The sequence below is a fragment of the Ailuropoda melanoleuca genome, chromosome 6 (assembly GCF_002007445.2).
Source record: "Ailuropoda melanoleuca isolate Jingjing chromosome 6, ASM200744v2, whole genome shotgun sequence".
Lineage (NCBI taxonomy): Eukaryota > Metazoa > Chordata > Mammalia > Carnivora > Ursidae > Ailuropoda > Ailuropoda melanoleuca.
Genome location: NC_048223.1, coordinates 36,243,536 through 36,355,872, shown reverse-complemented (window position 1 = coordinate 36,355,872; position 112,337 = coordinate 36,243,536). Strand labels below are relative to the sequence as shown.

General features: G+C 48.0%; 4 protein-coding genes across 18 annotated transcripts in view; 2 read left to right on the top strand and 2 right to left on the bottom strand.

Annotated features, from left to right (window-relative positions):
• The first annotated feature begins 10,655 nt into the window (after nucleotides 1-10,655).
• On the top strand, nucleotides 10,656-55,477 carry WDR48 (WD repeat domain 48). Of its 2 annotated transcripts, XM_034662213.1 has the most exons (20): nucleotides 10,656-10,723; nucleotides 23,959-24,099; nucleotides 26,330-26,408; nucleotides 27,286-27,368; nucleotides 27,484-27,613; nucleotides 29,535-29,623; nucleotides 30,013-30,114; nucleotides 34,212-34,436; nucleotides 36,133-36,207; nucleotides 37,291-37,393; nucleotides 38,335-38,432; nucleotides 42,244-42,351; nucleotides 42,900-42,996; nucleotides 45,187-45,282; nucleotides 47,496-47,601; nucleotides 48,520-48,607; nucleotides 49,285-49,320; nucleotides 50,963-51,039; nucleotides 52,622-52,814; nucleotides 53,478-55,477. In XM_034662213.1, exons 1-20 carry the CDS (start codon nucleotides 10,676-10,678, stop codon nucleotides 53,571-53,573), a joined length of 2,070 nt encoding a protein of 689 aa, XP_034518104.1. In that variant the 5' UTR covers nucleotides 10,656-10,675; the 3' UTR covers nucleotides 53,574-55,477. The 2 variants fall into 2 exon arrangements, with proteins under 2 accessions (XP_034518104.1, XP_002930169.1); XM_002930123.4 differs by lacking the exon at nucleotides 49,285-49,320.
• On the bottom strand, nucleotides 55,420-66,531 carry GORASP1 (golgi reassembly stacking protein 1). Of its 3 annotated transcripts, none has more exons than XM_034662222.1 (9): nucleotides 66,357-66,531; nucleotides 62,533-62,613; nucleotides 61,742-61,945; nucleotides 60,039-60,125; nucleotides 59,768-59,898; nucleotides 59,290-59,512; nucleotides 58,421-58,571; nucleotides 57,822-57,971; nucleotides 55,420-57,582 (listed from the first exon to the last, which is right to left on the bottom strand). In XM_034662222.1, the coding sequence occupies exons 1-9, from the start codon at nucleotides 66,417-66,419 to the stop codon at nucleotides 57,329-57,331; spliced, it is 1,344 nt and encodes a 447-aa protein (XP_034518113.1). In that variant the 5' UTR covers nucleotides 66,420-66,531; the 3' UTR covers nucleotides 55,420-57,328. The 3 variants fall into 3 exon arrangements, with proteins under 3 accessions (XP_034518113.1, XP_019648528.1, XP_034518114.1); XM_019792969.2 differs by lacking the exon at nucleotides 66,357-66,531 and adding an exon at nucleotides 65,784-66,031; XM_034662223.1 differs by lacking the exon at nucleotides 66,357-66,531 and adding an exon at nucleotides 62,705-62,913.
• A 51-nt stretch (nucleotides 66,532-66,582) lies between these two features.
• TTC21A (tetratricopeptide repeat domain 21A) lies at nucleotides 66,583-99,101 on the top strand. 5 transcript variants are annotated; one of them, XM_034662209.1, is made up of 29 exons: nucleotides 66,583-66,742; nucleotides 68,003-68,132; nucleotides 68,950-69,060; nucleotides 69,726-69,892; nucleotides 71,270-71,392; nucleotides 73,232-73,389; nucleotides 76,130-76,214; nucleotides 77,855-77,953; nucleotides 78,872-79,064; nucleotides 81,426-81,889; nucleotides 82,578-82,707; nucleotides 84,485-84,642; nucleotides 84,873-85,088; nucleotides 89,200-89,438; nucleotides 90,251-90,323; nucleotides 90,426-90,536; nucleotides 90,711-91,005; nucleotides 91,173-91,276; nucleotides 92,412-92,600; nucleotides 93,735-93,845; nucleotides 94,529-94,610; nucleotides 95,470-95,620; nucleotides 95,843-96,004; nucleotides 96,157-96,337; nucleotides 96,426-96,650; nucleotides 97,100-97,220; nucleotides 97,336-97,403; nucleotides 97,511-97,593; nucleotides 98,381-99,101. In XM_034662209.1, exons 1-28 carry the CDS (start codon nucleotides 66,716-66,718, stop codon nucleotides 97,586-97,588), a joined length of 4,251 nt encoding a protein of 1,416 aa, XP_034518100.1. In that variant the 5' UTR covers nucleotides 66,583-66,715; the 3' UTR covers nucleotides 97,589-97,593; nucleotides 98,381-99,101. The 5 variants fall into 5 exon arrangements, with proteins under 5 accessions (XP_034518100.1, XP_034518101.1, XP_034518102.1 ...); XM_034662211.1 differs by lacking the exon at nucleotides 98,381-99,101 and having other exon boundaries at nucleotides 66,584-66,742; nucleotides 81,426-81,523; nucleotides 81,689-81,889; nucleotides 97,511-98,350; XM_019792967.2 differs by lacking the exon at nucleotides 98,381-99,101 and having other exon boundaries at nucleotides 66,716-66,742; nucleotides 81,426-81,523; nucleotides 81,689-81,889; nucleotides 90,867-91,005; nucleotides 97,511-98,350.
• A 1,496-nt stretch (nucleotides 99,102-100,597) lies between these two features.
• Nucleotides 100,598-112,337, bottom strand: part of CSRNP1 (cysteine and serine rich nuclear protein 1) — a 12,105-nt gene continuing 365 nt past the window's right edge. Inside the window, exons 1-5 of one of the 8 annotated variants that reach the window (XM_034662214.1) lie at nucleotides 112,193-112,331; nucleotides 105,723-105,969; nucleotides 103,689-103,948; nucleotides 102,847-103,206; nucleotides 100,598-102,763 (exon numbers count right to left, since the gene is read on the bottom strand). In XM_034662214.1, coding sequence (XP_034518105.1) covers nucleotides 101,783-102,763; nucleotides 102,847-103,206; nucleotides 103,689-103,948; nucleotides 105,723-105,930 — 1,809 coding nt within the window. In that variant the 5' untranslated portion in view covers nucleotides 105,931-105,969; nucleotides 112,193-112,331 and the 3' untranslated portion in view covers nucleotides 100,598-101,782. Of the gene's footprint in view, nucleotides 102,764-102,846; nucleotides 103,207-103,688; nucleotides 103,949-105,722; nucleotides 105,970-106,283; nucleotides 106,465-106,911; nucleotides 107,337-107,407; nucleotides 107,846-112,192; nucleotides 112,332-112,337 lie in introns of those variants that run through there. The other 7 variants (XM_034662220.1, XM_034662221.1, XM_034662218.1 and 4 more) reach the window with 7 other exon arrangements.

Below are 112,337 nucleotides of genomic sequence, written 5' to 3'. Positions count from 1 at the left end.
GTGTGTGTGTGTGTGTGTGTGTGTGTGTGTGTGTTATTTCTAAACTGTCACTGTTTTCCAGGAGCATAGGGCTCAGGTAAAATTCAACACTGTCAGGATGGAGCCTGGACAACAACAATTTCTAGAAGTGCCCCCTCCCCCGCCCCGATAATGTACAGATTACAATAAAAGACTTGAGAGACACATCAACTAATTAAAACATGTAGACCTTATTCAGGTCCTAATTCAAACAAAACTGGTTTTTTAAAAAGACATTTATAAAACAATGTGAGATTTTTAACCCTGAGTCTTTGATTAAGTTTAAGAATTGCTGTTTATTTTTCAGGTGTGATAATGATATTGTGCTTATGAATTTTTAATTTAAAAAAGTGATAATGGTATTGTGGTTATGTTTTTAAAAGAGTCCTTATATTTTAGAGCTACTCACTGGACAAAATGTTCATATACTGAAGGATTTCTGGAATTGCTTCAATATAGTACAGAAAGGGGGAAAGTGGGCAGAGAATTAGCTGGCCATGACTTGGTAAAATTGTGAACGGTAGGTGGCAGGTCCCCTGGGTTCATTACAACAGTCTGTTTACTTTTGCATAGGTTTGAAATAAAAAAGCTTTTCTAAAGAAACCCCTAGTTGTTCTTAATATGCAATCCATGTTGAAACTGCTTTTCATAGCTTTAATTATTTTTTGTCTGTTCAACGATCAAAATCTGAAGGAGGTTTGTTAAGGGCTTCCCTCCCCTGACTATTACATTTCTATCCATTTCTCCTTGTATTTCCTGTGATGTTTGGTTTATAGATGCCACTGCTTTATTATTTGTCACACGGAGGTTTATGAAAGATTGCCTTGGAAAAATAATACATGCTTATGGCAAAAGTAAGGGGGAAAAAATCAAGCAATATATAAGAGAGTACCGTGAAAAATAGATTTTTTCACCTCAAATTCCCAACTTTCAATCCCTCTCCTGAGCGTCAGCCACAATTACCGATTTCTTCTGTCTCCGTTGAAGAACAATCAACGTGTGTGTGTGTGTGTGTTTGTGTGTGTACATTTGCATATACCTGAATGTCCTTTATTTAATATAATTGGGACCCCAGTGTCTTACACTGTTAGACTCCCTGCATTTATCACTTAAATCACTTAAATCTTGTACAGAAAATAGCGCAGTGGAAATTGTGCCCCTCAGCACACCCTGCTGTTTCTGATTCTGTTTCTGAGAGCTATTTCACAACTCTGTAAACTACAGATAACAATGCAAAGTAATTCCTGTCTATCGACATGCAAATCAATTCTGGCAGGTGCAGGGACAAGCTCCCCCACTCGTGGAAAAACCAGTTTTGCCCTCATTTTGCTCATTTATTTCAACATTCCTTTACTCCACAGGAATCCTTTAACTTTTCCTTTGAGCCAGTAATGGCATCTGCCTAGTTCCTTCGTTATGACCAAGTAAAATCTGCAGCTCATGTTCATTTTATATCTGCATGAGAGTCATGATTTTACCTTTTTTTTTTTTTTTGAGAATTATCCTTTACAGTGTTTAGCCCATTGGTTGAACATACGACTCATGGGATGTGAAGAAAACCCAACTTTATTTTTATCTCTCAGTGCCCTATGTGAGTAACTGTCTGGATGTATCGGTAACTCATTTACTCTGTTCCAGTCATTTACTTCAACAAGGCTTTGATAAATATGCTCTTACTTGTGTTTTTAAGTCAAATGTAATTACACTTGTAGGATGACTATCTAGAAGAAGGACTAAATCACTCTCCTAAGAAATTATACCAATTTATCCTCCCACTAAGAGTGTATAAAATGATGGTTCACATTCTCTGAACACAGCACATTATCAAAACTTTAGATCCTTCCATTCTGGTATGTGAAAAATGGAATCTTATTTAAATATGCATTTCTTTCATTAGGAATTAGATTGGCATATTTTCATACAATGTAAGCCATCAATTTTCTTTCTCTGTAAGCTGCCTATTTATGTCCTTTGCCCATTTTTTCTATTGTTTTGATTTTTCATATTAACTTGTAAACTCTCTTTGGTTATTAAGGAAATTGGCCCTTTGTCATGGGTGTTGCAAACATCTTTTCCCACAGTGGGGCTGGGGAACCATGAAGAGACGGGGCCAGGCAAGCACAGTACAACTCGGTGGGTTCAGAATGTACCTGCATCTAGAAAGGCTGCGTCTCTCACATCTCCTGCCCTCCAGATGTGACTGAGTCCTCACCTTCTCATTCACAGCCCCTCAGGAATGAAGATCTAATTGAAGTGCAAGAAAAAGGGTGCACTGAAAAGTCACCATGGAAACTGCCCCTCCCACATCATTTACCATTCAAAGGCTTCTATAGGCATTCATGTACAACAAATTAACAAAGAAAGATTTCCAGACTCACAACCCTAATTTTGAATGTGGTTTGAAGGTGTTTAGAGGCAGGAAGAATGCCTGTGGTTTCCATTGGGAGATTACTAGGAAAAGAATTGTCTTCAGTTCCAGCTTCTGTGGAGGATAATTTAAGACGTTAGACTGTATTTTGTTTTTGCTGCAATTTTCCATCCTCCCCTACCTTCTGCTGATGGTTGCCAGTCCATAGTGCTTAGTGGGCCTTAAGCCTAAAGACTACCTCTGGTCTTGCCTTTAGTGAAAGTCTGGACTCACTGAAGAGGTTAAACTAGGTGGGAAAGGGTGTGCAGAGGAAAAATCCATTCTCTTTGGAGGGCAGAGAAGTCAATGAAATCAGGAGGAGAGGTTCTGCCAGGGGTGATGACCTATGGCCACTACTGAAAGCATCCAGGATGGTGACTGCAGGGGAGTAAAATTTGCCACCCCAAAATGTGTCTCTTTGGCATGTGGATTATTTAGGATGATCACTTTTTAAGAAACAAAAGGGTCAGGAAGAAGCTTTGACCTTTCCCCTGACTGCCTAGAAGAATTTAGACAGAGGACCTGCTCCAGGAAGGGAACAATCACCATAGATAACTACAGTATAATATGAATTAGGGGTGGTAGACAGGCAGCAAGGTAGCAAAGTCTGCGTAAATTCCTCTCTATGTCCTTTGTTTCTGGAAGGCCCAGCAAACATCTGCTTACCAAACGTTTATCTTTTTCATCTTCCTGTGGTTTATCTTCCTTCCTCATGAAGTCCCAGACAACTACCCCCTTCTCCTTAGCTCTAGATAAGCCTCAACTGCCTGTGGGTCTCATATTTTTATGGAGTCCACCTATGTATGCAACTAAATTTAATTTTTTCCTGTTAATCTGCCTCATGTCAATTTTTTTTAATTTAAAGATTTTATTTATTTATTTGACAGAGGGAGACAGCCAGTGAGAGGGGGAACACAAGCAGGGGGGGTGGGAGAGGAAGAAGCAGGCTCCTAGAGGAGGAGCCCAACATGGGGCTTGATCCCAGGACCCCGGGATCCCACCCTGAGCCAAAGGCAGACGCTTAATGACTGAGCCACCCAGGCACCCCGCCTCATGTCAATTGAATTCAGCCAGCCAAAGGAACCTTGAAGGGTAAAGGAAAATTTTTCCTCCGAACAGTGACAGAAAGTGATCAATGATGGCTAGTGATCTTAAGGAGGTGGGGACTGAGGCACAGGGATTTCCAACTGTAACAAAAAAATTCCAGTCCCAGTGCAGGAAAAGACCAGGGGCCTGGTCACTTTCAAATGACATTTGGCATCTCTTAGCCTTAACCACTGTGGCCTAGGACTATTGATGCCTCCTGATATCTATGGGTGACTCCCAAAATCTATGGGTGACTTATCGTGGGTCACGGTGGCCAGAGGAGTCTAATCAATGACTGAGGTAGACTGTACCATCATTTTGGTTGGCTGAGGGCTCAAAATTACACTTAATACAATTCTAATAATCTCATATGATATATTTATATATCAGAGTTTGTAGAGTAAGATTCATACCCAAAGTACTTCTTAGGACTAGCATTTTGGGAAGCTTCAGCCAGTCAGCTACTGTGAAAAAGTCCCACCACAAAAAAAGTGCATTTGTGGTATAGTTTTAATTTTTTCCCTCCACTTAGTAAATGCTTATACATGCATAACTTTTGCTATATTTTCTTTTATTTTCATAATCAATTATGGCTTTTTATGGGAACAAATAGATTTCCTTAAAAGGTACTTTGATTATGACATTTTAGCAGTAGGAAATCCATTTTAAGGTTTGATTTTGTCACCTCAGAGCTAGTGAGGGCCAAAATCAGGGATGATCTGGATGGTTCTCTACTGCCCTCCAGTGGGAAGCTGGATGGAGATGAAAACATTTTTGGAGTGAAAGAGGCTGCTGTATACTTCTAACACTGGCATGTAAAAAATATAGACAGAAAGAAATAAAAAGAACCAAAGGCTATTTTTCTCCCAGTGTGTTCAGAAATAAGTGAACTGTTGAATGATGAGTCATTTAGTACCATGCCTTCTAAGGACGCCTTTAAACCTGAGGAATTACTGACAAGACATAAAATAGCACACAATTTTTGATGTAAACATCTTAAGCATTCTGAATCTCTATATTTACTTATATAAAATTGATTTTCTTATGCATACTTATGTAGTTATGATGTTGTACTCCATTATATATCAAACATCCTTCTTAGTAGAGAATTATTAAAGAGTTATAAGAAAAATGCATGCAGCTTCTCAATTTCTCCATGTTTCTGATTGATATCATGGCAGATTTACATTAACAAGTTTATTTAGCACATCTGTGTGAAGCTTAAAATTTGATACTTTTTAAATTGTTTTTAAGGATTTTATTTATTTATTTGAGAGAGAGAGAGCACAAGCAGGGTGAGTGGCAGAGGAAGAGGGAGAAGCAGACTTCCCACTGAGCAGGGAGCCCAATACGATGTGGAACTCTGCCCCAGGATCAGGGATCATGACCTCAGCTGAAGGCAGATGCTCAACCGAGGCACACCAATTTGATACTTTTTTAAATTCATATTTCAAATATCCAAATTAATGCTTTAGGTACTAGCAAAAGGTAATAGTTGCAAACCAAGGCTCTAAAGGGTTTCACATTTGTAAACAAATTTTCAAAACGTATTAATTCCTCTTAAACTACTAAAACAAAAAATATGACAAAATTTATGTCTCTCCCTGGTGATGGCAAATCTGGGGTGTGGTACAAAAACATACCTGGTTACCTTCACTTTGTGGTTAGATGGATCATTGAGCCAGAAAACATGATTTAAGCATGAGGACAACCTGTAAAAAGGTCTTATCATTTCACAGATCTTTTTCCAGGCCGTTGAGAACAAGAGAGGAGGCAAGAACAAAAGGTATGAAATTTCAAGTTGGTTTGAAAACTTTAAAAGGTGATAGAGCCTACATTACATAAAGCTTCTGAGACAATCTACCCTACGAGAATAAAGCACTTTGGCAATGTTCCCTGAGCAAGGTGATGATTAAAAATGACTCTGAAAATATACTGAATATTTCCTACATACCAGCTACTATGCTAAGATTATCTCATTTACCTTCATAAGAACCACATGAGATAGGTACCCTTGTTATTCCATTGTACAGATAAAGAAACTGAATATGAGTAACTGGAAGAATCAACCTCCAGAGGAAGATTAAATATGAACATATCTGGTTTATTTGGAAGTAGAAGCCTTCTATAACTCTAATTTGCTTTTTATGTCTACTGCATTTTATTTAATACGAGTGCAGTTTTTTTTTTTTTTTGCAGGATTCTAAAGGCAGAGGTCTCAAAATCTGAGAACAATATAATAGGTTTCAAGCCTTCTTACATTTTGAATAAAGATGCCAATCTGCCCATGCAGGAATTGCTAAGAGATTGATGAAGAAATTCTGTCAGGATAAGCCTCCTGGCAGTTACATAAGAAAAGACAAAGAATGAAATAGCGATTCCAGAGGCTGAGGGTGAGAATATCTTTGCAGAGCTATGAAGATGCTGTGACATTTCTCCTCCTTATGGAGGAGGGAGGGTTGTATCAGTTATCTATTACTGTGTAACAAATCATCCCAAAAGGAAGGTATAAACACTATCTCACACAATTTCTGTAGATCAGGAATTTGGGAACAGTTTAGCTGAATATGCTGGCTCAGAATTTCTAATAAAGTTGCAGTTTAAGATATCATCTGATTGAGCAAGCTGAGGTCACATGCCTATACCCTCCCTGTAAGAAGGCTAGAAAAAGTGAGTAACTGTCTTTTTCACTTTTTGTAAGCAGTGCTCATCACCACCAAGACACACGGTGGGTAATTCCCCAAACACAGAAAGAGAACTCAAATGGTAGACGGCAGAAAATAAAACCACAAAAACTTCTAACTCAAAGTCATCCCTTTGGCTGCCCAACACTGATATAACCACTGCTTTCAATGCTTATACTTCAAAAAAAGTTGCCACTTAAAATGTTGCAAATATCCTTCATACAAAGATGCACTCACTCCAAGGAAGTCAGCCAATGTTTCATCAGTTACCACATCCATCTGTCCATTTCTAAGTCCAGAACCTCTAGTTGATATCCAGTCCTTTGCAATTTACAGGCTAAGTACTGAAGTCTACCAACAATAGTACACCCTACATGCAATAGTGAAGTAGAGAGAGCAAAGAAAAAAAATAAAAATTAAAGCACAGAAAAGTACACACAAGTGCACACATAAAGGAGACACAAGTAAGGGTGCCAGCTCTCATTTCTTCCCCTGATCATGAGGACTTCACCACTCAGTGACTTCCTTTCTCCACCAGCCATTCTTTGTTTCCTTTACCTTCAGCCAGCACCTTCATTGCTAAGGGATCTGTGTATTTGAAAGAACTATCTGTTTAAAAATATAACCACAAACCTATTTCTGCTCGATGATCAGGGTGAATCACTCCAGTCAATACCATAATCTTGTTCTTTTCCTTATCTTGCTTATCCAATGACACAAGACATGCAAAATGGTTAGATGGCAGTCTCACCCCCAAATCAACGGAACCATTGCTCAGCCTTTGTTGGAAAAATTCCTTTCTTTGGTAACATACCCCTAAACCAACAAAACCCAGAATCTCAGAAACTGGCAGTTAAAAAAGATTTAATATCCTGTTGTTCCTAAATCCATTATCTTTACATATGGAAGCCTGAGAGTTTTAAAACATATCCACCAATTCTTTGACCCTTCTCCCATTAAGAAAACGAGTCTCCAGTTGCTGGAGGGGTGGGGGTGGAGGAATGGGGTAACTGGGTGATGGACATTGGGGAGGGTATGTGTTGTAATGAGCACTGGGGATTATATAAGACTGATGAATCACAGTCCTGTATCCCTGAAACAAATAATACATTATATATTAATTAATTGAATTTAAATAAATTTAAAAAGAAAGAAAGAAAAGGAGTCTCCTTTGATATAACCAACCTTAGTGACTAAGATCCTAATGAAGTGAATGTGGTTTTGAAGTGACTTCCATTGTTAGTTTAGAAAGGCATTACAGTTTCCATTCAGATTTCTCTCTCTGAGGATGTTTTGCCCTTGGAACCCAGCTACTATGTTGTGAGGAACCAAATAGCACTGTGAAAAGGCCACAAGTGGGTGTTCTGGCCACAGACACATCATCAGTCCTCAGACATATGAAAGAGTGAAACTTTAGATTATTTTAGCCCCCAACTTTTTGGCTGCCCCAGCTGGCATCAAATGGAAAGTGGAACAGAGTCCTCACTGAGTCCTGCACAAGTTATGGATTTGTAATCAAAGTAAATGTTGTAGTTCTTTTATTTTTTTTTTTTTTTTTTATTTTTTTAAAGATTTTATTTATTTATTTGACAGAGATAGAGACAGCCAGCGAGAGAGGGAACACAAGCAGGGGGAGCAGGAGAGGAAGAAGCAGGCCCATAGCGGAGGAGCCTGATGTGGGGCTCGATCCCACAACGCCGGGATCACGCCCTGAGCCGAAGGCAGACGCTCAACCGCTGTGCCACCCAGGCGCCCCTGTAGTTCTTTTAAAACAGTAAGTTTTGGGGGTAGTTATACAGCAATAGACAGCAAGGACCTGAAGGAAAAGAACCAAATATTGCACACTAGTTCAAAGCATATGCTGCAAAAAGGGTTATCTCTCAGAACACACCGGAACTAAGTCTTCAATAGGACATGTGCTTCTTGGTGATAGACAATACAATTAGACCAATGAATTCTATGGGCAATAACATACTGCATTACCTCTTTCATTAAAGAGTGAGCTTCTTGGTCAGAAGCTATATGGTGTCAGACACAATGACTGTGTATAAAACATTCAATAAATCCCCAGATGGTGGCACTGACAGCAGCACAGCAAACAGGGAAGCAAATCTAAATCTAGAATAAGCAATTTCAGAGAGGAAAATAACTATTCTCTTTCAATGACTGAGTAGGGGCAAAGGAATTGACTTGCCTCCCCAAGTGGCTGGCTGGTCCTCCTGGAGCAGGGATATCTCACCAACTCAGAACTGGTCATTGCTGCTGGCAATCTGAACACTCAACAGTGGTTTGGTAATCCTAGGTATAGCTCCAATCCTGCTATCATTTCCATTTCATTCATGATTCCACTGAGCAAGCACTGAGCCTGGAAAAGGAGGTTGAGTTTCCTCCACAGAGCAGTTCATTTCATCCATATGATTCATAAGATTCATTCTACTAGGTCCATCAGCATATCCCATCCCCTCTCAAATATTCCTTGTCACCAGTTCTCCAATCTTGTCTTTCCAATGTCCTTGAACACCTGGCCAAACAATTAGCTTTGCACCATGAATTATTATCCAAGGCCAACTCTCCTTTCAGGCAAAGTGAACTTCTGGACATACTGCTGGCCACTCTGCATTAAAAGGACTTCATAACTTCAATGGTCTTCAGGTCCAAAGTGGGAGCCCAACAATCTCACAGTGCATTTCTGGCAGGTACCACCGTATTGCGCAGAGCAACAAACCTGAACAAGTCTGGCACATCACGGGTATTCAATAGACATTTGTTGAATCATGCTTTAAAAATGCAGATCATAGCTAACTAAAATTTAAATAAAGATTTGGAAGAAAAAAATTCAGATCATTTCCCTTCCTCCCCTGTTTAAACTCCTTCAATAGCTTCCTATTGCTCTAAAAGCCCCTGCTGGGTGTGCCCTCTGCTTTTTCCTTCCCCTTGTTCTCTGAACTCTAAGCATTGGTCCTCAATTCTTAGATGTTCCCTGTGCCCTCCTGCCACAAGACCTTTGCTCAGACTGTACCCTCTCCTTGCCGAATTAACGCCATTCTCAGATCTTGACAAGATTCTTTCCTGTCTTATAACTATTTTTTTCACTATAATTAACTCCATATTTATTTATGTGTTTAATTAATTCCTGCCTTACCCTGGGACTCTAAGAATCTAAGGATTATATGCACCCACCACTGGATCCCCAGCACCTAATATATTGCCTGGCACTTAACAGATGCTAAATATTTTGCTGAATGAACCCATGAATAAATGAATGAATTTGTCTGTAATAAAATGTAGTATACGTAATTTATCTCCAAGTTATCACTGCCAGTTTTGCTTAAGAAGCTTTCTGCTATCAGTTCCTACTCCTCGAATTCACATTTCTTTATTAATTTAAAAAGGCATTTGTCTAGACAAGAACTTTCCTAAGCATCATTCTTTACTAGCACTATGCAATAGAAATATGTGAGCTACATACATAACTTCAAATATAATATCAGCCACATTATAAAAACTAAAAAGAAATAATCTTACTATTTAACCAGTATTTCCAAGACATCATTGTGAGATCGATATAAAACATATTAATGAAATATTTTACATTTTCTTTATCCTGTCTTTGAAATTTGATGGGTATTTTAGTTTCATCATATCTCAGTTTGAATTAGCTATATTTCAAGTGCTCAGTAGCCAGACATGCCTAGAGGATGCTGTACCGGACAGTGCAGTTCTATAGAATTCACTTTCACAAGGAGTGTGGCCACCCTCAGCACCTAAAATTAGTGCCAGGAAAGCGTACTCAAGTCAAACTTTCAGCCAGAAGATCTAACTGTCCCACTATAAAAGATGATTTAAACCAGATACAACAGTGAGCCCCAACTCCTTCAGGGTTCATTAACTTAGAAAGTTGTCTCTAGGAACAATTTTAATGTTGATCTTCCTATAACATCCTTTTATCTCTTATTTAAATAGGAACTTTCCTCCACCTGAAGATATGGGCCACCTTCTTTGCCAACCCTTTTTCTCCTCCTTCGAAGCCAATTTGTAATTCTTCATTTTTAGGTACTTCGTGGCAAGTCTGTCCGTTCCCTTGGCTGCCTAGGAAAAATGGGGCGGGGGTAGGGGGACTCTGTCCAAGCCTCCCATGTCTAGTATTCATTCTTTTCGGCGTCTTCGTTATGCCTGCTTGTACCTCTGGAGGAGGCACCCCAGACAGCAGCGCAACTCATTTAAGGCCCAGAGCTGGAGTCGGATTGCTCTTCGATTCAGGAAGTGGCTCTCTCTCTGCCAGCACTATACGCACGCAACGGTTTTTAGGTGCTTCAGCCTCACGAGAGAACCACTGCCCACAGCGACAAACAGCATTAGGCGAGCACAAGACCTGCCCGACCTCGGCTTCACCACCTGCCCTTGGCGAAAGGAGAAGGGGCGGGATATCCTCCCGGTCGGAGACACTTCCGGAAGTGACGTAGGAGTGTCAACATGCAAGATGGCGGCCCATCACCGGCAGAACACGGCAGGGCGGAGGAAAGTGCAGGTATGGGAGTCCCGCTCCTCGACCTCCTGGACGTGGCCTGCGGCCCCAGGCCCACCTGCAGCAAGCAGAAGCCTCGGGCCGCGGTCGTCCAGGGTAGCGGCTTGGGGCGAGTGGGACAGGGCGCGGCCCGCGGCGAGGGGTGGGGCCGCGGCGCTAACGGCTTGAGATAGGGGCGGGGGGGGGGGGGGCCCAGTCCCGGGACCCTAGGGTTCGCTGTTTGGAGCTCGGGCTTGCCAGACTCCAGCTCTCTCATAGGCTTGGGCTTGCGGGATCTGGATGGGCTCGTTTCCTGCCCACCTGCCTCCCCCTTCCCTTGCTTTTCACTATAACGCTCTGCCCTATCCGCGTCTGAGCCGAGGCCTGCGTCCACTTCTCCCGCGAGCGGCGGCGGAATGGGCCTGTGCGGGGGCGTGGCGGGGCAGCGGGGCGCAGATGGCCCTGCGGGGTTTCTGCGGAAGATTCTGCACAGGGGAGCCCTCTGCCTTTTTTTTTTNCCCTCTTTTTTTTTTTTTTTTTTTTTTTTTTTACTTTTTGCGGAAGCTTTGTCCCTTGTAAGGTGGAAACGACGTGGGAGTGTGCTGGTGTTAATGGGGAAATTATCATTTTTATTAATTTTTTTCATCTTCATTGTGCATTCTCGAATCTTTCTTTCCTGTTCCTGATGATTTATTATCCAAGGGTAAAGAGTTATCTGATCGTTTCGTGTGTTCTTTATGCCTTCGTGAATCCACATTTATTTTGGGCAAGATTAAGAGTTGTCGCTACCTATTATTTTCAGCGGTGCAAGGAGTAAAACCCTATTACAAGTGTTTGCCTGCAGTTATATTAGGATGTATCTAGATATAGGAGTGACGGTTTATGCGCTTATTCATTAAACGTTTACTGAGCTCTTTAGTCCCAAAGATGTGCAAAGAATTGAGACAGTATGGGAATAAGTAATACCCAGGATCTCTTTATGAACCACAGCATTATATGTAGTTCTGCAGATTGAAATCGATTGTTTAATAGGTAAACAGGACAAAGTGATCCTTCAGTAAGGTAACCCCAACAGTGGCTGTATGCCATTGTCTTCTGGGCAGTTTACTTACTTGTTTTATTGATCTCATTGATCACTACAATGTCCTGAGCATTCACTAGATGTCTCTGAGTTGAGTGAGATTAATAAGAACCTAAAATAGCTTACCCTGTTAGATGATTTTTAAGTGCATCAGTAACAGGATTTAAGTAACCCCAGCATCTAAGCCAGGTGGGTGGGAATGTGTGCTGCAGACTAAAATGTAACTCAAAACTCAAAATGTAACTCAAAAATGTCTTAATTGTATTCTAGACACTAGAGTGGTACACTTCTTAGGGTAGTAAGGAGAGTTAGGCATCTCAGTTTCTTGCATTTAAATTTAAAAAGCCATTTAAAAGTACGGGATGAGGAAATGTAAATTTACCACAGTGTGTATGGAAAAATTGAGTGTTTTAATAAGCTGAATGTGAGCCATCACATGTTGAATGAGGGAGATAATTCCATTCTTTGCTGGTCATAGTACAAAACTGCAGGTTGGGATTCAGCACTTACTGCCTTGTTCTTGATGGGTCTAAGCAATCAGACTGGTGAAGTAACCTGAAACTATTTCCTGTGAAGAGCGTCAAAAGAACGAAGATTAGCCTGCTAAAAAGAAGATTCAGTGAATTGTTCGCTGCTCTCAGAATTTGTCCCATAGGTATAGAACCAATGTGAGAAGCTACAGAGATTGATTGTGTCTCAGTGTGAAGGAGAACTTCTGTTGATGGAAGTGTTTTTCAAACTAGTGCATGTCCGTTGTGAAAAAAAACCCACAAACAATAGAAAGGTATAAATGATAATTGTCCTCTACTCTTCCAAGAATGCTACTGTGGACAGTATGATATGTAATCCTAGGCCAGTTTTTTGTTTTGTTTTGTTTTGTTTTACTCGGAGCACTGTTGGCATGTTGGGCTGCATGGTTCTTTATTCTTTATTGGGCAGGGAGGGGGTCCTGTGCATTATAAGTTGTTTTGTGTCATCCTGGCTTCTGTCTACTAGATGTTAGCATCTCTCCAGTGGCTGACAACCAAAAATAACTAGATACTTTCAGATGTTCACTGGAGAGTATAATTGCCCCTGGTTGAAAACCAATGTTCTATACCTCTTTGTGTATGTGTACCTAACTTACGTGATTTTTTTAACTCTAAACAAAGTCATAGTTTTTATTCACTGTCTTGCTGTTTGTCAAAATTTTAAATACACATTCCCATTGACCCAGCAATTCCTCGTCTAAAAAATTGTTTTACAAAAGTGCAGATGAAGGGTGCCTGGGTGGCTCAGTCGGTTAAGCGTCTGCCTTAGGCTCAGGTCATGATCCCAGGATCCTGGGATCGAGCCCCCCCCCTTGCTGCTCAGTGGGGAGTCCGATTCTTTCTCTCCCTCTGCCCCTCCCCCAGCTCATGTCTCTCTCGCTCTCTCTCTTAAATAAATTAATTAAATTAATTTTTAAAAAAATTTAAAAAGTGCATATGCGTATAGCATTCTCTAGTTGTGCAAGAGTGTTTATTTTAGGAATGCTGTCATTGTGAAAAAAAATCTCAATGTCCATCAGTAGTCACTTAGCAGATGAGTATACCTACATAGTGGATTAATTTGCAGTTGTTAAAAAAATAAGCTTGATCTGTATTATTAAAAAAGGAATGGTGTCCAGAAGTCAAAAAACAAGTCAACATAGCATAGTCCCATTTCCAGAAAGGAAATAATGTGTCTTAAACATCTGGAAGGCTATTAACAGTGATTATCTCTGTGTATTAGATTATGTGATTATGGGTAAGGCAGGAAATGAGATATCTTTTATTTTAAAATATATATTAACTTTTATATTTTTGAGCTTTTTCCATTCTTTGTTTTTATAAATAAAATCTTTCCATTTTGGAAAAAGTGTATATGGCTACCTAAATATATTTTGCCTCTTGGCTGTCTTGTACCAAGAGGCAGTAGCCCTGAGCTTCATTATTAAATTGTAGGCCAAAAAGAATCCTTGAGACTTATAATATTGATAAATAACCTGTGGAGAGGGGTCCAAACATAGTCCTTATTAGTTATAGACATAATGAAGAATGAGCACATGTCCTACCATCTTCAACTTCTTGAGCAGCCTGGAGGTGAGTATGAGGGGGAGGGGTGGATTTGTGATTGGCAGAAACATGATCAGACAATCAAATGTATGAATTCAGATATATGATACAGATTTTTTCCTGGTAATCAAGTTTCAAAGTAAGTCTTCACTCCCTGTTGGTCCCTTGTTGTTATTATTTTCCAACAACCAGAATCTGATGGTTGACTCAGTCTCTTTCTCTCTCTCCCTCTCCCCCCCATTCCTCCCTCTCTCTCTCCTCCCCATTCCTCCTTTCCCTCCCTCTCCCTGCCCCTCTCCATCTTTCCTTCAACAATGGCATCTTCTCTCACTTGCTTCAGAATTCTTGGAATGAGCTTGTCACTGCTATTCCTGGTTTAGGAGCAACAACCATGTCCTAGTACCCAGGGATGTTTCAAGTATATACTTGGCTTTCCATAACAGGATTCTTCTCCTTGGAAATAACCCCAAATCCAACTTAACCAGGCTTCCATAATAAAACACATGTATTGGCTTAGGTAAATGAAAAGTCAAGAGGTAGTGCTGGTTTCATGCAAATCTTGAACCAGCAGGCTCACTGTAACTCTCTAACCTAAGAAGTGCTATAAAGTCAGCTTTACCATTGGGCTGCTAATGTGTTCTCTTCTATTCCCAAACTCCCAGCTCTAGGCCTTCCCTCTTGGGGGCTGTCCCATCCCAGTCCTCATGTCCCTTCATACAGTATTCAAGGCAACACTTATGTGGCTCCTGTACATTTTCTTCTAGGATTTGCTTGCCTTGAGGAGAAGAAATGGGGAATGGAGAGGCAACCCACAGAGGTCTCTTCTATCAGTACTTACCTCTTTTCTCTGCCAAATATTTAGTTATTCCAGACCTATTCAGAACTCAGTATGGGTCCTTATTTCTGATTCTGAGTTCCAGTTCTGGGTTGGTTGTTTAATCTTTGAGACTTTTTTTTTAAAGGAAGTAGAATGATGCCAAATAAGCTTTAAAGGTTAAAAAATGGTTAGTGATAAGCAGCAGAAGGAGGGGGAAGTGAAATTTTAGTTCTGGTGGCCAGAGTAGGCCTTGCTGAGAAGCTGACTTTTGAGTAAGGATCTGAAGGAAATATGAGATGCAAAAGTCCTCATTGGGAATGTACCTGGCTTATTTGTGGAACGCTAATGATGCCTTTTTGGCTGGTGTGGAGTGAGTGAGGGAAGAGGAGTAGGAGATGAAATCAGAGAGGTAACTGCAGGCCAGATCTTTTAGAGCACTTCAGGTCATGGGAAGGGCTTTGGCTTTTGCTCTTGAGTGAGATAGAAAACAGTCAGTGAATTTGGAGCCGAGGAATATACGCAATAAATATGTGTTTTAACAGGACCAGCCTGGCTGCTGTATTTAGAACAAACTGAAGGTGAGCAAGGGCAGAGCAGGGGGACCAGTAGCTATTTAAGAAATCCAGATGCTATGGGATAGTGCTCCACACAGGGTGGTGAGAAGTAGTTACATTTTGGAAGACTAGACTTACTGACAGGATGTGAGATGAGACAAATTGAAGTAATGATGGCACTGAGGTTTTTGGCCTGAGTGACTGAAAGAATGAAGTTGCCATTAACGCACATCAGTGAGGGAGAATACAGGAAAAGCTAGTTTGGAGAGGACTATTGGGAGCTTGGTTTGGGAAATGCCACAATTAAGATGCCTGTTAGACATCCAAGTGGAGGTGAGTCAGTGCACACTGGGGGGTGGCGGTGGGGAGCTGGGGAAATAGCCCAGAGTGCCTCCTTTGTGAGCCTGAAATGCTCTATTTTTTTTTAAAGATTTTATTTATTTGACGGAAAGAGAGAAAGCACAAGCAGGGGGAGGGGCAGGGAGAGGGAGAAGCAGGCTCCCCGCTGAGCAGGGAGCCTGAAGCGGGGCTTGATCCCAAGCTCAGTCCCAGGATTCTGGGATCATGACCTGAGACAAAGGCAGCTGCTTAACCGACTGAGCCATCCAGGAGCCCCAAGCCTGAAATGCTTTGAAATATCCCTTCTTTTCTTAAAAAGATTGTGAATTTTTTACTTATTCCATGATATATCCATATTTGTTTTCATATAAAAAATTGTTACTGTGATAGGCAGAATTCCTCCCCCGCCCCCCAGCAAATGCCCATGCCCTAATCCCTGGAATTTGTGAATATGTTATATTGCATGATAAAAAGGACTTTGCAGATGTAATTAAGGTTACAGACCTTAAAGGGGGATTATCCTGGATTATCCCAGTAGGCCCAATTTAATCATGTGAGCCCTTAAAAGCAGAGAATGTTCTCCCAGTGAACACAGAAGTCAGAGATTTGAGGCACTAGAGGGACCCTCTTTTATAGGAGAGGGGAAGAAATAGAAAGTATGAGAAAGACTGCAGGCCTGTAGGATCCGTTTTTTAAGGAAATTAAGGTGGTCACATATGAGCCTTCATCTTCTCTGCCTTTGCCTGTTCTCTTGACTGTCTAAATGAGGTTTTTCCAGGACTTTGCTCACTCATTCATTATCGCTATCTCCAGCACCTTCTGCTTTTTTTTTTTTTTTACACTTCCATCTCTTCTGCCTATAAAGCTTACCTATATCATGGGGCGATGGCAGGGGGCGGGGTGGCAGCAAACTTCGCTTAACTTGCTGTGACTTCTCTTAATATTCTTTCTCCACTAGAATGAAAGGTCCAGGGTCACCTGGGTGGCTCAGTCAGTTAAGGGTCTTCCTTCAGCTGAGGTCATGATCTCAGGGTCTTGAGCCAGCCATGTGTCAGGCTCCCTGCTCAGTCGGGAGTCTGCTTCTCCCTCTCCCTCTGATCCCCCCCGCCGCCGCCGTTCATGAGCGTGTGCTATCTCTCTCTAATATAAATGAATGAATGAATAAATAAATAAATAAATAAAATATCTAAAAATAAATAAATAAAAGAATGAAAGCTCCAGGAGGACTTTTGTGCTCACGCACAAAATCTTCAGTGTTAAGAATTGAGCCTGGCCACTGGTGGATGCCTCATCAATATTTGTTGAAAGAATTGCATCTTGTTTTTCTTTTATCTACAGCCATTTTTTTTTTTTTAGATTTTATTTATTTGGGAGAGAGAGAGAAGCAGAGAGAATGAGAGAGAGAAGAGGGCACATGAGCAGGGGCAGAGGGAGAGGGAGAAGCAGACTCCCCTGCCAAGCAGGGAGCCCAATGCAGGGTTCGATCCCAAGACCCTGGGATTATGACCTGAGCCGAAGGCAGATGCTTAACCAACTGAGCCACCCGGGTGCCCCACTTTTTTTCTTTAACAGTAGGTTTTTAGGGGTGCCTGGGTGGCTCAGTCGGTTAAGCATCCGACTCTTCATTTCAGCTCCAGTCATAATCTCAGGGTTGTGAGATAAAGCCCCTCACTGGGCTCTGTGTTGAGCATGGAGCCTGGTTGGGATTCTCTCTCTCTCTTCCTTTCCCTCTGCTCCTCCCCCTGCCCTTGTGCTCTCTCTCTCAGACAGAAGTTCTTAATGTGATATGTCTTGGAATATATCAGTGTATACGGTTCATTTTTTTTAAGGATTTTATTTATTTATTTGAAAGAGTGCGTGCATGAGAGAGCACAAGCAGGGGGTGCAGCAGAGGGAGAAGGAGAAGTAGAGGGAGAGGGAGAAGCAGGCCCCTGGGCAAGCAGGGAGCCCGACATGGTGGCCGATCCCAGCACCCTCGGATCATGACCCAAGCCAAAGGCAGACGCCCAGCCAACTGAGCCAGTCAGGTGCCCCCATCTTCATCCTTTCATGACCACTTAGAATGGATAATTTATCTAGTCATTTCCTTTTTGAAGATACCATTGCTATTTTGTCCATCATACTAACATTTACTAAAAAAGATTAGTAGCAGTTAAAAAATAGTAAAGGAGGTCTTACAAAAGTAAACAAAAGGACAAAGATCCATAATATAGAATGCATAAATGAGGGATCAGTTTGAAAGTTCCAACATCTTACTGATGGGGGTTTAAGAAGGAGCAGAGAAAACAGAGATCATTATTAATGACTTGATACAAGAAAGTTTTCCAGGGGCGCCTGGGTGGCACAGCGGTTGGGCGTCTGCCTTCGGCTCAGGGCGTGATCCCAGCGTTACGGGATCGAGTCCCACATCAGGCTCCTCTGCTATGAGCCTGCTTCTTCCTCTCCCGCTCCCCCTGCTTGTGTTCCCTCTCTCGCTGGCTGTCTCTATCTCTGTCAAATAAATAAATAAAATCTTNCTTTAAAAAAAAAAAAAAAAAAAAAAAGAAAGTTTTCCAGAGCTGAAGTGCCACAAGCTTCTAGATTGAAAGGGCTTTCTCAATGCATCGCAAAATTATTGATAAAAGGACCAAAAAATAAATAAGTAAATAAAGCAGCAAGAAAATAGATCCTAAACACTTGGGAGTGAGACGGGTGGGCAGGTGGCAGTACAGGAAAGAACGAAAATGAGATCACTTTAGAATGGAATGAAACAGAATGGCATTGAATTCAGTGGCAACACTGGGTGCTGGATTGGAAGTTGGAGCAGTGCCTTCAGAAGTGGAGTGGTTTTTCTACATGGACTTCTTTACCCAGCCAAATCAAGTGTAGAGGTAAAGACCTTTTTAGGCTTGCGAGGGCTAAATCACCTCAGGGACCTTTTCCTGTGTTAGTTTCTTAAGGTCCTGGGAATGTGTTTCAGCAAATCTGGGGAGTGAACCCAGAAGGAAGGAGACATTGGAATTCAGGAAACAGTGACCCTAACCCAGCCCAGAAGAGAAGTAAAGGGAAGCATCAGAGGTGACAGCTGTGCCAGCAGACAGGGCAGGTAGCCTGGTCTACAGTGAGAAGATGTGTGTTTCTGAGAGAAGGCTTCTGGGCAAAGTGGGGTGGTCTGGGCTCTTGCTAAATTATCTCATGTGATGCTGCAATGAAGGGGGGTGAAGTTAAAGTAGAGGAAAGCATAGAAGTAAAGAAAGGGAGAATGCAGGGAAAACAAAAAGCCTCTAAGAAAAGAAATATATTCATACTATAGTTCTTGGCTAGTCAGCAGACAGCAGTTTATTCACCCGAAAATAGTGGTACTTGTATATTGGAAGAGTAGAGGGAGGAGTTACTAAGGGGAGTCCGAAGCTAGATCCCAGTCTACCATAGCCTGAGTAAATAGACAGTGTCTAAAATGGATAAGCCAGAAGATTGTAGGATAAGCACAATATTTTGAGAAATGCAGTAATTCTTCAAAACAATGAAGAATTGAAATTAGTTACCCCTAGGAATTAAGACCGGATATGGGGAGTCTTAACCAGACAACAGGGAGATGGTATTTCATTAGCGTCTTTCAGTACTATGGCATTTGATCTGAATACAGGGAAGAATTACTTGGACAGAAATTAAATTATAAGTTCAAAAAACTAATATGTTTCTATTGTAAAACATTCGTACCATATAAAAAACGCATGAGTAACAGTCACCATAATTCCATTACTCAGGAATAACTACTGATAATTTTATGTATGTATATCCTTCCAAATTTATGTATTTGTTTTAAAATACACGTTTAAAAAGGGGATCCCTCTTACACCGTTGGTGGGAATGCAAGTTGGTACAGCCACTTTGGAAAACAGTGTGGAGGTCCCTTAAAAAGTTAAAAACGGAGCTACCCAATGATCCAGCAATTGCACTACTGGGTATTTACCCCAAAGAAACAGACATAGTGAAGAGAAGGGCCATATGCACCCCAACGTTCATAGCAGCATTGTCCACAGTAGCCAAATTGTGGAAGAAGCCGAGATGCCCTTCAACAGACGAATGGATTAAAAAGATGTGGTCCATATATACAAGGGAATATTACTCAGCCATGAGAAAGAACGATTACCCAACATTTGCAGCAACATGGACGGGACTGGAGGAGATTATGTAAGTGAAACAAGGCAAGCAGAGAAAGATAATTATCATATGGTTTCACTCATTTATGGAACATAAGAAATAGCAGGGAGATCGGTAGGAGAAAGAAGGGAAGAATGAAGGGGTGGTAAACAGAAGGGGAAAGGAACCATGAGACTATGGACTCTGGGAAACAAACTGAGGGCTTCAGAGGGGAGGGGGTGGGGGATTGGGATAGACTGGTGATGGGTAGTAAGGAGGGCACGTATTGCATGGTGCACTGGGTGTTATACGCAAATAATGAATCATGGAACACTACATCAAAAACTAAGGATGTACTGTATGGTGACTAACATAATAAAAATTATTTAAAAAAATAAAATGTATAAAATAAAATACACATTTACTATTCTGCAACATTTTTATAGTAATTATTATACCCTACTCTGTTGGACATATTTCACTTCAAAAAAACACATCACGGCTTTCTTCCTATGTTGGTCAGTCTAGATCTACATCAACATTTGTAATGATTATATAGCATTCTGTTTTATAAGGTGTGTGCCAAAATTTACCCAACTAGGATACTTCTAATTCTTTGCCATAAAAATTACACCTCTGTAGTAGATACCTTTGAAGAGGTGGGCCTGGATTTGTTTTGCCAAGAATTACTTTCTGCCTGGAATGAGGACCTGACAATCATGTTGTTATTCTCTGACCTTTTCCCACTGGACCAAATCAGATAATCTCCCAGAAATCTGAACATTAAGATTCCTATGTGCAACATAGTCTCCACTATGAAATGCACTGAGAGAAGCAGATAAGGGGCCTTGGAGCCCCAGAGAAAAAGAGATTGGGAGAGATTGAAATTGACATTGAAGCCATCTTGTTTCCGATGGCTCTCCAGTGTCTGATTCATGCAACAATATTTATTGTGTGTCTTTTATGTGCCAGACACTATAATGAGGTACAGTGGTAGAATAAACAAGGCAGACAAGTTCCTTACCCTCTTGAAGCTTTTATTTTAAAGGAGAAGATATAACAAAAAAAAAAAAAAAGAGAGAAATACGGAGTGTGGTTAAGAACAGTGCAAGAAATAAATAGGGTAAGTGATGGAGGACGGAGACCAGGGGATGTTTTTCAGAAGAGGTGACTTTTCTGCTAAGACCTGAAGGGCCAGGATGAGCCAGACAAGATAAAAGCCAGGGGGAGTGTATTCCTGTGGGGGTCATAGAGGTGGGGGATGTTCTTGGCATGGGGAACAGTAAATTCTTTTTTTTTTTTTAAGATTTTATTTATTTATGTGACAGACAGCCAGCGAGAGAGGGAACACAGCAGGGGAGTGGGAGAGGAAGAAGCAGGCTCCTAGCGGAGGAGCCCAATGTGGGACTCAATCCCGGATCACGCCCTGAGCCAAAGGCAGGTGCCCCAGGAACAGTAAATTCTGAAGCCTTCGGGTGGATGGGAAAGAGCTTGATGTGTTTGAGGAACAACAGAGTTTGGGGTGACTCTCATGAAAGAAGGTGGGGGAGTTAGTTTGAGGTGAATGTGAAGATGCGGGATAGATCCAAAGCATGTGAGGAATTCAGGCTTTAAATGCAGTGAGAAACCTTTGGAAGGCTTCAGCAGAGAAGTGCCATGATTTAAAAAATGTCTCTTATAAGTCATGGCCATATTTCTTGCCCTTGGGCTCTGATAGATATCCTTGTATCTTTATGTTACATTCCCCACCCCCTCTTTTAATTTAGGCTGGTTTGAGTAAATATCTATTACAGTTACTTATACAAAATACTAGGCCAAAAACAACAGTCTTGCTGTCTTTGTGCATACAGCCCTGGCCCTTTTCATGTCTTTTTTATGTGTTTGTTGGCCATTTTCTTTTTTAAAAATTTCCTCTTTGTGATCTTTATTCCTCTGTTAGAGAGTTTGACTTTTAAAAAAAAAAATCTTGTTTATTTATTTGACAGAGAGCACAAGCAGGGGGAGCGGCAGGCAGAGGGAGAGGGAGAAGCAGGCTCCCGGATGAGCAGGGAGCCTGACGTGGGGCTTGATCCCAGGACCCTGAGATCATGACCTGAGCCTAAGGCAGATGTTTAACCGACTGAGCCACCCAGGCGCCCCAGGAGTTTGACTTTTTATTGCTTTGTAAGGACTCTGTAGTTTCTCAAGAGTAAATGATTATCTTTCATATTTATTTCGTTTTTTCCCAGTTAGATGTTTGCCGTTTAGCCTTGTTCATCTTATTTTTTGGCATTCAGGATGTTTTTGTTTGTTTTTTTCCTAAATAACAGCATTATTGAGATACAATTTACTTGAACTCACCCTGTTAAAGTATACGATTCAGGGCTTTTTCATAAATTCACAATGTTTTACAATTGATCACCTAATACAGAGCCTTTTGTCACCCCAGAAAGAAACCTCATACCCATTAGTATTTACCCCCATTTTCCTCTCTTCCAAGTCCCTGGCAACAACTAATGTACTTTCTCTTTCTGTAGATTTACCTGTTCTGGACATTTTGTGGAAATAGACTCCTAACATAACTGGTCTCTTTAACTTCGCTTAATGTTTTTAAGATTCTGTCAGTGTTGGAGCTTTTGTCAGTACTTCACTGCTTTTTATGGCTGAATAAGATTCCATTTGCACAGATACACCACATTTTGTCTATCTGTTCATGCGTTGGTGGGCATGAGTTGTTTCTACTTTTTGGCTGTTGTGAATACTGCTGCTGTGAGCAGTTGTGTATATATGGAAGGTTTTGACTTGTGTTTGGTCAGAGCAGCATTGGTCTGTTTCTTTTGTTTCTTTCTTGTTTCTTGTTAGCAGAACCTTCCCTGTGTAGAGATTATACATATTTGCCTGCCTTTTTAAAAGTGTTTTTTATGATTAAATTGTTAAATTTCAATCTTTAGTTCATATGCAAATTCATTTTGGTTTAAGATTTTGAAAAAGGATATAATTTTTCCCATTAGAATCACTAGATGCTCCTAGATAATTTATTAAAGAGGTTATCATGCCCTCATTGATTTGAAATACTACATTTATATCAAGATTAAAAATTTGTAATAGGAAAATATGTGTCCAAATTTTGTTTTATTGTACTGATTCTTTTTTCTGTGTTCCTGTTGTGGTACTCCATTATAATTCTCCTAGCTTTGCCTTTTAAGATCTTTAAAGAATATCCTTTCATTTAAAAAAAAAATGACTGGGTATTCCCCTAGAGACACTGTCCTGTATGTATTTCGTCAGCTTCTAGAAAGAAATCTGATAGGATTCTGACAAAGTTGGGTTAAATTCATAAATTTAGGAGTTATTAATTTTGAATCTTCCTGTGCTACAACATGGCATGTCTCAGTTTGTTCTTTTATGCACCTTGTGCTGTTGGTTATGTATCTTTCTTGCAAAATATGTTTCTAGGTACTTATTCTTGTTCCTATTGTAAGTCATCACCCCCCCCCCGTTTTTTCTTAACTAGTTATTTCGTTAGATTAGAAACGTTTTGCTTTTGGCTGCCTTTTTCTTACTTATAATTGCTTTTGGTCAGTTCTCTTGGGTTTTCACTTGGAGCAGACAGGTTACCAAGAGCAAAGTAGAGGAAAACGCTCTGAAGGAAATGTTGAGCCTGTTATAGGAACACAAAACTTCATTTTGTGTGGCAGGTCAGATGAGGCCTTTCTGAAGAGGCATCATTTAAACACATGTAAAGACTGCAACAGAGTGGGGAGAAAGAGCTTCCACACAGAGAGGCCAGTGCGCGCGATGGTCTGGAGGCACAGTGTACCAGAATCGCGAGCAGAGCGTGCAAAGATGAGTGGCAGGAGAAGTGATCAAGGCACTTGAGGCCGGTCAAGGAGTTCAGATCAAATTCTGAGTTTAGGAGAGTAAGCAGCTGAAGAGGTTTTTGAGCAGAGGTGAGACATGTTCCAATTTACATTTTTAAAAGATTGCCCAGCTGCTTTATGGAAACTGAATTCAAGATAGACAAGAGTGGAGAAGAGTCTGGTTAGGAAGCAGTTGTAGTAAGTTAGCTTTATACCTGCTGATCCTGGACTAGGCTATAATGAATGTCATTCTTCTCCACTGCTCAGTGTTTCAGTCTCTGCAGAATAAAATAACGTTTATATTGGGTTGAAAAATAAGTTTTATATCAGAAAACATGGGATTTTGAGTTTCAGATTGGCTACTAGTAGGCTACATTTTATTATTGTATGTCTTACAACTTCATAAAAAGCAAATCTGGACGTATTTATCAGGTTTCCTATGTTATTCGAGATGAAGTGGAGAAGTACAACCGAAATGGAGTCAATGCCCTGCAACTGGATCCAGCACTGAACAGACTTTTCACGGCCGGTCGAGACTCAATAATAAGAATATGGAGTGTCAATCAGCACAAGGTAAGGCAGGGATTGAGTTTTACATTTTAAATCTATGCTCAGTAAATGTTTGTCTAATATGGCACCTTTCAGAGTGTCAGATTTAATCTCTGAGCAGTGAGTTATTTGGTATACTGCAACCAGAATTCTATAAGCCTCTGAGAAAAAGCCCCTGGGGGAGTATTCAAAACTGCTTTAGCTAAGGTAGGGACCCCACAAACTAGGTGCATGATAAGAGCTCTCTGCTACAAAGGAACAAAGATTTGTCTGGTAGGAGGATTACTTTCAACAATTTATTTTCCTGGTTTAAATATGTTCCCCCAAAAGGTTCTTGGCAACCCTTTTCAGTGCTTTTAAAAAAAAAAAAAAAGGGTTGAATATGCTCTTTTGCATCTATAATTAATCTGGAACAAACATTTGATTTCTTTATTTAAAAGTGATTAGGGTGCCCAAAAAATCCATAGGGCCTTATTAGATAATATACGGTTGATATAAAAGTAGGAAGACAACATGGTTAACTTCTTCAGGAGATTTAAAGTCTGTTTTCTTAAACAGGGAAAGGACTTAAATCTATGTAAAAGTAAATCCCCAGTCAAATGGAAAGGAACTCTTTTTGTATTTTGTTTGGGTGCCTGTATTGGGAAAGGAAACATTCAGGGAAGGAAAAAGAGCATTTATTGAGCTCCTAGCCATGTACCAGATAAACTTTTAGCGCTTTCCTATCCAGTGTGGTTTTAATTCTCACAACAACCCTTCAAGGCAGCTGATATGATTCATTTTCATAGATGGGAAGACAGGCTCAGAGAAACCCATGGTTAAATAGCTAGTAAGTGACAGAATTAGATCCCAGTCTAACTTCAGAACTCTGGTGCTTGACCTTGTAGTTTTAAAAGTCTGTGTCTCTCTAGCAAGCTGTGCGAAGTCTGATGTTCAGTCTGAAAAAGAGCCACTACTCTGCACAGTTGCTGTATAATGTTTCTTCATATGGACTTTGGTCCAGGAGGCTTTAAATTTTTAACTAATGGAAATAGTGGTGGCCCAGTATCAAAAAAATGGAAACTAAGGCTTTGAAATACTTTTTGGAACTCACATTTGAATTGGAATGTCACCTTTCTAGGAATTGACAGTATTTCAGATAAATTAAGGAAAACACTCACAAGAACGTAATCCTGAAAGAATATAGAAAGCTACCTATCCTGCCCTTAGACATTTTTTTTCCGGTCTTCATTTCATGACAAGACTGAGTGGCATCATTTCTCAAATAGACTTGTAGAGAGCTGTTCTCTTCACCCTTGAAGAGTCTTGAACTTGCCTGTGTTCGGTGTAGAATGTAACTAAATGCTCTTTAAAAGGCCTGTCCTGGTAATTAAGCCAAGAGAGAAGAACGGAAGAATCTCAAGTTACTGAATTGATACGGTGGCATGAGTAGTACTCCTTTAACCTTGGGCTTCCAGTTCTTCTCTGAAGGACTGTAGATATCATGAGGAAAACATTTAATTCAGAAGGTAAAAACCTTAGTAGGAGGCTAAGAGCAAAAATGTTCATCTCCCTCTGCAGTGAGGCTGGGCTCCTCACTATTCTGGTCAGTCACATCTTCATTTCTGGGTCTGCTGTCTGCTGTGAGCCTTCACCACCCCTGATCCAAATCCCTCCAGCCTGCAGATCTCCCGTCCTGTCCTAGGAAACCCCTGCCTGCAGCACTCTGTGTCATGCAGTGCCTCGCCCAGATCTTGTTGCCTTTGCTAATTTAAGACATAAAAATTAAGCCTTTGTCCTAGAAACCTAAGCTTTCATCAGTAATAAAAGTCCTGAAACAAAACTTCTGTTTACATCTGTTATATGGAAGCACCAACTGTTTGATGAAATTCTACTCTGGGGGCACCTGGGTGGCTCAGTCGGTTAAACATCGGACTCTTGATTTGGGCTCAGGTCATGATCTCAGGGTTGTGAGATCAAGCCCCTCATTGGGCTCTGCACCGTGCGTGGAGCCTGCTTAAGACTCTCTCCCTCTGCCCCTCCCCACCCGCTCAGTGTGCATTTGTGCATGTGGGTGTGTGCGCATTCTCACTCTCTTTTAAATAAATAAATAAATTCATTCATTCATTCTATTCTGAATTCAACTGTCAATTTTAAGACCTGAGAACAGTGTGTCACATTTATTGAAGAATGTAAACGTATCTGTAATTTGTAATATATTTCATCCTCTAATGTAAACTAATGACCTTCTTACAATTTTTTCTTTTAATTTTAGCAAGATCCATATATAGCATCTATGGAACACCATACCGATTGGGTAAATGACATTGTACTTTGTTGTAATGGGAAAACATGTAAGTACTTCTTCAGATTATTGGGCTTCTGGAAGTCTTTTATTCAATTTGATATGCTTTTCATTTTTTATGTACTTTTTATTGAAGTTTGACATACATACAGAAAAGCACACACACCTTGAGAACACAGCTTAGTAAATTTTTTAAGGTTAATACCCATGTCTACATACAGATTACCAGAAGCACCCTTGGACTATCCTTTTAGTCACTTCCTTATACCCCAAGATGACTGCTTTCCTGTCTTCTAAGCACTGTAGATTAATTTTTTCTGCGTTCGAACTATATATAGAGTCATAACAATATTTATTCTTTTAGCCTTATTGACGTCTCTTTTCGTTCTTATTATGGTAAGATCCATTTTTTGGATTTGTAGTCTGTGTTAGAGAAATTTTTTTCAATCAGATTAGTTGCTCCTTCAACAGGAACATTAAAAAAAGTTTGCCTATTTAAAAAAATAAATTTGAGGGGGCATCAGGGTGGCTCAGTTGGTTAAGCATCTGCATTCAGCTCAGGTCATGATCCCAGGGTCCTGGGATGGAGCCCCGCATCAGGCTCCCTGCTCAGCAGGGAGTCTGCTTCTCCCTCTGCCCCTCCCGCTTCTTGTGCTCTCTCTCTCAGAGAAATAAAAATAAAATCTTAAATAAATAAATATTTGGGACAAAATACAATAGGTTCTAGGAAGAGCTTTTAGGTGTGTGTGTGTGTGTATGAACATTAACAGATACTTGAATTAATGTTAAGAATACTACAAATATTCAAGTATATATGTGTGTCTATAAGCATTAGTTTGAAAGTATGTTGCATTGTTATAATTGTGAAATTGTTAAAATGGTAAAAGTCTTACTACTTGAGTTTGTTTATTCTTTGCCTCTTCTAGTAATATCTGCTTCTTCTGACACGACAGTGAAAGTGTGGAATGCACATAAGGGATTTTGCATGTCAACACTAAGGACACATAAGGTAAAACAACAAGCATAATTTTCGGTGTCTCTGGTGTGATACTGAGATCTCGCTACTTTATGTGTCTCATTTTCTTACTGATCTAGTAGATAGTTGTATGTGTGTTCTGTTACAGGATTATGTAAAGGCCTTAGCATATGCCAAGGATAAAGAACTGGTAGCTTCAGCTGGGTTGGACAGACAAATATTCCTTTGGGATGTGAATACTCTAACAGCATTGACTGCCTCAAATAACACTGTCACAAGTAAGGTGTTTGAAAAAAATTTCTTCCTTTAAATAAAGAATGGTTTATGAAACATCTTTGATAGGTTTGCATCAAGACAGTGGTTCATATTTTGAGAGTGCTTCTACCTACAGTGTTCTAGCCCTAAGAGTATGATTGAACAATAAGGAGCTAGTTCCTCACTGCAATCTAAAAATGGTAACTTCTTCAGGTGTAACCTGGTTATTTTTATATATGTGCATGTCTTAGCTCCCTAGCTAAAACGTAAGTTCCTTCAGGGCAGAAGAATCTGTCTTATCACCACTTTGTACCTCCCACAGCATTGCCTGGCCCAAAGCCACAGTCTCAGCAGATACTGTTGATAGAGGTGGCGATTACTTGACAAAGTAGGTAGTTTCTGACTCTTGTAAGTGTTACTATGTCTTATGAGCCCTTGAGTTGATGGCCAAGATGGAGAATGCCCAAAGGAAAGGAAAAGTCCTCCAAATCGGTCCCTTTCAGAGCCACCCTAAACAATCCAGCCAATTTCAGAAGAGTTCAGAGAGTTTGGGTGCCTCCAGAGGCAATTCAGAGACATTCACATTAGATTAATAGCATGGGTGCCTCATCAACTAAGAGATCTCAGATTACCAGGTCAGACCCAAACAAGTCTAGATATGAAACTTAGCCTCACAGTTGGCTCAACCTACCAGAGTCCTCTAGTCCAGGTGGCAGAAGGGACGCTTAGGAGTACATTTTTGGCTAAGCCTGGCCTGGAAAGTCTGTGTTCAGGATCTGAACTATCTAGATCCCTACATACAGGTCCAATTTGTCATGACTGTGGAATACTCACATTGACATAGCTGAAACAATCATAATGTAATCTAGGATGTGCCGGGAAGGGCAAATTAGGAGAATGGATGTTTATAATTTCTTGAGTATTGTTCTGCCCTTTTCCCCAGGAAATACGAAAGCTCTAAATACTACCCTTCTCTTGTTCTCCTTGATTTTTCACCAGTGCGTGATTGTAGTGATTCAGTAACTGATCCCTGCTGAGGGCTATCATGACCCATCATTCAGTTCTCTCTAGATGTAGGGTCTGCCTCAAAGAAACACTAACAAGAGGGAACAAAGCAAAAGAAGTCAGGATTGTCCCAAGGTCAGAGACCAGGCTTAGGGTTACAGATTCTGCAACAGATACATCTTGCTTAGAATTGTTTGCAGAGGTTACCACACAGGTTTATTTATGATTATAGAAATACTAATAGCTAACATTTATTTATTGAGTGCTTACTATAATCATTTTCTAAACATATGTATTAACTGCCTAACTCATAACTTCTCAGTATGTCTGTTTATATTTATTTTTTATTGAAAATTAGGATCATACTCTATAGACCGTTTTATATGCAACTTTTTTCACCTCAGTGAAACTGAGTTCTGAATCTAAGAGCATGAACATGATTCTTGCTACACATTGCCTCACGTCCTTCCAAGAGCTGTACCAAACAAGTTTACTTATCCCACAAGTAATGTATGAGAGTACCATTGTACTGTTTTTTGAGAATTATTAGCTTGTTGAAAATCTGAATTGGTAGGTGAAATAATATTTTTTGTTTTGATTTGTGTTTCCTTGAAAATGATGAGTTTGGACATGTTTTTCATATTTATTGGCACATGTATATCCTTGAAAATACGTTACTTATGTGGATAGTTTTTAAATGGCAGTGCAATTCAGTTTAGCCAATATTTATTGAGCACTTGTGTATGCTCAAATCTAGAAAAGATGTAGACTTTGATAACAACCTTGTTTAGAATGACCTCTATCATAGCTAGACTTCTTTTCCTTAGAGCACTCACAAAGATAAGATTTTCTAAACGGTATAATTAAACTTATGTTTTTTTGCTGACTAGCTGCCGAATGATGATTTTGTTAACATTTAGCTTCATTTATCCTTAATAGCTTCTTCTTTAAGTGGGAACAAAGATTCCATTTATAGCCTGGCAATGAATCAACTGGGAACAGTCATTGTATCAGGGTCCACTGAGAAGGTAAGGGGGAGCTTAATGGGTATATTTTAACACTGGAAAACAAAAAACACCAAAATAATTTGATCTGTGTAATTACTAAATATACAGACCAAGGTTTTGCCTGGTGGGTGCTAAGGGAAAGGTTTTATTTGAACAAACGAGAATATAACTATCTAATTACTGTCATGTGTGGTGATGAGGGTGGGGTGGATGGTGAGGGAGGCCTATTCGTTGACGTTAGAAAGGCTTCCTCCTACCTGAAAAGATTGGGGGCCTCAGACAGTGTCCATTGGCAGAACAATATTTCTTTCTCAGAATATAATGGTTGTCACTTGACTTCTAAATCATGTATCTTTGAAATTTGTTCATATGTATACTCAGTTTGTGTAATATTTTGTTAAAATACACAGGTTTTAAGGGTATGGGATCCAAGAACATGTGCAAAACTAATGAAGCTGAAAGGACACACAGACAATGTCAAAGCACTGCTGTTGAACAGAGATGGTTCACAGGTATGCACTTGCATGTGCACGTTTACCTAATGACCTTGTCCAAAATTTCATGCACCAGAAACTTCCCTGCTTTGTTGCTTAAGTTGATTTCAACCCAAAGCCACATGTATTATAAACTGTGATCTACTTTTAAATTCTTAAAATATTCAGTTGTTTGTAATAGTAATCCACGTTTTGAAATTATTGTTTGCATCACTTCTAAATAAAGGCCAAACAAAATGTTCCCTCAGAATAATTCTAATGCCAATAAGTATATGCAGTTATGATGTGTATAGGATAAAATTAAAATGTTACTTTGTGTAAAGCAGAAGGAAGTTTTGGTATTGAATGCTTTGTGCTAGTGAATTAAGGGGAAATTTCCTGACAGTGGGTCTGACTTTGGGCAAATCCTCTCATTTGACTATGTAGCTACAGTCTATAAGTTTAGTGATCGGACATAATACTTAAGAGTCAGCATTTTAAAAAAAAAAAAAACCATTTTGGTAATGTTTGAACATGTACTGGCACTCTCGTACTTTGTTGGGTACATAATTCGATTTCTTCTGTAGCAGTGGGAAAATGATCTTTCATCAATGTAGATAATAAAAACAAAAACTAAGCACCATTTTCAGTTAAGACCTACCCCAACCCTGTACCCCTGCCTCTCCCAGCAATGTTTTCTCCTGGGCCAGGGAGAAGCCCAGAGCTAACTGGAATTGATTGTGAGTGAGTTAGGAAAGGGAGAGTAGGGAGGTGGTGCGATGAGAGGTGCCATCACTCCTATGGAAATTACGTCATAGAAACTGCCTTGCACATGAATTAGAGAAACCTTTGTCTCCAGAGGTGAGAGGAAGGTTGGGAAGACTAGCAAAACCAGGAACTCATTTTCAGAACCAGGCAAAGAGAGGCTTGAAGGTGCCCATGGAGGTCTTTGGAGATGCGGAAAGATCTCGATGTTAATGTACTGTGTGACCTTGAGGAGGGAACTTCACATTACTCGTCCTTAGTTTACTCCTCTGCAAAGCAGGGACCATAATATTTAGTTTGTGTAGTTGGTAAGAAGATTAGAAGTAGTAAGTATATTCTTGTCTGTAGGCTGTGACATTTTCTAGCACCCTTGAGCTCCTCTACAGCCCCATTTTCATGGGAGTCAAAGAAGCCCAGTTTGGTCCACTCCTCACTGTTTTGCAGTGTAGTTGCTGGGCTACACGTGAGATGGCTGCCTCCGCCTTGTTCTATGGGCTTCGTTCAGGATTTGGCTGTGTCCTATGGTCTTCATGGGTCCTGAAATAGAGGGCTGTGGACAAGATGGTTTTCAGAAGGAGACTGTGGGCCTGGCAGACTTTCTAAAGCTCCTCCTGCTACTATACTCCTTGCCTTGTTTCCTGTATCTACATAGTCATGAATGTGCTTTTAAACTAAGATAATTTAAGTAGCACATATGGTTACAGGTACACTTCATGTGAAGTCAGCTCCACTTACTGAAAGCAGACTGCTTGGAAGGCTGCCCTTGGGCGGTAGAGCGCATAATTAGGCAGATACCACCCTCCTCGAGTTCCTCCTCCATCCATTTTCCTTACTGGCAGCCAGAGGCGAAATGTAAACTTAACCACCAACTACACAACACACTTATATTAGGGAATTGATCAACAAAACAGCAATAATAACTCCTTGTTTGGGTCAAAGGAGGAAAAAGAAACCTTTACATACTGATTCTCAAACTCTTGTAATATGCGAGAGAAGTAGTTAACAGTTACTGGACCAGAACATGTACTGCATCCCCAGAATTGCCCTGCAAGCTTCTCGTGTAGGATCTCTGGTGGCTTCATAAGTCAGGGACTTGTGATAAGATATGTATAACAGGCCAGTGAATCCCATGGGCGTCCCCTTCATTGTGTTGTTGTTATTTAGCAAATCTTACTGTTTGAGGTCTGTCACCACTGCAGTTGTTTTGCTTGGTGCCAACATTACTGGGCTGAGGCACCAGACATTTTATCCCTTATACTTGCTCAGGCAACTGCTTGAGGAACTGGGACAATCTGCCATCTTGGTTTGAGTCAGTGACATCCTCATGTGTCCCTCACAGGGTTTTCCTGTAATTGAAGTCCTGCTGAACCTAGCCTAAACTCTAGGGGTCTTTAAGCATCAAGCCACTCCTTGCCCCGACTTACCTTGCCCACTTGGCTGCTGTCTGTTGGCAGTTATAATTGTGTATGAGTGACCATCCCAGCAACACGTTGGTCAACAGCCACCTGGCGTCAATACACTGACCCCCGTCGTTTCTGTTGGCAAAAGCACAACGACGTGATCAGGGCTGTAGACTGTGCCCCTAAGTCTAATGTAGTAGAATATTCAGGTCCTTCTGTCTTAGTCCTGAGAATTACCTCCTAATGACAGGGTCTCCACGTTTATCCAGTGGAAGGGTGGAGGTAGTGGGAAACGTTTGATGATTACTCTAGCTTCTGCAAGGTCGCAGGCACTAGAATTCCTATTAAATAGGCACATCCTTCAACCATACTACCAAACACTGCAAAGAAGTTTGCCAGCATTGTACTGTAAAAGTAATTGTTGTCTACTTGGCTTTTTAGCAGACTTAGAATACAGTTACCATCAGAGGTTATTTTGTGTTCACTATCAGAGTTGATACAGCTCTGTTCCCTCATCTGCTTTTGGCTGTACGCTTTGGGTTTGGAACTTACCTCTTCCCTGGTGCAAGTTGCCTAGACAATGAGGACTCCAACCCGTCACCTTAGCTTTCCTTATCCCAAAGTTGTGAGACCTTACTCCCTATAGATACATGGCCTAGGATCTGAGGGATCAAAGCTCTACTAACAGCTTTGCCACCTCAGAGTAGCAGCTCTTCCTGGACAGGGCAGCCCCTCCTTGTCCTCTCTCCATGAGATTGCATGGATCCTCCCCCAGGCATGTTTGGAGAGCTGCTTATAACTTAGTGCTTGTAACTTACTCCAGACAGTTTCATTGTTGGTTAGGTTCTTGGTTGCCTTGTAAACCAGTTGGAATAGGGGATTAAAACACTAATGCTCCTGGCAACTTATGAGGGAGTCTCCTAGTGGGTGTTCATTTAATTAAACACATCCAGAGTTCTAAAGGCCCCTTCCAGTCACAGGGCACGCCAATAAATCATAATATTCTTGAAGGCCTCATCTGTTCAAACACTTTTGGAATCTCCAAGCCCACAACCATCTTCTCTTCTTTGAAGCTCTTTGCCTACTTAATTTCATACACCAGCACCAGCAGTTGCTTCTTCTTGAGGCCATTTTTTCCCCAAAGAAGTAACTTTTTATTGTCTTCTGCAAGTCACCACGGTAACTGGTAGTGAACCCCAGGCATGCTGCATGTGAACGTGGGGAGGCCGTTTCAGCCTCTTTCTGTCAGAGTCACAGTGTGCTCAGCCCTGATTTGTGTGCCAGCAGCTCCTGTGTAGTTGATGCTCCTGAGCCTTTGGAAAGTTTCAGAATTGCTAATGTTAACTCTGAGTGCTAAAGGTCCGCATTTTATATTAATAGATGTTGAACTTGAGGCTCAGATGGGAAGTATCCAAGGTCACAGAGTGAGTGGTAAGCCTGGGACTAGATTTTGCTTCTGACTCCCTATTAGTAGAATCTCAGAGACCTGGCAGGCCATTAGGAATCCATTTCCATGAGGGAGGGTTGAGACAGAGGTGTGACCTAGGGCTCCAGAAGGCCTGTTGGCCTAGTGCAAATCTTCTCAACCTTAGTGTCCCAGAATGACCTGGAGAGCCTATCAAAACACAGATTGCTAGGCCCTTCCAGGATTTCTGTGTCATTAGGTTTGGAATCAGACCATCTGCATTTTTAACAACTTCCCAGGGGTTGCTGATTCTGCATGTGGCCAGGTAGGAGAGGACAAAAGCAGTTTAGCTCAGAAGTTTCCCCTGCTTGAGCATGTCCTGTTGCCTTTGGTCATTTTAGCCTGTGGTGCATGCTTATCAGAGGTCTTTATCAGAGGCAGAAATACAGGTTGTTAGAGGTGGATGTTTGACAGTGTGGTCAGGAGAGGCACCAAGTACAGAGCACAGCAAAGCAGGAACTTTTCTGGCCGGGACATTTTCTGACTTTAACTTTCTCTGTTTTCAGTGCCTTTCCGGTAGTTCTGATGGGACAATTCGCCTTTGGTCCCTTGGCCAGCAAAGATGTATAGCGACGTACCGAGTCCATGATGAAGGTGTCTGGGCTCTGCAAGTCAATGACGCCTTCACGCACGTGTATTCTGGAGGAAGGGACAGAAAGATTTATTGTACAGACTTAAGAAACCCTGACATTCGGGTACTAATTTGTGAAGAAAAAGCACCAGTTCTCAAGGTATATCCTATATTTTAGTTTTGTGGTTAAGATTGTTACATGTGCTAGCTAAATCCGTCAGAATCTGTATTAAAGCATGAATCGGCTGTGGGGTTGTAAAAACAGATATTTTAATTTTCATTAGTCACTTGTAGAAGAAATTGTGACTTCTTGGATACCTCAGTGACATGTCGCTGTCCCACTGGCGAATCCTGGTGCGATGGCCTCACATTGCTCCTGAGCGCACTTGGCTTTCCTGATCTGTCCTTAGTGGAGGAATGTGATGAGTTGAGGTATCTGTGAGCAGACAACAGCAAAGCACAAGTGTGTCCACTGCCTCAAGAGGGAGGATGTGGAAGAGTTGCTCCAGAAGAAGAAAGAACAAGCCCGCTCATACTCCAAACCATTACTGCCTCAAAGTAGGCCTGATTGCTGATCAGCATCTGCTGCATGGGTGAAAGGGTACTCGAGAAGTCATCCATGCTGACACCTGCTGAGAGTGAAGCCTGGACTGCGAAATGGCCTTATCATCATATGACAAGATTATTCAGCCTCCCTGATAATCTCAGAATTACACATTAAAACCATAGTGAAGAGCTTAACAGATTTAAAATGGAGGCATAAGGACAGCAGTACTTCCTTTTCACAAAAGTCATCCAAACACAACAAGAAAAGCAAGAAACAACTGTAGATACCCACGAAACTAAGTGGCCTGAAACCCAGACCACAGTATAAGAGGAAGGGCTGAAAAAAGGAATAAAGGTCAAATGAGACAGTCGAGGGGATGCCTGTGGCCTAGGAGCACACACATCCTGGCCTATTTTGGCTCTTTAAAATAGGTGGCGCCCCTCCAGAGGACAAAACCAATAATCCGAGGAGAGCGAGGGAGTTGAGACTGAAATCAGAGCCTGCGTGCAGGAAGCAGGCTGCTGGGAGGAGAAACACCGCGCTGTGAGTCCTGCAGCTGCCAGGATCTCTTGGCTGTGGAGGAAAGGTGCAAGAACTTAGTGGCGACATAACTGTGTGTGCGAAGAAACATCACTTTGAACTGAAGAGGATTCCTACTTGCTAGGAGTCTGGCCTGTCCCACAACTCCCAACCTTCAGTTTCCTGGCACAGGAAGAACAGTGGATGACTGACCGTAGAGGGATTTCATGTGCGTGCTATCTATATACATGGGTGTAGGGACATATTTCTATATGTGTACTATTTAAAAAATACAGAAGGCACACGGTAAACTGTTCACAGGTGTACTGTTCTTAGGTGAGGGAGGAGAATTATGTGGGTACTTTTCACTTTTGCTACTTTAGAATGTTTTTTTACTACAGACATTTTCAAAGAGAAAAAGAGACTTATTCCTTGTTATTAAAAAAGAACATGAAAACAAAACAAAAGAGTAACAAAAACAAAATCATGGTAAGTCACCCTTTTGACTACACATATGGATCCCTTAACTATTTAATTTAAAACACACTGAAACTTTCAGCTGCTGTTTTTGGTGAGAAGTCACCCCTATTACATTTATAAAAGGTCATCTTTCCTTTAGCAGAGACACTCCCTCGTTTTTCTGTGCAACCCTAGCTTTTAACGCATGCCACGGTGCAGTCAGCATACAAACATGGAACGAAGGAATTGATATTTAATAATCTACAGCTAGTCCCAGCAGCTCAGGAGAGTCAGCATTCCACAGAGCAGTGTTTTTGTGCTTTGTTTTCAGATGGAGCTTGATAGATCAGCTGATCCCCCTCCCGCAATCTGGGTTGCCACGACTAAGTCTACAGTAAATAAATGGGTAAGCGAACCGCTGTATCCCTGGCCAAGGTTGGTGAACATGTGGTTTGTTATCGCAGACCTGCCAGATGCCAGTAGCAAAGGCTCGGGGTGAACCTGATGCTCAGCATGCTTTCGAATGTGGCAGAAATCTGAAAGCCTCTGAGTGATCCTAAGGATTGTGCTAAAGTTAAGATAATAGTCAGGATGAAGCTTCTGACTTCTTTGTCAGGAGCCAAGACAGACATTTGATGTGCTTGGAATAGGCACTATTGCCTGATAAGCCAATAAATGTTAGTACAGCATCTGAGCTCACAAAACTGCATTTGAAAACAGGCAGCCCAGGTCCAGGTTTCCCCCGCTATCTGGAAGTTCGCTTTGTGCCATTGTTTATTACCCATTTTCTCTAACCCAAAGAAATCAGAACAGAATTTTTGCTTTTATGAAATGGTGATTGCTTCTTTGTCTTTACACTACATCTTGGCTTATAAAAGGCTTCATATGAACACTTTACTTTTGGATAGCAGGAAATACCTGTACCAACATGGCAGGGATGGGACACTTGTTAGGCTTCTCTTTTTCCAAGTGTAAGAGAAAATAGAAAAATTGTGCTTTCAAATTCATTTCCTTTTTCCTCACAGTATGAAGAACAGGGATAGAAATAGAGGATAAGCAGAAGTCATTAAAAGTGCTTTTAATTCTTAAATGTTATTGAAAGAAGATTTAAGTTTCCTTGCTTACCAGACTTTATGTGGATAACAAAAGAGAGCGTGTTTCCATTTATTTCTGCTTGTACACCAGTCAAGTGGGCATTCTCGGTACTTGTACAAAATGTTATATATCTTGTCTAAATTTCATTGTGCCAATATGAGATCAACATAGCTTTACCTGGAAAAGTGCCTTCTTTTCCCTCCAAAAAGACAGTATTAATACGTGTTTTGTTTCTTGAAATCATGGTGGATAATTGTACTTTAAATATTTTTTGGTTGATGTTATCGTTTTGGTTTTTCTCATTTGTTTGTTCTTTGTTTTTCTTGCCACGTTAAACAGATTGGCAAAGCTTAAAAAGCATAAAATGATTAAAAAATGAATTTTGTTCCTTTAGACCTTGAAAGGAATTCATAATTTTAGAGCCTCCGGAGATTATGACAATGACTGTACAAATCCTATAACACCGCTTTGTACGCAGCCTGACCAGGTTATTAAAGGTGAGTAAGGAAGGTGGAAGGTATTATACCTTTTACTGAGGCTAATTATAGTTATTAAGAGATTGACAAAAATAAAGGCGGTGACCTTCCTTTAAATGTAATTCTGATGTCAACAGAAGACACAGTGTATTGGTTTATTTTTAATAGAAGAAGAATATTTTTAAAACGCTATTTAGTGACTTTAAAAAGGGGACTTACTTTTTTTTTTTTTAATGATTTTTTATTATATTATGTTAGTCACCATACAGTACATCTCCGGCTTCCAATGTAAAGCTCGATGATTCATTAGTTGCATATAACACCCAGTGCACCATGCAATACTTGCCTAAAAAGGGGACTTTCTTGAGGTCATCTTTTTGCCCAGCATCAGAATAGTCATGGCTGGGTCGAGCCAACAACCACTTTATAAAATATATGGGGTTGCATGTTGTGTTTTGGCACAAGCCATATCTGGTCCCCGACTTCTCTGTGCTCCAGCTGGTAGTGGTAACTCTGACTTGAACACTTGCGTGAGGAGTAGAATACCGAACGGTCACTCAGCTGCAGTTCCCTGTCCGTGCCTGTATCTTTAGAATCGCATGTCCATGCAGGAGGCAGAAGTTAGAGACGGGACTGATCCAGAGGTTTCCTGTCATCATTTGAACTTTTCCCAGCGTGTAAAACTGTTGGCCCTTAACAGTTTTCCACTAGTAGCCCCTCGAAGGAGGGAGTTTTTTCATCTATAATCTCTTTTTAAAATCGGACAGTTTTGCTTTAGTTGGCCTTAAACCGCCTTAGATATAATTATACATGTATATATTACTGTACGTGTATCTTTTGACTCACCTTCTCCTTTCTGGTGGATAGTATGATTTCTGTTTCACGCCAATGAGAAATTACTGCTATATGGTGAATTTAAATAGGGAATTGTTTTTGCTAATTGTGTGGGTTTTTTCCTTTAGGGGGTGCGAGTATTATTCAGTGCCACATTCTTAATGATAAGAGACATATATTAACCAAAGATACCAATAATAATGTGGCATATTGGGATGTATTGAAGGTAAGTAACTTTTTGTATTAAATATGAGTTATTGGATCATGTATCCCCTTTATTTTTTATTATAATATATATGAAATAACCAAGGTAATAAGTATGTAAATTAAGATTAGGTTACAATAATACTTTATTTGGGGGGGTGGATACTTTTTATACGAGTATTTAGATAAGGCCATAGTTTATCTTTTTAAGCCCCTTAAATTTGAGTGGAACCATTTCCGCGGTGTTATATGCTGCCTTGCCTTAAAATAAATATATCGCAGTTCCTCATCCTTGGCGCTATTGACATTTTGGGCCGAATAAGTCTGTGTAGAGGGGGGCTGGATAGAGTGCAGTCTGCCCCGTGCACGAGAGGATGTTTAGCAGCCTCCCCAGCCTCTACCCACCAGGTGCCAGTAACCACCTTTCCTTCTACCGCCAGCTTCAGTTGTGATAGCCAGAACTCTCTCCAGACATTGCTAAGTGTTTAGGGGGAAGAAGGAAGAAGCAACATACAAAATCACCCTAGGTTGAGAACTCCTGCAGTGTACAAAATAAGTTTAGCCATTTCTTAGGATTTATAGATACCACTGTGAGCATCAGTTACAACTGTGGGTCATGTTAAGGTGACCCTGTGGGATAGTTAGATGTATTAAACCGTTCACCCACATTCTAAATAGCACTAAAGAATTTATAGGCAGGGCGCCTGGGTGGCTTAGTCGGGTAAGCATCTGCCTTGGGCTCAGGTCATGATCCCAGGGTTCTTGTAGGAATCCCTGCTCAGCGGGAAGCCTGCTTCTCCCCGCTCGTGCTCTCTCTCACTATCTCTGTCTCTCTCGCAAATAAAATCCTTAAAAAAAAAAAAAAAAGAATTTATAGGCAGATTGAAAAGTTTTCTTTTCTTTGTGTTGTTGGTGTATTTGTTCAACACCTATTTCCTGGATTGAATGAATATTGTGTGCAGAGAACTGTGTCGAGAGTCATAGATGACAGAAAGTCTGTACCATGATCCCCTCTGGTAGGGACAAGGGTAGGGGAATGGGAATGCCTCAGAGATCAAAAAAACAAAAAAACCAGGTGGATTACAGGGTAGTCGTGGACAAGGGCAATTACTTACAACTAGAGAAATCAGGTGAGCTTCTTGTGGTAGGGAAATCATTTGAAGAGAGTCTTAAAGAATTCCAACAGATGACTAATGAAAGGGCATTTTTGGGAGAGGGAATGAATGACAAAGGCACAGGAGGAAAGGTAGTGCTCATTCAGTGACTTTGAGTTTTGTGTAATTGGAGACTAGAGGTAATGGGAGGGGCAGTACGGTGTAAGGATGAAAGGTGTCATTCAAGTCATTTCCCAGAGAGTCTTGAATACAGGCCCCACGGTTGGCCTACTTTGCTATTCCCTGAAGAATCTTAATCTTAGACTGTATTGGAGCAGGAAGAATCCCGTGCCCAAGGGACAGTGGTCTTTGTGATGGCGAAGAAGCTGGAAGGCCATGTCTTCAGCATAATGACTTGGGGATCTAAAGGAAGAGACAGATGTTGGATACATTTTAAGGAAGAATTGAAAAGCTCTGCAGTTTCGGTTAGGCTTCTGGTTAGAAGAAATGTCTAGATCTAAAGAATAAGATAAACAGCTTTCTTTCTGAGAAGAAGGGACTGTCTGAATAGAAACCTTGGCCTGACTGACACTTTCCCTCTCCATTGGGGCAGGGGTATGGGAAGTCCCATAATGAAGCGGTTGCCTGGTGAGCATGGTTGCAGGGCAAGAGGCTTTAGTAGCTGAATGGGAAATTAAATTGCAGCAGACTCCAGAAATCCACTCAGTTTTTCTTAACGATAGAGATACACTTCTGAGGCCACTGCGGACCTACGTTTGTTTCAGACTGGGAGGATCCGGAGCAGCCCTGAGGACCTGATCGGCAGGAACTTGGCTCCTCCACCAGTGACGTGGCCCTAGCTCTGCCCCGTGGCTGGGCTCCCCTCATGCCGCCCAGCACCTGGTGCTCTCCAGAACATAACAGAATCTAATTGGGCCAAGCTACTCTTTCAGGGTGGGCCAGCTGTGGATCTGACGTTCTCCCAGATTAGCCAAAGCCTTGGGAGGTAGCTCTGCTTAGGTGGGGCACAGACCTGGCATGGTCCATAATTGGCATTGTTGTGTCCCTAGCAGCTTTCCATACCCAGACACTAGACCCTGAAGTGTCAGGATCAAGTGATTGGGCGTAATGGATATGACATTAAACAGAAGTAGGGAGTCAGGAGTATTTAGGAACATAGTGAAATAGAGTTGCATTCTAATCTTGGTTCTGCTAGCTACTAGCCACGTGATCTCTGGAATATGCTGAACCTCTCTTAACCTCTGTCTTTATTCCTAAAATGTGGGTGGCACCTATTTCTTGGTGAGGTTAAGGAGATGTTTGAGAAGTATTTATCATAGTGGCTGGTACATAATAGTTAAGAGGCTCTTACACTAATGCAGGTGAGAGATGAGATATTCATCTGGACTATGATGGAAAAAAACCAAAATGATGAGGAAGAGTATTGAGGCCTATGGATAAGAGGGAGCTTGAATAAAAGGGAGTATAAACAAAATAAAGTAGCAGAGTGAGTCCCAGGTTCCTAGGTCAGATAGTTTGGTAAGTGGAAGTGATGGGAGGGCGATGTAAGAGGGAAAATGGGTTGTTGGGGGAAACGGGGGCCATGCTGAACAAGACAATGAATTTGAGTTTATGTGAATGTCTGGGTAGATAGGAACTCACACAGCAGTAAATGAGCTGGGCTGGAGAGACAGGCTCAGCAGTCAGTGGCTGGTGGATTATAAGTGAAGCAATGGGAACATCAGAGTTTCCAAGGGCTGCATCTGTACTGAAGAGAGAAGAAACCAGCCATCACCCTTTTGGGAACTGTTAGAAAAGAGGAAACCACAGGTATAATAAAAAGGGGTTGGAAAACCAAGAGCCAATGGCGGCTCAAGAACTAAGCAAGCATTTCCCAAAAGGGCTTGTGGTTAGAGCACTGGCCTATGGAGAGTTCGCATCTGATTTGGAATGTAACGTGCCTGGGATTTAACCAGTAGGGAGATGGTGTTGGGGGGAATAGTCTTGAGGGAGTCCTAAGAGCAAAAACCAGATAGAGTGGGTTGAGTAGTGATTGGGAGGTAGTGGAGCAGTCTGATGAAATTTGACTTTGGGGAGGTGGGCAGGAACAGGCAGTAGCAAGAGAGGATATAGGGATGGGAGGGAGGGTCAAGCAAAGGTTTTGTTTTGGTGTTCGGGTATTTTTGGGATGGGAGTAATTGGAGTGTGTTCACTGCTCATGGGGAGATGTCAGGAGAGACATGAGAGAGGGTAGATGGCAGTACCAGGTCCCCAAGAAGTGAGGGGGTCCAGAGCACAGCAACAAGGGGCACTTTTTTCCTCGCACAGGGAAAAACGGTAGCACATAGTTAAGGGGATTTTGTCAAGGCTTCTCTAGTTTTGAAGTGTGGGTGTCAGTCCTGTGCTGAGGTCAGTGAAGGAGGTGGCAAGGCCAAACATGAAGAGAGTAAAGATTTGACCATAGTGCTGTGGAGAACTAACTCTGGAAACAGAAGAAACCCCAGGTAGCAGCAATATTGAGGTTGGAGACCGTACATCTATGGCAGGAATATTGGCAAGGATTTGAGAGGCAGGCATGCCGTGTGTGTTATCCATGTGGATGTAGATGTCGTCCAGCATGATTTTAGACTCCATTGTATTTAGACAGATGTGAAAATGTGTAAAATTTTGAACACCTAGGTCAGAATTCGTTCACTACTTAATATTGATAATTACCATACTTTCTTTTTTGCTGTATAGGCATGTAAAGTTGAAGACCTGGGCAAAGTGGATTTTGAAGATGAAATTAAGAAAAGATTTAAGATGGTATATGTGCCAAATTGGTTCTCAGTAGACTTAAAAACAGGGGTAAGTTAACAGCTGATATTTGTACAATTTGGGATAGTTGAAAGTTTCTGATATAGCTCAAACTTAAGTATTATTAGTTACAGAGTCCTATGTGTTTAAGTGTGAAGGCAGTACATTTTTCATGTTATTACTTGCAAAATGCAGTTTAAAAATGCCTTTTGGGGGGCCCCTGGGTAGCGCAGTCGTTAAGCGTCTGCCTTCGGCTCAGGGCGTGATCCCGGCATTCCGGGATCGAGTCCCACATTGGGCTCTTCCGCTGGGAGCCTGCTTCTTCCTCTCCCACTCCCCCTGCTGTGTTCCCTCTCTCGCTGGCTGTCTGTCACATAAATAAATAAAACCTTTAAAAAAAAAAATTAAAATAAAATAAAAATGCCTTTTGGTATCCCAGTAAATTAAATTGTAGTTCTAGTGAATCATGTGAAACACATTTTGATTCTGAATCTGTGGCTTAGCTCTTTAGTCAAATAGTACAGATAAATAGGGCCTTAGAGGCTTATTTGAAGAACTTTTTGAAATGGAATGCCACTAACAGTTTTTTCTTTTGACAGATGTTGACTATTACTTTGGATGAGAGTGATTGTTTTGCTGCTTGGGTTTCTGCAAAAGATGCTGGCTTCAGCAGCCCTGATGGGTCAGATCCAAAACGTGAGTTTAAGTGTCCTTCCTTCCTTTCCTCCTTTCAAAAGAGAAGGTGGATCTGTGCTGGGTTGGGGGTTTTTTTGTTTGTTGTTTTGATTTGTTTTGTTTTTTGCTATCTGCTCTTTCATTTTTTTTAACAATATTTGAGGTTTTTTAAATCATTTCTCAAGAAATCCATATATTCTCTCATGGAAATGGAAAATACTGTTTTGTTTTAAAATCTCACAATATGTGGTTTAGCTTTAACACTTAAACACTCAATACACTCTCTACCCTTAAACTTTTCTGGAAAATCTGATAGGGTAGGAAAAGTGAAGCTGGGAAACAGTTCTGTTGTTTTCCTTTTTTCTTTAATTGAGATGTAATTGATGTAACATTATATTAGTTTCAGTTGCACATGTACAACATGATTCAATATTTGTATATACTGCAAAATGATCACAAGTCCAGTTAATATTCATCATCATAGTACATAATTACACATTTTTCCCCTTGTGATGAGAATTTTTAAGATCTACTTTCTTAACAATTTTCAAATATGCAGTACACTGTTATTAACTATAGTCACCACGCTGTACGTTACACTCCCTGACTTATTTGTGTTATAACTGGAAGTTTGTGCCTTTTAACTCCCTTCACTTCCCTATCCCTTGCCTCTGGCAACCACCAATCTATTCTCTGTATCTGTGAGTTTTGGTTTTTGGTTTTGGTTTTTTAAGATTCTGTGTATAAGTGAGATCATATGGTGTTTGTCTTCCTCTAACTTATTCCACCTAGCCTTCAAGGTCCACCTAAGTTATTGCAAATGGCACGATTTTGTTCTTTCTTATGGGTGAATAGCATTCCATTGTACATACATACCACGTTTTCTCTTTATCTGTTCATCCATTGATGAACATTGGTTGTTTCAATATCTAGGCTGTTGTAAGTAAGGCTGCAGTGAACATGGGGGTCCATATATCTTTTCAAGGTAGTGTTTTCATTTTCTTTGGATAAATACCCAGAAGTGGAATTGCTAGATAATATGGCAGTTCTATTTTTAATTTTTTCAGGAACCTCCATACTGTTTTCCACAGTGGCTGCACCAATTTACGTTCCCACCAATAGTGCACAGGGTTCCCTTTTCTCCACATTTTCATGAACACTTGTTGTTTTTTGTCTTTTTGATAATAGCCATTCTAACATGTGTGAGGTGATAGCTTGTGGTTTTGATTTGCATTTCCCTGATAATTAGTGACAGCGAGCATTTTTTCATGTACTTTTTGGCCATCTGTATATCATTTTTGGAAAAATGTCTAATCAGGTCTTCTCCCGATTTTTTTTTTGAAGATTTTATTTTTAAATAATGTCTACACTCAACGTGGGGCTCGAACTAACAATTCTGAAATCAAGAGTCAGTCTCCACTGACTGAGCCAGCCAAGTGCTCCTTTCTGCCCATTTTTAAATTGGATTGCTTGGTTTTTTGCTGCTGAGTTGTATGAAGTCCTTGTATATTTTGGATATTAACCCCTTATCAAATATGTGATTTGCAAATATTTTCTCCCATTCCATAGGTTGCCTTTTCATTTTGTTGATGTTTCCTTTGCTGTGCAGGAGCTTTTTAGTTTGATGTAGTCCTAATAACTTACTTTTGCTTTTGTTGTTTTTGCTTTTGGTGTCAGATCCAAACAATCATCACCAAGCTCAAGGAGCTTGCTGCCTATGTTTTCTTCTAGGAGTTTTATGGTTTCAGGTCTGACATTCAAATCTTTAATGTATTTTGAGTTAATTTTTGTGTGTTATGAGAAAAGACTCATAAAAGTCTATTATATTTTGTTGATTTTATCTTTGGTTGGTTTTCTCCTAAGAATGTAGCATGTAGGCATACATGATGTATATAAATATAGTTTTAGTGGCTCTATATGGAAATAATTCTTTAAAAATGTAATTCCTCTTTTGGTTTGTTTGTTTTTAAAGAATGGCTACATCCGAACAACCAGATAGAATATTATTATTACTTCTTTAAACATTCTAAGATAAATTTTAATAGACATGGCAAAATCTTTCAAGTCTTGCTTTTGAACATCATTGGCATTAGGTTAAGAATTTAATATCAGAATATGTGGAAACATGATTTTTATTCCTTTCCCTCTGTTTTTAGGCTAAAACTAATAACTCTTTTCCATTTCTTTTCATTTTAATTCATTCTTTTGCAGTGAATTTAGGAGGACTTTTACTCCAGGCACTGCTAGAATATTGGCCTAGAACACATGTGAATCCAATGGATGAAGAAGAAAATGAAGTAAACCATGGTTCGTGTTTTTATATCAGGATAATTGATTTGAAATTACTCAGAAGTTTAAGATACTTGGAGTGTTTGTTATTCCAGGAATGTTTAAAAAACATTTAGAAGCATTTGCTAAGTCGGCATAATAAATAACTTGTGATGTGCCCAGTTTATCACCCTGTCTTCCACATAGCAGAGAACATCCGGTCTTAACTGAGGTTCCAAGAGCACTTTGAATCAGCGAAGCTGCTCAAGAGGTATTAACCCTACATATTCAGATGGCCTTCGCCCTTAAAAGCAAGCAGCTTAGCAGCCTTCTTCCAAAGATATTTCTCAGAGTAGCTGTGGCCCTGCTGGTCTCACCTCCAGAGCTAGCTAATGAGCTGCATCGAAAGCCATTTCTGTCCTTATCTCTTCCTATTTCATGTCGGCCTGAAACACAGACATTACCAAATCTGATGATCCACCTGATATTGGCTCTAAACATTTCAGAAAATCAAATTCCAACTCAGAAGTGTCAGGATAAGTGAATAAGTATGTGTAAGAATTAGTGGCACTGAGGACATTGTAAAGCTGTGGGTGCCACAGGCAGTGGCGGTAACTTTCCCTGGGCAGCAGAGAACATGTTTTGAATTATAAGTTTGGTTCAGTTTGATTGAAGAAAGGGGAAAAAAAAGAACTTAAAATTTCACAGCTCATGTGTTACCTACAGCGGCTTGAAGAGTCCTTTAGTCCCACCTATCAAGCTTACTCTGCTGAATGTTCTCTGAATTCTCTGAAGATTCTGCTGAAGATGGCCCCCTTCTGGTGGTCAGCAATGATGAGGACCTCCTGCCAGAGACTTCGTTCTGGCTGACTGACTCATCCGGAAGTGATATTTGGAGTTTACATCTCTTGTGCAAGGATGGCATGCTTCTCTGCAAGCCATTCTTCTGATGTCCCTGTCAGAGAGGGCACCCATGATGGCTTTTCTTCTGTGTCACCTGGTCCACTCCCCTCCCCATCAGAATTGTATAGTGGGCTCTGAGCCAGAGAAACTCAATGGAAAGATCTTTCCACAGAGGCTTGAAATAGCCAAGTTTTAGTGTGGGCTCTGCCGTTTATCAGCTGTGTCGCCATGGGCATATCATTTCCAGTTCTTGGCTCATCCCTCTCCATCTGCAACGTGACGGTTAGACAGGATGCCTTTAGAGGCCCAAGTGGACAATAAAGGTCAGAAACCAGTAGTACAGTCAGCACTCCTGGCATCCAGGCTTTGTTGTGGGAGTAGGAAGTTACAGGAAACCCCAGATCATCCTTAAAATCAAACTGCCATAGTAGAGGTGGAGCAGGACCCACCCACCTCCCACTCAGATGGCTGCTTGTTCTGCCTCTGTGGTCACCTGCTGTACCAGTGCCATGACCAGTGGACTCTTTGAGAGTCGTGTACGTTCTACTCAGTGAGCAGCGCAGGCGTTCGAAGGCCTGTAGTGAGTTGCAGGCGGGGTCGATAGACATAAATGGGCAGGGACTACATCCTTTAGGGACTGACATTCTGGTAGGGCAGAGAGCTCCTCAGAGCGGATGGAACACGATGATCAGAGGGAAGCGTTGGTTGTTGCTGCAAGGGAGGATCTGAAAGTGCTATAGGTCAGAGGGTGAGGTTGCTTCTAGATTCACTAGGGATGCCTTTGTGAGCAAGGTGGCATCGGAGTGGGGCTCGCCCATACTTGGTCAAAAGATGACAGAAAAAGCAGAGTGAAAGGAAATCTACAGAGAATAATAAAAAGACATTTTGATTTCATTGAGGATTTTATTTTTCAGCAATACCACTGACATTAGTTATGGCTGCCGTTAAGCATAAATTTTTTTTCTGGCTCAAGAAATTTTTCTGAGCTTGGTGGTCTACACACACACACGCGCGCGTGCGTATTGCCATTTATTAACAGGCTGTCCTAGACTTTCCTGTGGCTGAAGTAGAGTTGTCTTTTTGTTTCAAATCTCATATGTTAATCTCTTCTATTAAAAATCCCTAAAATTATACAGTCATTTCCCATAAGGTACATCACAAGTTGCTTTACTTCTTATTCTTTGTAGAAATTTAACTTTGATTTGTTTTTTACCTTTTTCTGACCGGCTGACTCATCAGACTTTTAGCTTTAAAAACTTCGTGGTGTTTGAAGCCTGTAGAAACAATGTTTAGACTCTGTGTTTTTAGCACTAGTTCTGGATACTGACACCATCTGCATCTTTCCCTAGTAAATGGGGAGCAGGAGAACCGAGTACAGAAGGGAAATGGATATTTTCAAGTGCCCCCCCACACCCCTGTGATTTTTGGTGAAGCTGGAGGACGCACGCTGTTCAGGTATGGCAGTGGAGGGCTGGAGACCCTGCCTAAGAAATCCCATTTGCTAAGAAGTACTGAGTCAAACGTGGTAACTTGTTGTAGGGGTGTGAGGGATTTGGAAGCTTTTCCATCTCCATGAGATAGTTGTCTGATGCCATTAGACCACATTCTAATGAGAGCTGAGCCTCTTGTGTTAAGGCAGATTCTCTGGTGGTTTCTACAGGAAGCTGTCACTTTCTCTCACTTAGTTGACATGACTGCTAGGGTCAGGGAATCACCAGAAGTCCCTGCTCATAGAACAGCATCAGAGTAGGTAACTTCCCTCAGGCCGGGCCTTACAGGATGGGCTGGGCTGCTCCTGAGAACCATTGTGCTCAGCGGTGCCCGACTGGAGGAGCGAGGCAGTTCTTCATGAGGCCCTGCTGGGACGCTGGACCGGCTTCACCTCACGTTCCAGCCAGGCCCTGGTGGAATCACAGTGGAGAGCTCAGTGGAGTCTTCTGTGGGGCCAGATGTAAGGAAAATGCTGTCTTGCCCTTAAGCTCAGAATTCTCTTCCTTTACGGTGGTTTCCTGAGAATGTGATGACCAAAACTCTCCTGACCCCCATGACTTGTGGAAGCCTGTGCCCTGCACTGCAGCCCTGGCAGGGGACGTTTCTTGAGTGCTTTGCCTCCACCCAGTGTTCCTGTCATCACGCAGGGACTCAGAGAAGCAGCTGTAGCGTATGCGTGGCCTCAGGATGCCGGGGCCTGAGTGTTAGCACCTGCTTCCCCCGTTAGCCGAGAGAGCCATTCTGCCTGGCTGCACTTTAGTTCCTCAGCTGTCAAGTGGGGTCATCCTGCATAACTCCGGGGTCCCTCCCTCTAATGTTTGTTGACAGTGGTTTGTCCTTTGTGCTACTTGTGTCACTGACTACCTGCTGGGTTATGTTTAGGCTGCTCTGCCGAGACTCCGGGGGTGAGACTGAGTCGATGCTTCTTAATGAAACAGTGCCACAATGGGTAATTGACATCACTGTGGATGTAAGTGTCCTGCACTCCTGCTTTGCCCTTTTGTTCTGTCCAAATCACAAAGGAAATTAAGAGCAGCTTTAGGCTGTACAGTCTCACATGAGTAAAAACCAGGCCGCTCCCCTGCAGGCCCAAGGTTGTGGAAGAAATACTGGTCATTAGTTATGTATCTGTTTATATCTTTGTTGGATTTAGTTATAAACGTAATATGTGCTTATTAAAGAAAATAATAAACGAATCAAGTGAAACTCCCATCTCTTTCCCAGTCATTCCTCTCTTCCACTCACTCCTATCCTCCTTAGAGGGGATAACTAGTCCATGTTCAGGCCATGACCCTCAGGACTTTTTTCTGTGTGTACACAAGCAGATATTACTGAGGTATGTGTGTCTGTGCACCTATGTGTGTACACAACACACACAAGTTCATTATTTTGGACCAGATCTGTTATACATAGTGGTCTGCAACTTGGTTTGGTTTTTCACTTAAAAATATATCTTGGACATCTTTTCATGTCTGTACATATGGATCATTCCTCTTTAATGACTACATAGTATGTCTTTGTATAAATGTGCCATCATTTATTTAACTGGTCCCCTACTGACGGACATTAAGGTTGTTTCCAGTGTGTTCTACTACAAGCAATGCTTCAGTGAACACCCTTGTACATGTATCTTTGTGTATTTTTTAGGATAAATTCCTAGAAGTGGAATTGCTGGATCAAAGGGTATGCGTGTTTTCAATTTTGATAGATACTGCCAAATTGCCCCCCACAAAAGCTATAGCAGCGTACGCTCTCACCAGCATTGTATGAATGCCCATTTTTCCACACTCACCGACCCTGGGTACTTTCAGTCTTTGCTAAAAGATGGCAGATATCTTGTTGTTTTGATGTGGGCTGTTGTTTTTCCATGTGTAGTGAGGTTAAGCATCTTTTCATATTGGCCATTTGTATTTCTTCTGTGAGTTTCCTTTTTGTATTCTTTGCTCATCTTTTGGGTAATTTGTATTTCTTACTGATTTGTAGGATTTCGTCATATTGCATATTAACTCTTCGACTATCATCTGTGTCTCTTAATTGAAGTTTTACTTTGTTCATGGGTGGTGTCTTTTACCAAGCAAAAAGTTTGACTTTTTATGTAACTAGATTGATCTTTTATGGCTCTGAGTTTCATGTCTTGCTTCGGTATTTCCTGCTCCAAAGTAGCAAAAATGTGTTCTTCTCTAGGACATCTGTGATCATTGTATATGTCTAGATCGGTAATCTATTAGAACTTATTCTGTTTGGTGTGAAGTAGGATGCTAACTTTCTCCAGATGGTTAGCCAGTGTGCCAAAACAATTTTTTGGAATCTGTCCTTTTCCTACTAATTTGAAATGCTATCTTTATCTTATACTAAATTTCTGTATACACATGGGTCTATTTCTAGACTGTCTAATGTGCTGTTGACCTGTTTTATATATTCCTAAAGCCATATGAAAAGAGATTTAATCTCTAGAACTTTCAGAAAATGTGTTTTCTGTCCCAGATATACCTCCAAGAACTTAAAGCCAGTGTGACACCTGATGGATATTCTGTGCTCTTCTCTAAGTCCGAGCTCCCCATAAACCACTACTTCCTTTGAGTGTGAAAGTCACCTGGGATGCATTGCTGACCCTAGGCCTGTGGCTTATTCCTGAGAGGAGACATCCAGACAGGATAAGACATGTAGGCTCGGAGGGGATTAATACCCAGAGAAAAGATGACCAGTTAATTTTACCCTTCATCTAAGTATGTGGTTTACTTCATGGTAGACATCTTGGTGGTTGGCTGAAGTTTCCACTCTTGCTTAAAACCTCAGACCTGAGGTCAGAGGAAAAGAAAGTGGGAGGACCTGAGTGGTCTTTTCAGTCGGATGATGGGCCTCGCCAGCCTAGAGTGTACAGTCTTGCTAAAAGGTGAATGTTGTGGGTTTCTCTCAGGACACCGAACTTTTTGTTTGGGCCCTTCGGTATCAGCCCCAATGTTTTAATGTAGAATTGAGATTTTTATTTCTAGGGCTTTGAGAGTGAAAATAAAATTTCTTTCCCTTTAATACCTTGAATTATTACTTGAGAAGAGCCATCCTGCAGCTTCATATTGCCACCGACATATCATTTGTCTCACATATCTTTTATTACAAAACTAAACATGATACTTTCCTGATATATTTTCACTAAGGCTGACTTGGATAATTTGGTAGCTTACTATACATTTCATGAAATTACATTTCATAGAAAGTCCGTTTTAATTGTAAAATAACTTGCAAATCATGTTTTTCTGTTGACATCATTTTCATTCATTGGCTAATCAAAATGATCATACCTTTCTTTTTACTTTTAATATTCCAGAAAAATATGCCCAAATTCAACAAAATTCCTTTCTACCTCCAACCTCATGCATCTTCGGGAGCAAAAACCTTAAAAAAGTAAGTAAATGTAGTGTCACGTGATGCCTTGATCTAATTAATTGGCAGAGCTTTCTTCTTCTTTATGATTGCTTTTACAGTAAAGAAGATCTAAAGCTAGGTTTTATAATACTGAAAACTTACATAATTTATCATACCAAGTACCTCCTGTGGTAGGCCACAAATGTTCAAAAAAGTAAGATTTGGTTTCTGTCTCTTGCCACAGCATAGTTTAGGACACAATCTGTGTATAAAAACTGCTTTCACGGGGCGCCTGGGTGGCACAGCGGTTGGGCGTCTGCCTTTGGCTCAGGGCGTGATCCCAGCATTATGGGATTGAGCCCCACATCAGGCTCCTCTGCTATGAGCCTGCTTCTTCCTCTTCCACTCCCCCTGCTGTGTTCCCCCTCTCGCTGGCTGTCTCTATCTCTGTCAAATAAATAAATAAAAAATCTTTAAAAAAAAAAAAACTGCTTTTATGGATACTTAGGGAATGATGAGAGTAGGGGAAAGAAATGAATTGTGGACTGGAGATGTCCAGAAAGGCTTCTTGAAAGACGGAATTTGAGCTAGACATGTAAGGAGTGGATAGAATTTCAAAAGAGAGGTATTCGTGGTCCAGGAAATGGTTTGATTGAGGATGTGGAAGTGGGAGCATGCACAAGATCCTAAAAATGAGCAAGGACCGGTGCAGCTGCCGCAGAGGATGTAAGGGTGGCCGGAAGTGGAAAGGGAAATTGGAGGTCTCATGGATGTATATCCAAGCAAGTAAAATCAACAAGACTTGAAAAGTTTTTGTTCGGGAAATTTCCAAACATATACAAAAAAGAGATCAGGAGCATGAACCCCCATTATCCTATGAAACAAATGACACATGGCTAACCATTTTGCTTCCTCTCTACCTCTGCCTCGCCTTCCTGCCACCCACCTACACACACACATACACACACACCCCGGATTATTTTAAAGCAAGTCCTGGATAGCACTTCAGCTAGACTGAATGACTGAAGTTCAAGATGGCTTTCAGAGTTTAAGCCTGAGCTGCTTGGGTTGGCCATTTTTAACTGACGTCAGTGATGCAAGAGAAGTAGGTTTGGGGGTGAGGAAACTGATGAATCTGGTTTGGGACACAGAGTTTGAGGTGCCTGTGGGATGTCCATCTGGAGATACCCAGCCAGCTGTTGGGCTTGTGGCCTGAAGTTCAGGCAGGAGGTCTTGGCTGGAGGGCTGAGAGGCACAGGAGAAAGGGGCACTAGGGGATTTGAAGCCTGGTAAACACTGGGGCCTGCCTTCCCTCCCGGGAGCATTTAGTTTGCCCATGCTCTAAGATCATCTTTAAGAGAAAAAAACCCAGAAGGCTGTTCTTGATATATATGTAAGTTTTAAGAACATGTATTTAATCTCACTTACATGTAATCTGTGTCTTGGGACACGATGGAAACATGTTGGCAATTCTAAAACTAGATTAAGGCAGTGACTAAAAACACTTCTTGGTTTATGTTTCGGTGCTGTTTTATCTTTATCCAATGTGAACACCAAAGACTATGTAAGAGACAATATCTAGTGATTTCCTGATGGCACAGTCTGCCCTTGCATTTTACAGAGATAGACTCTCTGCTAGTGACATGCTCCAAGTCCGAAAAGTAATGGAACATGTTTATGAGAAAATCATCAACTTGGACAATGAGTCGCAAACCACTAGCTCTTCTAATAATGAAAAAACAGGAGAACAGGAAAAAGAAGAGGATATTGCTGTGTTGGCAGAGGAGAAAATTGAACTTTTGTGCCAGGACCAGGTAAGTGCACTTGAGGACCACAGCCCCATTTTTTTCCATCGCCAATGCTCAGAAAGTTAAATATGGTGCGATTATGGTTCCCATGTCTGTTACCCTTGGGGGTGCTTCTGCTTTTACGGAGGCTTTAAGGAGTGCTGGGTCTCTCCCACCTATTGGTGAGGCCCTTTCTCTAGAAAGGTGGGCCCCGCAGCCCACCCCAAAAAAATCTGTTTACCCCAGGGAGGTTCTCAGGAAAAGGACATGGAGATTGAAATGGTGAATGTGCTGGTGGCTTGTTTTTTAACCTGACAAGCAAAAGACACATGACTGCCTTGATTGGCAGAGCAGTCTATCTGCTGAGTTGGTTTAAGATTTGAAGCGGAGGTGGGTGGAGCATTGGGGAAGCTTTTAAATAAAGGTGCACTCAAGGCATTTCCTCAGGGGAATGGCTGAAGTTGGGATCTCTGCCCTAGTTACACAAGCCACCCGTCTCTCAGTGCCCGGGTTCGTGTCTATGTGCGTGGGAGCGCTGTCAGCAAGAGCAGGCCACCAGGTGCGGGCGAGGGGAGGACAAGCAGGATCACCTGATGAGAGTCCCTGAGTTCACAGTGAAGGTCTGGGGTATTACAAAGTAGAGGCTTTGACATTTTTGTATTTTGACATTATGTATTTTTTGCTGTTCAGGTTTTAGATCCAAACATGGACCTCCGAACAGTGAAGCACTTCATATGGAAGAGTGGTGGTGACCTCACCCTCCATTACCGTCAGAAGTCCACGTGAGGGGGCGGCGAGCGCTCCTGGGTATTCATTTACTGACCTTCCTCTATGGCCCCGAGAGTAGTCCTAGGAAGCCCACTGAGCCCCAGCGGGAGCAAGATTTCTAACGGCCGATTTGGTATGGACCGAGATTCTCTTTCAGTTGAAGTGACTAATGCGATGTAAAATAGAAACCAGTCTCCATGTGTAGATTAAGCTGTCCCCAGGGAAGCAGAGAGCACGAGCAGAAGACCCTGCAAGCACACTGTCTTGTGAGATGTACAGAGAACGGACGACAGGCCAGCACAGACTTGGCTTCCTCCTTTCGTTTCAAAGGACCTTATCTTTGTCTGTTAGCACTTGTTAGAGACACATAGGTAGAGACATATCTGTCACTGTGTTTCAACTTCAAACCCACACACTCTGTAGCTTTTCTAAGAGAGTACATTCCATTCATGCAGCACCTATGAAGGCTTTTTCCAAGTCGGTCATTAAAAACAAACGAGTTATTCTCACATTTAAGACAGTTATTTTTAATAGGAATTTGCTGTTGTACAATTCCAGAGCCAGCCCATTTCATAATAAATTATCCTTGTTGGGCTTGTTTTAATATTGCATCTCAGATGCGTTCTTTTAGGAAGACCTATAGAAATTCTGGGTGCTGGACCGTAGCACTTGGACCGCCAGACTGGAGTGCGCCCTGCAGCACCCAGGGCTGCCGCACCCCCACAGTGCCCCCAGCTGTGCGGCAGCCATGGGCAGGTCCAGCTTTGCTGAGGCGCCAAGTCAAGTGGACACCACAGGTTCGCGCTCTGGGTGAGCAGTGTGACACCATCAAAACCTAAGACCATGAGGAAATACTCGCTTCATTTACATGCTACCTAAAATGTATGGTGTCAGAGTAAAAAGGCTATCCTAGTGAGTTAATTTGGTATTCACATCCTGGAAGTATATGTACTTGTTTTCTCCAGAGTTTTATATGCAGGTTTTTGTTGTGATACCTGTATCCAGAGTTCTTTTTGTTCTTACAACCTGAAGCTTTCATAGAATCATTTGAGTCTTGTACAGAATATAACTTATTGGGGATAAACACTTAAACTTTTGGCAGAAAAAAATACTTTGGATTCTCCCCAAGGTCATTTGTATTCAGAACAGTGGTCCACCCCCGTAAAACTATATGAGACAAGCCTCCTGTATGAAGCCAGAAGCACAAGTGCCTTCAGAGGGCAGTTTATTCCAGTCCAGTTGCCTCCCTAGCTCGTGTGCGGTCTGTCCCCACAACCGCAGGGACTGGGGAGGGGCGGGGAAGGTTTTTTCTTTTCTACATCTTCACAGGTTCAGCTGGAGGCAGCTGATGGGCCTGGTTCCAGACCTTTCTATCTGAGATATTCTTACCTGCACAACTGTAGAGACAGGGTTCCCTCACTGCTGGTCAGCCTCCTTTGGAAAGTGGACAGGTCACTGCCTCCAGCACTTTGAGGAAGTGAGCAAAGACACACCGCATTTCCAGTGAGTCTTTCTCCTTTACACAGAGAGCAACCGGCTTCCTTTTTTAAAAATCCTTTCTATCTGTTGGATACAACAGTGCACTTTTGGTGCACATTTTTTAGCAATAGTTGTGAATTAATGGCAAAAACAAACAAATAAACCCCACAACTCATTTATCAGCCCTCCACTGTGTTTGCAGGAGTCCTGGGCCCTTGGGCTAAAGGAATGGTCTTGCTGGGCCATTTTGCCCCATGTGCCCAGCCTTGAGGGGCAGCTGCGTTCCCTTCCTGTCATAGATCTGACCCTCAGCATGCTTCTACTTTTTTTTTTCCTTCCAGTCAAACCAGTAACAGTTTCCAGAAAATCTGACAGTCTGCAATGCCAAAAGGGTAAAAATCTGTATTTCACAGTTGTATAGAATAAAGGCTTTAGTTACAATATTTCAAAGTGTAGTACACCTTTATTTCTTTCACTTGTCATTTTCCTTCATAGCAGATTACGGAGAAACTTCTGGTTCCATGTTTACCCTGGCATCATTAGCATCAGTACCATTGTATCCCCCTATTTAGGGCGGGGAGTATGTAAAAGTGAGGGAGGAAAGAGCCAGAATGCTAGGGTGAGGGTGACTTTGGACCAGACTGCCAGGCAGCAGTTCAGGGAAGCAGGCCTCAGAACAGTCCTGTGGTGATTCTCTTCTACCTCCTGGATTCCTCCTACAGGCGGACACTGGGCTCCCAGACAATCCAAGAACCCAGCTGCAGCCCTGGCTTCGGACACAATGCCTCCCTGTTCAGCAGGCTTATCAGCTGCTCTGGTAGGCTTGACAAGGGCTTGCTTCAAATGCAGTCACAGTGCTAGAAATTTGAAGTGTTTGCTAATTGGGGCCCTCCCTGCATATACTTGCTCTGTGCCTTCCAGAGCAGACAATCCTTGTCCTGTGGGCCTAACAGAACTCTGAATGCTCTGTTAAGTGCACATATTACAGATCAAGCGGCAAAGGTGGGACTTTAAACTGGGTAGCAGCTAGAAGACCAGGCCAGAGGCAGCTTTCGTGGCAATCAGCAAGAAGTGGGAAGGTGAGGGACTTCAGGGGATGAGAGGCCGTTCCTGCGTGGAGCCCTCCTTTTCCTGCAGGAACCAGGTAGAGCAGAAGACCTGGCCTAGTCTTAGCCTCTTGGGGCACCTGGGGTGAAGGGAACAGCCTCCTCCCATTCTATGGAAAAGAACAGAATGGACCCACTCTCGTCCAGGCCCCTTGTTCCCCCATAGGGTGGGAGCTGTGTGTAAAGAGACCAGTCAGGATTGGCTTTGAGAGTCTGCTTAGGATGGTGAACTTAGATTTGCAATTTTTATTCACCACTGGGGCTGACTGGATGCCTTGTATATTTACAAGATATGGTTGTAGAAGTTTGGGAGCTGACAGGAGTCACCACTAGGGATACTGGGTCTGTGGGGTGTAGGCCCTGGGAAGAAGAAACATCGTGGTCCAAGAACAAGTGAGTCTCTGCTGAAGGGCCTAGAATTTCCAGTCCTCCTCTTCCAGGAGAGGTGGACAAGGTCACCGCTTCTCTCCTCCAGCTGTAACTGGCAGATGTCAGTCAGCCGAGTGACTGTGCAGTGTATAGAGATGAGGGCACATGACAGAAGAGACGGTAATTGGGGCTTCAGGGATCCCCAAGGCGTGGGGCTGCCTTCTAGTGCACACGGGGCTAGCCGAGCTGCGCAAGAAGAATCAAGGCAAGCCCTACCAAGAGTTAGGCAAACTCTCCAGACCTATCCCTTCCTCCTTCACTCCATCTGCACACCCGACCCTGTGTGGACCCTGCTGCCTCCTGGGCAGCCATAGTGTCCAGAGCAGGAGCAAGCACTGGACTTAAGGGTACATGGCCGAAAGATGCCCTTCCCCAAGGCCCATGGCCTCCTCTTCCTACCCACTGAGGCTCGCTGCCCCACCCAAGCTCCTGCAAAACTTAATCTGGGTGCTGCTCCCAGCCCTCCACCACCCCAAAAGGACTTGTCTGAGACTCACAAGTGCCCGATTCCCCAAAGCCAGGACTATCAGGCAGAATTAATGCTGGGAGGTCATTTCTTGGACACCAGTAGGGTCTGTGTGGACACACAAGCCCTGTCCCTGCAGAAGTCCCCGCACATCCTGGGAGCCACCGCCTAGGAAGCTGCACACACGGCCGGGGTCAGGCAAGGGGCTGGGCTGCGCGTAGTGTGGCCTAAGCTGCTTCCCCACACCTAGGCCTCACGAAATGCCATCAGGGGCCTCGACACGGCCTAGGGCGTTATTCAGGGGCGGATAGCCGGGCCTGGCTGGCTGCCTCCTCAGCCTCTGCCTCGAAATCTGGGCTGTCTGTGCTTGCCGGCTCCTCCTCAGCCTGTGCTTCAAGCAGCTCAGCAGACAGCCCGTCTTCTGGTGAGGCTGCAGAGGTGAGGCTGTCGGGAAGGGTTAGCTGAGGCAGGTGGTCTGGCTGGGCCTGCGTGCCTGGGCTGTCCGGGAAGGAGACCTCAAACTCTGATCCGGACCATGTGGCCTCACCTGAAACGTACAGGGAGGGGCTGAGGAGGCCTACAGAACCCCGGGCCCATGTGGCCTGCGACAGCCACCCCACTCCCACCCCAGGCATTGATGGGCAATGGGAGATCTAGTGTCTGGATGCTTTGACGTGGTTGCGTTTCACCCAAAAGCCAGCCTCCCACCTTGCTGAGAAACTCAGGGCAGCCTTGCCGACAACCAGGGTCCTTCCCGGAAAGCTTCCGCAGCTGTGGGCCACTCACCACCACGCTCATGAGAACCACTGCTGGAGACGTCCTCGGGCCCGGAGGCTGAGAGAGCTGTGGAGGTCAGCTCTGTGGCAGAGGGCAGGCTGGGCCAGACACTGGCATTGCTGCTGTCCAAGAGGGAGATACCCGACACGTCCAGGAAGCCTACGGAAGGGTGCAAGTCTTCACTAGCATAAAACCCGGACTACTGGAAGGCCCGTACCCTGGCTCACTCAGCCCTGTTCCTGGGGCGCCTGGCCTAAAACTGTAATCTCAACCCGGGGGGGTACCCCTACCAAACCCCAAAGTGATCCCCACTGCCTGTTGCTGAGGAAAGAAAGGGAACAGCACAGTGACAGAGGGCCCGGACCCTGCTCTGTCCCCGCTGTGCCGTGTGACCTTGAGCAGGCCGCTTCCCTTCAGTGGACGGCAGTCCCCCCATCTGCCCATTGGACTGGCTCATCTGCGACCAACTTGGCATGTATGAGCTAGAGGCCTCAGCAGGTCTGAGGAAGGTTTGGCACTGCCACGGAAGCCTCGCCCTAAAGCTGGGGCCCACCTCAGCACCAGGGGTTGCAGGCTCCTTAGCCTCCACGCCAGAGCCCGCTCACTACCTGGGTCCATGACGCGCTGCACTGGAGGTGGAGGCTGAAGAGGAGTCTCCATGGCACGTGGAAATCCCCCAAGGTCTGGCGCGCCACGGCTGGGACTCCCAGGCTCAGAAAGCTGTCCCTCCACGGAGGAGCCAGGTGCCTGCAGCAGGGCCTACAGGGGCCAGGGAAGGAGGCGGGAACAGGGCAGGGGCCATCGGGACAGAATAGTCCAACCTAACCCCCAGCCCACGCTGGCCACAGAAGCACCACTCTGCCTGACGGAGCAAACGGCCATGGTGACCTGCCCTTCCCCGACGGGATCTAAAGTCAGGCACAAGGGGCCTCACTGGCCTCTCCGGCAGTGCTGACTAGGAGGGAGCACCCTTCCCACTCTGCCGAGGAGCCCCAGGTACCCACCTGGCTGGGCCCCTCCAGTGACCCACAAGAAGAGAAGGCCTTCCGTGAATTCCAGCGAGCCTAGGGAGCAGTCCTCGCATGCCCCCAGTACAGACCCCAGGCACCAGCCCAGTGCCCAAAGGCACTTGGTGACTTTTCAACAGGCATGAAGGCAGGTCTGGCCTTCCCCTACAGAGGTGACCAGACAACCAGCCCAACTGGGGCCCTGGATGCCCAGCCTCCAGCCCAACATTACCAGACTCACTGAGGCACAGTACAAGCTCCGCACACCTGAGCCTCCGTTTCCCACTCGTGAAATGAAAATGACAACTAGTGCCTTGCCATTACCCTTACCTCCAGACCCAAGTGGCAGGCGGGCTCCACAAATGGGCCCTTGGCAACAGCAGCCTTGAGTCCTCTTTTCCCAGGTGGCAGGCCCCTTTGCCCATAGGAAGCTCCCCAAGTCCCCTCACTGGCAGGTGCTCCCCACATACCTCCATGTAGTCATCCTGCCTGGAGCCCGTCTCTGGGCCAGGAGGGGCAGGAGAGTCCTGGGGGATGGGTCCCGGTGGCGGAGCACCAGGAGGAAGGACATCAGGAAGCAGGGCGTCAGGAGGCAGGGTACTGGGAGGCGAGGCACCAGGTGGCTTCTTGTGGTGGCTGAGGCGCTGGGTTGGGATCCGGTGTAGATACCCGTAGCCAATACCACAGCCCAGACTGCCAAAGTCCAGAAACATTTGATCCAGGGGGTTGTCCTACAGCCCTTCCTAGGTCTGCCAACCGCCCCTGCCCCGCTCCTGGCCGTGAGAGGCAAAGGGTGCCTCCTGGACCAGTGGTCATCCTCAGGATCCCTGAACCCAGAGCCCAGCCTCCACCCCCCACCGTGGGATTCTGGGCATCCATGTCCAGTGGCCAGGTCCAGCCAGGGCTCTACTGGGCCCCCGCCCTGCCACCCTCCGACTGAGGAAGTACCTGCCCTCTCCACCCCAGGCTGCGTTGGGAGTTACAGTCACCTCCCGGCAGGAGTCGGACTCGGAGTTGTAAACCATCAGCTTCAAGGGCTTCCCCTCGTGGGACTCGATGAGTGTAAAGAAGTCCTCGGACTACGACAAAGCCAGCACCTGAGCCCCACTCCCAGCACTGGAATTAGAGGCCTCGACAAAACGAGGCCCTCCTCATGGACAGCACCCATCTCCACACCCTATCCAGGGGGCCTGGGGAGGGCAAACCAAAGGTCGCTCACCTCCTGGAGGATCTGGTCTGAGCCAACCACATAGTCTGTGTAGGGGCGCAGGCCAGCAAGGGAGGCAGGTGAAGAGGGTTCCACCTCCTGGAGAAAGAATCACCAACTACCCATCTTGCTCCTCAAGTTGGGGATGGGGGTGGTGAGGATGGAGGGGGCCGCATCTCCAGGTACTGAGCAGGACACTTGTCCTCGGGCTCTGGGCCAGGACGTCATGCCCAGACTTGCTTACTCCACTTCTTTTCCCTCCCGACCGCCCCCAGGTGCACAGACTGCCCAGCAGAGGGCAGCATCAGGGCACCGCTCACAGCCCTGAGCTCTAGAACGTGACCTCGTTTAAATCCTGACTCCACCAACCTCTAGCCTGTAACTATGGACAGACACTTAACCTCCCTAGCGTCAGTTTCCCCACAATTAAAAGTAGGATATGCAGTACTTCCTCATAGGGTTGCCGAAAAAATTAAAAATAGAATATAGGCAAAGAATGAAAACCACACGTTGGCCCACAGTAAGTGCCCAACTGCCCTGCTGTTACTGGTGCAGGCGTATCGCTGGAGACCCCTGTGTAGGGGCTGGAGGCGGGGCAGTGAGCAGAAGTGGGTAGAAGGATCATTTCCTCCCCTGGGAAACTCTACCACTCCCAATCTCCCAGTCACCCCGAGCAATGCAAAGGGATTGGCCTCATCACCTCCACTGCACTCTCGGACAAACTGAGGAAGGCGGAAAGGTTGAGAAATCACCCACGAGAAGTCAGCAATACAGGAGGCTAGAAATCAAATCAGTCCATTTCCGGTCGGGGCACCCTCCTTCCACCAAGCCTTGGGACCAAGCATCAAGATTGTGGGCACCACCGATGAACGTACAGATCACACGTGTGTGTGTGTGTGTGTGTGTGTGTGGACACTAACAGCAACGTCTGCGACAACTCAGTCACTGTTTGTGTGTGTGTGTGTGTGTGTGAGAGAGAGAGAGAACAGACACAGCAACGTCTGCGACAACTCAGTCACTGTGTGTGTGTGTGTGAGAGAGAGAGAGAGAGAACAGACACTAACAGCAACGTCTGCGACAACTCAGTCACTGTGTGTGTGTGAGAGAGAGAGAACAGACACTAACAGCAACGTCTGCGACAACTCAGTCACTGTGTGTGTGAGAGAGGGAACAGACACTAACAACGTCTGCGACAACTCAGTCACTGTGTGTGAGAGAGAGAGAGAACAGACACTAACAGCAACGTCTGCGACAACTCAGTCACTGTGTGTGAGAGAGAGAGAGAACAGACACTAACAGCAACGTCTGTGACAATGCAGTCAGTGAGACACAGAAAGACCCAGCCCCCAGGCACTGCCCGAGGCCCAAAGGGGCTCTGAGGAGACCTACCAGAAAAGCCTCGGTCTGGTATACCCTAGAGTCTACCAGAAGAGACACGATCTATAGAGGCTGGCGGCAGCAGCCTCCTGGCAGTACAAGCACCCCTCCAGCAGATGGTATCCCACCTCTCAAAATTAGAAACCAAGGGTTAGAGGGTGAGAAGGTGCCCAAAGCCACCTGGCTAACAAGCGGGGTGCACAGGTCAGGTGATGATGAGGGCCCCTCAGGGACCCCTCTCGCAGAAGCACTGGCTGTTGGCCTGGCCCAGCCGCCCCCACACCTAACCCTTACCCCAGCCGCCCGCCGGCCCCACACCACCCGCCGCGCCCACTCACCAGCACGTGCCACACGTGCTCGCTGGCCCTGCGGAAGCTGCAGAAGCGCACGCTGGCGCCCAGCAGGCCCTGGCCGCCCCACATGTTGCTGGGCACCACCTCCACTTCGCGCACCCTCATGGTCTTCATGTTGAACACCTCCAGCTTCACGGGCTTCTCCACGTTGGCCTTCAGCAGGGCCTTCAGCGTGTCATTCTCCTTGTTCTGCGGGGGCAGCGGGGCTGACGCCAAGGGCCCCCACCCCCACCCCGGGTTGGGGCCCCTCAGACAAGTCTGGGTCTGACAAGAGGAAGGGCCCGGGTGGCCAGCTGCCCCAGCAGGGTCTGGTGTGGGCGTGGGCCAGGACCTGCGACCACTGCAACCCCCACCAGCCCTAAGCACCACGAAACCTGCCTCCCTCGGCCACCCCCCCCCCGGCCGGAAATACAACAAAGTGAACAAAGGGCCTACTTGGTCCAGAGCACCGCAGGGCTGCCCCTCTCTGACCGGCCCCTTGGCCACTTTGACACCTCTCACGCTCCAAGAGGCAGGTCCTTTAGACCTTGTGGCTCCAAGAGCCCCCTCACCGCCCATCCACCTCAGAAAGCTCAGGAGCTGGGCAATGGGCAGGGCCCCAGTCAAGCGGAGTACAGGCCTTGAAGAAGGAGAGATGGGCTGGGCCTCCCTCCGGAAGGAAAGGGAGACAGGAGCAGGGCAGGGTCTGCTGTGGGGCAGGGGACACACACACACACACACACACACACACACACACACACACACACGAGGCAGCCGTAGCATGGGGGAAGCCTCACCAGCCTGAAGTGCCCGATGGTGATGATGAAGTCAAAGTAGGGTTCCAGGCCCGCCTGCTGGGCTGGGGAGTTCTCCTGCACCTGTCCCACAGCAGAGGCCACAGTCACGGCACAAGCCTCATGACTCTCCGAGAAACCCCCCCGCCCCCAAATGTCAGAGACTGTCCATCACCACTTCAGGTGGTCCAGCAAGGACCCGGGCACTGCACGAACTGTTCCAGGAAGGCCACACGTGTGCACTGTCAAAGTAACGCCATCATCAACTGCTACCTTCCTGGGCAAGACTGTCCTCCTCAGGAAATGGCTCTTGTCTGATCACAATCCACACATCATGCTTCCAGAGATGCCTCACAGGAGAGCCCAGGGCAGCCCGGGGGGCTTCTAGGAGGCCACACAGACACAGGGTGGCACAGGCCTGTGGGGAAGCTTGGGCCACTGCAAAGCCAGCAGGTTTACCAGAAAGGTTTAGATGTGGACAGGAAGGGAGGGCCCCAGGATAGATGAAACCAGGGATGTGCTCAGAAAGACAGACAGGGTAGGCAGCCAGTGGCCAGATCCCAGAGGGCCCCAGACCCTGTGGTGACAGATCCAAGCTCAGATGGGCAGGCATGGGAGCTGCTGAGGAGTGTGGCCGAGGGAAGCAGACCCAAGGCACAGGGATGAGCCTGAGCTGGGAGCCCTATGAGAGGGAGTCCCATGAGCAGGCCGAATCCCCGCCTCACAGCCTCCTCTAGGCTCCTCAGGGAGCCACTCCTAGCCCAAGGGGGCCTCCGACCATGTATTCCGGAACTCACTGCTGTCTCCAAAAACACAGCAACCAAGCCTCCCAGCTGGAGTAGAAATCCATCTCAAAGGCCCCATTTACAGAGCCTTGCTCAAACAATGCAGCCTTTATCCCCAGGACCAGACCCTGCGGTGGGCCCCACACCCTCAGGCCTTTGGCTGTGAGCACTTGATGTCCCACTGGTCAGGCATCAGCCCAGAGGACACAGGGCTCAGGTTCTGGATGCCTCCACCACGGGCAGGCCCTGTGGCTTCTGCCACCCACCAGCCCCTACAGTCTTGGATTCCCCAAGCTGAAGGAGAGCTCACCCTGAGCCTTGGGATCCAGGGGAATCCGCCCCTGGGATTAGGACGCCCTTCTAGTTAGGTCACCACCCACTGAGCCCCTGCTTGCCACCCCCAGAAACTGCCATGGCTTCCAATGACAGTGAGCCCAGAAACCGACTCCAGTCCCAGTTGGCCTGCGACAGGGGAGCTCTGAGCCCTGCCCCTCTCCCTTCATGGGAAAGCTGGGACAAGGTGTCTTTTGAAAGCCATTGGACAGTTACTCAGGGACAGCTTGTGCGGAAGTACTCCTCCCTGCTCAGGACCACTTTCTGTGCCACTCCGCCTACCTCTGGGAAGGTCCCTGCTCCTGAGGCCAGTGCCACCCAGCTGCTGGCCCGCTCCCCTCCTCAGTTATTCCCTGTCAGCTGCTCTCCATCATTACTGAGGTCCAGAGGCTCAGGCCTCCAATCCTCTGGCCCTCTCCCAGACACGCCCAATACCTCTCCCCAACCTCCCCCGTGACCTCGTCCCCTGGTTGTACTCCATTGCCCTTGCCCCGGGCCTTGGCATCACCCACAAGGGCTCTAGTGCAGAAATAATCTACGTAGCTGCCACCGCACCCCCGCTCCCACCACAATCACTGCCCTCTGTCCAGCTCTCCTGTGGGGGCTCTCATCACCCTCACCCCACAGCCCCACGATGCTTGCTGCTTTCACAACACTTTCCACTGTGTTCCCCATCAGTGCATCTAATGTAATTAAAGGGACAGCAGCTGACACTTGCGAGGATTGGCTCGGTGCCAGGGGACTGCACCACCTGCCCTACCTTGCACCTAACCTTTTTACTAGCACCGACTTATGCAGGAGGAAAAGTACTCTATTATTCAGAAATCTGACCCCAGGAAGTCCAACCCAGAGCCTGCGAAGTTCCACAGCCCTGTCACAACCATTTCCTGGGGAACCCTCCATGCCTCTAATCTCCCTGAGGGCAGGGACTTTTCCAACAGGCCTGGCGCACAGTGAGAATGTCAGTGTTTATAGAAGGCAACACAAAGTTTTCAGGAAATGTAAGCAGGTAATGTCACGCTTCCACGGAAAACGTCCCAATGGCTCCACGTGGCAGAATAAAATCCCAGATCTTTGGGACACGACAGGCCCCGCATAATCTGGCCTCACCCTTTACCTCTCACACAGGCCACCCCACCTATGTATGCCAGCCTTATCTCCTGCTCTTCCTCAACCCAACCGACACAACCCACCTCAGGCCCTCCCTCAGCCTAGAACGCTCTTCCCCTAAGTCTCTGTACTGTCCACTCCTTCCTTCCCAGGTGTCTTGATGTGAGGCCTGACCCCTCTATCCAAAACAGAACCCACTATCCTCTGTATGCACTTACTCTACTCTCTCCTCCCCAGCACTGATCAGCACATACCATAGATTTCTATTTCGTCTCTCACCCTCCTCTCCGTGCCAGCAACCAAAGGTAAGCTCCCTGAGAAGAGGGACGATATCTGTTCTCTCCACTGCTTTACCTCTGGCACCCAGAACTCGGCCTGCCACAGCGTGTGCTGAAAATACCTGTTTTTGTGAGTGGAAGACCTCCAATCCTTTGACCTCTCCACTCAGCCCCTCTCCCACATTCCCCCCCCACCCCACCTCTCCCTCTTGCCAAGTCCTCAATTTCTATGTTTTCCATCAGCCTGCTGGAAGATTCTCCTGATAGGATGCATTCCACTGTCCACCTTTTCTGTCAGGTGCCTCACCATGATGCCGACCAGAGAAAGCCCATCACCAAACAGGGTCCTGTCAACTCTGGGCCCTGAAGCCAACCTGACTTTTAGGAACCCCCTTCTTTAGCCCTCCCCTCTTGTAGTTGATAACAGAGCTTTAGACACCCCTCAGCAGCCAAGCACCAAACTGACCACCTTGCCGGCCTACACTCAGCTCTGCAATCCATCCACGGTGCCCATGGAAAAACACAAGGTCCTTCCCCACTGCACTGTGGGTTCGGAGACCCTGTGCCCCCTCACCTCCATTACAACACCTCCTTCTCCACAGTACACATCACCAACCCAACTCTCCAACTGGCTGCGGGCCCTCTCCTCACCCTCAGACTCTAGGAACCCCACTCCGTCTCCACTTTGCCCAGAACTGCTTGTCCAGACCTCCAGGTCCCTCCCCTGCTGCCAACGCTCCCACCGTGCCTTCTGCGGCATTCTCAGGCTCTCCCTGGCTGGTTGTTTCTGCTCCTTGAGCCCTGGACCGGAGGCCCGTCCGACCCCAAGACGGCGGGATGCGCGCCGGCAGGCTCCCTGGCGGTTGGCATCCACTTGGCTACCCCGAATCCATGGACCCAAGGACGGGGGGTTAGGGTCCTGGTCTTGCCGGCTCTGTCCCCAGGCCCAGTAAGGAGGCGATCACAAATATGACCTAAGTGCGCAAGTGCGTCCCGACTGGACCTGGTGTAATCTTCACCCGGGAGAAGTGCCATTCCGGGTGGCCCGACCGGACCAGGAAACGCTCCCCCCTTCCTGCATGGCTGGCACTCGGGGCCGGCGCCGGGCCGACCGCGGCCGCAGACGGACCTGGGGCCAGAGCGCCGCGGCGCCGCCTCCCGCAGGCTGCTCCCACCGGGAAGGAGGCACACCCCAACACCAGGGCAGCCGCTCGGGGGGGCGGGGACACCGCCCCTGCCTCCCTGGAGCCGGCGATCAGACGTCCCCTCGCGTCCGTGCGGGCGCCCCGCCAAGGTCACCGGCGCCGCGGGGGCGACTCACCCCGTGCAGGTGGAAACCCTCGGCGCCGCCCGCGGGCTGCTCGGCGCTGGCGCCCAGGCCCATGGCTGCGGCCCGGCGGCGGCGCCCGTGTCCCGGTACCGCGATGCCAAGCCCGCAGGGCGAACAGCGCCACCAGTGCGCACTAGCCCTTTCGGCGCTCGATTGCCAGCGCCTTGTCACGTGGGTGCCTGCCTCTCCCACCCCTGACTCTGACGCTCTTAGCAACCGGCCTTACCTCCGTTTCCAAGGACGCGCGCCTCTAACTTCCGGCCGCGAGAGGCGTGCCCAGGACCCTTACTTGGGAATCCACCTCCGCGCGGCCGCACCAGACCCGGACTCGGAGCCGCGGGCGCCCGGAGATGAGCGGCAATGACTCCTCCCTTATGGTGCGTGGCCCGAGTGCGGCCAGGCCGCTCCCTCTGGGACTCTCCGCCCCTGGCCCCGAGACTCCCGCGCCCCGCTGCTCTCCCGTCCCCTCTCCAACCTCTCCTGCTGTCCCCTTCATCCGCCTTTCGCTGTCCCCGGCCGGCCGCTAATGAAGGGCCTGGCCCCCTCTGGCCTCACTGTTCTTTGCGAGCGCATCTTTCTCTGCTGGTGTTTTCTGTGCACCCTGAGCTCCAAATCAGCATCTCCACCCAGTCTTGTCCTCGAGCTCCCCCCAACCAAGGGATCCAAAACCCTTCTCTATCATCCTCCCATCATCTCCCCCTCACCTGCCTCTGCTTCTTCTGCGTCCCCCACCTCAGTAGACGGCACCACTGTTTGATCCTACAGCCTTCACTCTTCTCCATTCCCACATCGGGTCCTGTCTATCAGCAGGAAATGTCAGCTCCTACAAGTGTTCTGACAGAACCCACGGCTTTGTATCTCCTAGCCCAGGATCCCCACCATCTCTCCCCAGGCATCTGAAACAGTACCCCCCACACACACCCCAAGAAGTTCTCTGCTTCAGGTCTCTCTTCACCAGCAGTCCCCACACCACCACCACCACCACTCACACACACATATCTGAACACATCCCTCCTCCTGCTTAAAACCATTCCAACTGCTTCCTATTACCCTGAGGATGCTGTCCCGGCTCTTTCATATGGCCCACAAGACTGTTCACAACCCGACCACATCTCCTCCCCAGCCCCAGCACCCACAAACCTTAGGGGAAGTGAGACTTCACTTTGCAATCTCAGCCCCTACTACTGCATGACCTTTGTCAAGCCATGGTCTTTATAGGCTTCAGCTTCTTCAACTATGGAGCATATGGAGACAATAATGCGTAAGATAATGGGTGTAAAGCCCTTGATACTGTTCCCAACAAGTGTTTAACCCCAGTAACTTACAACTCTAACTGGTGGTGTCCCCATTCTTGCTATTGGTCCTCTCTCTTTCCCCTTATTCCCTTCCTAAAACAAAGCCTAAGTTGAATTCTCCATCACATTTGAACCAGACTCTGTGGATAATTCACAAACATGTCCAAGCTCCTTCCTGGGGAACTGCAATGAAGCTACTCCTGGGGCTGGTGAAGAACAAAATGAGGGCTCTTCCCTGCCTGCCTTTTGCAGAATGGAGGAGGAGCAGAGAATAGGAGAGAAAGTGGGTCAGAACAGAGAGAAGGGACTGGGGCTGTTGCCACTGTGTCTTCCCCTCCACAGGCTGGGATCATTTACTATAGCCAGGAACAGTACTTCCGCCATGTGCAGCAGGCTGCGGCCTTGGGCCTGGAAAAATTCAGCAATGACCCTGTCCTACAGTTCTTTAAAACCTATGGGATCCTCAGGGAAGGTAAGGACTTGCCAGTGTTGGCCTTCTGACCTCAGGCACCAGCCCAGCACTGACACTCTGGCTCCACCTGGAATGTCTCCTTATACCCCAGCCATGTTCCCATGGAGAGAGTCTTACACTCAGTAGCTAGGTTCCCAGGTTAATCCACACATGGCTGTGTAATACATATCTAGCTGACCTTTGAGACATCAAAGAGCTCACTACCCTTGCTCTGCACCTCAGTTTCCCTCTCTGAAAAATGAGTGGGTGGGGAGACATGACTGCCTGCTCATTGGGTGAATCCCAGGCTTGGAAACTGGGAACTGGTAGTGCAGGAAAAGGAGGAAGTGGTAGGTATGGGTAAAGGCAAGTATGGTGCAGGAGCAGGGGGAAGAGCGAGCCTCACGCAGGTGCTGACTCACTGACAGTTGGAAGGTAGTCCTGGGCCCGGGGCTGGCAGAGCCACGGATGGCCAACGTCAATGGACGCAGAGGAGTACGTGTACCCTGAGGCTCTTGAGCAGCTAGCTGGGAATGCCCTGAGGTCCTTCTTCAGAACTGACTCCCAGCCCCAAATCCTGGCCTCACAGGTGTCTCTTCAAGTACTCACAGGTACATCTGAGCTCCAAGCCCTCTAGCCCCTGGCAGCCTGGACCGTGGGACCAGCAGCTATTTCAGGGAACCTGGGCCATTGGGGACGTTTGGACCAGTTAGCCTAATGATTCTGGGTGAAGCCAGGTGGTGCCAAGCCTTGAGTCAGCTCCGACAAGGGCTCCCATGTGTCTGCCACAGAGCCTTCTGCCCTCTGGGGACATAACCATGTGGGCTTTTCTTTGCAGAACACATCCAGGATGCCATCAGCAACCTGGAGAGCATCCGGAATCATCCAGACGTGTCCTTGTGTTCCATCATGGCCCTCATTTACGCTCACAAGTGCTGTGAAACCATTGGTGAGTGCAGCCAGGCCCAGCAAGGCCTGGCCCCGCTGCGGGAAGACAGCCCCACTCCAGAGCCGCAGCCCCCCCAAGGGCTGTCATAGGAGGTGGGTGCACCAGTGACAGCCCCTGCCGTTGGCCAGTGAGGAGTGGTTTCTGTTCTCTCCCCTTGGGGTCCTCAAGGAAGATCCCGTGCCCAGGTCCAGCTGAGTCTGGGCAAAGAGCATGACAGTGGGAGGGGTCCTCTTTCCAGATCCCCCGAGTTGGGAAGACACCCTGCTTTCCTTTGTCCAGACTTTGTTGAGACAAATGAAGTTGATATAAATAATTCCACCCCTAATGTCCACCAGTCTAGAGTCAGGAAAAGAATCCAAGACACTACAAACAACTATTTCCCTTCTCAGGATGGGTTGTGGTCCTGAGGTAGGGGATTCAGTTTGGTCTGTCTGCTCGGCAAACTGCTGGGCACAGGGGAGAAAAGTGAAACCTCAGACAGCAAACCCAAGTCCCGGCGTGGGCGGCTCCTGTGGTTTCCAGGCCCTGGGCTGGCATGTAGTCTGCTGTGTGTTGAAGGAGGCTCAGAGTGGCCAGAGGCAGCTCCCGGGGCCCTCAGTGCCTCCTGCAGGACCAGGCAGCCCTCCTCCCTCTGACTCACCCTCTTCCTCCTCTCGGGTTCACAGACCAGGAAGCCATTCAGGAGCTCGAGAGCAGCCTGAAGGAAGTCCGCAAGATAGCCAGCGCGACGGCCCTGTACTATGCCGGCCTCTTCCTCTGGCTCATGGGCCGCCACAACAAGGCCCGGGAGTACATCGACCGCACCCTGAAGATCTCCAGCAGCTCCAGAGAGGTACCTGCCTCAGGCATCAAGGGGACAGCAGCTGCAGAGAGCAGCCTCCCAACACAGCCGAGGGTGGTGGCCGTTACTCCCGTGAGCTCCCTGGGACTGGGAGAGCGCCATACCCGGGCACTGACGAGACCCCCGGGCCCATAGGAGCCCCCACCCACGTTGTCTCAGGGGTTAGCTGAGGACACATTGGCGTGTGTCCAGAGTCTAATCTGCACACAGCTGTTCTGAGGCCTCTACTGTGTGTTTTTTAGATCTTGGATTAGGTGCCAACATTTTGAAATCAAAAGATATTTGCCTAAAAGCCCAGATTTCTGGGTTCTTTTGGAAAACTAGACCAGTTGGCTATGCTGGGCCTACCTTCCCTCCTTGCAGTGGTCTGCTGGGTATCAGTGGTGGCCCATACGGCAGATTCTCACACGCGGTGGCTCTCACAAGCGGTGCATCGGGACTAATGTAGAGTTTGAAGCCTCAGTCTAGGCTCAGGCTCGTTGCCACCTCAGCAGGGATGATCTCACCCCCAAGGGGGTGAAAATTGGTTCCCTGAGGAGGGGGTGAAAAAAATCTTACCATTTACGTATAAAACACAGATTTATACACTGCATAAACAGATAGTAGTATATCTGTGATATTAAAATGTCTTGGAGGGAGAGGGAATGATTAAGGAAAATGTCTGAAAAGGCCCCTTAGGAGGGGAGTGATGGGAGAGAGCTGAGAAGCACTGGTCTAGGGCATGAGGGCTACTTCAGGCCAGTGTCACCCCAGTGCCCCATGACCTCACCTCCCAGGCCTGGCCATCTGTCTGCCAGCACAGGCTGGGTGAAGACTGGAGCAGAGCCCACAAGGCCCTCGAGCTCCAAATGGCTCCTGTTCACCCCCCAAGAAGGCATTCCCATCTCCCACACAGTCCAGGCCCTGCGCTGGGCTAAGGCGTGGAGAGAGCAGGAGAAGCCACGCCCAGTGACGCATGGTGGCCTTCTGACCCCAGTGTAGAGTAAACAGGCAATGACAAGACAGGTGAGAGTACGTCAGTTGGGACAGCAGAGCCGTGGGGTTCCTGGGGAGGGCCCACCCTCACCCTGGAAGGTCACGGAAGGCCTCCAACAGGAGGGTCCTCCTAGGTGGAATTTGAGAGACTCGTGGAGTTAATCAGGTGAAGGGATTTGCCGGGGAGCGCTGTGTGGGGACTGGGGACAGGAGCAAGCAGAGCGAAGTCCTGGCAGTGGGAGGGAGCTGGGCTGTCCTGGGATCTGCAAGGAGGTGCGCCTGGAGGGGTCTCAGGGTGCAGAGTGACAGGGGTGGGACATGAGGCAGAAGAGCAGGCTGGGTTGAGGCTCTGCAAGACCCAGGACTTCATCTTCTGTCTTGTTCTGATCCCAGGGCTATGTGCTCCGAGGCTGGGTGGACCTCACCTCAGACAAGCCCCACACCGTGAAGAAATCCATCAAGTACCTGGAACAAGGAGTGCAGGACAGCAAAGATGTGCTGGGGCTGATGGGAAAGGTGGGCAGTGGGGGGAGGGGAAAGATCCCTACCTGGGCCATTAGAGCCAGAAACCCTCTGTCTCTGGGCCCTCACCTGGCTGATGAGGAGTGGGGGCCCAGAGAGGGTCAGGGTCACACAGCAGCCCAGGGCCCACTCGGTTCTCAACATCACGCCTGCTCAGTCTGAGTCCCCGTCTCGTTCTGCATGGGGTCTTCTCAGGGTCTTTTTTTCTCCACATCTTTCTATCACGCTTTCTCTTCTCACCTATTAAGTTCAGTGGGCCAAAAGAGAAGGGATCTATGTGGTTTGTGTTTTCTGATCTCAATTTAAATTAAGTTACATTTTCCTTATGTGACCCCCACTGAATCAATCTGTGAAGGAAAAGCTAGCCCTCTTATTCTCTTCTCTTAGTATATATTTTCTTAGAAAATGAATATGTACTCATTAAAAAAACAGAAGGCTAAAAAAGTCAAAAGGTGAATTAAAATGACATCCTTCACGCTCCCCCTCCAAACAGCTCATGTGGACGTTTCAGGGCCTTAGTGTGTTCCAGTCTTTTTTCTATGCATGTGGTTCAGGGTGTACCTTAGAAGAGCTTTCTGGGAAGCGGAAGCCAAGGAGAGCCTCGTGCAGCAGGTGTATCAGGGGCACCCTTGGGACCAACACCTGTGGGGAAAGGGACAGAAGCAGGACTGGATAGCAGGAGAAATCGGGCTGTGACACAGCCATAGCAAAGGCCTCAGCCAACTTGGGGTTCTAGAGCTTGGGTGGCCTATCCCTGACCTCCCCCCTGACCACATGCCGGATAGGGGCTACCCCTGGGGAAGGGGTGACCTGGCATGAGGCCACTGCCTTTAGCCATGGGTGACCCCAGGGGGCAGGCCCCCCAGCAAGCTATCAGCTGCCAGCTCTCCTGGTCCTGAAGGGGACCCCATTGAGCGCCCTCCACAGGGAGGGAGATGGTGTTGCTATTTAAGTTAGTTGTAATCATAAGGCATCTTATCATTGCGTTTCCTTTTCTTTATGTAAGATTTTGTCATAAGCCGGTGTCATTTTGAAGAGCTCCATTAAACCAATCCCCTGCTGTATGGACCTCATATAATTTGCCAGCCCCATTTCCTATTGTTTGGACATTGAGATTGTTTCCAGTTTACACTTAGAAAGAGTGCTGCAGTGAGCACATCTATGCATCAATCTATCTAGAACAATACTCCTCTTGTTTTTAATAAGTCTTTTGAGGGCGGGTTGCCGAAGGTCTAACATAAGCTATCCTTTTCAGAATACAGTTTCAAGTCCTTTGGGAGCATTGCTCTCTGCCCCGCGAGCACCTGCGTCCTGACACACTCAGGAGAACCTGGTGGCTCGCACTGGCCTGCAGAGGCCAGAACCCCAGCCCAGTGGGCCTTGGCAGAGAAAAAGCTATCAAGGGGGTTGCCTGCAAGCCTGAACTGACCCTGGGCCCGAGTGAGCAGTTTTCAGTGATACACTTCAAGAAAGTGAATGGCAAACGAGTGGGCCATATGTGGAACTGGAAAGTGCCCAGCACCCTCAGGTCTCCCCCTGGAGGTGGCCCACACATGGACTTGCCATATCCCACACCTGCTAGGGCTCACCTGTCTCCCCTGAGCCCTTGCTTTGCCTGTCCAGGAACCCAAGCCTGCTGCGGACTTTGATCTGTGACTTTGAGGGATGACTCCTTCCCCTGGGGCTTGGAGGGATTCCCTGGCACAGCTGAGGGGACTTGCAGCGCCCCTGTGTCAGACTCTGCTCCTGTTCTGGTAGAGACCCGGACACCCCCTCTCCCCCGACCTCCCTTCGTGGGCACTGATGGGGGCTCTTCTCTTGGGCTTTCAACAGGCAACCTACTTCATGTTGCAGCAGAACTACTCGGGGGCGCTGGAGGTGGTGAACCAGATCACCGTTGCCTCAGGGAACTTCCTGCCTGCCCTGGTCCTAAAGATGCGGCTGTTCTTGGCTCGGCAGGACTGGGAGCAGACGGTCGAAACAGGACACAGGTGAGGGGCAGGGGTCAGCCGACACCAGTGCACCAGTGTGCTGCTGCCTTCCTTTTTCGCAAGCTAATATGTTCCCATCTTACAAGCTGGGGAGAGGGCAGACACCATGTATTTGATGGAACAAGACATAAAAGTAAATACTGTCAACAGAGGAAGTAGCAATAGTGATGCGATCATATCATATCGGGGGGAGGGCAGGGAGGCCGTGGCCTCTGATGGACAAAGAAATGGGCATATCTAGAGATATAAGCACATTGTTAGGAGACAGGTGGGGGGAGTGACCCAAAGAACCCAAAGCACCCAAAGCACCCAGGGTTACAGGGCAACAAGCTGTTGCCTCTAAAGAGTAGGGGTGGGGGGGCATAAAGGTACTGTTGCATTATTTGTTTTAAACTATGGGTATGATATACTGTGATAAAAACTTCAGGGGGCAAGGTCATTGGTGACCGGGAGAAGACTTTTAGCTGAGGCTGGGCCCATCGGCCAGACAGCCAGAGCTGGGGAGTTCCTGGGGCTTGTGGAAGCCAGACACCAAGTCGGGGTGACCTTGGAGCATTGTCACTGTCGATAGAAATAAAGACCACTTGGGGGGAGGGATGTTTGATGGAAGGTTTTCTGAGGATGGAATTTTCGGAGTTAACTGAAGCTTACTCTTTAAACTCTAACACTTGAACTATTTTCATTAAGTAAATTAAAATGTATGCTACTCATTTTCTTCCTAAAAAGAGTTAATGGATTATTTTTTTTCTGAGTGACCACAAGTCATCACTATGAATCATTACTAAATGGTGGTACCATACGGCACAGTTCAAAACCAAAACAAAACACAAGCAGACCTCTTTCTTCCTGGTGGAGAGATGGTAATACCTGTAATGATCAGCCCTGGAATTTGCATCCCAGAGAGAGGTGCCCGGTAGCAAATGAACATGATTCGAGCCTGCTCAGCCCACAGGGGCCCCCTCGTGAGTGCCTTTGTGGGCCTCGGCTTCCCTCTCTCACAGTTGACACCTGGCCAGTGTCCTTGGCAGGAGCTGGGTCAAGAGCTTGCTTTAAAGGCTTGGCCTTCGTCCAGCGGGATCCTGGGAACACCTGGCTGAAGGCCACAACCATGGTGTGCACAGCCTCCCTCGCCCAAGCCCTGCTGCCCTGCCCACGGGGAACAGTGTTTAGTGCCAACAGGCTGAATCCCACACCCAATGCCTGCCCTTCTGGAGGTTTCCCCAGCCAGTGGTGTTCACAGAACTCCCCCACTGTTTTTTATTTAAAAGAAAAATTTTAAATGTGTTTTTAAAGTTTGTTTATTTATTTACTTATTTATTTAAGCAATCTCTACGCCCAACGTGGGGCTTGAACTCACAACCCCAAGATCAGGAGTCCCGTGCTCTACGGACTGAGCAAGGCAGGCACCCTCCCCCCATTGTTTTTTAAATCTCTGCCCCCTCTAGGTGTGTTTCTCTTTACATCCCTAATATTATTTATTTTTCCCTTCCCTCTTATTTTTCCTCATCAACATTAAAGTAATTTGTTTCTTTCATTAGTCTTTTTAAAGACCCAGCTTTGAGTTTTGTTGCTGGTGTCTATCACACCTCTGTTTTCTGCTTTGTTAATGTCTGTTCTTTATGATTTCCTGCCAACTCCTTCCTATGGGCTGTTCTGCTCTGGTTTTCTAACTCTTGAGTGGGATGACTGGTTCATCCATTCTCAATTTTCTTTTAGAATGTAAGTTGTTTAAGTCTGTGCATGTCCCTCAAGGTCCCATTCTAGCAGGATCTACACATTTGGATGTGATATTTTCGGTATCATTTGGTTCTAAGAATGTTCTAATATCCATTCTGATTCTTTTTTAGTCCATAAGTTATTTAAAAGTTTTTCTTTAATTTCCAAATGTATTTGGTTGCCAGTACCTTCAGAATCACTCTAAAGGGTTAGAACCATTTGAATGTTGACTGCCTAATCAATCCTGTTGGAATTTTGTATGTTAATTAGAATAACCCTCTATGAAGTACAAGGGCATCCCTGACCAGGCTGAAAAATAGGAAGTTTCCAATAAAGAAACAGAATATCGAAAACCCCATAGTATGTATGACCGGAAACTGTGTCTTCACAATGACACATGATGGAAAGCAAGCTTCCCTTTCTATCATTCAACCACAGACGACTCCCCAAGCACCTCTCCACCACCCTGGAACCGTGGGACCATGGGACCATGATCATGTCTGTGATACTTGCAATATGAATAGACTTTTGTCACAAATCGCCCCAGATACATGACTTAAATAACATGAGAGGTTATTCCTCTCTCAAGCAAAAGTCTAGGTGGTTGTCCAGGACTGGGGCAGCAACTTAACTCTGTAGGGTCCCACACCCCTTATGTCTTGCTGCTCTACCATTCCTGGGATGTGGCTCATGTGGTCCACGTTTCAGCCAGCAAGAAGAAGGAAAGAGAAGAAAGAGAAGGCAGGCTCTAAGGATACAGCTTGATGTCACCTGGGGCACTTGCACTCACATCCAATTGGCCAGAACTTAATCACAGGGCCACACCTCAGCTGCAGGGGAAGGCTGGGAGTTGTAGTCTTTATTCTGGGTAGCCATGAGCCCAGCCAGATGGTGAGTTCCATTATTGAAAGGAGAAAGGGAGACTGGATATGGATATTTCAAGACAATCGTGAGTGGCTTGCCACACCATGCTAGCCTGGCCTACGAATACTCTCAGTTCATGGGGCTCCTCTTCCTATTCCAGGATCCTAGAAAAAGATGATTGTAATATCGATGCCTACCAAATCCTAGCTGTACATGAGCTTGCAAGAGAAGGAAACATGACCACAGTAAGTTCTTTCAAGATGCAGGAGTTGGGCCTTGAAACAAGCACAGCCAGGGAGGGGGGGGATCGCTCTTAGTGCCCCCATCCCCAGGGCCTCGGAGGGTGCTCCCTGGGTCTCGGCTCTCTCCCTTCCTCCTCACCTCCCTATAAGGAGGAGGTCAGGGGGTCTGCTGTGGTTTGCTCTTTGGGCAGGGAGTGAGGTTGACTCTGGTTCTGCCCTGTGTTACCTGTGTGAGCCTGGGCAGGTTCACCCGGAGAAGCCCCAGGCTCCTCATTCATACACTGAAGATAACTCCAACCACTTTGTGGGGTTGTCAGAAAGACTAAGTGGGATGACAGGTAGGAGAACTTGGAGTAGTGCCTGATTTTTCGGGAAATGCCATTTTTTTAAGGAGTGGCTGGAACCGCTCAGGTATTGGCCAGGTAGGACCTGGCCCCAGACTTGCTCCTAAGCCCTGTAGTTTTCCAAAGAAACCCAAAACAGTCTTCAAACACAGTCAGACACATCTGGCATTCTTCATGAAAACCTTGATGCCCAGACAGGTTTTTATTTTCAAGAAGAGTTTGTGTTTTCAGCCACAACATTGCCTTTTAAATAAATGCACTGCCTCTGTAAAGAGTGGCAAATCAGGAGTCTGTAAGGGTTTCATGATGGGAAGAGGAAGCTTCTGGTTCCTTCCGCACAGCTCTGAGACTATGGATTTTGTGGGGTGGGGTGAGATGGAGGGTACAGTCCATACTTGGGAGGAACCCTCACCAAGGGCCCCAGTGCCATCTCTGGGTAGGAACAGGAGAATGGGCCTGTCCTCAGCTCTGTGCATTCCCAGAACCTTGGGCAGGCCTGCCTGGGGCCTGGCCTGAGGGTTAATCCCAGCGGCAGAGTTAGCATTAATGCCCCTCAGTCACCCCCCACCCCCCATCTCAACCCCTGGGCTCACCCCTCTCCCCAGGCCTGGCTGCTCAGTGCTACCCATGCTTGCATCTACTAAGCAGAGTAGTCCCGCCCCATCCAGGGTTTCCCTTCCAGCACTTCAACAACTTTGTGCTGGAAAGAACACAGGCTTTGGAGTCAGTCACCCAGTTGGCTGAGTGACCTCAGGCGAATTCCCTAACCTTTCTGACCCTTCGTCTGCCAGATGGGAAAGTTCAGACAGTTACAGTGACTTACAGGGTCATTGGGAGGATTCACTGGAGTGTGGACAGGCACCAGTGTGGTGACTCCCGTCCACATGGAGCAGAGGCTCAGGGCCAGGGACCCACCGTGACCATCTGCTCTCGAGCCAGCCCAGCTGGTGCGCTGCCGGCCTGGTGGGCTGCTGTGTGGGCACCGTGACAGCTGGCTTCTGGCTCTGGCAGGGCGGGGGGGGGGGNGGGGGGGGGGGGGAGGGTCTGGAAACGGCACCTTCTCTTCACAAATCTGTGAACAAAGTGGCAGTGCCAGCTCTTGCTGAACAGTGCTCCCAAAAGCTCCACCTACGGGGCTTTAAAATAATCCTGGGCCCACCCCAGTCCAGTTGAATCCGAATCTCTGGGGCTGGCTCCCAGGCATGTATTGTAAGATCTCCCAGGGGATCCTGGGGTTGAAACCTCTGCCCAACTCCCATTTTATGTTACCTTTCACCTTGTCTATTTTGTCCCCCACAGGCTGCCAGTCATGTTAGAAATCTGATTAAGGCACTGGAGACAAGAGAGCCCCAAAATCCAAGCCTCCATCTTAAAAAAATTCTTGTGGTTAGCAGGCTGGTAAGAAGGTTTTCCAAGTTTCTGAAATCGTACTTCTTGCTATGTTCCTAAGGGGAGTGCTGTGGCCCCCTGAAAGCTGCCCGGATACCCTGTCCTCCCCTCTCTGGCTCAAACTTGGCCTCTCAGGCTGGTGGGCCATACCCAGCGGCCCCTACCTGCCTCTGGCCAATAACTGTATCATGTAGGCTCTGTATCTGGGCCCAAATGCTGCTCAGAGATGCTGTAAAGATCATCGTGATTGAGTCTGGAAGTGCTTTTGCAGTAGGAGGTCCCTTATTTGGGGGAAGAGGGCTGTGCCTGGCCATGGCGCCCGACTGCCATATTCTCTCTGTGGAAGTGATCTGGAAAGGCGGGCCTGCCTGTACCTCTCTGACATCAGGCAGGTTGCCAAACAATCTGTCTCTGTCAGACCCTTCAGCCCCAAAGCAAGATTTACTAGAAGGAATTGCTGCAAAAACTGGGATAGCTCTGGGGCCTTGGGAACCAGAACTGTGGGGTCAAATGCCATGGGGACACCATCTCTCCCACAGAGCCACAGATCTGTGTCTGATGCTCTCTGCTCATTCTACACATCTGGCAGGGGCCACTTCCCATCAACGGGACACAAAAGAGCTTCTCTCACCGCGCTTCAGTTTTTGAAAAACTTCTTGGTGACTTGGACCAATTATTGTGGCCAGACAGGAGATAGGCCCTTTGGAGGGCCCTGTGCCTGGAGGCAGGTTCCCCAGATGTGGCCAGGGTGAGGTTCTTTGGAAGCCGCACAACTGCATAGACCCAGCTATGGGTGGCAGGCAGCCCTGAGGCTCTCCTGAGCAGCCCCCAGCAGGCCTGTCAAAGTGTCCCCCGTTTCTGACGTGGCCTTGTTCAAACACGCTGGACTGACTGGTTTCTCTATTCCCGTGTGTCTGTTCCTTGCAGTGTGGGAAACACCAGGTGATTCTACGGCTTGTGTGTGGCTTCATCGAGCGCACATTCATGGCCACACCGTCCTATGCCCATGTGGCCACACAGCTGGGCTATCTCTTCATCCTGCAGGATCAAGTGAGGGAGGCGTCTCTGTGGTACTCGGAGGCCATGAAATTGGACGAGAGCAGTGTGGCTGCCTTAACAGGTCTATGCAGGTTGGGGCGGGGCGGGGCGGGGCGGGAGCGGGGAGCCGAGGGAAGGCAGGTCGCAGGGTAGCCTCCATGGATCCAGAAGATCCCTGTGTGAGTTTGGGCGTACATTGTATGAGGGGTGCCTTTCCACGACATAGAAACGGAAACCCGTACGTCAACAGTGGCAGAGATGGGGCAGCTGAAGATATGAGTTGACCCATTTTCCCCCCAGACAGCTCCAGGAGCAACGGAAATTTAAAAAACAAACAAACAAAAAAACCAAGCTGAGGGTCACTGGAAGCTGGGTGGGGCCATCAGTGAGATAACGAGATAACAGGAGGATTACTGACAGGCAGAGAATGCAATCAAGGAGGCCTTAAGGGGGGTGGGGCAGGAGGGAGCAGAGCCCCCATGCTTCCCACCACCAGAGACTGCTGCTCCACACACGGGCCACATCCCCTGACATTCCCCCACCTGGCCCAGTCCTTCCCCACTTCCTCGTTCAGGGGAGACCCCCAGCCCGTCAGCCCGAAGGGAAGTCCACCAGCCAGAATGACCATCCCACACACCAGCCCAGGCGTGCTGTCAGGTGTCAGCTGGAGTCACCCTCTCATCTGACCGGTCTCGGAAAACCGGTGACCTTAACAATTTGGGAAATGTGCTTTGGCTGCTAATACTCATCAGTCTAGTCCATTTGTAAATCTGCTAACAGTCTGAAAGAGGGGCCGGGTGGAACAGGCGAAGCCACGGCCCTCTGAGGAGCAAAGTTAAAGTCAGATACAGAGAAGACTTCCCCCTCCCCCACTAAAACATCTCCAGGGTTTGCAGAGGCTATAATGTCAATCAACAAGTAAAGAACAGGCTACTGTGAAAAAGGTTATAGGGAACAAAAAAGTTACTGAAAATTAAAAATACGATTGCAAAGTATAAAATTCCATAGATGAGCCAAATGGTGGGATGGATAGAAGTGAAAATCAAGATGGTAATTAGGAAGACAGGAATAAATACACCAAAATGACCAGGAAATACCTATAAAGGAGGAATAGTAAGAATAGATGGATTTGTCTTCCCAAATCCAAAACACAGTAGGAAACAGCAGTAGTTAAGTCAGCTTGAGGCCGATGCTGGAATAAAGGGACAGCTAAATGGCACAGAAACAGGTCTTACGAATAAGGTGACATTTCAAGCCAATATGGTGGTAGGTTTCAATAACTCGTGGCTGGACGTGTGGCTATCCAGTATGAAAAAAGTAAAGGGAAGCTCCCATCTCAAACCACACTCAAAAATAGACTCCAGCTTATCGGCTCTGTTGGTAGAGCACATGACTCTGGATCTTGAGGATGTGAGTTCGAGACCCACGTTGGGGGATGGGGGTAGAGATAAGTTAAAAAATAAAAAATAAATAAACTCCAGATGAATTAAATATGTAAACTTAAAAATTCAATCGGACTTGGCTTCCCTGGGAGAAACTCAGAGGCTGGAAGGGAAAATATCTTACCGATTTGACTATGCAAAAATTTAAAACTAATGGACGGCAAAAGACACTGAAAAATACTTAAGATGTAAAGGGCAAGCTAATGGAAAATGTTTGTTACAAAGGATTAATCATGTTAATATATGAAAAGAAAACAACCCTAAGAGAAAAACAGGCTAAAGCTATGTACGGAGATTCATAGTAGAAAAGAAAAAGGCCATTCAATACATGAAAAAAAAATTTCCTTTTCCCTGGCAATAAGGAAAAAAGTGAATTCAAATGAGTTGCTATTCACTTTTTAGACTGGAAAAGAGTAAAGCATGTCTGCAAGGTTGTGGGGAAAGGCCACTTTCAAATTCTTGGCAGTAATATCAACTGAAATGTCTCTGGAGGACAAGTCAGCCTTATCTGTCAACATTTTAGATATACATGCCCTTTGACCCATCGGCTCAACACGGAAACATGTTTACCGTGGCCGTGCAACATTTAAGCGTCAAAAACAAACTAAATGTGAGATGAGGTGTCCTTCAGTGGGGCCACAGTCAAATACAATGTCGCATCCGCAGTGGCATATATTATGTTGTCATTAAAGAGAGCGGGGTGGATGTGTATAAATCGACGCATATCGCGTAGACATGTACACGCTGCTGACATCAATGAATGCTTAGAAAGATGGTTGAATATACCGCAAATTGTTAATGGTGGTTACCCCTGGAGAGAGACCTGCTTAAAGCTGGAGTGTGAGCTAGGGATGTGTTTCCATATTGCCTCATGCTTTGAATTCCTCACCCTGAGCATTCCTCACCCTTCCTTCCACTGTCTCATCTGTGCTCCTTGGCGGGCTGGCCTGCTGGCTCCCTGTCAGAGCCGGCTGTTCATGCTTGTTCTATCCTGGGCCCAGGGGTCATCTGGTGCCAGATCCTGGACGGCCACCTGGAGGAGGCAGAGCACCAGCTGGAATTCCTGAAGGAGGTGCAGCAGTCCCTTGGGAAGTCTCAGGTCGAGCTCTCTGGGGGCATGGGTTGCTCCACGATTGGGTCCCCCACTCTCCTCCCACCCAGTTTCCACTATCCAGCAGCCCACATGGCCTGGACTCTTGTGTCACCCTCGCCTGCCCACTGCCCAGCTGGCGTTGGTGCTGAGACCTGGACCTGCCTCCCACAGGTGCTAGTTTTCCTCCAGGCCCTTCTGGCATCCCGGAAGCACAAGGGGGAGCAGGAAGCCACTGCCCTCCTGAAGGAGGCTACGGAGCTACACTTCTCCAGCATGCAGGGCCTCCCCCTGGGCTCCGAGTACTTTGAAAAACTGGACCCCCTCTTCCTGGTCTGCCTCGCCAAGGAGTACTTGTTCTTCTGCCCCAAGCAGGTTAGCAGAAGTCCTAGCCTCGGTCTGGACAGAGGCAGGGACCTCGCCTGGCTGGCCACCAGGCTGCTCTGCGCCCCTGCGGCTGGGGAACTCCTTCTCCTTCAAACCTGCATGTGTAGCATACGAATCACCTGAGAGTTGTTCCAGTGCAGATTCTAATTGGGGGGGGGGTGAGGTGGGGGAGGAAGGGAGCCTCCCTCTGGAACAAGCTCCCAGGTAATGCCCATGCTGCTGGTCCACAGACCACATGCAGGGGAGCAAGGCACTGGCCCCTGCCTTTATCCTAGAGAATAACCAGGCTCCTTTTTTCCAGAAGTCTTCTAAGAAGTCTGTTAACCATCATTTGTTTGTCTGCTTTACTTGTTTGCCTATTTTCCCAGCCAGCCAAGATTCCCTGTGGGCAAGGATCATGTCTCCCCAGTGCCATGTAACGAGTTGTCCCGCAAATATTTATCAAGTGCACTAACCATGTATGTGCCAGACTCCACGTTAGGTACTGGGGACACAGTAGCGAGCAAAACCAAGTCCCCGTTCCCCAGAGCTTATGCCCTAGCCCTCGACGGCACAGAGTAGATAATACACATGTGGAATGAAGTAAAATTCCTTCACTGACACAGTGTTTTCTGAGAGCTTTAGGAGTCTGTCTGGCACGGGGCAGACTGTACAGCCAGACCCTGTGTTCCTCCAGCCGCGGTCGCCAGGCCAGATCGTGTCTCCACTCCTTAAACAAGTCGCCGTGATCCTGAATCCTGTAGTCAAAGCAGCACCAGCTCTGATCGACCCACTGTATGTGATGGCTCAGGTCAAGTACCTCTCAGGTGAGCCCGCGGGCCCCTCACATCTGCTCATCTCTTCAGACACTGCCCTGGGTGAGCGCCCACAGGCCCCCTGCCTGGGGTGTTTCTTACACACGCGTGCATGCACACACACACACACACACACACGCCCTCATCAGGCCTGCCCGCGTGTCTGGTCTCCACTCCCCTGAAACTGCTCGACTTCCCTCGCCAGCAGGGCTCTCTCCCACCCGGCCTGCTGCTGCTTGCTTCCTTCCTCTGCGCCAGGTAAGAGTCCCTGAACTTCCATTATACACCAGGGACACGCTGATGGTGGGCTCCACGAGTCCTCAAAATAGGCAGAAATTCCCTCATGAGGTTTGCATTCTAGTGAGGGGAAGTAGACAGTAAACATATTAACTAAGCACACCCCTGCGTTGTTTGTTAGGACACAGTAATGCCACCGAGAAAACTAAAGCAGGGGAGGGGAGGGCGTGGCAGGGTTGCAGTTCTTTAAAGGTGGTCTGGAGGGCCTCATGGGGAGGTAACACCCTGTAGCGTTAGGCTTTCAGGGTGGCCAGAGCAAAATCCTTCCAGCGTCTTCCATCTGAAGGCCCAGGCCCAGGAGAGAGAGAGGGAAAGGGGGAGAAGCCTCCATGGGAGCCTCATTGTCCTCTCTGAGTACTCTCCCCCGGAGGCCTTGCACCCACGTGTGCCTGGAAGACAAGCCGATCTCTGGTGTGCTGGGGGCTTCTGAAGGATCCCAAATGCCAAGGCATCTGTCTGGCCTCCGGCACTGCCTTGCGTGGGTCACGCTGTGCAAGAGAGCTTCCCCATCTTCATCCTCCGGCCTCCCAGTGTTTATCTGGTTTCCAGGCTTGCCCACAGTTTCAAGGGCTCCTGGGTATGAGGCAAGAGCAGGAGCATGCCCCCAGGGCTGCTGGCAGCTGCCAACAAGCAGGTTTAGGGCCAAAGCCAGGTCTCCAGCTGCTTAGGTTGCCATAGTGACATCTTCACATTTCTGCAGCACACAAGGAAGGATCGGGGAGTTGGGATCCACAAGCAGGTGCTCCCCACCCACCAGGTTATGGACCCTGAGCAGGAGCTGTTGAGAGACCTGGATGCAGAGGGAGGAGAACCGTCCTACCAGCTCAGTGCACCCAACTCTTGGGGCTGCCACTGCTGCCCACTGAGGGCCAGCCTGGCCTCAGGGAGACCCCGTAGCCCCCTCGTGCCAGGGCACTCAGCGCTCAGCCTCAGGAGCCAATGGTCCTGGATTTCAATGCTGACTTGGTCCCTTGCAAGCTGAGTGTCTTATCGTCATGGGGTTCCAGTCCTAGAGCTAAAAGACACAGATAATACTGCCAATCTTGTAGGGCCCAGCAAATATTAAACCACCCTTTCTAAAAGTGCTTTGCATGTGTTGGGCATAGAGCAGGTGGTTCATAGGTTGGGGCTATTATAGTTGCCATTATTGTTAGGTTTCCTTCTGCTCTGAGGTGTGAGAATCAAGACTTAAGTGTTCCCCGGAGCTTCCAGACAGAGCAGTGACGTGACTTAGTCGTCTCCCTGAGGGTTACAGAGAGAAAGGAGGGTTCATGCCATGGTTTGAGTTTCCTGGCTTTTGTCTGGGTCAAGGAACAAAATGTAGTCCTGATTTTAAGAAGAGACATCTGAGTGAAACAGAACAGAGCAGGGTTAAATGGCCAACTTGGGTATTTCCGGGTAAAGGGACATAGAAACTTCATTCTGCCTTTACTACTGGGCCCTGGGAGTCCCAAGGGACCCCTGGATGTAGAGGTCTGTTTCTCATTTCTAGGAGAGTTAGAGAATGCCCAAAGCACCCTGCAGCGCTGCCTGGAGCTGGACCCCACCTCCGTGGATGCCCACCTCCTCATGTCCCACATCTACCTGGCGCAGGGCAATTTTGCCATGTGTTCCCACTGCTTGGAGCTGGGCGTCAGCCACAACTTCCAGGTGTGGGTCCTCTATGCCCAGCCGCTCACCCAGCACCCCACAGCCCACCTAGCTGCAGCCCCTACTTGCCCTGGGAGGGTAGTCCCAGGAGCTCCCTGCAGCCTTCAGACCCTTCTGCTGCCCAAAGGCAGGGGCAGTCTCAGTGGGCTTCTAGAGCTTTCTCCAGGCTGGGTGCTATGAGTAGCAGCAGCAGCATGCTAGAGCCCCCGTGCTCCACTCTGCTCCTCTAGGTCCGAGACCACCCCCTCTACCACTACATCAAGGCGAGAGCCCTCAACAAGTCTGGGGACTATCCAGAAGCCATAAAGACACTGAAAATGATCGTAAAATTACCAACTCGGAAGGTGGAAGAAGGCAAGAAGTTCCGTGGGCCCTCTGTACAGCCCAGCGAGCGGGTATCCATCTTACTGGAACTGGCAGATGCCCTCCGGATGAATGGGGAGCTGGTAAGAAATGTCATGCTCTCTTCCCTTGGGACTGGGGCATTTGGAGGTCCAGGGTAATCAACCCAGGCTCTTTGGTTCTGGCTGATGTTTATTTGTGCTATTATTTGAGCCTTTATTCATCTGGGAGCATATCTTACCCCTGCCTAAAGGCTTCATTGGCTCCCAATGCCCTCAAGATAAGGCCCAGTCCCTCGAGTCCTCATGATCTGTCCCCTGCCTACCTCACTGTCCCCACGAGGATCTCACACAGGCAGAGCACAGAGACCCATGAGGGTAGCCACAGGTGGTCACGTAGAGTGGGCGATGTACAGCTCCAATGGATGCCATCATCACACCACAACCTTTATGAACTGCATCCCCTTGGACTTTTGTGGTATACAATTTGCTCAACTGTACGAGGCAGCCATGGGGGCTTGGGAGGTCTGGCTAGGCAAAGGCAGGGAGCACCTGAGCATCCTATGCTGGTGTAAAGGAGCAGCAGAGAACACAGAGTTGGGGGGGGTCATGTTAGGGGGGCGGGGGGGGGAGGGGAGCTGGCTTCACATGCTCCCTTGGCCCCGCTGTCCTCACTCACCCACCTGCTCACGGGAAAGGGGTCTGTCAGCGGAGCTTCAAGACCATCTCTGTGATCCACCAGTACTGGGACATCTGGCCTCTGTGATGATCCTGCCATTGAGAAGGAACAGCCCATGAGGCCCTTTCTCCTTCAAGTTAAAAATAGCCTTTGGTCAAAGATGGGGATGTGGAAGCATGTTTGTTGTACTTTCCTCCTTTAAATCTGCCAAAAGGAACACAAGACTTAAAAATGGAGAAGGAATCTCCATCTATAACAAAATTAGGGGAGAGCCACATCCCAGAAGAGTTATTTATTTGGCTAGTGATTGAGGACCAGCTATATGCCAGGTGCCATGTGGGGGCTGGAGATAGAGGAGAGCAGCCGGCAAGCTCCCTGTCCTTTCAGAACTTACCGTCCCTGGGGGAGAGAGAATGCAGGGTGCCCTGAGTGAGGGCCTGAGGTTCCTGCATTTGCTTGAAACTTTCTGAACTGGAGATGTGGTCAGGCCAGGAAAAGCAGGGACATTCCGTTTTTGGAAGGGGAGGGCCACTGAACAAGGACTGTCTGCTAAAATGCCTCCTTGCTTCTCTCTGTCCGGACTCCTTTCTAAGACACATGGGCCAGGGGAAAGTAAGGAGGGAAATGACCAGAAAATCAGTTCTGTAGCTGGCTTTGCTAGGATAACAGATTTGCAAACTGAGGCTTTCCCTGTGAGCCAGGGGTTCCATCCTGACCCCCCACCTTCTCACAAAGTCTGCCCCAAAAGGGAGGACCCACAGAACGCTCAGAGGAAATGTGCTTCTAGGGAAGCTGTGCTAGGCCCTCTCCCTCCCCAGCCTCGTTCCTGAGAAAAGGAAATGAGAATCTTATTTGAGAATGAGCAGTGATCAGAGGGGATCCAACATAGTGATTGTAGGGAAGGAAGGAGGTGAGGGAGGGAGGAAAGAAGGATGGGAGGAGGGAAAAAGGGAGGAAATGTAGGAAGGAGGGAAGGAAGGATGGGAGGGAACGAAGGAAGGCAGGAAGGAGAAAAGGATAGAAGGAAGGAAAGAGGAGAAAGGAAACAAAATCACAAGCCAAAGACAAGAGAGGGTTACACTTTGGGAGAAAGAGTACTATACAAAATAGAAGAAATATTTAAAAAAAAAAAAGTTTTCTGCACTCAGTGAAAATAAAAAGAACGTGGACTTTTGTAAAAACCAGCTCAAAGACGAACACCAGAGATCCACAGAGGGGTAGAGCTAGCAGAATTAAAGACAATAAGCACAGAAAGCAGTAATCCCATTAGTCTCACTAGAAAAAACAGAAAGTGGCTGAACCCTTGCTGAGGCTCTCTGATGGAGGAAAGGGTTGAGAAAATCATTGAAATGATTTGAGAGGATGATGACAGATGAGAAAGAAAGAGACAGACAGCTAACAAATGCAAAATCAACATTCCTGCAGAAGAGAGAAGAAATGGAACAGGGGACACATCAGAGACATACCAGGAGAACAATTCCTTTAGGGGAGACACAAATCCGTGACACGGAAAGTCACTCTGTGCTGGAGAAATAGCAGTAAAATATTAAGACCAAGAAATATTTTAATAGTAATATCCTAATGAAGTTATGAGAATCAAGGATTCACAATGTCATTGAAGGTCCTGACAAGCATCTGGGTAGGCGACATATTACCCTCAATGAGAAAAAAAATCAACTTGGCCTCAGACTTTTACTCAACAATACTAAATTCAGGAAGACAACAGAACAATATTTACAAAATGTTGAAGGGGGAGGGATGTCCCCCAGGATATCTTTCATGTATGAAAGCAAGAAAGGATACTCTAAAAAATTGAATAACTCCAGAATTATGGTGTTAATTAAACCTTTTTGAAAAATCTACTTGTCGATATAATCCAGACAACCAAAACACAAAAGAAAATGAAGTTTTTATAAGTGAGAGAAAAATTTGAGCTATAAAAGGACTAATAGAACTAATCTAAATAAATTTAAATATAATTACATTGAAATAATTACACTCATTTCCACTCAAAGCCAGCGTAATAGCTAAGTTCTTGAAATAAAAGTTATTGAAGTCAAAATATCAATAGTATCCCATAAAAAATTCAGGGAGGAGGATGTGAAGGGAAGGTGGGGTTACTATAAGCATGCTAGTTTTTTCCAGCTTTATAGTGTGTGAAACAAAAAGTTTTCACAAAATGTTTCTTGATAGAAAGATGACTCTTGGTAGAACTAAAAAGAGATGATTTCTACTACATTTATCAAAAATTAAGAAGAAAAGAAAGCAGGACCACACATAAAGGCAGAAATGAAGCTGAACACAGCAGCATATAAAAATGAAAACCAAAAACAAAAAAAAGAAAACAAGTTGACAGAAAACCCAAGAATGTATCTGTGATAATAAAATTGTAAATGAAATAAATGTACCTAGTGATTAAAAGAGGCATTAGAGTGATTTAAACCCTTCCTATCTGTACTTTGAAAACCAAAGGATGCAGAATGAAAGTAAAAACATGGAAATAAACAAAAAGAAAGCAGAGGTTGAGGAAGAAATGTCTGGTAAGGCTGAATCCAAGTCAAACAGCACGAAAATGGGGAAAGAGAGTCACTTTGTTAAAATAATCAAGGGTACAAATATAATGAAGAAATAATTCAAATAGACTTTTATATACCAAATACCATAACATTAAAATACCTTTTGGGGCACCTGGGTGATTCAGTCCATTAAGCATCTGCCTTCAGGGCATCTGGGTGGCTCAGTCGGCTAAGCACCTGCCTTTGGCTCAGGTCATGATCCCAGGGTCCTGGGATCAAGCCCCACATCTGGCTCCCTGCTCTGCTGGAAGCCTGCTTCTCCCTCTCCCACTCCCCCTGCTTGTGTTCCCTCTCTTGCTGGCTGTCTCTCTCTCTGTCAAATAAATAAAATAAAATATTTTTTTAAAATCATCTGCCTTCAGCTTAGGTCATGATCTCAGGATCCTGGGATCAAGCCCCAGGGGGTGAAGAGGTGCTGCCTGCTCAGCGGGGAGTCTGCTTCTCTCTCTCCCTCTGCCCCTCCCCCTATTCCTGCATGAGCACGTACGCACACGTGTGCTCTCTCTCAAATAAATACATAAAATCTTTAATAAATAATAATAAAAATAAAACATACCTTTGACCAAAAGTAGGAAAGTAGAAGGCAATATGTCCATAGGTCTCCAACAGGAAGGAATCGCCAACAGACATTGAGGTGCTAAAGAACAGGCTGGTTCTTACAGCTGAAGGCTTCTGTACCCCCAGCTAGCAGGGCACCCGTCCCCCTGCCATCCACCAGCAACGGTGGTTGTGAACATTGAAGGTCCGTCTCTGCTTTCTGCCACTGGAGCCTCTCTGCAGGTGGATGTGAGCCATCCCATCCTTGGCTTCCACGTAGCAGGACTGCTCCCGGCTGTCTCTCTGTTTCCTTTCTCGCCAGGGGTTAGGAGTGGGAAGAGGGATCACTTTCAGTCTCCTCCAAGAGGTTTCAAATGTGGTGGGCAACAGCTAACGGAGGGTCTGTTGGGTTCCCGTGTCCCAGCATGAGGCCACCAAGGTCATGCAGGATGCCATCAATGAGTTCAGTGGCACACCAGAAGAGATCCGCATCACCATTGCCAATGTGGACTTGGCCCTGAGCAAGGGGAACGTGGACATGGCACTGAGCATGCTGAGGAACATCACGCCCAAGCAGCCCTGCTACACGGAAGCCAAGGAGAAGATGGCCAACATCTACCTGCAGACCCGCAAAGACACCCGCCTCTACATCGGCTGCTACCGGTAAGCCCCAGGTGGCCGCACCCTGACAGCCTTGTTTCCGGTGGTGGTTTAGGAGTGTTTCTTCCAGACTGTGTTTCTTCCACCTGGGTGTCCAGTCCGTGTCCTCCAGATGTGTTAGATGCAAGTACAGAATTTCCTGTGGGTCAGAATTTGAGTGTGATAAGTCAGACCAGCTCATTGCTGAGTTCTAAAGATACGGAATTGAATCTGTCCTGCTTGGCTGCCCTGTATGGCCCCACATTCTGGTGGGAACCATGGGAATGCACTTCTGCCCCGGGCCCTGACTCTGCCTGCCTCTGAAGAAGTGTCCAGTGACTTGATGTGGTCGATGAGAGGTGCAGAAGTGGGGTGAGCTGGGGTTAGAAGCCCTGGTCTATATGCTTTGACGTTGGGACCTCAAAAGTACCTTCCCAGCCCCTTCCTCAAGCAAAACTCTGCCTACGCAATCTAGGTGGGAGGCAGTGCTAAAGGGGCAAAGCCAAGAGCAGTGGGAAACCAATAAACAGTGAAGTGGTCGCATGGAGTTTTAGAAAAAGCAGAATGCCTCCTTATGCAGAGGGGTCTAGGGGGTTGGGAGTGGAGGCCAGAGGAACGGGTGGAAGCTCTGACATGGTCCAGAAAACAGATGAGGAGAGCCTAGACTAAGGCAGCTAGCACAGTGCCTCCTGCACAGTGGGCTTTCAATGAGTATTGGGTGATGAATGAATGAATGGATGGATGAATGAATGAATGAATGAATTAGTGGGGAGGAGATGGATTCAGAAACATGAACGATGCACAGGTCTGATCTAAGTTTTTGGTTGCTTTTGCAGGGAGCTCTGTGAACACCTGCCTGGTCCCCATACCAGCCTGCTACTGGGTGATGCTTTCATGAACATTCAGGAGGTGAGTGAAAGCCTCATGGCCTTGCCAAGTGGTCCCCCCAATCTCATGTCTCCAGTGGGAGAGAAGAGAGAGAGAGAAACGTCTGGACACTTTCCCCACCAGCCCGAGAAGGCCCTGGAGGTGTATGACGAGGCCTATAGAAAGAACCCACACGATGCCTCCCTGGTCAGCAGGATCGGGCAAGCCTATGTGAAGACCCACCAGTACACCAAGGTCAGGCTAGGTTGGGCTGGGGAGCAGTGGGGGGGCCAGCCCGGCAGGGAAGAGGGAGGAGGGTGCATGGGTGGGAGGAGAGTGGCTGTATTTCTACCCTCACTCCCTGCTGAATGGGCTACCAAGGAGAGAATTCAGAAGCCACCCCCCTAACGCACACATACACCTGCTCAGCTTGAGCCCTCTGCCAGCTGGGAGGACCTTTTCATCTCAGGCTTCTGTATTCTGGAGGGACGCACAGGTGTGGTGGCCGGCCGCCGAGGGGAACGCGGTGTGAGGCACTCAAGGGCAGAACCAGACCCAGTGCCAATAGTTCCTGTTTGCCCTAAGGCAATTAATTATTACGAGGCCGCCCAGAAGATCAGCGGACAGGACTTTCTGTGCTGTGATCTGGCTGAACTTCTCCTGAAGTTAAAGAAATTCAACAAGGCAGAGAAAGTTCTGAAACAAGCATTGGAACATGACTCTGGTGAGGCCACATTCTAAAGTCTCTCCCCCAGCATACTGCGCCCCCTTCGTCCCCCACACTTTCTTCTCCTGCAGAATGGTGCAGGGGTCCTGAGCCCAGTCCCCTCCCTCCCCCATCCCCAGCTTCCCAGGGGTCAGAGAACACTGATTTGAGTTTCCATTTTGCAGTCAGAGATGTCCCATCCATGATGAACGATGTCAAGTGCTTGCTTTTGCTGGCAAAGGTTTATAAGAGTCATAAAAAAGAAGATGTGATGGGAACTTTGGACAAGGTAATTGACAAGAGACAACAGACTCAAGCTCTTTATCTGCCGTTTCCTGACGGAAGCTATAAAAGGAAGGATAGGACTCCAGGTCTGGAAGTCTCAAGGCCTGGCTCTCAAAAGAGGACCTAGGTTACACCTCAGACCTCTGCCTTCCGTTTACTTCTGCACCTGTGCTCTTCCTTGATGGTTCCCCAAAGTGCCCAAAGGTCAGCTGGACTGGGCTGGAGAAGGTGGGGAAGAAGAAGCTTGTCCTCAAGGATGCTGGTGGTGATAAACCTGGACAATGCCAGTGGTATAGCACTAGGCTTTTTGTTTTCTTATTCATTCTCACAGTAGCCCTTTGAGATAAGCACTGTGATGTTCCTATTTCACAGATGAGGCTCCAAGAGGTTAAGAAACGTGCCCAAAGTCACACTGCTAGTAAGTGGTGGAGCTGAGATTTGAACCAGGTCTGACCTGATCCAACCGAAGCTTTCCCCACTGGACTGCCTCAATGAGACACTTCCTGGCCATTCCCCCCATGCCTTCCTCGCCCTTTCTAGCAAGGGCATGGCCTGCCACTTGTTCCTGGGGGGCGTCCTGCAGGTACAGCAGCAGAGCCCACTCTCTGACTGCTTGAGATGATTTATTCCCTTGTTTCCGGATTCCCACTCCTGTTTGGCCCTTAGAAAGCCCAAAGCCTTCATTCCGATGCTCCCTGGTTACTCACTCGATCCTTGTATGTCGTGAATATTTGCAGAGGCTGCCTCAAATTCCCAGCAGCGCACTATTCAGAGCAAACGCATCTATCAAAACCCAGCCTGCTCTGAGCACCTACTGTGTGCTTGCTCTAGCGCAAATTAGACACAGGAAGTCACAGGGTGTGATGGAAACAGGTAAACAAGTACAGTCCAGTAAAGTGTTTTGTTTGGGTGACTTTGCTTCTACTCTGCCCCAGAGGCAGAGCCAGTTCACCTCCTGAGCACTTAGCCAGTGGCCTTGCCTGTCCAGAGTGACCCAGATTTGCTCAAGGGCACTTGAGATGCCCTTTCTGATAATCTGCTGACACAGAAACAAGAGTGTGGAGACTTGTTGTGAATTGGCCTGGGATCTAACACATCAAGCTCTGCGTCTCTGATCCTGAGTTTACTGGTTTCCCCAGGCCATGGATCTCCAGTCTCGGATACTGAAGCGCATTCCACTGGAGCAACCAGAAATTATCCCCTCGCAGAAGCAACTGGCAGCCTCCATCTGTGTCCAGTTTGGGGAGCACTACCTGGCAGAGAAGGAGTTTGCCAAGGCGGTGCGGTCTTACAAGGATGCCCTCTTCTACTTGCCCGTTGACAATAAGGTGGGGTTCTCAAAGCCAGAGCCCACTCCTTCCCTTGGGCCATGACGCCTGGCAGAGTCCCCTGCCTAGGGGCAGAGGCCAGGTCCTTTCCTGTGCCTCGCTGAGGAGCTGCAGGTGTAAGGCCCAGGGCCCCTGGTGTGGGGAGTCTGCTCTAGCTGACCTGAGGCCCTCAGCCATCGCAGCTCTTGGACCAAGGCTGGGAAGCCTCACTTTGAGCAGGCACTTATGGGCAGTAGAGTGGGGAAAATGCTGCCAAAAGTCATGTTAGTCTGGCATTTTCAGGTGGGGACACAGTGAGAGCTGTGGCTGCCAGGGTCTTTGGGCAGGAAGCCAGACTAAGCTTCCAAGGAGGTTTAGGGTCGTGAGGGAGGTGTGGCCCACATGAGACAATGGTGCCTAGAGTCCGTACAGGAGAACGGAGGAAGAGCTTAGTGGCAGAGCCAGTCATTCATTTGGGGCACCTGGGTGGCTCAGTCAGTTAAGTGTCTGCCTTTGGCTCAGGTCGTGATCCCAGGGTCCTGGGTTCAAGCCCCACAGGCTCTCTGCTTAGTGGGGAGCCTGCTTCTCCCTCTCTCTCTGCCTGCTGATCCCCCTGCTTGGGCTCACTCTCTCTCTCTCTGTCTTTCTGTCGAATACATAAATAAATAAAATCTTAACAACAACAACAAAAAAAACTAGCACTCATTTAACAGATGTGTCTCATATGTGACAGGCACGGTGCTAGGCCCGGGAGACGGTGGGCCAAGACCTGTCCCTGCCCAAAGGCTGCCTCAGGCAGGGGGACAGATGAGCACATTTGCAGTTCCAATGCTACACAATCTGTACCTGCATGTGGGTCTGCACACTGTGGGGACTCAGAAGACGGGTTCCTGCCCCGGAGTCTGGGGCACAGAGCCAGCCCAGAGACAGGTCAGAGCCAAAGCTGAAGGTTAAGTACGAGTTACTCAGACCCCAAGTTTCAGAGGTTAGTTAGTAAAATCATGGTATGATTGGAGAATTGGTGAGGGAAAAGGGGAGGGCCAGAGACCTATTTTGAAGGCAGAACTAATAGAAATGGGGGATGAGAGTGGGAGATATTACTCTGCGTGTTTTCCCATGATGCTTACTGGTCGATTCTGTCTGGTCTTGTTGCAGGTGGTGCTGGAGCTGGCGAGGCTCTATCTGCTGCAGGGGCAGCTGGACTTGTGCGAACAGCACTGTGCCAGCCTCCTGCAGTCCGAGCAGAACCACGAGACCGCCTCAGTGGTATGGGGCCCCCAAACCTTCTGCCTGCCCTCCCCAGGCTCCCTTTGACCACACATAGCTCAGATGCCTGACTGCCCTGCCCCCAGGGGCTGCCAGGCAGAGGGGTGGAGCGCAGGGCCCGCTGCCCTTCACATGATAGGGGTGGGCTGGCAGCAGGGGGCAACGTTAGTCTCCTGGGCCAGTATTGGGGGAGGCAGTGAAGCTGATTCACTTTCATGGGGGCACACCCATAGTTCGTGAAGGCAAGGGTGGGACAAGTTCCTGGATTTAAAGAAGTGTGTGGGAAAAGCCCTCTCCTGTCTGACTTCTCTCCTCCCTAATACCCAGACAGCAAGCAGGGCCACCCCACGGAAGAGGGGAGCCCTCATTCCACCTGCACTGCCTGCAGCTGGCAGTTCTCAGACACGGGCGGAGAGGCTGGCTCTGCTGCCTGTCAAAGGGTCCCACAGATGTCCACCCCGGGGCTTATCTTCCCACATCCGTCCTCACCCCAGCTCTCCCCGCATCCCAGGCAGGCCGTTTCTTCTGGGCTCCTCCTGTGGCCACTTCTCCCAGTGCCCAGAGAGGCTCTCCTGGAAGACCTTTCCCACCTGCCCTGCTTATCCCCACCCCCGCCCAGCCTCCCCACTAGGCCCATGCAAACTGCTGTCAGGAATTCCGGAGCACTGTGTGTTTTCTGATAGATGATGGCTGACCTGATGTTCAGAAAACAGAAATACGAAGCTGCTGTCAATCTCTACCACCAAGTCCTGGAGAAAGCACCAGGTAACTGCCTGCATTAAGGGTGCCTGCTTCAGTTCCCAGCCAGCAAGGGCTGCTCTCCCAGAGAAGGGTGGGCCCCCTCCCCTCCTTCCTGACTGAGCAGAGGAAGCCCCTTCCTCTCTGATTGTTCCCAGAGAAGCAGGAAACTGATAAAGCTACGATGGAACATGCTGGCCCTTCCCGAATCCAAGGGGCCAGTTCCTGGTCTCAGGCAGGGCAGTGCTTGGCACTGGACCCAGGAGAGCCTGTCTGTCCCATCACAGCCATTGGACTGGACGTGGCCCCCTTCTGACGTCACAGCACCTAGAGGTGGCTAGAAATTCTGCGTGATAGGTACTACATTTCCCCTCACTGCAGTATACAACCACCCCTCTTTCTGGGGCAGGGGCCATACCTGAGGCTCATACTAGAGCCCCTGTAGGCCCACAACCAGCTCAGCCTAGAGGCCCAGCAGAGTGCCGCTGTTAGAAGTACGGATCCTGGAGCCAGACAGCCTATGTCTAACTCAAGCTCTTCCGCTCACCAGCTGTGTAACCTTTGGCAGATAACTTCTTTATGTCTCAGTTTCCTCATCTGTGAAATGGGAAAAATAGGTACCTCACTGTGTAGTTAATATGTAGGTAAAGCACTTCCTGCCAGGTACTGTATAAGTGTTAGCTATTATAACTACTTTTCAGTATGATTATTATTATTCTCTCAACTTTGGAGACCAGGGGAGACACTGATGCTGCTGAGATGTCCCTGCTCAGCCCAAATGGGCAGTGTCCGCTGGTCCCCTCGCTTCTCCACGCCGGCCCACGGCACCCAACAGGACGTAGCTAGTGGTTATCACAGCCTGGAGATTTCTGCTCTCTTATTTTAGACAATTTTTTGGTATTGAATAAACTAATTGATCTGCTACGGAGAAGTGGGAGACTTGAAGATGCCCCTGCCTTCTTTGAATTGACCAAGAGGATGTCCAGCCGTGTTCCTTTGGAGCCAGGGTTCAACTACTGCAGAGGCATCTACTGCTGGTGAGTTGGGAGCCTGGGGGTGTTGGAGCAGTTCTGTGCAGGGGGTTCTTCTTAGCAGACACGCTGAGCGTCTGCAGAAATTCAGCCTGCAGATCAGGGTGCCAGGAGAGCCGCGATCCAGCCCTGCTGTGTGCAGACTCAGGGAGTGGCCTTGCGTGTCCCTGCCCTCCCTGGCCGTCAGTTTCCCTCACTGGTTCTTGGTATTTCTCTTCTCCACTACAGGCACATAGGGCAACCCAACGAAGCACTGAAGTTCCTAAACAAAGCACGCAAGGACAGCACTTGGGGCCAGAGTGCCACCTACTACATGGTGCAGATCTGTCTGAACCCAGACAACGAGATCGTGGGCGGACAGGTTTTTGAGAACCTGGTGGCTGACAGCAAGTAGGGGCCCTGACCTGGGGGTGTGGGCGCTGGGGCAGGTCCCTAGGAAAGACGGGAAGAGCCGCGCGCGGCGGGGCCTGGGCTAAGTGAGGGCCCCGCGGGCCGCGGCTGCCTCGGGTTTCCGTGTCCGACGGCTGCAGCTGCACCCACAGGAAAGACTCCGAGCAGCACGGTGTGCGCACCGCGGAGAAGCTGCTGCGTGAGTTCTACCCGCCCTCGGCCTGGGGCCAGACCCAGCTGCGGCTGCTGCAGAGCCTCTGCCTGCTGGCCACCAGGGAGAAGGCCAACGTGGAGGCGGCGCTGGGCACCTTCATCGAGATGGCGCAGGCCGAGGTGGGACGGCGCGCGGGGCGGGCGGCGGGGGGCGAAGCTGGGAGCCCAGCGCGCGCCCACGCCCGCTTCCCCCCCTCCCCGTGCGCAGAAGGACAGCGTGCCCGCATTGCTGGCCATGGCGCAGGCCTACGCGCTGCTGAAGCAGGTCCCCAAGGCGCGCACGCAGCTAAAGCGTCTGGCCAAGGCCCCGTGGGCTCTGGGCGAGGCCGAGGACCTGGAGAAGAGCTGGCTCCTGCTGGCTGACCTTTACTGTCAGGGCGGCAAGTTCGACCTGGCCTGGGAGCTGCTGCGGCGCTGCATACAATACAACCAGGCAGGGGGCGCGCTGCCGTCGGGGAAGCGGGGACGCCAGGTGGTGGCGGGGCGCGGGGGCTTCGGAAGCAGAGGAGGTGCGGGTTGGAACCAGATGAGAAGAGGCCGGACAAAAGGGGCCGTATGCTCGCTAGAGCAAGACAGGAAGGGGACCTGGGGCTGGGGTGGGGAGGGGGACGGGGCTAGCTAAGAGGAGGTGCACAGGGTCGGGCAGCCAAGAGAGATGGGAAGGCTCAGGGGTTCGTGGGGCGTGGGTCAGAGCAGGAGGGCTGTGGGGAAAGGGGTATGCAAGCCTCCAGGTAGCCTAGAGGGGGCGCACAGCTGACCATTCGCAAGGGTGGGAGATGCTGCTGGAGTCCCTGAGAGGTTTGAGTTAATGCAGCTCACCACCCTATTTTGCCCCCCTTGGGTTGTACCCTGTGCTGGGACCCGATGTGGCTTTCCCTGCAGTCCTGCTGCAAGGCCTATGAGTACATGGGCTTCATCATGGAGAAGGAGCAGTCCTATAAAGACGCAGCCACCAACTACGAGCTGGCCTGGAAGTACAGTCATCGTGCCAACCCTGCCATTGGTAAGGCAAGCAGCCAAGGTGCAGGTGGGTGAGGAGGGAGCTGGGCAGGAGGACCACCACCCTGGCTCTTGGGTGGTTAGAGTGCCACTGTCTGTGTTCCCCGTGCCCCGGACAGGCTTCAAACTCGCTTTCAACTACTTGAAAGACAAGAGATTTGTGGAGGCCATTGAAGTCTGCCACAATGTAAGCCTTTTGTAAGCCCCTGGGAGACACTGGGGGTGGGGTGGGGGGCTTGGTACAGTGGCCTGGTCCTGGCCTGATGCTGTACACCCTTTCTCCCTCTGTCCCAGGTCCTCAGAGAGCATCCTAACTACCCCCAAATCAGAGAAGAAATTTTGGAAAAGGCCCAAGGGTCGCTGAGGCCCTAGCTGTGGTCAGTGGGAGTCAGGGCGGGTGGAAGCCATCAACCTACAGAAGTTTCATGAAGGGGTTGGGAAGTGGTTCAGGGGAGAAGAGATTGAGAAAATGACATATTCTTACCCATTTCTATATCGTGTGTGGTTTATTTGAATCATGCCTCATCTGGTCTAAGGGGAATCCCAAAGCTTTGTGTTTTTAAGGCACAAGAAGCAATTTTGCTCTGAGGAAGAGAGGGACCAACCAGCCTAGCTTATGCTGGGCTCCCTGGGCACCTTCTGTTGGGCTCCATTTTTATTCCAGACTCTCTGAGGGAGCAGACAGGAACAAAGAGGTGGTTTTAAGAAAAATTCTGCTATATTATTATGTCAGTTTATAAATGCCTGCCCTCCCTATCTGGTCTCTGGATACCCAGAGCGCAAGAAGCAACTGTTCCTCCCTGCCCTGCTGGTGCCCAGACAGAAGGACCAGCTCAGAAGGTCCCAGAGCTGAGGCTCTGCGTGAGGGAAGCCATCATATTGCAGGTTGTGAGGGCCATTGGCTCACACTGTCCTTACATTCTGTCTCCTCCCCAAGTCCTGTGCTGGCCTCCGCGACAAACCTGATTACCCATGCCTGGTACAGGGAAGTACAGCCCAAGAAAAAATAGGTTCCACTTCTGATTTTCTAAAAGACACTGACCAACAAATTTATCCTCCAGAAACCCTTTTCACACCTCGGGGGACAAAAGCAGTGGTCTCTATTTAGATGAATTACGTTACTGGTAACGGGCAAGAGGGTAACAGAAGTCACTTTTGCTGCAGGTTCCAGCACCTCTCTTCTTGTTTTTCCATGATGGCAATAATGGGCCAGTCTGGCCTCAGAGGAAGGAACTCTGAACTGGGAGTCAGGACTGTGAGCTTCCCAAGACCTTTTGCTCTTTGGACCTTAGCGTCCCCCTCAGTGGCAGGAAATTAGATTAGATGTGCATGTTCCCAAACCGTGATACAAACCCGTCAATGGTATACAGCAAAAATTTTACAGTTTAATAACTATGCGTTTAAATATCATTGTTACATAATAGAGAAAAATAGCATGATGAACTCATGAATTCATGAGTGCTGTTATTCAGAATGGTTCTAACTTTTAAGCACATCGGTATAAATGATGTAAAGCAAAATACTTAGCATGAGTAGAATGCAGCTACGGCAAAATTTTCAAGAGAAGTTGTCCGGTGACGACAGTTTGGGAACTGAACAGGTAGGGGTCGCTTTTAGGACAGACAGAATTGTCCTTGGTAGTGTCTGGGCCTTGTTTTTATAACATCCTGCTGATCACATGCACGGCCTCTTGATCCAAGTCAATGATCTGGAATGCTTTCCCCAGGTTACTACCATCCTTCCTATGGGAAACCAGTCCCCTTTATTAGCATCTGCTTTACAATCTGGTTTCTTGGGGCGGGTCTTTGGGACAGGTTTGACTGTATGGAGAATGATGCTGTAAAGGATTGTACATTAATCACATTTTTATTGCTGTAAACCTCAATTGTCTTCATTTACCTAAAGGGGAAAAAAAAAAAAAAGGCCAGGAAGTGATCCTGTTGCCCTAGACGGGGGAGTGGGCGGGTTCAGTCCAGCCAACGGGCTAAGTCCATGGTTTAGAAGCCTGTGGGGGCTTCCAGCCAGGAATCTGGAGGGGCCAGGAGCTGCTGTCCAGACCCCCTCGGTAATCAGAGCAGGACCTCAGAGCCCTTGAAGAGACCCAGATTTTGAATCATGCATGCTGAAGCAATCTCTACAAGAGGGTTCCCGGGGACCAGCAGCGGGGAGATGGGGAGACAGAACAACGGAATGTACCAGGATCCTCCACCCTGAGAAGCCAAAGGCCTGGCTGGCCTGGCTAAGCTAGTTACAGGGACAGGCTACCCACCATAGGCCAGGCACCGAGCTATGGATCCTCTCTCCTGGATGGGGCCACATGGCCATGTCCATGCATGTCCAGAGGTAAGAGATACCCAAAAAGTGACAGAACTGGCAAAAAAGAGAGGATAAAACACAGAGATAGGGGCAGAAATATGAAAACAAAATGGCAGTCACAAACATGCACACGAGGCTTGCATTCCCCAAGCACTCTCCTAAGTGCTGTGTATATACACGCGCTGAATGAGCTTATGAGGCCAGCGCTGTTATCCGCACAGTATTGAGAACACCAAGACCCAGCGGTGGTAGAGGGGAAGTGATTTGCATGTCACCTTACCAGGTAGAAGAGCTGGGATTTGAACCTGGCACTCTGGGTCCGTGCTCTTACCCAGGAAGCCACAGAGATGAAATTCGCCCAGCACAGACCAAAAGCCGGAGAATTGGAGCCAAGAAAGGAGACCCAGATCCCGTCTCCTTGTTTGGTCCTCCCTTTCAGCAGTTTGCATAAATCACTATTCCAAAGGGGGAGGGCAACCTTGCTCCTCAGGCCCTAGGCTCCCCAGGGCAGGGTGCGGCCTGCTCCTCTGGCCTGCAGCTGGGCTGCTGGGGACAGGTCAGACGGGTCTGGCTGGTGCAGAGGGTTGAGGTCCTGCAGCTTCCGGTGCTCAAGTCCCCAGGGGCCTCAGCTGCTCAGCCCCACAGGAGGCCTCTACCAGCCACATCCCACCCCTGCCCCTCAAGGAGGGGGGGAATTTTGCCCTCAAGGCCAGGCCCCACCCACCTCTGTGTGGGGAGTAGAAAACAATGGGAAGCAGCCAGAGCGGATAGCCCTGTCCCAGAAGACTGCCCTGCTGCTGCTCCCTACCACCCCAGGAGACCACTGGAGAGAGATGGGTTCGTGGAAAGGGAAAACTGCTCTACCCGCCTGGCAACCTCCCAGCTGGCTTCCTGTCTCCAAGGTGACAGGCCTGCATGGAAAGAAGCCCACTGTGCTGTGGCCCCCACTCCTACCCCAACACAGCCTCAGTGTCCACACTGCCCTGCAGGGCCCATCTCCCCCTCCCTCACTACCTCCTGAGGGTATTACCCCCCATCTCCCAGTCCCACAAATGCAGACCACAGTTAAAAATAGAGCCTCTTTATTGGTACCTGTAAGCTCAGGTACAAGGTGTTCCCACAAGCGCGCAGGCTGGCAAGGCCTCCTGGGCAAGAGGGCAGGCCCAGAGTCTGGGGTTCTTGGCACAGACATAGAGAAAAATGAATAAATTATAGTTCTAACACTCAAGGACGATACAGAAATTAGGATGCAAAATTCAACATCAGCAAACAGGCATAAAAGCCACGAGGGGCCACCCCTCACCCCAGCCAACTGGCCTTAGGGCATGGGCAAGTGGCCCAGGCTGGCATGCAGTGCCCAGAAAGCCCTGAGATAGTAGTCAGGGGCATGCTGTGGGCCCCGAGGCTAGCCCCTTGCCCTCTGTGGGCTTCCTGCTTCCCTTCTACATTAGTGGGCCCAGAATAAAGGCTGTGGCCTTTGGGAAGGAAGGTGAGGAGGCAGAGGACAGGAAGCAGAGGGGATTGTGTGGGGCAGAAGTAGGTTTTGGTCACGGTTGGTCAGCCCAGCCCCCACACCTAGATGCTGTCCCCAGCCCCCCGCCCGGAGCCAGGCAGCTGCCACGGCAGACCATAGGGCCCCAGTCCACACCTGGTTTGTACCAAAGCCCAGGCGTGGCAGGGTTGCAGGACTCCAAGACCGAAGGGACTCACAGGGGTCTGTGCCCCAACCCCAGCACTGCCCACCAGCCAGAGGGGAGGAGCCTATGCCTCCTAGTCTCCAAATAAATTATGGAAATAAATTATAGTCTTCACAGTCCAGAAAATACAGCCACCCATGGGTCTGGGGCTCAGGGTGGCAGGAGAAGCCATTAGAAGTGGCTGATTTCAGCCCTGTCTTGTTTGGGCTAAGGAACATCATACAAGACCAAAAAGGGGTCTGCAAAGCTCCAGGGGAGCCATATTTCCTCCTGTTCCTGGCACACACCGTGGAAATGGAAGGAGAGACTGTGTGGGCTTTGGGGGGGTGGGGTGGGGGTGCCAGATGGCTGAAAGGGAAAGCCCCCTCCCCACCCTCTCCTCAGCACAGAAAATTACAAAAATAAATAATCGATCCAGAGTGTTGCACAAAAATCAGGAGTGCCCGCATGGATGAGCCAGCCAATGGGAAACCCTTGACAGACCTCAGGGAGCCCCCAAATTACAACAAAGCAGCAACGGGGCTCTTGCGGCCACAAAAAGTTACCCTAGTCCTCACACAGGCACTGGCTCCACCAGAGGCGCTGGGGCAGCGTCCTCGAACAACTGGCTGTCTATGAAGGGAGCCAGGGCCTCAGCAGCTGAGTCCGGCAGGCCCACGATGGACTCCAAGAAGCAAGCGCCAGCATCGCCCGGTGGAGAAAAGGCAGGCAGGGGGAAGCAGGGGGCCTCGAGGTTGTCCAGGCTGTCAGACACCTTCTGGGAGGTGTAGTGAGGCCCCAGACTGTAGTCTGGCAGGGCCTGGAGCAGCTCGAAGGAGTCGCAGGAAGACAAGCTGAGGTCCACTGAATTGCTCTGGCCAGCATCTGAGCTGGGCAGCACCGAGGTGCCAGGGAGGCTGCCTTCTCCCAACCCTTCAAGGCCACTGTTTAGGAAGAAGCTGGCATCCAGGTTGGCGTTCTCATCCAGAATGCCTGACGTGAGGCTGGAGCTGGAATAGCTGTGGGTCCAACTGGCCAGGCCACCAGGGTCACCAGTACCAAAGATGTCAGCTGGGTGGAAGCAGCTGAGGTTGTCGAGGTTCCCTACCCCCCCGTCCTCCTCCTCCTCCTCCTCCCCTCCCAGGTCGGAGTCACTGAGACTCAGGACCCGGGCCAGGCTGTCATCATCCATGTCGGGCTGGAAGCCAGGGCCAGGCAGGGCTGGGTGGGCGGTGCTGCTCGGGGCGTCGCTCGTGCCCGAAGCTGTGGAGGAGTCGGTCATGTCGCTGCTACAGCTGTTGTCTCCCAGCTCACTGCTCATGGGGGGCTTGGCCAGCGGGAAAGTGGGGGCCAGGACCTGATCACCAGGGCTGGTGGGGCCGCCCTGGCCAGGAGCCTCCAGCTCCCCCAGGCTCTCAGCCCCCTGCTCCAGCTGCAGGCGGGTGAGCGTGTGGAGGAAATGGGTCTGCACGCGGGCCTGATTAAATTCCACGCGGCCCTTGGGGTTCTCGCAGCCCTCCCTGCAGCAGCCGCAGGGGAACGTGGTGTGGTCCATCTGCAGAGAGAGCAGAGCACGAGTGAGGGTCCCGCGGAGCCCAGAGCAGTCCCCGAGCTCAGGCTCCCCTTCCCAGCCCATACCTGGCACTTGATGCCTGCCAGACTGCAGCTGCAGGTCTCGGGGTCACAGACCCGATCACAGCGACAGCCACAGTCCTCCCGGGACTGGCGCAAAGCCTGCAGCTCCCGTTTCTCCTCACGATCGATCCTCCGCACGCCGGCAGCCCGCAGCAGAGCCCGCCGTCGCCGAGCCGGGTAGGGCTGTAGGAGGGTCATCTCCTCTAGCCGGCCACCGGCCACGGCCACAGCCAAGTCCTCTTCCACAGAGGCATCATCAATGGCGTCCACTGTGAGCGGTGGGGTGGCCTCCGTCTCAGGTAGCCCGGTCTCTGCAAGCTGAACCCATGGGAGAGAGGAGGCCTGTGAGAGACAGACAGGGGTCTTGGCCCCCACAGCCGTCAGCCACTGGGCAAATACTCCCCACATGCTTACTCTGGGCTGGGCACCACGGATACCACAGTGAACTAGAAGGCCAAGAACACTGCCCTCAGGGCATTTGCAAAGAGACTTCCTGTTCCTATCATTCCCCAGTTTGTGGACAAGCCCCCCGCCTCCCTCCTCAGCCATCCCGACACCCCAACCCCCAATGTCATCTCAACTCCCCACCCCCTACCCCGCGGTGAGGGCAGACAGCTTCAGGCACCATGCCCCCAGCCCCTACACCAAACACAAGCCCTTCCACACCCCACTCTGTCTGCAGATAATCAGGCAACAGGCTCTGATGGAGTAATACTGGCCCCAGGGGCCTCTTTCCCCAAATACATAATGAGCAAACTGGCCCCCACCCCGGAAGCCCCTCCCCTCAAGGCTAGGACTTCAGAAGCTGGCCAAGGGCACAGGCGATGGAGAGGGGTCTCCCCTACCTTCCACCGCAGCGCCTCCAGCTTCTCCTCCTTCAAGCGTAGGCGCAGCTTCTCACGCCGTGCCCGGGCTTGCTCCTGGGTGAACTCAGCCAGGGAGAAGCGGCGGCAGGCACTGTGGCGAGGGGCCATACCCAAAGTGCAGCCGCCACGGCTGGGCACGCTGGTGAAACCCTGACACCTCGGAAAGTAGAAGACGGTGATGCCATCAAAGGCGACTCGGCCTGGCCGCTTCCTGGGAGCCCGCTTCAGGATGGACAGGGCTGGAAGGCACGGAGGGAAGGGGCAGGGCATTAGTCCTCTGTGAGGGACCGCAGACCTCCAGGAAGATGCTGCTGAACGGCCTCTCCTCACATGCCCCGCTCTGACCTTCCGTCCCGAGAGAAAAAGAAATGGATCTGAATTTAGGAGCCAGCCTCGCTGGATCAGGGCTGGTAAAATCGAATGCCACTCCTAGGTCAACATGGGCTTACTGTTACTTACCAGTCCAAATGAGAGCATTTGTGAGATTAAGCAGCTTTCCCATCTTTATTAGCCATTTGTAGGTTCCTTATGCAGTTTTCTATAGTTTTTTGTTTTATCATTGATTTGTAGGGCCACTTTACATGTGATATTGAAGACACTGATCATCTGTCTAACCCATCTGGGCAAATATTTTAGTCTTTTATTTTTGTTCAAGGGATTTTACAAAGTAACTTCTAAGGCCATGTAATTAAAAACATACTGATCTTTTCCTTTACAGCTTCTTGCATTTTGCAGGCTTAGAAAGGCTGTTATTTGGAATTGCCTTTCTAAGTTATGGGTTGTTTATTGGTTAGTAAGCTATGTATTTGGTATATTCTATACAAATACTGGTACACTACTGTGTTTAATTAAACTATAAGTAGTTACCTTAAAACAGTTGAATACTGGCAAATGCATGTATTTTAACTTAATAGATTATTTTGCCTGTCCCAATCCAATACACAGAATTCTTATTCTCTCTGCAAACTGAACTGGGTAGCCCTTACTGAACAATGTTAACTACTAGTGGTGACAGACAGCATCCTCATCTTGTTCCTTAGTGGGATGGCTTCCAAGATTTCCTCATGAATTGGAATGCCAGCTTTTGGGTTGAGACAGTATTTTTAATCACTTAAGGTAGAATCCACTTATTCCTATTTTACCAAGGGTCTTATCTAGAAGGAACATGACATTTTAATCAATGTTTTTCAGCATCCACAGTGGCTCTCATAGTTTTCCTCCTCGGACATAGTCACTGGGTAAACTCTAAGACTGGATTTTATAAATATTAAACCATATTGCCAGAATAAACCCACAGTTTAGTCAACATACTGTTAGGTTCTATGTGCTAAAAATCATACTCTATCTGTAATACAGAGTTATGCACGTTAGGACATAAACAAAGACACCATATCTGGGGTATTAAAATGTCATGGCAGGGTTAAATAGGAAAAATATGTCTAAAAAGGCTCCTTGGGGTGGGGGGCAGCAATAATGGAAAATAAAGTCGAGGAATAGTGCTTAAGGGCTGTCTTTGTCATTTTGAAATCAGAATGACACCAGCTTGAAAAATAACTGGGGACGAAACCTTTCCACTATGTTCAGGCAAAGCCAAGCGGCACTTTGACAGGAGAGGGACCGGCCTGACAGGCCCTGCAGTGCACAAGCATGGGGCGTGGGACTCCAGTGGTTCAGTTGGTAGGACAGGGTGTACAAGCTGGAGAAACGAAACTGGATCATAAGGGAGGAGTTGGAGCCAGAGGGCCCCAGGGCTACTCTGTGGAGCTCCGTCCTGACCCGCAGGACTTCTAAGCAGGGAGTCCTGAGGTCGAAGGTGAATCTAGCTGGGCCCAAGTGCCTCTGGACAGTGGGCATTCCTGAGTGACCACTCTATTACGGGAAGTGGCCAAGGTGGGGAGCCAAAGCCACAAGGGCATGACCTCCAGAGGCCAGAACAGCTTTGTCAGGGGCCTCCCAATTTCATCTTCAGGAAGGAAGAAGGGGTGTGGTGGTTCCCAGGGGAGGGGGACTCACGGGTGAAACTCCGGGTGCCACAGAAGTCCCGGTCAGGCAAGGGCAACTGATCCCAGGGGCCCTCCTCATCTGAGTCTGGGGAGACTGAAGAGCTTGGAGAGCAGGAGCGAGAACGACGGCCAGAGGAGGACAACGAGGAGGAAGATGAGCACAGTGAGGAGGAGTCCTCATCCAGCTGGTCAAACTTCCTCTTCAGTGGCCCAGTCATGGTGGGGCAGGGGTACTCTGGGGTCTGGGCACAGACAGCCTGGAATGGAAAGGAGAAAGCTCTCAGTGGCAGGCCTGAGGGCAGGTGGCGCCAACTCAGCCACGATCAACTCTCCCCGAACCCTCCAGGGTGTCCCAGGCCTCCCCCTTGGCTCTGCGCGCAGGGGGCACGGCTCCAGGAGGCTTCTTTCCACAAGCAGGGCGCTGCGGTCCAAACCCTCATCCTGGCACTTGCAGACTCCCACCCCCTCTGCCCAAAAGCCTTCCCAGGACACCACCAGGAACCTTCCCCACTACCTCCTACAACCCACCTACACACATGCATACACCAGACCAACAGATGGACCAACAGACCTCAGCCCGGCCTCGCTCATTCCCCGACAGGAATCCTGGGGGCTGACTCACTGGCTGGGTGATTCACACGGCTCGCATCTGTGTGTCTTTGTGTGTGTGAGGCCGGCTGCCACAGCCTGCACAGCCCCATACAGTGGCTCTGCTCCCTCCTCCTCTTCGTCCTCCTCCACCACCAACCCCCAGCACACCCACAGACACACCACCCCGCACGCGCACGCGCGCACACACACACTCCCGCCCTTTCTCTCCTCCTCTCCCTCTCTCTCTGGGGCCAGGTTGACCAGGGCACTCCGGGAAACAGGCTGGCTTTGACACTGGCCCTGATTCCCAGACACAGGACTTTCCGGAGCCCCTCCTCTCCTATGACAGAGCCACTCAGATTTTCCCTCAGAAACCCCCGCCCCACAGAAGTCCCCTGCCTCCAGGCCTGGCTGCACTTCGTGTCTCTCTAACAACTCCTGCTTGATCTTAAAAATGCATCTTCATCTTGCCTCTACTCCAATCAATACCTAACCCTGTTTGTTTGAATTAACTTCCTACGGAAATTATTTTTTTCCTCTTACACACACACACACACACACACACACACAAACACACAACAACTCCTCCTCCTCTTAGTGAAACTGACCAGTCAAGATGATGTCCCACTCTCTGTTTGTAGCTTGGTGACTTGCGGGTACCTCAGGACACACAGCTTACTGTGTCCCCCCTTCGAGGGTCTCAGCCTTCAGAGGGGGTGCAACTGGAGCCTCCCACAGCCTGGCTGGCTTTGGCTTCGGGGAGTGGAGTTGGGGTTCCCACCCCTACATACCTCTACTATCCCTGGGAATCCCCAAAGGACTCAGTTCTAAGAACTGAGCTACCTCGTCTCTCTGTGTCCTACAGGGCTCAGGCCTGGGCCCCAGGAGGTCACCAGGAGGAAGGAGAAACGGTGCAGAGGCCCTAGTGCTGGGGAGCCCCTCCCCCACTGCCATTACAGGAAATGAGAACAGGAAAAACCAACCAGAAGGCTGGCCATCTCCTCTACTCAGGTGTCCTTTCTAAACACCCTCGTCCCCCTCTGCCAACCCTACCACAAAGTCTCTGGATCCTAGACCTAGAAGGTGCACGGTCAGTGGACTTACTGGATAAAATTCGTCCCGGGCATAGCCTCTCCCCACAGGCAAGAGAGAAGCAAGAGAAACTCTCCCCCTTGCTAACCCTTCACACTAGGCCAGGGGAAGAGAACACACAGGTGCTTCCGGGGACTACTCAGCGGGTAGTTTCTCAGGCTTGGCACCCGCACCCTCCCCCCAAACCACAAACAAAAACAACCCAGCTCCCAGCTGACCTGCAGGCTCTCCCAGGATATGGGGGGAACTTATGACCCAGAGCAAGGCACACACACACACACACACATATACACACGTGCAGACCACAGAGACACACACAAACACACATGAGCAAACCACACCCACATACCCTGCCCCTACCAGACCCGCTGGGAGACCCCATCCTTTCCCAAACTCCAGATGCTGTCAACAGAGTGCTGAATGCCTAATCACACACCCATGCCCAAGGCCCACCCCTGCCAAAACCAAATGCCCACTTTGTATCTCTGCCTGGCTGTCCCTTAGAAACAAAATTCCATAGGCCCCAAATCGAACCCCTTGTCTCTGTTCCCCACCCCCCGTGCCATCTGTTCCTCTTCCTGTGTTCCCTATCTTAGTAACGGCACTGCCACCCACCCAGTTACTCAAGCCAGAAACCTGCAGCCATCCTCAACTCCTTCCTCCCTCTCCCTCCAGCCACATCCAAGCAGCCAGTCCTGCAAGTACACACTAGCCCACTTAATGCACCCAGGGCTAGGCAGAGAGACAGTGGGGATTGGGGAGGCCATCAGCATAGTGTTAGGAATCTTGGCTCCAGAACCAGACTGCCTGCACTGGAACCCTGGCTTGGCTATTACCCGGCTGCGCCACCCTGGTCAAGGTCCTTAAGCTCTCTGTGTCTCCAATTCCTTGTCTTAAAATCTCACAGGGTTGGGAGGTTTACATGAATCAATACATGTCAAGTTCTTAGAACAGTGGTAAGTGCTGAGTGAACATGTCATTCTACACTGTGAGAAAAAGGCGCTCCTGGATACAACATGTGAATCTCAAAGATGTCATGTGGAACGAAAGAAGCCAGACACAAGAATACATGTGAATGAAGTTCAAGGAAAGGCAAACCCAATCAGTGATGATAGAAGTCAGAATGGGAGGGGAGGGTGTTTGTTCCGCACCGGGGACAATCATGGGGGGAACTTCTGGGCGGGTGGGTCTCTCAAAATGTTCTGTGCTGATCTGGCTGGTGGTTCCATGAATGTCTAAAACTAAAAATTCATCTAGCTGTACACATAAGATTCATATGCTTTATGCATTTCACGTATGTCTCCTGTTTTATTATGTCTCTGTCCCCACTGCTACTGTCCATGTCCCCTGCCTCTGCTCCTGCCATTCCCCAGCAGCCAGAGTGATCTTAAGATCTCTGCCTGCCACCCCCATGCTTAGGAAAGCCGGCCCTTAGGATCAAGCCTAGAATTCCAAGGGGCTGAAGCAGGCCTGGCTGCGGCCTCTCCCCTCACTATATTCCAGCTGAACTTGCAGTTCCCCTAATTGCCATGACCTGCCCGCCTCCTGGCCTTTGCACAAGCTGGAACCCAGCCTACTCTCCTTTAATAGTCATTTCCAAGAGGGCCTCCCTGAAACCCCCACTCCTCACTCCTGACTACATGCCTCTCTGGGCTCCCACCGGCCTCGGGATTCCCCTACCCCTGCCCTTCTCTCGAAGTCTTCCTTCGGCCTCACTGCTGCTCCCTCCCACCAGGCTAAGGGCCTCTCTGCCTGGGCTTCCCTATACCCATGCCTAGAACAGTCTGGCACAGATAAGGCACCTAAAGACCAGCAGAGGTGGGCCTCAGTGTGATTTCCTGACCCTGTCACAGCTCGTTTGGGGGTGGGGCATGCCCACCCCCCAGCCTGCCTGCACTAGAGCCACAGGAGGGGGTGGCTCTGAGTGTAGGAAGTTCAGGCTGCAGTCAGGTGCCAACACAGGCATCTCAGGAGGCTCCCTGTTCCCCAGAAGTAAACACACAGAGATCAAGGAAGCAGATTTAAGCCAGACACCCTGGCTCTGCCTCAGGCCTGTCTACAGAACGGGAATTCAAGGTGAAGGGGTTAGAAGCTTCAAGGCTGCAGAGAGGAGAACAGGGGCACAGGGAAGGTACAGCCGTGCCGCACATTCTCGTGAGGAACCTCCACCAGGATCTGCAGACCTAGGGTGGAAGGAGAACTGATCTCTGCCCTGACACTCCTCTAGGTTGGAGGGAAAAGGGGCAGCCCTTGGGTCTTGCGCTTCCCTGTCCCACCTGGGAATCCAGAGGCCGAGAGAGGCAGAGGCAGGAGATGAGAAAAAGAGCCAGAGACAAGGACAGGCCAAGTCAGAAAAAGGAATGAAAGATAGTGAAAGAGTCCAAGAAAAGTGTCAGACAGTGAGTCAGAGGAGGGGGGAGGGGCCTTCAGCAGCTACCCAGGAATCAAGATCCCAACCATGGCTCAGTTCCCAGGGTGAACACGGCCCCCTCCTAGGGTCCTGGAGGAAGGAAAAGCAATTCCCAGGAGCTGGCTCAGACAGAAATACCACACCCCTGAGGAGCCCCAGAGACAGGCCCTGAATCAAAGAGAGCCAGGCTTCTTCCTGGATCTGCCTGGGCCCTGAGAATCAGGCCACCCTCCTGTCACCACACACAGGAGTTGACAGCTCAGGTGACACTTCCCCACTCTACTACTCACAACCAGCTACAAACTCAGGCCGCACTGTGAGTCCCAGGAAGGCTACCTCACCCCAGGCACCAGGCAAACAAAGGCTCTTTGGGGGCCAGGAGGATATCTCAGGGCCTCTGGGAAGTCACATCAACTCCGCTGTGCAGCTCAGCAGTCCCAATGCCCCAGCCCCCCGAGTTGATACTGGGGAGAGGGCGCCTTCAGCTGCCTCCTTCCTCCTCTGGGAATCTGAAGAATGTCTTTTAACCTCAGATCTCCAGGCCTTGGTCAGGCCAGCTCCCCCCAACACCTGGGGTCACATGACCCCAGACCCTCAGGAACTACTTCCTAGGACAAAGAAAAGACACCCCTGAGTACCTCTGGCCCCCACTGGGATTGGCTAGAAAAACCACCTGGGCAGCACAGAGAGGGCAGACAGGAAGCCTTAGCACACCCCATCCCCCCATCCCCCCATCCCTCTGAAAGTGATCCTGGGGAGGGCACAGTTCCTCAGCCTTGGCCTCCAAGGCCTGGCGCTGGGTAGGTGCCAAATGTTTGCTGGCTACAGAAGGCCAACTGCTCCTGCAGAAGGGAAATTGCACCTGACAGCAACTGCTTCCTCCAACTAAGCAAGGTCTCCTTCATTCTCATTCATTCATTCATGCATTCAACAAATATTGAGCTCCTATGGCATGCCTAAAACTGTGTCAGGCACTTGGGCAGACAGGGAGCAAGACCCACACTAGGACTGCACTCTTACAGCTTTTAAATTTAGTGGCAAGGAGTATGTAGTTAGAAAACCATGGTAAGGTCAGAGGGGTGGGACAGGAGGGGGAAAGCTGAGGGTAAAGTCTCTAGGAGGAGAGGAGGTAGAAAGTTCCAGAGGGGGCACAGCATGTGAGAGAGCCAGAATGGTGAGGGGGAGGGGCGTCCTGGGACAGGTTTTGAGAACCAGGGCTGACTGGGCAGGCTTTAGCTTGAGGGCACTGGAAGCCATAGAAGGGTTTAAGTAGGGAGTGACAATACCAGATTTGCATTTTAAAAAGATGGCTCAGTCCCCGACCCGAGGGGGGGTGTGACTAGTTGGCCCCATGCCAGGGCTAGGTGAGCAATGACAGCACAGGGAGGGTAAAGGAGAAAGGGGAATAGACTTGGTAACCTCCGGATGTGGAGATGAAAGAGGGCAATGATGTCAAGGATTTGGGGACGAGAGGAGGAGGTCCGCTCCAGAGGGCTGTGAGACATCTGAGTGGAGGTGTGGGGTGGGCAGTGGAGCGGGGAGGGCTCCTCGGGTGTCAGGAGTGTAGGCTATGTATGTGACTGCCTGAGAGCCGGAGTGACTAAGTGTGTGACGGCTGCTGTGGTGGGGACATCCAAGGGTGCGTGCCTGTGGAAGGGCCCCCGGGGAGGGGAAACTGAGGACCGGGAGGAAGTACGTGCTGGGAAGGGGAGAAGTGCGTGGGAGAGAGCCTACGTGTGCCCGCGGGTGTCCGGTGGAGCTGCGCCCGTGACTCACAACGGTGGCCTCTGCGTGTGACGGTGACTGACAAACAGGTGAGCGTACGACACAATCCCTCCTCCTTCCCTCCCTCCTACCGGGGTCCGTGACTCACGGAGCCTCTCTCCTCCTCGCTCTTCCCTCCACTCCCTCCCTGACCCCCGCCGGCCGGGGGCGCCAGGCACGCGCCGCAGTCCCGGCGCCCGCCCCCGGGGGGGAGCCCGAGGAGGAAGGCGACAAATGTCACCTGCTCCGGCCATGCGAGGAACTTCTGAAAAGTTCTCAGGCAACTGGGTCAAAAGGAAACTCTCCCGTGGACGCGCGCGCCCCGTCACCCCGCCACCCGAGCCAACCTCCACTCGGCCGCCACCCGCACTGGGTTCGGGGCGCCGCGACTTCTCGGGGTACCGGCGGCGGCGCGGGGGAGGGGAGCGGAAACCCTGCCACTCTCGCCTCTCCTCCCCGGACGCCGGCCCGGCGCGCAGTCTGGAGCCGAGCCGTCCCCGCCCCGGCGCCCGCTCAGGCCGGCGGGAGGCAAGTGGCAGGGACCCGAGGGGCGCAGCCCCCCGCGCGGGACGCCCCCTCCCCAAGATCCCGGCTCGCCGGGCCCGCAGCCCCTCGGCGCTCACCTGCGATCCGGGAGCTCGCCCAGGACACCAACGCGACCCGCGTCCCGGCCGGGGACGCCCCCCGCGCTGCTACCCCGTGTGCGCTCGGCCGGGCAGCCGTCGGCCCAGCCGCCCCTAGCTCTGAGCGTCCGGCAGCGGCGGCGGC

Bases quoted from the DNA above. Each gene is read 5' to 3' on its own strand.
- WDR48 (XM_034662213.1), top strand. From the start codon at position 10,676: ATGGCGGCCCATCACCGGCAGAACACGGCAGGGCGGAGGAAAGTGCAG. The intron at 10,724-23,958 runs GTATGGGAGTCC...CGTATTTATCAG, and splicing joins CAGGGCGGAGGAAAGTGCAG to GTTTCCTATGTTATTCGAGA. The intron at 30,115-34,211 runs GTATGCACTTGC...CTCTGTTTTCAG, and splicing joins TGAACAGAGATGGTTCACAG to TGCCTTTCCGGTAGTTCTGA.
- GORASP1 (XM_034662222.1), bottom strand. From the start codon at position 66,419: ATGGGCCTGGGCGCCAGCGCCGAGCAGCCCGCGGGCGGCGCCGAGGGT. The intron at 59,899-60,038 runs GTGAGCGACCTT...GCTTTGTCGTAG, and splicing joins CAGACCAGATCCTCCAGGAG to TCCGAGGACTTCTTTACACT. The intron at 57,583-57,821 runs GTGAGTGGCCCA...TGTACGTTTCAG, and splicing joins TGGTTCTCATGAGCGTGGTG to GTGAGGCCACATGGTCCGGA.
- TTC21A (XM_034662209.1), top strand. From the start codon at position 66,716: ATGAGCGGCAATGACTCCTCCCTTATG. The intron at 90,324-90,425 runs GTGAGTGAAAGC...TTTCCCCACCAG, and splicing joins CTTTCATGAACATTCAGGAG to CCCGAGAAGGCCCTGGAGGT. The intron at 97,221-97,335 runs GTAAGGCAAGCA...TGCCCCGGACAG, and splicing joins TCGTGCCAACCCTGCCATTG to GCTTCAAACTCGCTTTCAAC.